At 43.9% G+C, this 144179-nt stretch overlaps 7 protein-coding genes and 1 long non-coding RNA gene across 17 annotated transcripts in view; 6 read left to right on the top strand and 2 right to left on the bottom strand.

The window, feature by feature from the left end:
* Positions 1–2173: 2173 nt before the first annotated feature.
* LOC106564202 (uncharacterized) lies at positions 2174–10950 on the bottom strand. The gene is made up of 3 exons (XM_014130245.3): positions 10887–10950; positions 9715–10417; positions 2174–4167 (listed from the first exon to the last, which is right to left on the bottom strand). The coding sequence occupies exons 1-3, from the start codon at positions 10899–10901 to the stop codon at positions 2912–2914; spliced, it is 1974 nt and encodes a 657-aa protein (XP_013985720.2). The 5' UTR covers positions 10902–10950; the 3' UTR covers positions 2174–2911.
* Positions 10951–22739: 11789 nt separating this feature from the next.
* Positions 22740–41724, top strand: LOC106564203 (uncharacterized). Of its 3 annotated transcripts, XM_014130247.3 has the most exons (7): positions 22740–23495; positions 26109–26228; positions 29857–29976; positions 30743–31064; positions 31158–36112; positions 38696–38757; positions 38912–41724. In XM_014130247.3, the coding sequence occupies exons 2-5, from the start codon at positions 26123–26125 to the stop codon at positions 31873–31875; spliced, it is 1266 nt and encodes a 421-aa protein (XP_013985722.1). In that variant the 5' UTR covers positions 22740–23495; positions 26109–26122; the 3' UTR covers positions 31876–36112; positions 38696–38757; positions 38912–41724. The 3 variants fall into 3 exon arrangements, with proteins under 3 accessions (XP_013985722.1, XP_045566099.1, XP_013985721.1); XM_045710143.2 differs by lacking the exon at positions 26109–26228 and having other exon boundaries at positions 22741–23495; XM_014130246.3 differs by lacking the exon at positions 22740–23495 and having other exon boundaries at positions 23510–26228.
* A 14295-nt stretch (positions 41725–56019) lies between these two features.
* LOC106564205 (uncharacterized) lies at positions 56020–71386 on the top strand. Of its 2 annotated transcripts, none has more exons than XR_014382108.1 (19): positions 56020–56062; positions 56564–56652; positions 60786–60864; positions 60975–61021; positions 61962–62040; positions 62283–62556; positions 62977–63143; positions 65762–66041; positions 66256–66425; positions 66557–66851; positions 67073–67191; positions 67333–67963; positions 68061–68092; positions 68204–68262; positions 68358–68572; positions 68762–69018; positions 69170–69315; positions 69422–69569; positions 71064–71145. XR_014382108.1 is itself a non-coding variant. In XM_014130252.3 (19 exons), the coding sequence occupies exons 1-19, from the start codon at positions 56048–56050 to the stop codon at positions 71135–71137; spliced, it is 3165 nt and encodes a 1054-aa protein (XP_013985727.3). In that variant the 5' UTR covers positions 56020–56047; the 3' UTR covers positions 71138–71386. The 2 variants fall into 2 exon arrangements, 1 of the variants encoding a protein (XP_013985727.3); XM_014130252.3 differs by having other exon boundaries at positions 69170–69304; positions 71064–71386.
* Positions 71387–81301: 9915 nt separating this feature from the next.
* Positions 81302–108657, bottom strand: LOC106564206 (pre-B-cell leukemia transcription factor 1). 2 transcript variants are annotated; one of them, XR_006762548.2, is made up of 8 exons: positions 107354–108657; positions 100723–100796; positions 86716–86963; positions 86027–86217; positions 85591–85726; positions 83784–83940; positions 82733–82832; positions 81302–82096 (listed from the first exon to the last, which is right to left on the bottom strand). XR_006762548.2 is itself a non-coding variant. In XM_045710119.2 (8 exons), exons 1-7 carry the CDS (start codon positions 107536–107538, stop codon positions 82789–82791), a joined length of 1035 nt encoding a protein of 344 aa, XP_045566075.1. In that variant the 5' UTR covers positions 107539–108657; the 3' UTR covers positions 81302–82096; positions 82746–82788. The 2 variants fall into 2 exon arrangements, 1 of the variants encoding a protein (XP_045566075.1); XM_045710119.2 differs by having other exon boundaries at positions 82746–82832.
* Positions 108658–119040: 10383 nt separating this feature from the next.
* LOC106564207 (multivesicular body subunit 12A) lies at positions 119041–129684 on the top strand. Of its 2 annotated transcripts, none has more exons than XM_082967315.1 (10): positions 119041–119168; positions 119714–119812; positions 120375–120458; positions 120563–120662; positions 121901–122030; positions 122214–122354; positions 124591–124676; positions 127447–127505; positions 127842–127901; positions 129049–129684. In XM_082967315.1, the coding sequence occupies exons 2-10, from the start codon at positions 119714–119716 to the stop codon at positions 129121–129123; spliced, it is 834 nt and encodes a 277-aa protein (XP_082823441.1). In that variant the 5' UTR covers positions 119041–119168; the 3' UTR covers positions 129124–129684. The 2 variants fall into 2 exon arrangements, with proteins under 2 accessions (XP_082823441.1, XP_082823440.1); XM_082967314.1 differs by having other exon boundaries at positions 124564–124676.
* Positions 129685–129776: 92 nt separating this feature from the next.
* On the top strand, positions 129777–133015 carry LOC145862604 (uncharacterized). The gene is made up of 3 exons (XR_014382107.1): positions 129777–129951; positions 131473–131511; positions 132399–133015. It is a non-coding gene; the product is annotated as an uncharacterized LOC145862604 (long non-coding RNA).
* Positions 133016–135307: 2292 nt separating this feature from the next.
* On the top strand, positions 135308–141237 carry LOC106593960 (uncharacterized). Its single transcript, XM_082967310.1, has 4 exons — positions 135308–135528; positions 137844–137886; positions 137992–138033; positions 138854–141237. Exons 2-4 carry the CDS (start codon positions 137865–137867, stop codon positions 140011–140013), a joined length of 1224 nt encoding a protein of 407 aa, XP_082823436.1. The 5' UTR covers positions 135308–135528; positions 137844–137864; the 3' UTR covers positions 140014–141237.
* Positions 141238–142882: 1645 nt separating this feature from the next.
* LOC106597375 (A-kinase anchor protein 8-like) overlaps positions 142883–144179 on the top strand; it is a 14304-nt gene continuing 13007 nt past the window's right edge. For 4 of the 5 annotated variants that reach the window (XM_082967304.1, XM_082967303.1, XM_082967302.1 and 1 more), the window contains exons 1-2: positions 142884–143046; positions 143754–143795. In XM_082967304.1, the coding sequence (XP_082823430.1) occupies positions 143022–143046; positions 143754–143795 (67 nt within the window). In that variant the 5' untranslated portion in view covers positions 142884–143021. Of the gene's footprint in view, positions 143047–143753; positions 143796–144179 lie in introns of all 5 variants that reach the window. The other variant, XM_082967305.1, reaches the window with a different exon arrangement.

The raw sequence follows: 144179 nt of genomic DNA, 5'->3' as shown, positions 1-144179 counted from the left end.
AGAATATCTCCATTATACTTTGCTTGAAAAAATGTATAAACAAATACTCTACCATCTTACACTACACTCAGAAAAAAAGTATATATATACAGTGTCAGTCAAAAGTTTGGACAAGCCTACTATTAAAGGGTTTTTCTTTATTTTGACTATTTTCTACATTGTAGAATAATAGTGAAGACATCAAAACTATGAAATAACACATACTGTACAGAATCATGTAGTAACCAAAAAAATGATTAATAAATCAAAATATATTTTATTTGAGATTCTTCAAAGTAGCCACCCTTTGCCTTGATGACAGCTTTGCGCACTCTTGGCATTCTCTCAACGAGCTTCATGAGGTAGTCACCTGGAATGAATTCAATTAACAGCTGTGCCTTGTTAATTAATTTGTGGAATTTCTTTCCTTCTTAATGCGTTTGAGCCAATCAGTTGTGTTGTGACAAGGTAGGCGGTGGTATACAGAAGATAGCCCTATTTGGTAAAAGACCCAAGTCCATATTATGACAGCTCAAATGGGATGAAGGTCAGTCAATCCGGAAATGTTCAAGAACTTTGAAAGTTTCTTCAAGTGCAGTCGCAAAAACCATCAAGTGCTATGATAAAACTGGCTCTTATGAGGACCGCCACAGGAAGGAAAGACCCAGACTTACCTGTGCTACAGAGGATAAGTTCATTAGAGTTAACTGCACCTCAGATTGCAGCCCAAATAAATGCTTCACAGAGTTCAAGTAACAGACACATCATAACATCAACTGTTCAGAGGAGACCGTGTAAATCAGGCCTTCATGGTCGAATTGCTGCAAAGAAACCACTACTAAAGGACACCAATAAAAAGAAGAGCCTTGCTTGAGCCAAGGAAGACGAGCAATGAACATTAGACCGGTGGAAATATGTCCTTTGGTCTGATGAGTCCAAAATTGAGACTTCTGGTTCCAACCCCCGTGTCTTTGTGAGACGCAGAGTAGGTGAACGGATGGTATAGCGTATCGCTGCAGAATGCTGTGGTAGCCATGCTGGTTAAGCGTGCCTTGAATTCTAAATAAATCACAGGCAAATGACCCCCACGCAATCACACCTCCTCCTCCGTGCTTCACGGTGGGAATCACAGTGGGACTATCATGTTTTTCAACAGGACAATGACCCAAAACACACCTCCAGGCTGCGTAAGGGCTATTTGACCAAGAAGGAGAGTGATAGAGTGCTGCATCACATGACCTGGCCTCCAATCCCCCAACCTCAACCCAATTGAGATGGTTTGGGATGACTTGGACCGCAGAGTGAAGGAAAAGCAGCCAACAAGTGCTTAGCATATGTGAAAACTCATTCAAGACGGTTGGAAAAGCATTCCTCATGAAGCTGGTTGAGAGAATGCCAAGAGTGTGCAAAGCTGTCATCAAGGCAAAGGGTGGCTACTTTGAAAAATCAAAAATATATTTTCAGTTGTTTAACACTTTTTTTGGTTACTACATGATTCCATATGTGTTATTTGACAGTTTTGATGTCTTCACTATTATTCTACAATGTATAAAATAGTACAAATATAGAAAAACCCTTGAGTCGGTGTGTCTAAACTTGACTGGTACTGTATTCAACAAGCAAAGTGATCATGCTGTTTTTATGTGGCTGCTATGAAAGTGAACTGTTTAAGTGTGATCAGTGGTGTGTTCATTCCACACATTCTGTTGAAAAACTTTTCTTAAACGGAAGCAAATGGAACAAAACAGGGATAAACTTACCTTTGTCCAACAGAAACTCTAATGTGCAACTGTTGGACTAATGACTAATGATTAAACCCTAGATCAGCTAGATGCAGGCAAGTGTGCAAGGCAGTATTGAATGTGTCACTGTCTGTCACCATGATTACTCAAAATTATCTCGACCTGTGCACCTATGTTTTAAACTTTAAATCATAGGCCAGGTTGAAGCAACCTCATGTTGGGTATAGGGAAAATGTGAGTATCATGTAGTAGCCTAAACCTATCGATGTTACATTGATCTGGATGAATGGAATATGAATGACAGTCATCCAGTATGCTGTAATAGAAATAAGGCTCATACATTCTTTTTTAAATATATTCCTTCTCGTCTTAAAACAGCACCAACCGCCACTGCCTTACTTACAGTATAGCCTACCTGTAAAGCACCAGAAATAATGACTCTTCAACAAGGATACTTACAATAGTTGTATTTATTTTCAGCCATTTAGAAGTTTTTGTTGTATACATTTTTCGTGACTAAATTCTATTTTATAAAAAAAAAAAAAGTGATTATAGAAATCCAACTAGAATATATGATGTCTGTGATTACTCAGGATTCTCTATGGACAGATATTAGCTATGGATTCCACAATGTCAACTTCACTGAGTTTTTTGCCTTTTTGGTGATTCCTCAAATAGGGATATGTTCACAATAAAGCGTTATCACACCAGCTTTATTTTAAGAACATGGTAAGGAATCTCTCCAGTGCGAGTTAGCTGGTGTTTCTTTAGGTCGCCTAGGGGACTGAATCTTTTCCTCACACTGTGCCAGTGAAATGGTGGGTCTTCAAATTTGTTCACTGACTGGGAGAAGCTGCCACACTCCTTTGCAAGTATTTTTTTTTACCCCTTTTAACTAACCAGGTAAGTTACTATTAGTCATAATTATCTGGTGTTTTTTTGGAAATAAACTGGTGAAACTATCCCCACATTGATAGCAGAGTTAAGGCTTTTCCCCTATGTGAACAAACTTGTGTCTTTAGATCTAATGACACAGCTTTTCTCCTGTGTGAATTCCCAAATGCTTTTTCAAATTTGCTGATTGACAAACTCTTCCCACACAGAGCAGTGGTATGGTTTCTCTCCTGTGTGAATTAAATGGACTTTAGGTGGTGTAAATTACTGACACACTTCCCACAATGAGGGCATCGTTAAGGCTTCTCTACAGTGTGGGTTAGCTGGTGTCTCTTCAGGTTTCCTACCAGACTGAAACTCTTTCCACAATGAGAACAGTGGTAAGGTTTCTCCCCTGTGTGAGTTATCTGATGTTTCTTCAGAGTTGATGAATGACTGAAACTCTTACCACACTGGGAGCATTGGAACAGCTTTCCACCCATGTGAATTAGCTGGTGTTTCTTTAGGAAATATAAACTGGTGAAGCTATCCCCACATTGAGAGCAGTGGTAAGGTTTCTCTCCTGTGTGAATTAACTGGTGTGTATTTAGGTTGGCTAACTGACTGAAACTCTTCCCACAATGAGAGCAGAGATAAGGCTTCTCTCCGGTGTGAGTTAGGTGGTGTTTCTTTAGGAAATATAAACTGGTGAAACTATCCCCACATTGAGAGCAGAGGTAAGGCTTCTCTCCTGTGTGAGTTATCTGGTGTGGCTTCAGTTCAGATAACGTGGTGAAACTTTTCCCACATTGAGAGCAAAGGTAAGGCTTCTCTCCTGTGTGAGTTAGTTGGTGTCTTTTCAGACTTGATAACTGACTGAAACTCTTTCCACATTGGGAGCAGTGAAATGGCTTCTCTCCTGTGTGAGTTCTCATGTGTGACTTTAATTCTCTTGGAGATCTGAAATCCTTCCCACACTGAGAGCAGTGGTATGGCTTCTCTCCTGTGTGAATTAACTGGTGTGTATTTCGGTTGGCTAACTGACTGAAACTCTTCCCACAATGAGAGCAGCGGTAAGACTTCTGTCCTGTGTGAGTTAGGTGGTGGTTTCTCAAAGTTGTTAACTGACTGAAACTCTTTCCACATTGGGAGCAGTGGTAAGGCTTCTCTCCTGTGTGAGTTCTCTGGTGCGTCTTTAGATGGTCCGAATGACTGCAACCCTTTCCACAAACAGTGCATTGGTATGGCTTCTCTCCTGTGTGAGTTCTCTGGTGCGTCTTTAGTTTGCTTGGTGTTTCACATCTCATCCCACATTGACCACACGGGTATGTCGGCAACATTTTTTGAGTCAGTTTTGATTTGAGGTGAGTTGGGCAAATAAAGCCACCTCTGCAATCTGAACAGGGGTGGGGTCTACAAGTGTGTCTTCGCAACTCCTCTGGCTCATAGAAACTAGTCAAGCAGTCCATGCAGTGGTGATGTTTCTGTCTTGAGTTCCTCCGTCTGTGTTGTTTATGGTTTCCTGATGCTGGGGAACTGGGCTCACTGTCTGAACCTGGGTTGGAGCTCTCTCCTGTGGGAATATGAACAGATATGGGGTTAGAATCAAGAACAACATTGAAATGGTCTTTAACAGCCATTTTTATATCAATATCAAACCATTTATTGGGTAACAATTAAGTACTTTACTTGAATACACTGAAAAAAAATCTAAACGCAAGAAGCAACAATTTCAAGGGGGCGTGGATCAGAAAACCAGTCAGTATCTGGTGTGACCACCATTTGCCTCATGCAGAGCGACATCTCCTATGCATAGAGTTGATTAGGATGTTGATTGTGGCCTGTGGAACATTGTCCCACTCCTCTTCAATGACTGTGCGAAGTTGCTGGATATTGGCGGAAACTGGAACACGCTGTTACACACGTCGACCCAGAACATCCCAAACATCTTCAATGGGTGACATGTCTGGTGAGTATGCAGGCCATGGAAGAACTGGGACATTTTCAGCTTACAGGAATTGTGTACAGATCCTTGCGACATGGGGCCGTGCATTATCATGCTGAAACATGAGGTGATGGCGGTGGATGAATGGCACAACAATGGGCCTCAGGATCTCGTCACGGTATCCCAGTGCATTCAAATTGCCATCAATAAAATGCAATGTTATTAATTATCCGTAGCTTATGCCTGCCCATAACATAACCCCACCGCTATCATTACCACTCTGTTCACAACGTTATCAGCAAATCGCTCGCCCACACGACACCATACATGCTTTCTGCCATCTGACCGGTACAGTTGAAACCGGGATTCATTCGTGAAGAGCACACTTCTCCAGCGTCCTTATAATAGAGAATTTAACATTAAATTATCTAGCAACAGCTCCGGTGGGCATTCCTGCAGTCAGCATGCCAACTGCTCCCTAAAAACTTGAGACATCTTTGGCATTGTGTTGCGTGACAAAACTGCACATTTTAGAGTGGCCTTTTATTGTCCTCAGTTCCATGGGCACTAGTGTAATGATCATGCCGTTTAATCAGCTTCTTGATATGCCACACCTGTCAGGTGGATGGATTCTCTTTGCAAAGGAGAAATGCTCACTAACAGGAATATAAACAAATTTGTGTCCCAAATTTAAATAAACTTTTTGTGCATATGGAACATCTCTGGGATCTTTTATTTCAGCTCATGAAACATTGGACCAATATTTTACACGTTGTGTTTACATTTTTGTTCAGTGTAGATTTCCATTGAAAAAAATCATTTTTAGCAAAAAAACAATTTCTCCACCAAGAACTTTGCACGATTTACCACATGGTGATATCACCATAGAAAGCCTAAACTCCAACCCATGCAAGTCTGCTGATTACAAGGTCCTGTGTAAAACAGCAACTAACAGGAAATAACTCTATTATTTTTAAATCACACTTTTACAGTGTTAGTTTCATCAGCTGTCTTACAAAATGATATAAAACCAATAACAAAGAAACACCCCATCTCTGTTTTGGTAAAACTCTGAGGGATAGGCTTTGAGAAATGTAACCACTCTCAAATGATATAGACAGATCTGAAGATGCAAGAACTGACCATGCATGATATCAAAATGACAGTTTTAACCATGTTTAGGGGCTATACAGTGTTTGGTTACATTTAACATTGTTTACAAATATTGGAGTAAAACAAGCTTGTATGTTGGGTTCTGATGGGGAGCGACTGTTGAACTACGCTCATGGGCCATTTCTAAGTTACATTCTTCAAGAATCAATGGGTATATATCATTAATTTCAAAGTCTAAAAATGGATGTAGCAACTAAGGACTCTAGATTTAAGAATTTGCCCAATGAAAATGTTAACTTCTGCTTTATCCCTGAAAGACACACACACAGGTTGGAGCAGGGGACGTCCATACTATGGCGCCTGTGGAGCAGTTGTTGTGGAGGGTTAAGTGCCTTACTCAAGGGCACAACAGCGGGTGATGACATCTAGGATTTGATATCAGATACCAGCAACCTTCCAGTTGCACAGCTCACTTCCCGACAGAGTTTTGGAATCCCCTGGGGCTGCCAATGCACCAACTTCTCTGCAGGACCCGGAATTCAAACTGGCAATCCTTGGTCGCTGGCTCACCTCTAACCGTTAGGCTACCGGCCGCCCCTTTAAACAAACAACCACAATATGGTTGTTCCAGGAAAAATTTGTCTTTTGCGTCGCATGATATTTTAAGTAGAAATTGTGCACCAATAATGACATTTTAAAGCTTGTTATATTAAAGGACCACAGAGAAGTGGAGATATGTAGCATTTTGACATGTCCCTCCTGTGCACCTCAGTGGCATCGTGGAAGATGTTAACCCATCTAACACCAAAATGTATCAACATTTTCACCATCATTGTAAAGCCCTAGTGATGTTGATGCTTATAGAAAGTCATTTCTGAACATTATTATTTATTTCATGTGATTAGTGACTCATTTACGACCGTCCCTCATTTTAAGGTCAACCCTGTTACGTAAACTGAACTCTCGTTTTAAGATGGTGAAACTATTCCTTTTTGGAAAGAAGAGGAGGTGCGACCTAAAAAAAAACGTATCATCATTGCAAAAGAAAAGGCATAACACTGGCACTTCCCATTGTGGGATTATTCTGATGAAGGCCAATGTAGGCTGAAACATTGATCTTTAACCTTGCTTAAATAAAACAAAGACACTATTCCTTCTAAATATTTTTTTTTTCAACAGAAACATTGACCATCTAATAGTCAAATCATAGTGTAAAAGCAGATGAGAGGGTTCTACTCTTTATGTAAAAGCAGATGAGCTGGTCCTACTCTTTATGTAAAAGCAGATGAGAGGGTTCTACTCTTTATGTAAAAGCAGGTGAGCTGGTTCTACTCTTTATGTAAAAGCAGATGAGCTGGTCCTACTCTTTATGTAAAAGCAGATGAGAGGGTTCTACTCTTTATGTAAAAGCAGATGAGAGGGTTCTACTCTTTATGTAAAAGCAGATGAGCTGGTTCTACTCTTTATGTAAAAGCAGGTGAGCTGGTTCTACTCTACTCTTTATGTAAAAGCAGATGAGAGGGTTCTACTCTTTATGTAAAAGCAGGTGAGCTGGTTCTACTCTTTATGTAAAAGCAGGTGAGCTGGTTCTACTCTTTATGTAAAAGCAGGTGAGCTGGTTCTACTCTTTATGTAAAAGCAGATGAGAGGGTTCTACTCTTTATGTAAAAGCAGATGAGAGGGTTCTACTCTTTATGTAAAAGCAGGTGAGCTGGTTCTACTCTTTATGTAAAAGCAGGTGAGCTGGTTCTACTCTTTATGTAAAAGCAGATGAGAGGGTTCTACTCTTTATGTAAAAGCAGGTGAGCTGGTTCTACTCTTTATGTAAAAGCAGGTGAGCTGGTTCTACTCTTTATGTAAAAGCAGGTGAGCTGGTTCTACTCTTTATGTAAAAGCAGGTGAGCTGGTTCTACTCTTTATGTAAAAGCAGATGAGCTGGTTCTACTCTTTATGGCCATTTTGTGGTGTTTTGTGGTGGAAAACTGAGTGGTTTAGAATAACACGTCAACCCTGTTACCCATACTGTGCCGTGAAAAAGTATTTGCCCCCTTTCTGATTTTCTCTATTAATTGGGATTAGGTCTGGACTTTGAATAGGCCACTCCAGAACTACAAATTTGACAGAGGGCTCTATTTTAACAAACCTAACACAATGGTAAATATTGTGCTATTTTCAGAACCGAAATGATGGACGCAGTAGCTTGTGGTGGCGTGAAAGAGCTGGGTTTTGCTGAATAAACAAGTTGTGGGGGTTGGAGACTTGGCCCCTCACTGGCCAATCAGTAAGTGCTCCATGGCTAAATATGTGGTTCCTTCATGTTGTGTATTTACAGTTTTATTTATTGCGTTGTCATCAACTCCAATTCGTATATTAGTCCGTTTACAACCTAGTTCATTAAATTGCTTGCTAAATACGTTGAACATGTTTGCAGTCAACATTGTTCTTATTGCATTGTCTCAATATGGAAATACATGATTAAACATAGGCTATAGCATTAACACTGATATAGGGGCTAGGCCTACTTTAAATTGCAGTCTGGACATGCCAAACAGTCAATAAGCAAGATTAAATTCACCAGGCTATTGATAAGGCCTAAAAAGACAGTGTATAATTCTAATCAAAATAGGCTGCCTAAATACAGTTACAGGCACCATAAATTGTTCCCTGTGCGTTTAATACAGACAAGATAGACTATGGAGGGTTTTACATAGAAACTTTTCACAGGAGCTGGATAAAGATCCAATATAGAGAGACGGGGAATGTCCACTCACCGTTATACTGCTGTAATGTTATGTTTCATAAACATCCTTCAACCATCTATCAGATCAAATTTGCACTTTTCCATAAATAGAAGGGGAAATTGCATTGCATTGGAGCCATGTACAATCTCACCATAAACCCATGGATGCTGACTCTTTCTAATAAGTTTGGGGTTTTAATCAAATTAAACAAACAAAAAAATCTACTTGTTAAACCAACAACAATATTTCTAAATAGGATTGGGTCAGAAACATCAACTCATAAATGGCTTCTCTGTGCACACGCCTAAATGTCTTTACACGTAACATTTACACGTCTTTACAAAATACTCGGCTGCTACCAATAGTTCATGGCATTATAGGAGGATGGAATAGTTTGGAGGAGCGCCCATGTATTTGGTAATCAGAAAATAAAGCTGGATAGCTTTCTCAAAAACAAGGAAAATTAAGTATACTGGTATGTGAATTGTGAATAATGAAAAAACATTAAGGCAAATATTTCAAGGCTCTCTCAGTAGACCATTTAAAAGCCCTTTATTATTAGGCTACTGGGCTAATGGCCAGGATAAAAAGACACCTATGTGATGCTGCTAAACCAGCCAGGACTTAGGAGTAGGGTAGGCTGTGTTTCTATATACGAGATTCACCGACACAAAATGAACATCTCTCTACCATGGGCACTGTGTGTCATGGCTGGATAGGCTGTGGTTCCACTCTCAAAATTAACTGCATTACCTAGAAGACCTGCTGTTTGTGGGTCTGAAATGTTCCTTTTAGTGCTGCATGTAACTGTCAATTTTGCATGTTTTTAATGACACGTCTGAAATATTGCCACCCCTCCCACCTCAGCACAAGTGAGCTGATGTTAGACAGGTACATTGCTGAACCTGGCGTTAGGGCCGGAAAATGCCACCGCTCATGTTCTTACATGAGGAAATTCAAAACTAACGTGTGTTTGACACTTGGGCCTCCTAATCGCCAGCTGAAAACAGGCCCAGAATGTTAAAGCCCCCAAGCAGTATTTTAAAATCATCACTGTGTCTAATAAATCACTGCGTGTTTTTATTTCATGAAACTTCAAATATATTTGTTATCATTGATTTCCCTGAGCCTCCATTTGCCATTGAAATGCTCGTTCTGATCTTCTGTGCATGTTGATACATTTACATACACAGCCCTAATTGGCGGATAGAGCCTACTTCAATCCCTATATTAGGGATTGGTGTAAAGACTCAATAAAAGTTCTGGAATCCCCTGTGGCTGTCAATGCACCAACCTCTCCATCCTACACAACTGAATTTACCTGGGTCAGTGTTACCATCTACTTCTTCCTCCTCTTCCCTGTTCTCCACTTCTGTGACTGCTCTCTCCTCCGCCTCCTCGGTGACTGCTCTCTGCTCTGCTGTGACTGCTCTCTCCTCCGCCTCCTCCTCCTCTTTGAATGCGCGCTCCTCCGCCACCACCTCCTCTTTGAATGCTCTCTCCTCCGCCTCCTCCTCTTTGAATGCGCGCTCCTCCGCCACCACCTCCTCTTTGAATGCTCTCTCCTCCACCTCCTCCTCCTCTTTAATCCCTATCTCCTCCGCCTCCTCCTCCTCTTTAATCCCTATCTCCTCCACCTCCTCTTTAATCCCTATCTCCTCCACCTCCTCTTTAATCCCCATCTCCTCCTCCTCTTTAATCCCCATCTCCTCCTCCTCTTTAATCCCTATCTCCTCCTCCTCTTTAATCCCAATCTCCTCCTCCTCTTTAATCCCTATCTCCTCCTCCTCTTTAATCCCCATCTCCTCCTCCTCTTTAATCCCTATCTCCTCCTCCTCTTTAATCCCTATCTCCTCTTCTTTGACTTCCCTCTCCTCCTCTTCCCCTTTGACTATCACATTGAGTTCCAGTGGTTGACTACAGTCCTCCAGCTTCACTAAGACCATCTCTGGACCCCACTGTGAGCTTCTCTGTGCTGGAAAGCCACAGTAAGAACCCAGGGACTTGGGTTCAGACATGGAAGGCTATAGTAGGATTCAAAAGAGGCACAATCGAAAACGTAAGGTGAGTTTCACAAAATGACCAGTTAGCTAGTGATTAGATACTGAAATTAAATTAACTAGCTTGCTAGCTAGCCAGCCTTAGAAACAGCCTAGCTAACTAGCCATGCTAACTTACTAGCTAAGGGTTGCCAATAGATTTATGCCATCTTGAAGATGGACAATTCACACATAACACAGTTGACATTGCTGTCTTAATAACAAATAACGGTATCATTCACAAGAGCATATTTAAGAGTTGCTTGGTATGATCGATCGATAGATAGAAACGTCAGTTAGCTTGAGTAGGCATTTTAATGGCCAGTGAGTAAACTAGCTAACGTTTGCTCAAATGGCTATTGTTTACACATCATTTGGTGGACGTGGACAAATAATCCGACTACTAATGTTTACATATGGAAACGTTACAGAATATTAGAAATCTAGATCTTACCTTGACACTTGACATTGAACTGGCAGCTGTTGTTGTTCTAGACAGCGTAACTCCTTCTTCTTTGGTGGGGTTTAACGGCGGTTGGCATCCAATATAATGTTGCATTAGCGCCACCAACTGGACTGGAGAATATAGCCATTATACTTTGTGATAGAAAAATACAAATTACCCTGATAACTATTGTTGATGTTAATGTTTTGATGTTGTTAATGTTTTGATGTTCTCCGTATCCATAGCCTAATGATTTTGCAGTGTATGGTGATGGAAGAAGTTTCCTGTTATATTCATCATACCTTGGTTTTTGTGGTGAATGTGAATGAAAAAATATTTTTTGATAATGGTTTTCATACACATACATTGTCCATAATGTAGAGGCCTATGGGATATTAATTGGTAAGGTAAGGAAGGAGGATGGTACATTTTATATGCATAAAATACCAATACCAATTAACATACATTTGAATTTTTTGGATTCACAGACTTCAAACTCCCTACACCTCTGAATATAACAGGAAACCTGTTCAATCACCATGCACTGAAAAATCATTCTGGCTATATACAGAGAACATCAACACATTAACATCAACACACCAGAGGATTTACCCACTGGACTTGGAGCTCTGCTGGGAGTTAACCTCATATTTCGATTATTTTTATTCTGCTTTGCCACTAAAATCATAATTAACACTGAGAACTAAAATATTGTGTTATTGTTATGCATATTAATAATAATATGGGGGAGGGGGTTACATTTTTACCCCAAAAGGTTATTTAAAAGGTTATTTGAAGAACTTATAGGGGTTCCCCCACAGTTTCAATTTGATGAACTCCTAAAGGATACACAAGGAACCTTTTCTTTTTAGAGTGTACAGTTGATAACCATGGCAATGAACACTAAAAAGACAAACTTAGCCAACCGTACTGAAGCACGTCACTCTGTACTGGCAAAATTCTACTACTCACAGGGGCCTCGTTCATAACTGTTGCGTAAATGTAACAGTAAATATCTGCATGCACCATTTCTGACAAATCTGCACACATATAAAAATTATGAGATTTATAAACATGGCACACGCCATACAATCTAAAAAGAAGAGGTTCCTGGAGTATCCTTTAGGGGCTCTTCAAATGTAAACTGTGGGGGAACCCCTATAAGTTCTTCGAAGAACCCCTTTCGCGAGGGAAGAGACTTCGCTTCCTTCCATTACACAATGGTAATCACAATTGTTAATGGTATTCCCCCCAGAAGTAAAACAGGAAATGACAAAATTTGTGAGAGAAATGTAGTTCTGCGTAAACGACATTACTCCCCCACTGGAGACCGGAGTTCAACCCTGTGTCCTTCCTAATGATCTCCTTTCTGTTTCCAGCAGTCTGAATAAAATTGTCACGTCTACCTCTCCCCTCCAGCGTTCGACGTCGCCGGAATACTAACCATCTTCCTCTGTCGGTATTGTTCCTGTGTTCATGCTATATCGCCACTGTTACGCTGTCTCGTTTTCATGTTTGTTGTTTTATTAAATGTTTCACCTGCACCTACTTCTCGACTCACAGCGTCATTGTAAAACAAAAAGCTAAATGTAAAACACACACATAAAAGGTTTAACTTCTTAGTGATCCATTCGCACGCCAATCCCGTTAACGGGATTGATTTGAAATAGCAGCGCGCCAAATTCAAAAACAGAAATACTCATAATAATAATTTATCAATCATACAAGTGTTATACACCGGTTTAAAGATGAACTTCTTGTTAATCCAGCCACAGTGTCAGATTTCAAAAAGGCTTTACGGCGAAAGCAAATTTGTTTGTTGTTTAATTAAACGTTTCACCTGCACCTACTTCTCGACTCACAGCGTCATTGTAAAAAAAAAAAGCTAAATGTAAAACACACACATAAAAGGTTTAACAGAATAATGACAAAAACAGTCAGTCAATATTAGGTAGATATGTACAGTGCCTTCAGAAAGTATTCATACCCCTTGACTTATACCATATTTTGTTGTATTGTAAATCGTTGTATTTCTAACCTATCTACACACAATACCCCATAATGAAAAAGTGAAAACATGTTTTCAGAAATGTTTGCATATTGATTGGAAATGAAATACATAAATATCTCATTTCCATAAGTATTCACACCCCTGAGTCAATACATGTTAGAATGACCTTTGATAACAATTACAGCAGTGCACAACTGGATTGTACAATATTTGCCCATTATGCTTTTCAGAATTTTTCAAGTTTTGTCAAATTGGTTGTTGATCATTGCTAGACAGCCATTTTCAAGTCTTTCCATTGATTTTCAAGCAGATTTAAGTCAAAATTGTATCTAGGCCACTCACAAACATTCACTGTCTTCTTGGTAAACAACTCCAGTGTAGATTTGGCCTTGTGCTTTAGGTTATTGTCCTGCTGAAAGGTGAATTCATCTCCCAGCGTCTGGTGGAAAGCAGACTGAACCAGGTTTTCCTCTACGATTTTGCCTGTGCTTAGCTCCAACCCATTTCTTTATCCTAAAAAAGTCCTCAGTACTTAACGATTACAATCCCACCCATATAATGATGCAGCCACCACTTTTCTTGAAAATATGGAGTGGTCTTCAGTAACGCGTTGTAGTGGATTTGCCCCAAACATAACACTTTGTATTCGGGACAAAAAGTGAATTGCTTTTGCCACATTTTTTGCAGTTTTACTTTAGTGCCTTGTTGTAAACAGGATGCATGTTTTGGAATATTTTTTTATTCTGTAAAGGCTTCCTTCTTTTCACTTTGTCAATTAGGTTAGTATTGTGGAGTAACTACAATGTTGTTGATCCATCCTCAGTTTTCTCCTATCATAGCCATTCAACTCAGTCACTGTTTTAAAGTCTCCATTGATCTCATGGTGTAATCCCTGAGCGGTTTCCTTCCTCTACAGAAACGTTAGGAAGGACGCCTGTATCTTAGTAGTGACTGGATGTATCGTTACACCTTCCAAAGTGTAGTTTATAACTTCACCATGTCAAATGGATATTCAATGTATGATTTTTGTTTTGTTTTACCCATCTACCAATAGGTGACCTTCTTTGAGAAAACCTGGAAAACCTCCCTGATCTATGTGGATGAATCTATGTTTGAAATTCACTGCTCGACTAAGGGACCTTACAGATAATTACTATATATTCTGAAAGTAAAGCATTGCTAACTACAGTGGCTATAGTTTTTATTACTTAAATTCAAAAAGTTATTTGTTATGTTACCTTCTTAAGTACTACTGTAATATTTATAGTATTGATTTTTGCAGATTGAAACTGAACTGATTGTCTGGAAGAAAATACACTTTAATTCAAATGTGACCCTCTTGGCATAATTAATACTCTTTAGTACATTTTCATATGAGAATACTGAAAAAGAACATCAGGTTTCACAGAATAATGTGCAGAGCCCGTGGTCTAGCGTTAACGCTCACATTGAGTCACGTGTACTCTACTCCCCACCTGAGACCGGGGATCAATCCCTGTGTCCTTCCTATTGATCTCCCACTTGCCTGTCTCCCCCTCTGTTTCCAGCTGTCTGAATAAAATGTTAAACTTAAAACATTTATAATTTTTTTTTTTTTTTTACAGAATAATGAAAAATAACTGGCAGTCAATATTAGTTAGATATGAGGTTGACCAGTTTGGTAACGCCATTGTAAGATCAGTATTGGGCACTGCTGTCCTTTGCCTTTGATGTTCTTTCAGGCCTCTGTCCCATTTAAAACATTTCCTACACTAATCACAGCAGTATGCCTTGTCTCCTATGTGTATTCTCAGATGACTCAAGAGTTCTCATTCCCACAATGAGAGCAGTGGTAAGGCTTCTCTCAGCTGTGTATTTTCTGATGTTGCTTTAGACTTCCTTCAACACTGAAGCTCTTCCCACATTGGGAGCAGTGGTAAAGCTTCTCTCCTGTGTGCATTTTCTGGTGTTTCTTCAGAAAATATAAACTAGTCAAACTATCCCCACATTGAGAGCAAGGGTAAGTCCTCTTACCTGTGTGAGTTAGCTGGTGTGTCTTCAGATTTGATGACTGACTGAAACTCTTCCCACACTGAGAGCAGTGGAAAGGCTTCTCTCCTGTGTGAGTTCTATGGTGTTTCTTCAGATCTGATGATTGAATGAAAGTCTTGCCACACTGGGAGCAGTGGTAAGGCTTCACTCCACTGTGTATTCGCAGATGTTTCTTTAGATCTCCTTCCTGACTGAAACTCTTCCCACACTGAGAGCTGTGGTAATGTTTTTATCCTGTGTGCGTTAGCTGGTGTGTCTTTAGTTTGCTTGGTGCCTGAAAACTCTTTCCACATTGACCACACGGGTAAGTTTTCTTTCTATTGAGAGTCTGTTGGTGTAATTTCAGGTGAGTCGGACAAATAAAGCTGCCTCTGCAATCTGAACAGGGGTGGGGCCTACAAGTGTGTCTTCTCAACTCCTCTGGCTCATAGAAACTAGTGAAGCAGTCCATGCAGTGGTGATGTTTCTGTCTTGAGTTCCTCTGTCTGTGTTGTTTATTGTTTCCTGATGCTGTGGAACTGGGCTCACTGTCTGAACCTGGGTTGGAGATCTCTCCTGTGGGAATATGGACATATATGGGGTTAGAATCAGGAACAGAGCACTGAAAACTTGACTGGATGCAAGCAGAAGCACTACAATAGTTTTGGAATCCCCTATGGCCACCAAGGCACCAACCTCTCTCTCCCTATTCCACACTTGAACTTACCTGTGTCACTGATACTATCTACTTCTTCTTCCTCTTCCTCTAGACCTGGAGCAGACACTTCCCTGTTCTCCTCTTCTTCTTTGACTAGTCTCTCCTCCTCCTCTTTAATGCTCATATCCCCCGCTTCTTTGATCTCTTCCTCCTGCTCTTCTCTCATTCCTCTCTCCTCCACCTCCTCTTTGACTGCTTTCTCCTCCACCTCCTCTTTGACTGCGTTCTCCTCCACCTCCTCTTTGACTGCGTTTTCCTCCACCTCCTCTTTGACTGCTTTCTCCTCCACCTCCTCTTTGACTGCATTCTCCTTCACCTCCTCTTTGACTGCTCTCTCCTCCACCTCCTTTCTCACTCCTCTCTCCTCCACCTCCTCTCTCCTCCACCTCCTCTCTCCTCTACCTCCTCTTTGACTGTTCTCTCCTCCACCTCCTCTTTGACTGCTCTCTCCTCCACCTCCTCTTTGACTGCTCTCTCCTCCACCTCCTTTCTCACTCCTCTCTCCTCCACCTCCTCTCTCCTCCACCTCCTCTCTCACTCCTCTCTCCTCCACCTCCTCTTTGACTGTTCTCTCCTCCACCTCCTCTTTGACTGCGTTCTCTTCCACCTCCTCTTTGACTGCATTCTCCTCCACCTCCTCTTTGACTGCGTTCTCCTCCACCTCCTCTTTGACTGCGTTCTCCTCCACCTCCTCTTTGACTGCTCTCTCCTCCACCCCCTCTTTTCCTGCTCTCTCCTCCACCTCCTCTTTGACTGCTCTCTCCTCCACCTCCTCTTTGACTGCTCTCTCCTCCACCTCCTCTTTGACTTCCATCTTCTCCTCTTCTTTAACTTCCATCTTCTCCTCCTCTTCAGACGTGTTAGGCCATGAGGTGGATCCGTAGCTAGTATGATCAAGAGGCCCAAACAGCAGAAGGTGAATTCCACATAGCTACATAGTACAAGCTACATTACAGAGTGGTTTTCTAAAGTCGCTTGCTAGTAGATAATGGGTAGAACCTACCGCACAACCAGAGCAGATTTGTGAAGGTGCTGGAGGCAAAAGGCAAAACTGGAGAAACAGAAAAAAGTCTCGGCACAATTTAAAGTTGTTTGCTACCTCACTATGTCGCGCAGCGGTCTAAGGCACTGTATTTCAGTGCTAAAGGTGTCATTACAGACCCTGGTTCAATTCCAGGCTGTATCACAACCGGCTGTGATTGGGAGGTCCATGGGGCGGCGCACAATTGGCCCAGCATCGTCCGGGTTAGGGTATGGCCGGGGTAGACCGTCATTGTAAATAAGAATTTGTTCTTAACTGACTTGCCTAGTTAAATAAAGGTAACATTTAAAATGTGGTAGCTACCAGTACAAGCCACATTCCATGGAGTGGTTTGCTATGTGGTGGCTAGCTGATATAAATATACACTCAGTTGCCCGTTTATTAGGTACACCGCCCAGTTCCCAAAAATGGTTAGCTCCTACAGACAGTGAGTCATGTGGCCGTGGCTTGCTATATAAAGCAAGCTGACAGGTATGGCAGCATTCAGTTACTGCTCAATTGAATGTTGCAATTGGCAAAATGAGTGACCTAAGCGACTTTGAGCGTGGTATGATCGCCGGTGCCAGGCGCGCCAGTTCCAATATCTCAGAAACGGCCGGCCTCCGTGGCTTTTCACGGACGACAGTATCATAATGGAGCAGTACATCAGTGGTCTAGTGTTGTCGCGATTCTAGGAAGTAAGGAAGCCAAGGAAACAATACTAGATGACCCGGTACTAGATGGGTGTACCTAATAAACTGTATATTGCATTAGTTATTTTTTTCAAGTTGTTTGCTACCTAGCTATGTGATAGCTAGCTAGTACACGCTGCATTCCATAGAGTGTTTGCAAGCTATGTGGTAGCTAGCTAGTACACGCTGCATTCTATAGTGTTTGCAAGCTATGTGGTAGCTAGCTTGTACAGTCGTAGCCAAAAGTTTTGAGAATGACACAAATATTCATTTTCACAAAGTCTGCTGCCTCAGTTTGTATGATGGCAATTTGCATATACTCCAGAATGTTATGAAGAGTCATCAGATGAATTGCAATTAATTGCAAAGTCCCTCTTTGCCATGCAAATGAACTGAATCCCCCAAAAACATTTCCACTGCATTTCAGCCCTGCCACAACAGGACCAGCTGACATCATGTCAGTGATTCTCTCGTTAACACAGGTGTGAGGGTTGACGAGGACAAGGCTGGAGATCACTCTGTCATGCTGATTGAGTTTGAATAACAGACTGGAAGCTTCAAAAGGAGGGTGGTGCTTGGAATCATTGTTCTTCCTCTGTCAGCCATGGTTACCTGCAAGGAAACATGTGCCGTCATCATTGCTTTGCACAAAAAGGGCTTCACATGCAAGGATATTGCTGCCAATAAGATTGCACCTAAATCAACCATTTATCGGATCATCAAGAACTTCAAGGAGAGCGGTTCAATTGTTGTGAAGAAGGCTTCAGGGTGCCCAAGAAAGTCCAGCAAGCGCCAGGACCGTCTCCTAAAGTTGATTCAGCTGCGGGATCGGGTCACCACCAGTACAGAGCTTGCTCAGGAATGGCAGCAGGCAGGTGTTAGTGCATCTGCACGCACAGTGAGGCGAAGACTTTTGGAGGATGGCCTGTTGTCAAGAAGGGCAGCAAAGAAGCCACTTCTCTCCAGGAAAAACATCAGGGACAGACTGATATTCTGCAAAAGGTACAGGGATTGGACTGCTGAGGACTGGGGTAAAGTCATTTCTGATTAATCCCCTTTCCGATTGTTTGGGGCATCTGGAAAAAAGCTTGTCCGGAGAAGACAAGGTGAGCGCTACCATCAGTCCTATGTCATGCCAACAGTAAAGCATCCTGAGACCATTCATGTGTGGGGTTGCTTCTCAGCCAAGGGAGTGGGCTCACTCACAATTTTGCCTAAGAACACAGCCATGAAAAAAGAATGGTACCAACACATCCTCCGAGAGCAACTTCTCCCAACCATCCAGGAACAGTTTGGTGACGAACATTGCCTTTTCCAGCATGATGGAGCACCTTGCCATAAGGCAAAAGTGATAACAAAGTGGCTCGGGGAACAAAACATCGATATTTTGGGTCCATGGCCAGGAAACTCCCCAGACCTTAATCCCATTGAGAACTTGTGGTCAATCCTCAAGAGGCGGGTGGACAAACAAAAACCCACAAATTCTGACAAACTCCAAGCATTGATTATGCAAGAATTGGCTGCCATCAGTCAGGATGTGGCCCAGAAGTTAATTGACAGCATGCCAGGGCGGATTGCTGAGGTGTTGAAAAAGAAGGGTCCACACTGCAAATATTGACTCTTTGCATCAACTTCATGTAATTGTCAATAAAAGCCTTTGACACTTATGAAATGCTTGTAATTATACTTCAGTATTCCATAGTAACATCTGACAAAAATGTCTAAAGACACTGAAGCAGCAAACTTTGTGTAAATTAATATTTGTGTCATTCTCAAAACTTTTGGCCACGGCTGTACACACTGCATTCCATAGTGTTTGCTAGCTATGTGATAGGCAGGGGTGAATGTATATTTCATTTATTTCCAGTATGGGACCTCCTATATGTACACACGCTTGTGCATGCACCAAAATAATTAATGGGACTAATCATATAATTACATATAGAATCCCTTTTAATTCAATAGCATCTTTGTGGGCCTAGTCATATACAGTGGGGGGGAAAGTATTTGATCCCCTGCTGATTTTGTACGTTTGCCCACTTACAAAGAAATGATCAGTCTATAATTTGAATGGTAGGTTTATTTGAACATTTTACAGAATAAGAGAGACAGAATAACAAAAAAAAATCCAGAAAAACGCATGTCAAAAATGTTAGAAAATTATTTGCATTTTAATGAGGGAAATAAGTATTTGACCCCTCTGCGAAACATGACTTAGTACTTGGTGGCAAAACCCTTGTTGGCAATCAGAGGTCAGACGTTTCTTGTAGTTAGCCACCAGGTTTGCACACATCTCAGGAGGGATTTTGTCCCACTCCTCTTTGCAGATCTTCTCCAAGTCATTAAGGTTTCGAGGCTGACGTTTGGCAACTCGAAACTTCAGCTCCCTGCACAGATTTTCTATGGGATTAAGGTCTGGAGACTGGCTAGGCCACTCCAGGACCTTAATGTGCTTCCTCTTGAGCCACTCCTTGGCTGTGTGTTTTGGGTCATTGTCATGCTGGAATACCCATCCACGACCCATTTTCAATGCGCCTGGCTGAGGGAAGGATGTTCTCACCCAAGTTTTGACGGTACATGGCCCTGTCCATCGTCCCTTTGATGCATTGAAGTTGTCCTGTCCCCTTAGCAGAAAAACACCCCCAAAGCATAATGTTTCCACCTCCATGTTTGACGGTGGAGATGGTGTTCTTGGGGTCATAGGCAGCATTCCTCCTCCTCCAAACACGGCGAGTTCAGTTGATGCCAAAGAGCTCCATTTTGGTCTCATCTGACCACAACACTTTCACCAGTTGTCCTCTGAATCATTCAGATGTTCATTGGCAAACTTCAGACGGGCATGTATATGTATTCTTGAGCAGGGGGACCTTGCGGGCGTTGCAGGATTTCAGTCCTTCACGGCGTAGTGTGTTACCAATTGTTTTCTTGGTGACTATGGTCCCAGCTGCCTTGAGATCATTGACAAGATCCTCCTGTGTAGTTCTGGGCTGATTCCTCACCGTCCTCATGATCATTGCAACTCCACGAGGTGAGATCTTGCATGGAGCCCCAGGCCGAGGGAGATTGACAGTTCTTTTGTGTTTCTTCCATTTGCGAATAATCGCACCAAATGTTGTCACCTTCTCACCAAACTGCTTGGTGATGGTCTTGTAGCCCAATCCAGCCTTGTGTAGGTCTACAATCTTGTCCCTGACATCCTTGGAGGGCTCTTTGGTCTTGGCCATGGTGGAGAGTTTGGAATCTGATTGATTGCTTCTGTGGACAGATGTCTTTTTTACAGGTAACAAGTTGCGGTTAGGAGCACTCCCTTTAACAGTGTGCTCCTAATCTCAGCTCGTTACCTGTATAAAAGACACCTGGGAGCCAGAAATCTTTCTGATTGAGAGGGGGTCAAATACTTATTTCCCTCATTAAAATGCAAATCAATTTATAACATTTTAGACATGCGTTTTTCTGGATTTTTTTGTTGTTATTCTGTCTCTCACTGTTCAAATAAACCTACCATTAAAATTATAGACTGATCCTTTCTTTATCAGTGGGCAAACATACAAAATCAGCAGGGGATCAAATACTTTTTCCCCCCACTGTAATTACATATAGAATCCCTTTTAATTCCGATAGCATCTCTGTGGGCCTAGTCATATAATTACATATAGAATCCCTTTTTATTCAATAGCATCTCTCTGAGTCATAAAGAGTTGTCATTTGACTTTATAAATGTATTACCTTTTATTGTGGCATAAACTCAACCAGTCATGATGTTTTCATCTGATTGTCAAACAATCACTTCAAAAGGTCTGCTTTATTAGGCTACAGTCATGAATGGAAAGAGACATCTGTTAAACAAAACACCAGAAAGTGTAATGACATTTGGCGATTGTCATGCCAGAATTTATGCGTCCACTGCTGTCCGCATGAGTCTCGTGTCAGCCACTCATCTCTGCCTTGGCAAAATGTGATGAGGTCAGACGAGAACACTGACATTATAGAGCGTAGGCTACACCACCCGTTTAAGGCCATTGGCTCGTTGTTCATGCCTCTGACAGGCAGTAGTGATAAATAGTGGTCTACTAGCCTACAGTTTGACATTTTGTTTTAGTTATTGTGAAAGGCTCATGTTTTAATAATTGTGAAAGGCTCATGTTTTACCGGTACGGCGTTACCCCCACTATTTATTTTGCCGGGGACGTCGTACCGCCTTACTCCCCCCCTGGTGGTAGCTCAAGCTACGTTACATAGTTGTTTTCTACATTTTTCTTTAGACCTTTGACAGCAAGGTGGCGATGCTCGACAGGGGACCTTGACAGCTGCATGGAATACTGGCTGGAGCAGTTCCGTCCTCTCAGGTCCCCAGATCTGTGTAGGGCTCCGAGTGAATTTGAATGACTGAGGATTACTTTTTTGTTTTGTATGTTGTTTTTCAGATGTTTGAGGGGGTTAAGTTTTAGTTTTTTTCCCCTTTTCTATTTTGGATTTCCACCCTTTGTTTTCTGAATCATGTAGAGGGCAGGAATACAACTTTTCAGGTTGTAGTCTGCCTTAAAACCCCACCGAAGAAGAAGACAAAGATGACAAAGAATTGAGCAAGTATGGGTAGCTGCAGCTGCAGTGTGGGTGGGTGTGTCGAAAGGAGTGGGTGTATGGAAAGCGAATCAGCTAATTGGGCAGATTTGTTGCCACTCAAGACCATTTTGTGTGGCTGATTGGGCTGCACAACGAGTCAATAAGCCGTAGACTAGTGCACCGGTGTTCTATGGGACTCCCAATCACGGCCAGATGTGATACAGCCTGGATTCGAACCAGGGACTGTAGTGACACCTCTTGCACTGAGATGCAGTGCCTTAGACCGCTGCGCCACTCGGGAGCCCAAATGGTCTGGGGGTAGAAGCTATTCGCCAGTCTGTTTTTGCCTTGACACTCCTGTAGTGTCAGTCTAGATAGTTAATATTGATAACCATCTTGTTGTCACCTTGATACATTCGACTCAATGGGGAGGCCATGAATGGCAACAACACCGGGACACAGTGGCCTTCTCTCCTGCTTGACAAACACTACTGTCCGGCAATGGTGTGGGAAGTAGCTACCTAGTTTCAGGGTGATAGTCATAGTCTGCACATGCATACAACTCGTGAAGCAGAGGGGTTGGATTAAATGCATTAGACACATTTCAGTTGTACAACTAACTAGGTATCCCCCTTTCCCATTTGTGATTGTTTGTATAAAACTAACAGTGAAATGCGACTCGGACTCATCCTCTGGCTTCAAAACAGAAATCCAAACTCTCACTGTACATTAGGTCAATGTACAGTATTGCGTGGTAAGAAACGGAAGAGGGAAAAAAAACGCTCAATCAAAACCGGAGCGCTTTCGACACACACACTCGCCATATTGAGCGGCAGCGACCTTTTTTTGAAAGTACTGGTGCTTTCAGGACAACTGAAACGAGGTTAAATAATGACGTTAGTGAACTTCATGTCGGAGATCTAGAAAGATGCCATAGTGTCCGTCTTGGAATTCCGAATTGGATGACTGTTCAAAACGATTTTCCAAATCGGAGCGAATGTATTTTGACATTATAACGGTTGCCGAGTTGTCTTTTGGGGCAATAGATTGTACATTACCGGACAAGAGAGGAGATTCGTCAAATTCAACGTTTCCTCTAACAAGATACTGGTGCAGCTAGCTAAAGTTAGCTAGTAATAGAAAAAGCTACCTTTGGTTAGCAGCTAGCTAACTGCAGTAGGCCTAATGTTTACTGTGCGCCATGCAAGCTTTAGTCGCACATTATTCATCAACTCCTAAACTCACATCCTTGCTATTAATCGTTTGGGTGAGAAAAAGTTGAGCTCCAGTAGGACAGTAAACTTCCGTTCCGTACTAAAACCGGAAGTGGCGTAATATTTGTGCTGCCATCAGGTAGGTAGCTAGCAACTCCGCGTTTTCCAAGTTAAAATAAATATATGTATATATGAGACGTGACTTGATACGTTGCTGATTTAAGGATTACTGACACTACTAGAATGCGAGATAATTTAAATAGCTAGAACTCTATGAAAAGGACAGTCACAGAGAGAGCAAGCTAACAGCAGTACTAGCATCGTTAGCATAGGTGGGTGGCTGTTTTGTTTCCTGCAGTGCTGTTAACGTCAGAAGCTGGCCTTTATTGGTGAGTGCTGAAATAGTGGCAACATGTTCACAGAAATAAACCGTGATATTTCCACCGTTGTCATCATGTCACCTGTGCCTCCACATGTCATTGCTAATGGTAGCCCTCTGTCTTGTATGTCTGTAAACATCAGATCTGTAATAACGTTAAACATTGTCTCTGCCTACCATTATGCCTCTGCCTACATTATGCCTCTGCCTGTCACTAGTTATGTTTCCATGGACTTGTCCAGTGATTTGTCGACATTTACAAAGTTCGCATAGAAAATAGATGCGACAGTTGCCTGGAAACCCGACATTGAATTCCCTAGAATTCTACGTCCATCCGAAATGAGCGTTTGAATCAGGAAAGTTTCCTCTCACGAATGTTGAATACAATTATATTTTAAGGTAGGTCTACCGGTTGTCCGTGCAGTTGGTCCTTTTGGCGGTAGGAATGTGAGACATAGATAGGAAAGTATAATTACATAAAATGTAATTGTATTCATCATTCTGGCCTATAGCGGGGCGGCAGGTAGCATAGCGTTTGACTAGTAACCGGAAGGTTGCAAGATCGAATCCCCGAGCTGACAAAGTAAAAATCTGTCGTTCTGCTCCTGAACAAGGCAGTTAATCCATTGTTCCTAGGCCGTCATTGAAAATAATAATTTGTTTTTAACTGACTTGCCTAGTAAAATAAAATGGAGGTCGTGAGAGGAAACATTCCTGATTCAAAGCCTAATTTCTTGCTGACATAGAATTCTAACCAATTCCATGTTGGGTTTCCAGGCAAATGCGACAATTGCCTGTTATGGTGCGTTTCCATTCAACTATCTTGTCTTGTCGAGAAAAACAGCTGGACATAATGACTTCACACTTTTGTTTAACACTTTCGCTAAAACCTACAGTGTCGAATAAAAATGAAGTGGTTTGTGTTTCCATTACCCATTTAAGCAAGTTGCGCATTAATAAGTTGTCGACAGCCCGTATACCCACCTATATGTTTCATGTCTCAGGTAGCCCGTGAAAGCCAGCATGGATAGAATGCAAGAATTGACTAATATTTGCCATATTCTAATAATTAATGTGCCAACATATCGCTATGGTCCATGCAGCTCTCTCTAACTCTAGGTGGCATTCTGCCTTCTCCCTACATGTTCCAGTGATTAGCGTCTCTAACAACTGGTTCGTGTGAACTACAATCTCGACACTGTGTTTTAACGTTTAGAAACAACAACCACTGCTACTCTGTCATCTATGCATTGTCACTTTAATAACTCTACATGTACTTACCACCTCAAATAACCACGCCCCTGCACATTGACTCTGTATCGGTACCGCCCTGTTTAGTCTCCCTGTTATTTCATGCTGCTCTTTAATTGTTACTTTTCTCTTATTCTTATTTTTTAAACTGCATTGTTGGTTACGGGCTTGTAAGTAAGCATTTCACCTGTTGTATTCGGTGCATGTGACTAATACGATTTGATAATCATCGCTCTCGAAACATATGGCCCTTTCATTAGCGAGAAAAAAATACTTTAAATAAAAAAGAATTTGCACAGATTCATACAGATATGGGTGCCTCCCATATACGCTTCGAACACACCGACCGTGTCATTGCGCAAAATGGTATGCTGCATCATCTGGATAAAGTTCAACATTGACCTTCTGCTACCATTTCTGTCAAGCCGTCTACACTTACAGTTTGACGCATACGTTCAACGTATGCACCACACCGAACGCACTGCAACTGCCTCCGCAACCCTATGCTGCAAGGCAAACTCAACGTTTCATTGTGTCGGTGTGTTCAAAGCATAGCAATGTAGCACAGGTGGTCACCTCTGTTTTCTGTAAACAAACGCTGTAACATGGATATAATATGGCCATGTGGGACCACTAATCCTATGAAGGTTTTTTTTTAATAAGTTATTTATGTTTCCAAAACGGTACCTTAAGCTAGGCTCTTAACAAAACTCCCTCGGTCAGAAGATACTATCATAAATAGGAGCAAAAGCAGTTGGCGTCTATGAATGGGGTAAGTGCAATGATGTGTATGTAAACGCTGGATTGCTGATGCTATGTATGGGCCTCTATTGTCATCTAGTGTGTGTGTAAAAATATATACTGTAGATCATTGGGTAACTTGCTCTCCTGTAGATCCTAAATAATTGGATGGCGAAACTTGCCAGCCAACCAGAAAAGCAAGGCAAAGCAATTCAGGCATTCTTGAACTGTTAGGAAAATCAGTCCTAAAAATAAATGTAATTTTTAGTTGAAAAAATGGTTTTTGCAGGCAGTAGGGATTTACAATTAAATGTGGAGTTTTATATATAGTTACGTGATGACATCACGTGCCCCGCGTACCTTCAACATTATCCTGCTATAATTTCTTTGAAAAAAAACACTTTCATCATGTCTCGTAGTAAAGAAAGTTTGTCAAAAGACAAATCTACCCATGTCGAACAGATACAAATGTTGTTGTTTACAAAAGTTCTCCTAGATCTGCCGTTTCCATTACACATGTCGCAATTATATTTTTTGCGACATTGCTGGGTCAATGGAAACCTGCCTACTTTCGCCAAAACTAAACATTTCACTTCATTTTGTGTGTGTGTACGTGCCATCGTACCTACAGATAAAGCACTGTATATGGATCCTCATATCAGTGTTAAAGACGAACCCACTAGTGATGATGACGTTACACACAGCTGGTGCAACCCTGTCCAGCCCTCACAAATGGACTACAGTCATGAAGGTAAACTAGGATATATAAAAATAAAAAAAATCCTACTTTAAAAGTGTTTAAGAAGTGGGGCAGTGCTACTCCTCTCATATGTTCTGTTTCATTGGGTAGGATAGAGTAGAGAGGAAAGAGTTCTGAATTCTACTGGAGTACACGGTGGTGGGATGTTACTGCCTGAAAACATGCCAACATGTCAGATCTCACAACGGCTGGATGGGTGTTTAACATACCAGCTAACCACATCATGTGATATAGCAATTTGATGCCAGAGCAGTCGATGATGTGGCACGAAACCATTGGTTGTCGCAACGCCTGCGCAGCTAGTCGGGCCGGAACACCACCGACGGTATATTTGTTCTGGAGCCAGCGACTTAGACTGCTAGACCACCCTAGACCACATGTCTCATTTCCATGTAAAAGGACCCATGAGCACCAACATGTAAAGGTCATAGGAGAATGTGAAATCTGGTGTCAAATGAAAGCTGAGTCTATATTTTGGAGAAATTAAGGCATATACAGTTGAAGTCAGAAGTTTACATACGCTTAGGTTGGAGTCATTAAAACTCGTTTTTCAACCATTCCACAAATTTCTTGTTAACAAACTGTAGTTTTTGCAAATTGGTTAGGACATCTACTTTGTGCTTGACACAAGTAATTTTTCCAACAATTGTTTACAGACAGATTATTTCACTTATAATTCAGTGGGTCAGAAGTTTACATACACTAAGTTGACTGTGCCTTTTAACAGCTTGGAAAATTCTAGAAAATGTTGTCATAGATTTAGAAGCTTCTGATAGGCCAATTTACATCATTTGAGTCAATTGGAGGTGTACCTGTGGATGTATTTCAAGGCCTACCTTCAAACTCAGTGCCTCTTTGCTTGACATCATGGGGAAATCAAAAGAAATCATCCAAGACCTCAGTTAAAAAAATTGTCTGGTCATCCTTGGGAGCAATTTCCAAATGCCTGAAGATACCATGTTCATCTGTACAAACAATAGTACGCAAGTATAAACACCATGGGACCATGCAGCCATCATACCGCTCAGGAAGGAGATGCGTTCGGTCTCCTAGAGATGAATACTTTGGTGCGAAAAGTGCAAATCGATCCCAGAACAACAGCAAAGGACCTTGTGAAGATGTTGGAGGAAACAGGTACAGAGGTATCTATATCCACAGTAAAACGAGTCCTATATCGACATAACCTGAAAGGCCGCTCAGCAAGGAAGAAGCCACTGCTCCAAAACCGCAATAAAAACGTCAGACTACGGTTTGCAACTGCACATGGGGACAAAGATCGTACGGGGGTGGCAGCATCATGTTGTGGGGGTGCTTTGCTGCTGGAGGGACTGGTGCACTTCACAAAATAGATGGCATCATGAGGGAAGAAAATTATGTGGATATATTGAAGCAACATCTCAACACATCAGTCAGGAAGTTAAAGCTTGGTCACAAATGGGTCTTCCAAATGGACAATGACCCCAATCATACTTCCAACGTTGTGGAAAAATGGCTTAAGGACAACAAAGTCAAGGTATTGGAGTGGCCAACACAAAGCCCTGACCTCAATCCTATAGAACATTTGTGGGCAGAACTGAAAAAGCGTGTGCGAGCAAGGAGGCCTACAAACCTGACTCCGTTACACCAGCTCTGTCAAGAGGAATGGGCCAAAATTCACCCAACTTATTGTGGGAAGCTTGTGGAAGGCTACCTGAAAGTTTGACCCAAGTTAGCAATTTAAAGGCAATGCTACCAAATACTAATTGAGTGTATGTAAACTTCTGACCCACAGGGAATGTGATGAAAGAAATAAAAGCTGAAATAAATCATTCACTCTACTATTATTTTGACATTTCACATTCTTAAAATAAAATGTGATCCTAACTGACCTAAGACAGGGAATTTTTACTAGGATTAAATGTCAGGAATTGTGAAAAACTGAGTTTTAAATGTATTTATCTATGGTGTATGTAAACTTCCGACTTCAACTGTATACTTTCCCCAACCATTTTATATCCTTAATATTAGGAAAAAGCAAAGTTTTGATTTCTGCTCAAACCACAGATGGACTCTAGATGTATATCACCCGTTTTTAGCATGGACGTTGCCATTGAGGGCTTCCACCATTTTTTAAAATAGTCAACTGGGTGGGGATTCCTCTGGGTGGGGATTCCTATGGGTGGGGATTCCTATGGGTTGGGAGCATAGAGAGAGATGGAGGACGCACCTTTGCATGGGCAATCTCCCTTTTGTGAAGTAGTCCATTTTCTTCTTCACGATTGGCTGATCCCTCCTGATGACCCGGTTGGACATGACTTCAACAGGAGGGATTAGCCAATATAGTTGGAAGTCCCACCCAGTTGACTATATTCAAATGGTAGAAGCCCTCAATGGTGCTGCCCATACTAACAAAGCCTTTTGGCCACTAGAGGCCTCTATCATTCTCTATGATTGTGAGCCTTCTTCAAATTGGGTTGCCTATAGTTCGTAAATGGGTTTAAGCTCTATCGCCGCCATCTAGTGGCTACAGTAAATAAATGACAAGACTGCAACGCTGCAGGTGGCGGGAAATCACCAATATTAGCTTTACATTTTTTTACATCTCCCATTTGGTATGTCTCTTGTGATGCGGTTCACAGCAGCACTGACGAATGTGTTGACATGACAACTGTGTCAGAGGTTGGAACGACCCCCCCCCCCCCTCCCCTCCCCTCCTTTGTTCCATGCTGGCTGAATACCTAGTTAGCATCAAACTGACACAGATGAAAGGGGAAATGTAGAAGTATCTTTGCCATAGATGAACAGGGTCCACTTTTCATAATATTTGCTGACATCCTACAGTCACATTTTGGCACCAGTAGAGTAGCTATTTAGCTCACAGAAGGTTGGTGGTACCTTAATTAGGGAGAACGGGCTCGTGGCAATGACTGGAGCGTAATCAGTGGAATGGTATCAAATCTCCAGGTGTTTGATGTCATTCCATTTGCTCTGTTCCTGCCATTATTATGAGCCGTTCTCCCCTCAGCAGCCTACTGTGATCGAGCTATATAAACCACGCCACTCTGAAAACGTGCCTTTTCTGATGTTGGTTACAAGGCGGTACTTATTTAAATTAAGTAAGAGAATATCATGTTACTATTGGTGTATTAAAATGAGAGTTATGGTGATGGCCCCTTAATAATGAATCCAAGTGGGGAAGGGGAACAGTAACTTTATGATCAAACTTTATCTTGGTTACATAAAAAAAACAGAGGGAGATTTTACCAAAATTCTGTTACCCAACTTTGGATCTGAACAGTTCTTCTAGTAAATGTGTTTTATAGTAAAATGTTCAGTGTTAAAAATAGAGTGGTATGGTTTGTTAAACTTTGAAATCAATGGTGTTTGTTAGGCATACATTTTTTAAGTGAAAAATTTGAGTCTGTGTCATTCCATTACCATGGAAATGCCCTATTGTAACAAACCTAGCTAGTGTTGACAATAAGGCCGGTTAGGCACAATTCCCATAACTCCAAAAATTCCCAGAAATCTTAGTTGGAGGATTCACAGATTTCCTGCTTCTCACCTGATTCTGAGATTCTTCCAACTGGGATTTTGTTAAGGGGATTTAGAAATGAACCTAATTCTATTCCATCCCCAGGTGCTGTTGGTAAGTCTGAGTTGGAACCAGAGGACCTTCCAGGGCTCAGTGAAGCAAGAAAACCAACATTCAATGTGATTGTCAAAGAGGATGAGGAGGATGAGGACATGGTTGACCGAGGTTGGGTTTGGGGAGAACATTAGCAGTTTCATAGTAATGTCGGTAGCATTGTGTTAAAGGCCCAGTTGCGGTCAAAATTTAGTTTCTTTGTTTTGTGTCATATTTATACAACAGCTGATGAAACTAACACTGTAAAAGTGTAAAAAATATATATATATGATCAGTGTTATTTCTTGATAGTTGCTGGTTGAAAATGCCATCTACACCAGGGGTGGGCAATTCCAGTCCTCAAGGGCCTGATTGGTGTCACAGGACTGGAGTTGCCCACCCCTGATATACACCTAATCAGCAGGTTTTGTGTGGGTGGAGTTAATAGACCAATAAGAGTCCCAAACCTCTCTGCCAATAGCAGATAGTTTTCAGGTGACATTTCCCTCCCATTCGGCCCCAATTAGGACCCTCACTCAGACCACTCCCAGACAGAACTAGCAAAATTCTTGCATTACATTTTTTTTGTTGCTAAAAAGCTATTTTTTTCTTTTTGACAACTTTAATGGGAAACTATTACAGTAAAGTACTTAATTGTTACAGAGAAATTATTTGATATTCAGTCAAAAATGGCTGCATTGGACCTTTTAATAGTATATGTCACATTGTGTAATATGCCCGACATTGAGTGACCGCCCGCCCGCCCAATGACTACCTGTGTCTCGTCTCTCACTCACTCACACTTTTTGTTTACTCTAAACTGAACAATTCTAGCCTTGTTAATCCAGACACTAACCAATGTTTTAACCAGGCTAAATCTATTCCATTGTCTGTCTAGGTTCAGACTCCGACTACACACCTAGTCCCACTGTGGTAGTGAAGGTGGGAGAACCCAAACCACCAACGAAGAATAAGAACACAGTAAAGAAACTTCACCAGTGCCCCGACTGTGGTAAAACCTTTGAGAGGCTGTCGCGTCTGAAGAGGCACGAGCCATCACACTTGAGGAAGAGCAAGCACCCGTGCCCTGACTGCAACCAGTCTTTTGGCAACCTCTCAGTCCTGAAGAAACACAGTGCAACACACAAGAGCACCGAGAAGCTGACTCACCAGTGTCAACAATGTGGCAAGACGTTTGAGAAGCTATCGCGCCTCAGAAGGTAAGCCAGAACACCAAAGATCCATTTCTGTTCTGTTAAAAAGTTAATGGACGATTAACTGTGTAGACAATAACAATAGTGTTCTAATCTAAGGCACCAGCCCATACACCAGAGGAGAAAGAGGATGGACCACCCTTGTCCTAAATGTGGCAAAACCTTCAAGAAGTTATCCGGCCTGGTTCTGCACGAGCGAGGACACACCGGAGAGAAACCGTTTCCTTGCTCCCAGTGCGGGAAGAGCTTTGCTGACAACCGTCACCGGAAAGTGCACGAGCAGGCTCACCAAGGGAAGCTGGAGAGACCCCACCGCTGCGCTGACTGCGGGATCTGCTTCCCCAAACCATCCGAGCTTCGACGGCACCAACGTGCACATACGGGAGAGAAACCGCACCGCTGCCCTGACTGTGGGAAGGCCTATTCCCGGTCAGAGACTCTGAAGAGGCACCTTCTCATCCACACTGGGGAGAGACCTCACCTCTGCGCCGATTGTGGGAAAAGCTTCATCGACTTGCAGCAGTTGAAATCCCACCAGCGGATTCACACAGGAGAGAAACCTTTCCACTGTCCCGTGTGTGGGAAGGGTTTCTCACAGAGGGGTAACATGAGGGCACACCATCGGACTCACACAGGGGAGAAACTTCACCACTGTGCCGACTGCGGGGCCAGTCTCTCCACATCTTCTAGTTTAAAAGAGCATCAGCTCATTCACACAGGAGAGAGGCCCTTCCAGTGTCTGGTCTGTGGCAAATGCTTTCTGCACATCTGGAGACTCAGAAAACACCAGAAGACACACACACACACACCGGACTAACATAGACACCGGACTAGCACACACGCCGGACACGCTGGACGTCTCTGTATGCTTTGAAAGAGCAGCAACTGTAGTGTTCTACTACTGCTACTAATACTAGAATTCTGTGTTCAATTCCTGGGACCACCCATACGTGAATGTGTGCATGCATGACTGACTGACTGTGAGTTGCTTTGGAGAAAAGCATCTGCTAAATGACTATTATTATTATTAATCTCAGCAATCCAGAACCAACAAAAATAATTAAATTCACTTTAATAGCTTGTAGTAGGGATCTGCTTGTGAGTATTCAAATGACATATGTGTACAGAGGGGGTATACTACAAAGCAGGATCAATTAGTTATCCAGGTAACTTTGGTAAGCAACCAGAAATATCTATTGATTTTCTGTCTAATTAATAAATTCAAAATTAGATATGCGTTTTTGGTTGAGTCAGTTAAACAATTTTTGTATTTTTATTTCACCTTTATTTGACCAGGTAGGCTAGTTGAGAACATGTTCTCATTTACAACTGCGACCTGGCCAAGATAAAGCAAAGCAGTTTGACACATACAACAACAGAGTTACACATGGAATAAACAAGCATGCAGTCAATAACACAATTAAAAAAATTTAAATCTATATACAGTGTGTGCAAATGGCATGAGGAGGTAAGGGAATAAATAGGCTATAGTAGCGAAGTAATTACAATTTGGCAAATTAACTCTGGAGTGATAGATGAGCAGATGGTGATGTGCAAGTAGAAACACTGGTGTGCCAAAGAGCAGAAACGTAAATCAAAATAATATGGGGATGAGGTAGGTAGATTGGGTGGGCTATTTAGAGATGGACTATGTACAGCTGCAGCGATCGGTTAGCTGCTCAGATAGCTGATGTTTAAAGTTAGTGGGGGAAATATAAGTCTCCAGCTTCAGCGATTTTTGCAATTTGTTCCAGTCATTGGCAGCAGAGAACTGGAAGGAAATGCGGCCAAAGGAGGTGTTGGCTTTGGGGATGACCAGTGAGATATACCTGCTAGAGCGTGTGCTACGGGTGGGTGTTCTTATCGTGACCAGTGAGCTGAGGTAAGGCGGAGCTTTACCAAGCATAGACTTATAGATGACCTGGAGCCAGTGGGTCTGGCGACAAATATGTAGCGAGTGCCAGCCGACTAGAGCATACAGGTCGCAGTGGTGGGTGGTATAAGGGGCTTTGGTGACAAAACGGATGGCACTGTGATAGACTGCATCCAGTTGGCTGAGTAGAGTGTTGCCAATGCCAATTCCAAGCTTATCTTTCTAAAAAAAGAAAAGGTCATATCAGAATATTTAGACAAGCTGGCTAGCTAACTCATTGAATCTGCTTTGTAGTAAAACCCCTCTGGTCTATGCCTTGTCCCATTTTAATGAACACTGAACAATGCTCTTTATACGTATGACAACCATTTTAATGGTACATTTAATAGTCTTATGTTTTGTATGTGTGTGTGTACACATTTTACTATACTTGTGAGTACCAGAAGTACTCATGAATAGTAAACCAACTAAAATTCAGAGAAGTAAGGACTTTTTGGCAGTCTTCACTTGTAACCAGGTTATTTTAGGCTCAGGGGTTAGTTTACAGTTAGGGTTAGGAGTTATTGTTTAGGGGTTAGTGTACAGTTACGGTTAGGGGTTGTTGTTTATGGGTTAGTTTACAGTTAGGGTTAGGGGTTATTGTTTAGGGGTTAGGAAAAATTGGATTTTGAATGGGAATCAATTGTTGGTCCCCAAAAAGTCCTGCAATAAAGCCCATTATATGTAGTCTGGGTACCAGTCTCTTCAGCTAACATGCCACTCCTCGTCATTACCAAAGAGACTGGCTTTTCAGCCATAGATAAAAGAATGAATAGAAAGGTGTCTCCATTCAAGTCAATGACGGCATAATGGGTGGACTGGCAGCCATTTTGAGTGTATCCATGCCAGGAAGTAAAAGCAGGAAGTGTACCCTTTAATCTGTGCTGTGATTTGTTGAGTGAACTAAACTGACGTAAAAATAAATAATACATTCCATTGCATGAGCCACATCAGTTAGTATCATTTGAATGAACATTTTACATTACCATGGCAACCCAGCATCAGTTGATAGAACATTCCAAAATACCATGAACATTATTGCATCACAATAGAAGGCAGCCATTATTTGCGAGTGTACCCATGAGTTTGCCAGGGTTAGAGCTTCCAAGCCCATTCTATTCATTCTTATTTCTATGCTTTCAGCATTCTCAGTGTTCAATATGCACTGGATTTACGGCGGAGTTGCTCCTTGGTTGTTGGAAATAACATTCATATTTTCCATGACAACATGTGGAGCCTCGAAATTAGAATAGAAAGTAAAAACAACATCTAGCTGTTAGCTAGGCATGTTATTTTTCGGCTTCAAAATCTAAACGGAGGTTTTAAAGATGGACTAGACCATCACTGTTGCCAATCGACCCTATATTATAGGCTACCCTTGCCTTGCCCCAGTCATTCTATAAGTATACAATGATATACTTTGTATGGTAGGGTATACTTTATTCTTTAGACACTAGGATATACTCTGATACGTTACATTATGATTACAGTATGCTGGATTCTAGTATATTCTCTGATAGTTTATATTATTATTCTATTAGATTCTAGGATATACTCATAGGTTACATTATGATTATACTGGTTTCTAGGATATACTCGTGATAGGTTACATTATGATTCTACTAGATTCTAGGATATACTCTGACAGGTAACATGATTCTAGAATGTATTCTGATAGGTTACATAATGATTCTAGGATATACTCTGATGGGTAACATGATTCTACTGGATTCTAGGATATACTCTGATAGTTTACTGCCTAGAAGGCCAGCACCCCGGAATCGCCTCTTCACTGTTGACGTTGAGACTGGTGTTTTGCGGGTACCAGTTAATGAAGCTGTCAGTTGAGGACTTGTGAGGCGTCTGTTTCTCAAACTAGACACTCTAATTTACTTGTCCTCTTGCTCAGTAGTGCACCGGGGCCTCCCACTCTTTCTATTCTGGTTAGAGGCAGTTTGCGCTGTTCTGTGAAGGGAGTAGTACACAGCGTTGTACGAGATCTTCAGTTTCTTGGCAATTTCTCGAATGGAATAGCCTTCATTTCTCAGAACAAGAATATACTGACGAGTTTCAGAAGAAAGTTCTTTGTTTCTGGCCATTTTGAGCCTGTAATCGAACCAACAAATGCTGATGCTCCAGATACTCAACTAGTCTAAAGAAGGCCAGGTGTATTGCTTCTTGAATCAGAACAACAGTTTTCAGCGGTGCTAACATAATTGCAAAAGGGTTTTCTAATGATCAATTAGCCTTTTTTTTATTATAAACTTGGATTAGCTAACACAACGTGCTATTGGAACACAGGAGTGATGGTTGCTGATAATGGGCCTCTATGTAGATATTCAATAAAAAATTGTCAGTTTCCAGCTACAAAAGTCATTTACTACATTAACAATGTCTACACTGTATTTCCGATCAATTTGATGTTATTTTAATGGACAAAAAAATGTGCTTTTCTTTCTAAAACAAGGACATTTCTAAGTGACCCCAAACTTTTGAATGGTGGTGTATATATTTAAATAAATCCTACAAACCCATTAAAGGGGTCAGAATATTGTTTCATTACAAATGCAACCTGTGATACAACTGGAAACATAAAGAACAAGATCATATCAGAGATGTTTTATCGACTTCATCGCTAGAATGTCAGACCATGATCTCTAGACCAGTGTTTGTTAATCCTGATCCTGGGGACCCAAAAGGTTCACTTTTCTGTTTTTGCCCTATCACCACACAACTGCTTCAACTAATCAACTCAACATTAAGCCTTTTGATTATTTGAATCAGGTTTGTTAATGTGCCAGGGCACTTTCCCCAGGAGGACTGGACCTGGATTAGGAAACACTCAGTGCACTAGAGTCGTGTTTCCCAAAGTCGGTCCTGGGCATCCCAAGGGTACCTTTTTGGTTTTGCCCTAGCACTACACAGCTGATTTAAAATAAAGCTTAATGTTAAGTTGGTTTGGTGTCAGTTTGTCCACAAGAGGGTGACGCACTACCAGAGAACAAGGGAGAATGCACAATGGGATGGGCTGGGATGGGCTAGGATGGGCTGCTGATAACTGAAGCTTTGTGCTAGCAGGCATTATGTTCCAGTCGGCTGGCTGCGCATAGATTCCTGGTGTCCAAAAATGCACCCTTCGATGGTAAGAACCATTTTTAAAGGAAAACTGAGTATGCTGTTACTTCATGGGTAAATTATAGGGCCCGTTGTGTTTTGGTTTACCTGTATTTTAACCTTTTCATTTTGAGCTTTTTCCAGAAATTTGAATTAGACCATATTGTCTGAGGATGGGTCTGGACCATCTGACATAAAAAGAAAAGGGGACAGTTTGATAAAAAAGCTTTAAATAAAAGTAAAAATCTAGGTCATCTGACATGATTAACTAAAACACAGGTCCCTCTTAAGTTTCATATTTCAACAAAGGGAAGTGGGAGAAGTAACAGGATGTCTTTATTAATAACATGCATGGTGAAATAATGCAACAACGTGACGTTAGTGTTTATAAGCCTCCATAACATGTCTAGGTTATAATCTTGCTATGAATTCATAACGTTGTAATAGCTATAGCTGCTAGCACTTAACTCATAACTCATCCATAACGTTTTATTACAGGCTTAGACACCGATATGTAAGCAGTGCCAAATGTGTGTGGGCTGCTTCTGACAGGAAACAGGATGCGAGTGGAAATTGAATATAAAAAACAATGTAGTCACTGGTGAGATTGTATATATGTCTAATGGTATGGTGCTGGATAGATAATGATACATTTTAAAAGTAGTGAATTGTCCCTTTAAAGAATAAGTTAACGTTTTCATCACCCAAATATGTCCTTTTTAGAAATGGCAATGCTCTCGGTATAGTGATGCGGGTCTTTAGGTGCTGTAGGCCTATACATGAAATTGTGTCATTCTTAACTTTATCTACAAGGTTGTACTTGACTTGAGCGATACTTCCGCGCAGAGTTGCCGTTTCAAAAACGACATATTTGGGTGTTTTTGGAGCATTTGTTCGTGTTTTATCTGTGCCCCCTGCAACTGTAGAATGCGCATGAGGAAGTCTATCACTGATGGGGTACGTTTCTCATAACCAAGTGAAATTAAAAATTAAAAAGTAATCAGTTTACATGTGATTTACATCCAAGTACAGATTTTGTAAAAAAAAAAAGTGAACTTGTCCTTTTAACATTTTATTCTACAGCATAATTTTCATGACCTGTGAAATTAATGTAGAACCGTGAAGTGACCACATCATGTGGTGTAGCGGAACAGAACAGTGTAGTGACCACAGCATGTGGTGGCGGTGTAGGGGAACAGAACAGTGTAGTGACCACAGCATGTGGTGGTGGCGGTGTAGGGGAACAGAACAGTGTAGTGACCACAGCATGTGGTGGTGGTGGTGTAGGGGAACAGAACAGTGTAGTTACCACAGCATGTGGTGGTGCTGTAGGGGAACAGAACAGTGAAGTGACCACAGCATGTGGTGTAGGGGAACAAAACAGTGTAGTGACCACAGCATGTGGTGTAGGGGAACAGAACAGTGTAGTGACCACAGCATGTGGTGGTGGTGTAGGGGAACAGAACAGTGTAGTGACCACAGCATGTGGTGGTGGTGTAGGGGAACAGAACAGTGAAGTGACCACAGCATGTGGTGTAGCGGAACAGAACAGTGTAGTGACCACAGCATGTGGTGGTGGTGTAGGGGAACAGAACAGTGTAGTGACCACAGCATGTGGTGGTGGTGTAGGGGAACAGAACAGTGAAGTGACCACAGCATGTGGTGGTGGTGGTGTAGGGGAACAGAACAGTGTAGTGACCACAGCATGTGGTGGTGTAGGGGAACAGAACAGTGTAGTGACCACAGCATGTGGTGGTGGTGTAGGGGAACTGAACAGTGTAGTGACCACAGCATGTGGTGGTGTAGGGGAACAGAACAGTGTAGTGACCACAGCATGTGGTGGTGGTGTAGGGGAACAGAACAGTGTAGTGACCACAGCATGTGGTGGTGGTGTGGGGGAACAGAACAGTGTAGTGACCACAGCATGTGGTGGTGGTGGTGTAGGGGAACAGAACAGTGTAGTTACCACAGCATGTGGTGGTGCTGTAGGGGAACAGAACAGTGAAGTGACCACAGCATGTGGTGGTGGTGTAGGGGAACAGAACAGTGTAGTGACCACAGCATGTGGTGTAGGGGAACAGAACAGTGTAGTGACCACAGCATGTGGTGGTGGTGTAGGGGAACAGAACAGTGTAGTGACCACAGCATGTGGTGGTGGTGGGGTAGGGGAACAGAACAGTGTAGTGACCACAGCATGTGGTGGTGGTGGTGTATGGGAACAGAACAGTGTAGTGACCACAGCATGTGGTGGTGGTGTAGGGGAACAGAACAGTGAAGTGACCACAGCATGTGGTGGTGGTGTAGGGGAACAGAACAGTGAAGTGACCACAGCATGTGGTGGTGGTGTAGGGGAACAGAACAGTGAAGTGACCACAGCATGTGGTGGTGGTGTAGGGGAACAGAACAGTGTAGTTACCACAGCATGTGGTGGTGGTGTAGGGGAACAGAACAGTGTAGTGACCACAGCATGTGGTGGTGGTGTAGGGGAACAGAACAGTGTTGTGACCACAGCATGTGGTGGTGCTGTAGGGGAACAGAACAGTGTAGTGACCACAGCATATGGTGGTGCTGTAGGGGAACAGAGCAGTGTGTGACTGTTTCCTGTGTCCAGGTTGACCGAGTCTGAGGAGAATGCTGATGAGATGCTGAGAAAGATCAGACCAATGAAGAGCAGTAAGTGTGTGTGCAAGATATGAGAATGAGATATTGAGAGGCCAGTGGGAAGATTCTAGTATTTCCTACCAATATGAATATATTCATGTTCTTTGTTTTAGATCAGTAGTCAGTATTTCTATTCTCTTATATCTTATCATCTTTGTTATTTTAGGGACCCAAATATTTGGCTGGTTCAACTCTGCTGCTGACCAGTCTGGAGGAGCTCACTGAAGAACAGCTGAAGACATTAAAGTTTTACCTGACTACGTTCCAGCTGCCTGACTGTCCTCCCATCCCAGAGAGCCAGCTGGAGAACACTGACAGACAGGTCAAAGTGGATCAGATGGTGAAGAGATACAGCCCTGAGGGAGCTGTGGGGATCACAGTGGAGATCCTGAGAGAAATGAATCAGCATGTTCTGGCAGTGAAGTTAGAGGTCCACCTCTGTAGGTGGTAACACAGCAAGACGATCGGTTCCATGATGGTATAGTTAAGCATTAAGGCCAAAGGAGGTGTTGTTTATGGCCAATATACCACAGCTAAGGACTGTTCATATGCACGATGCAACTCGGAGTGCCTGGATACAGCCCTTGGCAATATATTGGCAGTATACCACAAACCCCCGAGGTGTCTTATTGCTATTATAAACTGGTTACCAATGTAATTAGAGCAGTAAAAATAAATGTTTTGTCATACCCATGGTATACGGTCTCATATACCACAGCTGTCAGCCAATCGGCATTCAGGGCTCGAACCACCCAGTTTATAATGAGAGAGAGAGAGATTATATTCACACAAAGATCACCCATCTTGATGACTGTTTCTGAACTGAAGATGTCAAGTAGAATTTGACAGATGACACATGATCCTGTATAAATCCTGTATAAATCATACTTCCATACATCTGTAATAATACTTCTGATCATGTCCACCGGTTCCAGAGCTGTCTAAGAGAGAGAGAGAGAGAGAGAAAGATATGAACACGAACAGAGAGAGCAAGCCATAGCCAGGGAGAGGAAAGAAGAGCCAGAACCAAGAGTCTAACCTTAAAAAGCGATTAGCACCGTATAATAAGCCAGGGCTGAGGGAGATTCAATTAGGTTGGGAGGAGGATCAGTGTCCTCTCATAGAGCTTCCTAATCCTAGGGCCGGCGAAGCTGATCAATCAGATACCTTACAAGTGTATCGACCCTGGACTCAGAGAGATGTAGCAAGAGCAGTTGAGGGAATGGTACATCCAAAAACAGGAATAGAAGGGTTTAGAAGAGATATGGAGGGACTGACCGAGAGTTTTAAACTAAATACAGGAGAATTGGAAAGGGCTGTCCAACAGATAGTGGGGAAAGACTGGGCAGCAGTGAGGGGAGCCTGGGTTCCAGGGCAAGGAGGAGAACCAGTTTAACCATATGCAGGAGATGGGGATTATGCAGACAAATTGACACAGCTCTGTAATAATCTTAGGGACTATTACCATAGACATGCGGACTTTTCAAAGATACATGAGTGTAAACAAGGGGATGGGGAAACTGTTAGCCAGTATTTAGAGAGACTGAGAGACGTGTTCAATGCTAACAGTGGACTGGTAGATCCTAGACAGGGAGACAACGGACCTTACCACCAACAGTTAAAAATAGCCTTCTTGAGTGGTATGAAGCCTGAAATTTGCCAGATCATAAAAGAGACTCTGATAGGGTGGGGAACAGCCACATTGGCCGAAGTAAAGAGGTATGCTATACACCATGAGCATAATGGCAAGGAAAAGAAAAGTAAGAAAGAACAGACAGGAGCAGAATATTTGATCGTCACTCTTGGGGAAATTGCAGGAAAGAGCAGGAAAGATTTTAAAAAGAAAGGGGGAAACAGGGAGAGTAGAAAGTGGATAGAACCCCAGGACAGAAAGTGCTACAACTGCAATAAAACAGGCCACATGCCAGAGGATTGTTAGGCCCCACCAAGTAACAGTAGACAAAGATGAGGGGAATGACAGTGAGGATTCAGAGGACACAGACTGTGAGGTGTTGAATTGGCAACCATTGACCTAGCATTACAACAGGAACAGAAACCATATTTGATATTGACAGTAATGGGATTGTTTAGCTAACAATAGTGAATTTGAGCAGGAAGTTAATGTATTCTAACATTATAATCTGTTTCCATTACGTGGAACAATGTCAGGTCAGTAAAGTGGATTGCAGGTTGAGTTAATTTTTATTTTACAGGGACGGTGTACATTAATCACAGTAGTGTGTGTCTAAGTATTCCAGAAAGGGGAAGCTCTTACACTGAAAGCAGATTGACTAAAGGTGATTTTCCTTAAGGGAATTATACAGTCATCTCTCATGGTGGACCTTGTGGATCTGCGGCCGTAAGGTTTGGGTTTTCCGTCTAACAAAACTTCTGAGTGGAGGGGAAGCCTGGACATTTAGAATCCTGTATACAAGACATGCGTCAGTGTATTGCCTAAGATATATTCTTTCAATTCAGGAGTTCATGCTTTTTGAGAATGTAACAGTGATGATGGCTATGGGGCTTCCTATCAAGCACTTTGAGAGACTGTTTACAGACTGAATGGGTTTTAATGTTGTAAAGCAAGCTTGGGCCAAACTAGTCAAGGAGTATATTAGGTATGGGAGTTTCATAGATTTAAGGTACAGTATTGTATCCAAGGGTAGCTCAGGTTCAATCACATAACCAGTGAGGAAGTTGAAAACTAATGATTGGGGGGAGTACAATGGAATTATAAGTATTATTAGGTTTTGTTTGTAGTCAACTTTTGGGTTTCTGAATCGGTGTAGTATAATGAAATGCTGACCAAGTGGTTGTCTTTTTCTGGGAAAAAGAGTGCTTCATTGTCTCTGTGGAATGTTTCCTAGAAGCCACGATATCTTAAAGGGGCATGCACACATGGAATTTTAGAAGTTTTATTTTCTGAGTTTTAATTAAATATGTGATAAGGGAATGTTCTGGGATCCAACATGGAGAAAATGTGTGATGGTTTTTCTTTAATTTGTCTAATATAATAAGAAACACTGTTTTGAAAGGGTGGTTAACACTTTTGACCTCTATCATGGCTCCCCTTTGTGGTCTGATCAGCCTCATGGGAGGGCCATTTGGATAGTGAATTTAAGGTCATTTGTAATACTGGTTTTAAGGTAATTTGTGTAAATGATAATTATGATGGAGTTTATAGTTCTTTGACATATTTGTCATTTGAACCATTGTCACGTTCGTGCGTTCAAGACACTATCCGAAGTGTAAATAAGGGTCACGCGCACAACGCATTTCGTGACAAAAAAAATTCAAAATATTTTATTACCGTACTTCGAAGCATGTCAACCGCTGTTTAAAATCAATTTTTATGCCATTTTTCTCGTAAAAAAGCGATAATATTCCGACCGGGAAACCGTGTTTACGTTCAAAGAGAGAGAAAATAAAAACATGGGGTCGCCTCGTGCATGCACCTCAGTCTCATTGTCCTCTGATAGACCACTTACCAAAGGCGCTAATGTTTTTCAGCCAGGGGCTGCAAAGACATCATTCAGCTTTTTCCCGGGTTCTGAGAGCCTATGGGAGCCATAGGAAGTGTCACGTTACAGCAAAGATCCTAAGTTTTCAATAAAAAGAGTCAAGAAGCCCAAGGAATGGTCAGAGAGGGCACTTCCTGTACAGAATCTTCTCAGGTTTTTGCCTGCCATATGAGTTCTGTTATACTCACAGACACCATTCAAACAGTTTTAGAAACTTTAGGGTGTTTTCTATCCAAAGCCAATAATTATATGCATATTCTAGTTTCTGGGCAGTAGTAATAACCAGATTAAATCGGGTACGTTTTTTATCCGGCCGTGCAAATACTGCCCCCTACCCTCAACAGGTTAAAGAAGAGGAGGGGCATTTGTAAGGAGTATGACATATGTTATGACCAAATGTTAGGTATAAAAGTCTGTGTACATTGTATGATATTCAGAGCTCTCTGAATAAAGAACTAACCTTTTGCAGATTCCAGACAGGCCACTTCCTGCATGGAGGTTTTAGCCTGCCATATGAGTTCTGTTATACTCACAGACACCAGTCAAACAGTTTTAGAAACTTCCGAGTGTTTTCTATCGAAATCTACTAATAATATGCATATTCTCGTTTCTGGGAAAGAGTAGTAACCAGTTTAAATCGGGTACGTTTTTTATCCGGCCGTGAAAATACTGCCCCCTAGCCCAGACAGGTTCAGGGATATTATACTTTAGTAATCCACAATGACCTGGTGATGTAAAAGTCTAATAATGACATGATCTTCCATATTCCTACAGATACCTTGTAACTGGAGATTCCTTCAAAACAATTGCCTACAGTTACCGTGTCGGGCACTGCAAGGTTGGGTGACCAGGGTCATCTGGGACTGCCTACTGGAGGAATTCAGGTGTGTGAAGGCTACCTGTGTCCTGCATAACTTCATGAGGATGGAGACGAGGACCAGGAGGGGATTTGCAGCTCGCCGCCGTGTGCCAGAGGAGAAGTCTGCTGCTCTGCAGGATGTTTCAAGGATGGGGGCCAACAACGCAGCAAGAGAGGCAATCCGTGTGCAGGAGATCTTCACCTCCTACTTCTACGAAGAGGGTGCTGTTCCCTGACAACACCATAGACTACACTATGCATAACAAAAGGCTCTTTTAAGAGCCATCCACATTGCAATAAGAGTATTCTTCCATTTACTTATGTCATCTGCAGTTATTCAAATCCCAGTTTTTCTCCCTTTTATTCCTACTTCTCAGATGAGGGTGCTATTTAGGTAAGGGTGTGATGTCTGTAAAAAACAAAACGGGCTATTTTAAGTCACCCATATTAGAAAAATGTAAACAATTAGACACCCTATAACCCACACCTACACACTCATGTATCAATCTGATTGATGGATTGCGTTGTGCAGTAAGGAGGCTCAGTTGTATAACTGTGGCTCCTTCCACCTTCAAAGAATAGGCAAGAGGGCCAACCATGGAGAATTCTAAGACACTTCATTATTTCTATAACTACACTGTATTGTTTGTCCTCGTCTGTCTGTACATGTTTTTCAGCAGAGTACTCTGCAGCCACTTAGTGTAGACATCAGGTGAGGCCACACACACAGATTCCTGTTGAACACGGTCTCTTTAACTATCTTATTTTTCTCAAAAACAGTCTCTCTCCTTCACTTTATCCCTCTCTCCTCTTCTCCCTAAATCCTCTAGGTTATATCAGCTGTGTCGGTGAACACCGCCCGCATCTGAACTGGCTACGTAGAGGACACAGCATGATCAGAGGTGAGAGGTCACTTGGTCAGGTCAACAGGAAGTATTATTAACCTCTCTAGGGTATGTGGGACGAAATCGTCCCACCTAATCAACAGCCAGTGGAATCGAGTGGCGTGATATTCAAAAACCTTAAAAATGCTATTACTTCAATTTCTCAAACATACGACTATTTTACACCATTTTAAAGACAAGACTCTCGTTAATCTAACCACATTGTCCGATTTCAAAAAGGCTTTACAACGAAAGCAAAACATTAGACTATGTCAGGAGAGTACCCAGCCAGAAATAATCACACACCCATTTTTCAAGCTAGCATATAATGTCACAAAAACCAAAACCACAGCTAAATGCAGCACTAACCTTTGATGATCTTCATCAGATGACACTCCTAGGACATTATGTTATACAATACATGCATGTTTTGTTCAATCAAGTTCATATTTATATCAAAAAACAGCTTTTTACATTAGCATGTGATGTTCAGAACTAGCATACCCACCGAAAACTTCCGGTAAATTTACTAAATTACTCACGATAAACGTTGACACAATACATAACAATTATTTTAAGAATTATAGATACAGTACTCCTTTATGCAATCGCTATGTCCGATTTTTAACCTCTCTAGGGTATGTGGGACGAAATTGTCCCACCTACTCAACAGCCAGAGGAATCCCGTGGCGCGTTATTCAAATACCTTAGAAATGCTATTACATCAATTTATCAAACATATGACTATTTTACACCATTTTAAAGACAAGATTCTCGTTAATCTAACCACATTGTCCGATTTCAAAAAGGCTTTACAACGAAAGCAAAACATTAGATTATGTCAGCAGAGTACCCAGCCAGAAATAATCAGACACCCATTTTTCAAGCTAGCATATAATGTCACATAAACCCAAACCACAGCTAAATGCAGCACTAACCTTTGATGATCTTCATCAGATGACACTCCTAGGACATTATGTTATACAATACATGCATGTTTTGTTCAATCAAGTTCATATTTATATCAAAAAACTGCTTTTTACATTAGCATGTGATGTTCAGAACTAGCATACCCACCGAAAACTTCCGGTGAATTTACTAAATTACTCACGATAAACGTTGACACAATACATAACAATTATTTTAAGAATTATAGATACAGTACTCCTTTATGCAATCGCTATGTCCGATTTTTAACCTCTCTAGGGTATGTGGGACGAAATTGTCCCACCTACTCAACAGCCAGTGGAATCCCGTGGCGCGTTATTCAAATACCTTAGAAATGCTATTACATCAATTTCTCAAACATATGACTATTTTACACCATTTTAAAGACAAGACTCTCGTTAATCTAACCACATTGTCCGATTTCAAAAAGGCTTTACAACGAAAGCAAAACATTAGATTATGTCAGCAGAGTACCCAGCCAGAAATAATCAGACACCCATTTTTCAAGCTAGCATATAATGTCACATAAACCCAAACCACAGCTAAATGCAGCACTAACCTTTGATGATCTTCATCAGATGACACTCCTAGGACATTATGTTATACAATACATGCATGTTTTGTTCAATCAAGTTCATATTTATATCAAAAAACAGCTTTTTACATTAGCATGTGACGTTCAGAACTAGAATACCCACCGCAAACGTTCACAAAAAACATAACAATTATTTTAAGAATTATAGATACAGAACTCCTTTATGCAATCGCTATGTCCGATTTTAAAATAGCTTTTCGGCAAAAGCACATTTTGCAATATTCTGAGTAGATAGCCAGGCCATCACGGGCTAGCTATTTTGACACCCACCAAGTTTGGCCCTCACCAAACTCCGATTTACTATTAGAAAAATTTGATTACCTTTGCTGTTCTTCGTCAGAATGCACTCCCAGGACTTCTACTTCAATAACAAATGTTGGTTTGGTTCAAAATAATCCATAGTTATGTTCAAATATCCTCTGTCTTGTTCGTGCGTTCAAGACACTATCCGAAGGGTGACGAAGGGTGACGCGCCCGACGCGTTTCGTGACAAAACATTTCTAAATATTCCATTACCGTACTTCGAAGCATGTCAACCGCTGTTTAAAATCAATTTTTATGCGATTTTTCTCGTAAAAAAGCGATAATATTCCGACCGGGAAACCCTGTTTTCGTTCAAAGATGAAAAAATAAAAACATGGTGTCGCCTCGTGCACGTGCCCCAGTCTCATTGTTCTCTGATTGACCACTATCCAAATGCGCTACTGTTTTTCAGCCAGGGCCTGCAAAGACATCATTCACCATTTTGCCGCCTTCTGAGAGCCTATGGGAGCCGTAGGAAGTGTCACGTTACAGCAGAGATCCTCAGTTTTCAATAAAGAGAGTGTAGAAGCCCAAGAAATTGTCAGACAGGCCACTTCCTGTAAGGAATCTTCTCAGGTTTTTGCCTGCCATATGAGTTCTGTTATACTCACAGACACCATTCAAACAGTTTTAGAAACTTTAGGGTGTTTTCTATCCAAAGCCAATAATTATATGTATGCATATTCTAGTTTCTGGGCAGTAGTAATAACCAGATTAAATCGGGTAAGTTTTTTATCCGGCCGTGCAAATACTGCCCCCTACCCTAGAGGGGTTAAATAGCTTTTCGGCAAAAGCACATTTTGCAATTGTAACGGCGTTGGTGGTCGCGTTTGTAGGAATGAGGCGCAGGAAGCAACTACCACAGGGAGTGGTGTTTTTAGTAACACTTTGAAGGAAAAACAAAGTTCCCAAACACAGGGGAATAAATACAATGTGCGACAATGCCAAGCCGACACGAACAAGACAGTCGATATACAACAATTAATCCTGCACAACAAGGAGCGGGCCAGCTAAACTAAATAGCCCCTCTAATGGCTAATTGACCACAGGTGTCTAAAATAAAAAAAGGGAAAAGCAAAAGGGAATCGGTGGCAGCTAATAGGCCGGTGACGACGACTGCCGAGCGCCACCCGAGCAGGAGGGGGCGCCACCGTCTGTGGGAATCGTGACAGTACCCCCCTCCTGACGCGCGGCTCCCGCAGCGCGCCGACACCGGCCTCGAGGTCGACCCGGAGGGCGAGGCGCAGGGCGATCCGGAAAGAGGTGGTGGAAATCCCTCAACATAGATGGGTCCAGGAGGTCCTCCGCCGGCACCCAGCACCTCTCCTCCGGGCGGTACCCCTCCCAGTCCACAAGGTACTGCAGGCCCCTCGCCCGGCATCTCGAGTCCAGAATGGCCCGTATGCTGTACGCCGGGGACCCCCGATGTCCAGAGGGGGCGGAGGGACCTCCGGCACCTCATCTTCTTGAAGGGGACCAGCTACCACCGGCGTGAGGAGAGACACATGAAACGAGGGGTTAATACGGTAATAGGAAGGGAGTTGCAACCGATAACACACCTCGTTTATCCTCCTCAGGACTTTGAAGGGCCCCACATACTGCGGCCCCAGCTTCCGGCAGGGCACGCGGAGGGGCAGGTTCCGGGTCGAGAGCCAGACCCTGTCTCCCGGTGCGAACACGGGTGCCTCACTGCGGTGGCGGTCAGCACTCCTCTTCTGCCGCGCACTGGCCTCCTTTAGTGAGTCCTGGATGGCTCTCCAGGTCTCCTTGGAGTGCTGGACCCAGTCCTCCAACGCAGGAGCCTCGGTCTGGCTCCGGTGCCATGGTGCCAGGACCGGCTGGTAACCTAACACACACTGAAAGGGTGATATGTTAGTAGAGGAGTGGCGAAGTGAGTTCTGGGCTAATTCAGCCCAGGGAATATACCTCGCCCACTCCCCTGGCCGGTCCTGGCAATACGACCTCAGGAACCTGCCCACCTCCTGGTTCACCCTCTCCACCTGCCCATTTCTCTCGGGGTGATAACTGGAGGTCAAACTGACCGAGACCCCCAGCCGCTCCATAAACGCTCTCCAGACCCTGGATGTGAACTGGGAACCTCGATCAGAGACAATGTCCTCCGGCACCCCGTAGTGCCGGAAGACGTGGGTAAATAGGGCCTCCGCAGTCTGCAGGGCCGTAGGGAGACCGGGCAATGGGAGGAGACGGCAGGACGGGCTGTAACGGGCACAACCACCAGAATCGCCGGGTTCCCCTGAGAGGGGGGAAGATCTGTCAAGAAGTCAATGGACAGGTGCGACCATGGTCGTTGTGGAACGGGGAGGGGCTGTAACTTCCCTCTCGGTAGATGCCTAGGAGCCTTACTCTGGGCACACACCGAACAGGAAGAGACATAGGACCTCACGTCCTTAGCCAAGGTGGGCCACCAGTACTTCCCCCTTAGACTCCGCACTGTCCTCGCCTCACCAGGATGACCCGCAGTACATTTTACATTTTTAGTCTTTTAGCAGACGCTCTTATCCAGAGCGACTTACAGTGGTGAATGCATACATTTCATACATTTTTTTTTCGTACTGGTCCCCCGTGGGAATCGAACCCACAACCCTGGCGTTGCAAACACCATGCTCTACCAACTGAGCCACACGGGACCCCAGTAGGTAGCGCAGGTTCCAACAACAACAATGCCCGCTCGATGTCCGCGTCCACCTCCCATACCACTGGTGCCACCAGCCTAGACGCTGGAATGATGGGAGTTGGATCGATGGGCCGGTCCTCCGTGTCATAGAGACGGGACAGCGCGTCGGCTTTAGTATTCAGGGAACCCGGTCTATAGGAGATGGTAAACCTAAACCGGGCGAAGAACATGGCCCACCTCGCCTGATGTGAATTCAGTCTCCTCGCTGCCCGGATGTACTCCAGGTTTCGGTGGTCGGTCCAGATGAGAAAGGGGTGCTTAGCCCCCTCAAGCCAGTGCCGCCACACCCTCAGGGCTTTGACCACCGCTAGCAACTCCCTGTCCCCCACATCGTAGTTACGCTCCGCCGAACTGAGCTTCTTCGAAAAGAAAACGCAGGGGCGGAGTTTCGATGGCGTACCCGAGCGCTGTGATAGCACGGCACCCACCCCAACCTCGGATGCGTCCACCTCCACTATGAACGCTAAAGACGGGTACGGGTGCGCCAACACGGGTGCGTCGGTGAACAGCGTCTTCAACTTCTTGAAGGCTCCGTCCGCCTCCGTCGACCATCGCAAACGCACCGGCCCCCCCTTCAGCAGTGAGGTAATGGGAGCCGCTACCTGGCCAAAACCCCGGATAAACCTCCGGTAGTAATTGGGAAAGCCTAAGAACCGCTTCACCGCCTTCACCGTGGTTGGAGTTGGCCAATTACGCACGGCCTTAACGCGGTCACACTCCATCACCACCCCCGTGGTGGAAATGCGATAACCCAGAAAGGAGACGGCTCGTTTGGAAAACTCACACTTCTCAGCCTTAACGTATAGGTCATGCTCCAGCAGTCTACCAAGCACCTTGCGCACCAGGGACACATGCGCGGAGCGGGTGGCGGAATATATCAGAATGTCATCGATATAGACAATCACGCCCTGCCCGTGCAGGTCCCTGAGAATTTCGTCAACAAAGGATTGAAAGACGGCTGGAGCATTTTTCAACCCATACGGCATGACGAGGTACTCATAATGGCCTGATGTGGTACTAAAGGCGGTTTTCCACTCGTCTCCCTTCTTGATACGCACCAGATTATACGCGCTCCTGAGATCCAGTTTTGTGAAGAACTGTGCTCCGTGAAATGATTCCACCGCCGTAGCGATGAGAGGTAGTGGGTAACTAAACCCCACCGTGATAGCGTTTAGACCTCTGTAATCAATGCACGGACGCAGACCTCCCTCCTTTTTCTTCACAAAAAAGAAACTTGAGGAAGCGGGTGAGATGGAGGGCCGAATGTACCCCTGTCCCAGGGATTCCGTGACATATGTCTCCATAGCCGCCGTCTCCTCCTGTGACAAGGGGTACATGTGACTCCTGGGAAGCGCAGCGTTAACCTGGAGATCTATCGCACAATCCCCCTGTTGATGAGGTGGTAATTTAGTCGCCCTCTTTTTACAAAAAGCGATCGCCAAATCGGCGTATTCAGGGGGAATGCGCACGGTGGACACCTGGTTTGGACTTTCCACCGACGTGGCACCTATGGAAACTCCTAGACACCTCCCTGAACACTCCTCTGACCACCCCTGGAGAACCCCCTGTTTCCACGAAATACGGGGATTGTGACCAGCCAGCCAGGGGACCCCCAGCACCACCGGAAACGCAGGCGAATCAATAAGGAAAAAACTAATGCGTTCCATATGATTCCCCTGCGTTACCATGTCCAGTGGCACCGTAGACTCCCTGACTAGCCCTGACCCTAATGGTCGGCTATCTAGGGAGTGCACGGGGAAAGGGGAATCTATCGGCACCCGCGGAATGCCCAGCTTAATGGCAAGTCTACGGTCCATAAAGTTCCCAGCTGCGCCTGAATCGACTAGTGCCCTATGCTGGGAAGAGGGAAAAAATTTAGTCAACAAAACAGGTAAAAACACGTGACCAACAGGGGGTTCTGGGTGAATCTGGTGCTGACTCACCTGAGGTGACCGAGAAGTGTTCTGCCTGCCCTCTCGACTCCCAGACTGGCTCCTCCAGCACCGGTCGGCCGTGTGTCCTCTCCGACCACAGCTGGTGCAGGAGGAGCCACCTCCTCCGGTGCCCCTTGGCACGGCCCCCCTACCTCCATAGGGGTAGGGGCGGGGGTGCATGGGGGTGGAACGGGCAGGACCCTCTCCGAACGCCGCGGGCAGCCAGCAAATTGTCCAGACGTATGGACATGTCTATCAGCTCGTCCAGGGACAGAGCTGTGTCCCGACAGGCCAGCTCCCTGCGGACGTCCGCCCGGAGACTGCAGCGGTAGTGGTCTATGAGGGCCCTGTCGTTCCACCCCGCCCCAGCAGCCAAGGTCCTGAACTCCAGCGCGAAGTCCTGTGCACTCCTCGTCTCCTGCCTGAGGTGGAACAGCCGTTCACCCGCCGCTCTTCCTTCCGGAGGGTGGTCGAACACGGCCCGAAAGCGGCGGGTGAACTCTGGGTAGTGGTCCCTCGCTGAGTCTGGACCGTTCCAGACCGTATTAGCCCACTCCAGAGCTCGGCCCGTCAGGCAGGAAATGAGGGCACTCACGCTCTCCTCCCCCGTGGGAGCAGGTCTGACGGTGGCCAGGTACAGCTCAAGCTGGAGCAAAAACCCCTGGCACCCAGCCGCCGCCCCATCGTACTCCCTCGGTAGCGCCAAACGAAGCGCGCCAGAGCCAGACGTAGTGGGAGGCAAAGATGGCTGTATCGGGGGAGGTGGAGGTGGAGAGAGGATACCACTTCTCTCCCATTGGTCCATCCTCTCCATCATCTAGTCCATTGCCGATCCGATGCGATGTAGGACTGTCGTGTGGTGGAGCACGCATTCCTCCATCGAGGGCAGAGGAGTGCCCGCTGCTCCCGCTGATTCCATGCCTTTACGATGGTGCGGGATTCTGTAACGGCGTTGGTAGTCGCGTTTGTAGGAATGAGGCGCAGGAAGCAACTAGCACAGGGAGTGGTGTTTTTAATAACACTTTGAAGGAAAAACAAAGTTCCCAAACACAGGGGAATAAATACAATGTGCGACAATGCCAACCCGACACGAACAAGACAGTCGATATACAACAATTAATCCTGCACAACAAGGAGCGGGCCAGCTAAACTAAATAGCCCCTCTAATGGCTAATTGACCACAGGTGTCTAAAATAAAAAAGAGAATAGCAAAAGGGAATCGGTGGCAGCTAATAGGCCGGTGACGACGAGCGCCGAGCGCCACCCGAGCAGGAGGGGGCGCCACCGTCGGTGGGAATCGTGACAGCAATATTCTGAGTAGATAGCTCGCCATCACGGGCTAGCTAATTTGACACCCACCAAGTTTGGCGTTCACTAAACTCAGAATTACTTTAAGAAAAATTGGATTACCTTTGCTGTTCTTTGTCAGAATGCACTCCCAGGACTTCTACTTCATCCACAAATGTTGTTTTGGTTCAAAATAATCCATAGTTATGTTCAAATATCCTCTGTTTTGTTCTTGCGTTCAAGACACTATCCGAACGGTGACACGCGGACGCATGTCGTGACAAAAAAATTCAAAATATTCCATTACCGTACTTCGAAGCATGTCAAACGCTGTTGAAAATCAATTTTTATGCGATTTTTCTCGTAAAATAGCGATAATATTCCGACCGGGAGACGTCTTTTTTGTTCAAAGACTGAAAGAAGAAAATGGACTCTTCACGCGCGCACGTGTCATTGTTCTCAGATCAACCACTATCCAAATGCGCTACTGTTTTTCAGCCAGGGACTGCAGAGTCATCATTCAACATTCTAGCGCCTTCTGAGAGCCTATGGGAGTCTTAGAAAATGATCCAGGTCAGTTTTGCATTTCACCTCCTGATTATTATGATGACTAATAATGTTAGAATAAAAAATAAAAACAAGGCTTAAACATGCTCTCTCTCCATCTGTCTCTTGTCTGCAGATATGTTTTCATGTGAGAGGATGCCAACCCCCAGTCCCATCAGCCACCTCACCCACTTTTAAGATAACCTTCAGGCCAACTAGAGACACTTATGTAATTGTGATGAACTGAGTGAATATTTGGGTAGCACTGTGATTCATTAATCATATGCTGTCTTCCCTACTCCTATGTTCTTACCTCTTTCCCTTTCTGTCTTTTACACGTCTCTACCCACCTCCTTTCTTCCTCTTTTTTTTATAATGCACACCATATGTGCATTGAAGTACAGATTGAACTTGTATTTATAATATTTATTGAAGCAGTTTTAGATTATTTACATGATGCATAGGAAGTGTAGTGTACTGTTTTAAAAATATATATATTTCTGTAAATATGAATTACAGATCAGCCTTTTACTAGTTAAATCCTTTTTCTAGTCTATTAGTTACAATGTGTAACCATTGATGTCCCAGGACCAAGATTGGTAAACACTGTTGAAGTGTTAAATTGTAAAACATACATGCAGACACAGCATCATTCAAAGACTGGAATTTGATACTCCTGGTATTGGATATGACTGAAAAATAATTTCAAAGACATTCATACCTGAACTGCACCTGTATTTGCCAAGGTAGAGTACATGATCAGTTAATATATTAAATGTACAGGCTACAATGTGTGGATCTCTTGCATTGTAATAACTACATGTATATATGACTTGCATCCTTGACAGGCACAAAGTTATATTATATTCCACTCAATCCATAGGCTTCATTAATGTCATTCAGACTGTTTTGAAGTTGATACAACTGCTAATGATAGCCGAGGTTCATAGCTAGGTTCTGAATTAATATGTATACCAACCGTTTGGGTACATACACAGATTGGCTAGATAGCTAGCTACACATCCATAGGCATACAGGTATTGTTATCCTCCACTGGACAATAGTCAAGAACATAGCTCTAGCTACGTTATTTCATCTATCTGCATTGCATGGCAAATATCAGCAAGGCAAGCTTACAAAATTGTACATTCAATCTGCATTGCATGGCAAATATCAGCAAGGCAAGCTTACAAAATTGTACATTCAATTTGCTCAGCTCACAAGACAACAGCCTGGTTTGCTGGTTGTTTCAGGAGTCCCTAAAACATTTAACAACTAGAATTAACGTTACAATTTCATACTCATGTCAAAACCCATAAAGCTAGCCAGCTAGCTGGCTAATGTTAGCTAGTCAGCTAGCTTGCTAAATCGCAATTTTCGTCAATGAACTTTACGATAAAAAATATGCATAATCGTTTGTCTCTACATTAAGTAACATATTCCTCCCAACTGTAAATTTTTTGTTGTTGCATGATTCGTTACGACGTTATAATCACTAACATTTGCTTCCATCCTAATATTTTTGTCAGCCATCTTTGCTGAAGAAAGTCTCCAGCCTTGGGTCGCATAGCGTCAAATTCCTCATGGGAACCACTCGATATGATTGGTCATCGCCCAGCGGTCGCCGCTGGTGATTTGCATAAATGTAACGGCCGTCGTTCAAATCAGATCAAGGTGCAGTGGAGGATGTGTTCATCTTCAGGAATTTATTTACCTCTTACATCTAGACGTTCCGCTAGCGGAACACCTGCTCCAATATCCAATGATAGGCGTGGCGCGAATTACAAATTCCTCAAAAATACAAAAACTTCAATTTTTCAAACATATGACTATTTTACACCATTTTAAAGACAAGTCTCTCCTTTATCTAACCACACTGTCCGATTTCAAAAAGGCTTTACAGCAAAAGCAAAACATTAGATTGTCAGCAGAGTAGCCAGCCAGAAATAATCAGACACCCATTTTTCAAGCTAGCATATAATGTCACAAAAAACTAAACCACAGCTAAATGCAGCACTAACCTTTGATGATCTTCATCAGATGACACTCCTAGGACATTATGTTATACAATACATGCATGTTTTGTTCAATCAAGTTCATATTTATATCAAAAACCAGCTTTTTACATTAGCATGTGACGTTCAGAACTAGCATACCCCCCACAAACCTCCGGTGAATTTACTAAATTACTCACGATAAACGTTCACAAAAAACATAACAATTATTTTAAGAATTATAGATACAGAACTCCTTTGTGCAATCGAGGTGTCCGATTTTAAAATAGCTTTTCGGTGAAAGCACATTTTGCAATATTCTGAGTAGATAGCCCAGCCATCACGGCTAGCTATTTAGACACCCACCAAGTTTAGCCCTGACCAAACTCCGATTTACTATTAGAAAAGTTTGATTACCTTTGGTGTTCTTCGTCAGAATGCACTCCCAGGACTGCTACTTCAATAACAAATGTTGGTTTGGTTCCAAATAATCCATTGTTATATCCAAATAGCAGCGTTTTGTTCGTGCGTTCAAGACACTATCCGAAGTGTAAATAAGGGTCACGCGCACGACGCATTTCGTGACAAAAAAAATCTAAATATTACATTACCGTACTTCGAAGCATGTCAACCGCTGTTTAAAATCAATTTTTATGCCATTTTTCTCATAAAAAAGCGATAATATTCCGACCGGGAAAGCGTGTTTACGTACAAAAGAGAGAGAAAATAAAAGCATGGGATCCCCTCGTGCACGAGCCTGAGTCTCATAGTACTGTGACTGGCCACTATCCAAACGCGCTAATGTTTTTCAGCCAGGGGCTGCCTCGATATCATTCAGCTTTTTGCCGCCTTCTGAGAGCCCATGGGAGCCGTAGGAAGTGTCACGTAACAGCAGAGATCCCCTGTATTGGATAGAGATAATCAAGAAGGCCAAGAAATGGTCAGACAGGGTACTTCCTGTACAGAATCTTCTCAGGTTTTGGCCTGCCAAATGAGTTCTGTTATACTCACAGACACCATTCAAACAGTTTTAGAAACTTTGGAGTGTTTTCTATCCAAAGCTAATAATTATATGCATATTCTAGTTTCTGGGCAGGAGTAATAATCAGATTAAATTGGGTACGTTTTTTATCCGGCCGTGAAAATACTGCCCCCTAGCCATAACAGGTTAAAGAAAGAACACGTTAGACAAAAACAAGAAACCGACAGCCAAACAGTCCTGTCAGGTGCAAACACTAAACAGAAAAAATTACCCACAAAACCCAAAAGAAAAACATGCTCCTTATGTGTGACTCCCAATCAGCAACAACACTCTACAGCTGTGCCTGATTGGAAGCAACACGGCCAAAATCAATGAAACAAACCAACATAGGAAAATGCACATAAAACGCCCACCCAATGTAACACCCTGGCCTAACCAAAATAAAGAACAAAAACCCCTCTCTATGGCCAGGGCATTACAATAAAGTTGGAAAAAGTTTATATTTTTTACCGCCTCCCGGGCCACCTTCGTACCGCCCAAAGGTCCCCCGCCCTCTCCGTTTCTCACCGCTTTCCTTCCATTAAAATGAATGGGAAGTGGTGTTTCACCGCGCGGCATCCTGTGCTTGCTGGAGACAATAGGGAGGATGCACCACAGGATGGGCTGGGCTGCTGAAAACTAAAGGAAACTGTAGCGCTCTGCTGTCAGGCTTCATTATTTACCAGTCAGCTGGCTGCGCCTGTAGTGTGTGAAAATGGACGGATTCAGGGTAAGAAAATAGTTTGACGGAAAACTAAGTATGCAGTTCTTTCATGGATATTACATTTATCTGTAAATATCCCGGGAAAAATGTGTTTTTAATAAACAGTACAGTTGGCTACATTGTATCCATTTCATATTTCAATTACAGTAACATGAAAGTGCGAGATTGACTCGATGAAAGTAATGGGAATAATGGGGAAAAGTGACTTGCATGATGAAATGTAACGACATGTGAGTTAATAGTTCATAGGCCTACATTAAAATGTATAGGTTATAATCTAGCTATGAATTCACAGTCATATCCTATGAATTCATAGCTAGTACTTTGCACGTCATTCAAAGGACTGAATAAGGCTGAAATATGTTATAATCTGCATTGTACTTGGTAAACTTTTTTGATTTCAATCGCATACCATCTCATTCAAGAGATGTTGGCAAGAGACATGACAACAGACAGTGTTCTCAACAATGACTGTTTCATCCATAAAGTTGTGTGTGGTGTGTGCAGGAGGTAGCTGCCTCTGAAAAGGAAAGGAAGCCAGCAGGGGAGGAGAGTGAAGAGCCGTCCAGCGAACTCCCCAGCACCTCTTCTGGAATGTGAGTGAATATAGAGTATATTATCTACCACTCTGAGGGGTGGTCCTATCCCCTCAGAGTGGATATGAGTGAACATAGATTATATTCTCTACCTGGTACAGCCAGGGACACCCCTCAGAGTGGATATGAGTGGACATAGAGTATATTATCTATTCTCTACCTGGTACAGCCAGGGACACCCCTCAGAGTGGATATGAGTGGACAGAGTATATTATCTATTCTCTACCTGGTACAGCTAGGGACACCCCTCAGAGTGGATATGAGTGGACATATAGTATATTATCTATTCTCTACCTGGTACAGCTAGGGACACCCCTCAGAGTGGATATGAGTGGACATAGAGTATATTATCTATTCTCTACCTGGTGCTGCCAGGGACACCTCTCAGAGTGGATATGAGTGGACATAGAGTATATTATCTACCTGGTGCATCCAGGGACACCTCTCAGAGTGGATATGAGTGAACATAGAGTCTATTATCTATTATCTACCTGGTACAGCCAGGACCACCCCTCAGAGTGGATATGAGTGAACATAGAGTATATTATCTATTATCTACCTGGTACAGCCAGGGACACCCCTCAGAGTGGATATGAGTGGACATAGAGTATATTATCTATTATCTACCTGGTACAGCCAGGGACACCCCTCAGAGTGGATATGAGTGGACATAGAGTATATTATCTACCTGGTGCAGCCAGGGACACCCCTCAGAGTGGATATGAGTGAACATAGAGTATATTATCTATTATCTACCTGGTACAGCCAGGACCACCCCTCAGAGTGGATATGAGTGAACATAGAGTATATTATCTATTATCTACCTGGTACAGCCAGGACCACCCCTCAGAGTGGATATGAGTGGACATAGAGTATATTATCTATTATCTACCTGGTACAGCCAGGGACCCCTCTCAGAGTTGATATGAGTGGACATAGATTATATTCTCTATTATCTACCTGGTACAGCCAGGGACACCCCTCAGAGTGGATATGAGTGGACATAGAGTATATTATCTATTCTCTACCTGGTGCAGCCAGGGACACCTCTCAGAGTGGATATGAGTGAACATAGAGTATATTATCTACCTGGTACAGCCAGGGACACCCCTCAGAGTGGATATGAGTGGACATAGAGTGTATTATCTATTCTCTACCTGGTACAGCCAGGGACACCCCTCAGAGTGGATATGAGTGGACATAGAGTATATTATCTACCTGGTTCAGCCAGGGACACCCCTCAGAGTGGATATGAGTGGACATAGAGTATATTATCTATTCTCTACCTGGTACAGCCAGGGACACCCCTCAGAGTGGATATGAGTGGACAGAGTATATTATCTATTCTCTACCTGGTACAGCTAGGGACACCCCTCAGAGTGGATATGAGTGGACATATAGTATATTATCTATTCTCTACCTGGTACAGCTAGGGACACCCCTCAGAGTGGATATGAGTGGACATAGAGTATATTATCTATTCTCTACCTGGTGCTGCCAGGGACACCTCTCAGAGTGGATATGAGTGGACATAGAGTATATTATCTACCTGGTGCATCCAGGGACACCTCTCAGAGTGGATATGAGTGGACATAGAGTATATTATCTATTCTCTACCTGGTGCAGCCAGGGACACCTCTCAGAGTGGATATGAGTGGACATAGAGTATATTATCTACCTGGTGCAGCCAGGGACACCTCTCAGAGTGGATATGAGTGGACATAGAGTATATTATCTATTCTCTACCTGGTGCAGCCAGGGACACCTCTCAGAGTGTATATGAGTGGACATAGAGTATATTATCTACCTGGTGCAGCCAGGGACACCTCTCAGAGTGGATATGAGTGGACATAGAGTATATTAATCCAGGATGTGAATTACGGGGCTCAGCTCCCCTGAATAAGACGTTAATAAGACATTAACTCCCTTAAATGCAACAAAAATCAAACTTTTCTACTCTATGTAGAAAAGGCAACAAGAGAAAATGTAAATAAAAACGGACTCAAACTTTGACCATTAGAAAATAAGTAAGGCTATGAGTGGACCGTCTCCCTGTCCACAAATGGTATACTGTAGAATTCTATAGAATTTGGTTCTGTCCACTGTAGAATTCTATAGAATTTGGTTCTGTCCACTGTAGAATTCTATAGAATTTGGTTCTGTCCACTGTAGAATTCTAAAGAATTTGGTTCTGTCCACTCAAAGGTGCTGGATTTCTGCATCAGCTGAGCTGCTTTAAATATTACATAGATCCACTTCAAATCAAATGTATTGGTCACATACACATGGTTAGCAGATGTTATTGTGAGTGTAGCAAAATGCGTTTGCTTCTAGTTCCGACCGTGCAGTAATATCTAACAAGTAATCTATCAATTCCACAACAACTACCTTATACACAAAAATCTAAGTAGGGATGGAATAAAAATATATACATATAAATATAAATATATGGATGAGCGATGACCGAGTGGCATAGGCAAGATGCAATAGATGGTATAAAATACAGTATATACATATGGGATGAGTAATGCAAGATATGTAAACATTATTAAAGTGGCATTATTAAAGTGACTAGTGATCTATTTATTAAAGTGGCCAATGATTTCAAGTCTGTATGTAGGCAGCAGCCTCTCTATGTTAATGATGGCTGTTTAACAGTCTGATGGCCTTGAGATAGAAGCTATTTTTCAGTCTCTCGGTCTCCGCTTTGATGCACCTGTATTGACCTCGCCTTCTGGATGGTAGCGGGGTAAACAGGCAGTGGCTTGGGTGGTTGTTGTCATTGATGATCTTTTTGGGCTTCTTGTGACATCGGGTACTGTAGGTGTCCCGGAGGGCAGGTAGTTTGCCCCCGGTGATGTGTTGTGCAGACCGCATCACCCTCTGGAGAGCCATGCGGTTGTGGGCGGGGCAGTTGCCGTACCAGGCAGTGATACAGCCCGACAGGATGCTCTCAATTGTGCATCTGTAAAAGTTGTGAGGGTTTTAGGTGACAAGCCAAATTTCTTCAGCCTCCTGAGGTTGAAGAGGCGCTGTTGCGCCTTCATCACCACACTGTCTGTGTGGGTGGACCATTTCAGTTTGTCTGTGATGTGTACGCTGAGGAACTTATAACTTTCTACCTTCTACACTGCTGTCCCGTCGATGTGGATAGGGGGCTGCTCCCTCCACCGCCCTCAACCGCAAGGGTCTCCAGAGGGTAGTACGGTCTGCACAATGCATCACCGGGGGCAAACTACCTGCCCTCCGGGACACCAACAGCACCTGATGTCACAGGAAGGCCAAAAAGATAATCAAGGACAACAACCACCCTAGCCACTGCCTGTTCACCCCGCTATCATCCAGAAGGCGAGGTCAATACAGGTGCATCAAAGCTGGGACCAAGAGACTGAAAAACAGCTTCTATCTCAAGGCCATCAGACTGTTAAACAGCCGTCACTAACATAGAGAGACTGCTGCCTACATACAGACTCAAATCTCTGGCCACTTAAATAAATGGACATTATAAAGGTATCACTAGTCACTTTAAATAACGCAACTTTAATAATGTTTACATATCCTACATTACTAATATGTACAGTATATACTGTATTCTATACCGTCTACTGCATCTTGCCTATGCCACACAGCCATCGCTCATCCATATATTTATATGTACATATTCTTATTCATCCCTTTACATTTGTGTGTATAAGGTAGATTGTTCGATTACTTGTTAGATGTTACTGCATAGTCGGAACTAGAAGCATAAGCATTTCGCTACACTCGCATTAACATCTGCTAACCACGTCTATGTGACCAATAACATTTGATTTGATTTGATTTGGAAGAGGACTGACCACCCCTCAGAGCATTAAATGCAGAAACTCTCGAGAAAGGCAGGAACCTAGGAAGAAACCAGCGGATGCTGCTGAGGGGAGGACGGCTCATAGTAAAGGCTGGAATGGAGTCAATGGGATGGAAACCACATGTTTGATACCATTCCATTGACTTTATTCAAGGCTTTACTATGAGCCGTCCTCCCCTCAGCAGCCTCCACTGGTTTCTAGAACAGTGTAGAACAGTGTAGTGACCACAGCATGTGGTGGTGGTGTAGGGGAACAGAGTAGTTTGTGACTGTTTCCTGTGTCCAGGTTGACCCCGTCTGGAGAGAAGTATTGTGTTCTGGAGACTGAGATCTCTAGGCTGGAGGGAAACCTGGAGGTGCTGAAGGTAAGACTAGTGGCCATGTCTAAAGTCAATGTGAGCAAACCACATACAGCAGATCACAGTATTCTCTGAAGAATACTGTGTGTGTTTGTTTATGGGTGTTTGTGTTGCAGGCAGTGGCCAACAGGGATGAGCAGTCTGCCAGCACCTCTTCTGGAAGGTGAGTGGACATAATAAAAGTATTATGAGTCTGATATTAACAACTGTACCATAACATATTTTATGAAATCATCCTCATGACCTGTGAAATTAATATGGAACAGTGAAGTGATCACAGCATGTGGTGGTGGTGTAGGGGAACAGAACAGTGTAGTGACCACAGCATGTGGTGGTGGTGTAGGGGAACAGAACAGTGTAGTGACCACAGCATGTGGTGGTGGTGTAGGGGAACAGAACAGTGTAGTGACCACAGCATGTGGTGGGGGTGTAGGGGAACAGAACAGTGTAGTGACCACAGCATGTGGTGGTGGTGTAGGGGAACAGAACAGTGTAGTGACCACAGCATGTGGTGGTGCTGTAGGGGAACAGAACAGTGTAGTGACCACAGCATGTGGTGGGGGTGTAGGGGAACAGAACAGTGAAGTGACCACAGCATGTGGTGGTGGTGTAGGGGAACAGAACAGTGTAGTGACCACAGCATGTGGTGGTGGTGTAGGGGAACAGAACAGTGAAGTGACCACAGCATGTGGTGGTGGTGTAGGGGAACAGAACAGTGTAGTGACCACAGCATGTGGTGGTGGTGTAGGGGAACAGAACAGTGAAGTGACCACAGCATGTGGTGGTGGTGGTGTAGGGGAACAGAACAGTGTAGTGACCACAGCATGTGGTGGTGGTGTAGGGGAACAGAACAGTGTAGTGACCACAGCATGTGGTGGTGGTGTAGGGGAACAGAACAGTGTAGTGACCACAGCATGTGGTGGTGGTGTAGGGGAACAGAACAGTGTAGTGACCACAGCATGTGGTGGTGGTGTAGGGGAACAGAACAGTGTAGTGACCACAGCATGTGGTGGTGCTGTAGGGGAACAGAACAGTGTAGTGACCACAGCATGTGGTGGTGCTGTAGGGGAACAGAACAGTGTGTGACTGTTTCTTGTGTCCAGTTTGACCCTGTCTGAGGAGGAGTGTCGTGATCTGGAGACTGAGATCTCTAGTCTGAAGGAGAAGCGGAGGTTCATGAAGGTAACAATAGTGGTCATGTCTGAGAGGTCAAATGTCATTGTGATCAAACCACATACTGTGTGTGTGTGTGTGTGTGTGTGCGTGTGTGTTAAAGTATTTAGTCATCTATTTCATGATGATATGTGATATTGAGAGACCAGTAGAAATATTCTAGTATGTCTTAACAATATGAATATATTCATGGTCTTTATTTTATATCAGTAGTCAGGTTTTCTATTCCTTCCTCACCTTTGTTGTTTTAGAGAATGTTGGCTGTTCCAGCTGTGCTACTGACCACTCTGGAGGAGATGAACCCACACGAGCTGAAGACATTTCAGTGGTACCTGTATAGGGCCTGGCTGCCTTGCTGTCCTCCCATCCCAGAGAGTCAGCTGGAGAACACTGACAGACAGGTCACAGTGGATCAGATGATGAAGAGATATGGCCCTGAGAGAGCTGTGAAGATCACACTTATGACCCTGAAGTGGATGAATCGAGTAGACCTAGCAGAGAAGTTAGAGAGAGCTCATGGAGAAGGTAACATAACCAGAATGTACAGTACATCAATCTATACATCACATCCACAGTTCAGTGTAGGTCTAACCAGAAACAACATTCAACTGACTTTATAATAACATTCAGCAGACCCCTCTTTTATCATTTTTATTCATGATGTATCCAGGTGACCCCATTATGATTAAACAACAATCCAACATGCATTACATTCCATACATACAATCACCAATACAGTAGGGAAGATTTCACAAACAGATGAGACTTTCTAATCATGACTGTATATCTCTTCCTGAGCTTCCTAATCTGGAAGATGAACCAGAATGATCTGGCAGAGAAGTTAGAGAGATCAGAGAAGTAGGTTTGTAGACAAGAACCCTAACTGACTCTCTATCCCCCCTCCTATCTTCCCCTCTATTTCCCATGTTTCCCCCTCTTTCTCAGGTACTGCCTCACCCTCCTACTTGTCCTTATTTCAACTCAGGCCCATATCCTTCTGTTACCCTTCATGGGCTCCTTTCACTCCAGCGCCCCCTCCTTCCTTCTCTGGTTCGTCTAAGGAGTTGTTGTCGTTAGATTCTGCTGGTAGTTCAGGACAGCTCATCTCACAGGTAAGAGGACGGTTAGATAAATGTGTTGGAACACTTCAACCCTCATATGTTAAACACCTGTACTCACTGTCATAGTCAGTTCTACAGTTCTACCCTCATATGTTAAACACCTGTACTCACTGTCATAGTCAGTTCTACAGTTCTACCCTCATATGTTACATCACCTGTACTCACTGTCAATAGTCCGTTCTACAGTTCTACCCTCATATGTTAAACACCTGTACTCACTGTCATAGTCAGTTCTACAGTTCTACCCTCATATGTTAAACACCTGTACTCACTGTCATAGTCAGTTCTACAGTTCTACCCTCATATGTTAAAACACCTGTACTCACTGTCATAGTCAGTTCTACCCTCATATGTTACATCACCTGTAGTCACTGTCATAGTCAGTTCTACAGTTCTACCCTCATATGTTACATCACCTGTACTCACTGTCATAGTCAGTTCTACAGTTCTACCCTCATATGTTAAACACCTGTACTCACTGTCATAGTCAGTTCTACAGTTCTACCCTCATATGTTACATCACCTGTACTCACTGTCATAGTCAGTTCTACCCTCATATGTTAAAACACCTGTACTCACTGTCATAGTCAGTTCTACAGTTCTACCCTCATATGTTAAAACACCTGTACTCACTGTCATAGTCAGTTCTACAGTTCTACCCTCATATGTTACAACACCTGTACTCACTGTCATAGTCAGTTCTACAGTTCTTCCCTCATATGTTAAAACACCTGTACTCACTGTCATAGTCAGTTCTACCCTCATATGTTACATCACCTGTACTCACTGTCATAGTCAGTTCTACAGTTCTACCCTCATATGTTAAACACCTGTACTCACTGTCATAGTGAGTTCTACAGTTCTACCCTCATATGTTACATCACCTGTACTCACTGTCATAGTCAGTTCTACAGTTCTACCCTCATATGTTAAACACCTGTACTCACTGTCATAGTCAGTTCTACAGTTCTACCCTCATATGTTACATCACCTGTACTCACTGTCATAGTCAGTTCTACCCTCATATGTTAAAACACCTGTACTCACTGTCATAGTCAGTTCTACAGTTCTACCCTCATATGTTACAACACCTGTACTCACTGTCATAGTCAGTTCTACCCTAATATGTTAAAACACCTGTACTCACTGTCATAGTCAGTTCTACAGTTCTACCCTCATATGTTACAACACCTGTACTCACTGTCATAGTCAGTTCTACAGTTCTTCCCTCATATGTTAAAACACCTGTACTCACTGTCATAGTCAGTTCTACCCTCATATGTTACATCACCTGTACTCACTGTCATAGTCAGTTCTACAGTTCTACCCTCATATGTTAAACACCTGTACTCACTGTCATAGTCAGTTCTACAGTTCTACCCTCATATGTTACATCACCTGTACTCACTGTCATAGTCAGTTCTACAGTATGAAATGTACAGTACACACATACGCTATGAGTGGTGGGGGTCAGGCGGCATCCCTACACACACCATCAGACAAAAAAAGCTGTGAATCAAATCAAAGTTTATTTGTCACGTGCGCCGAATACAACAGGTGTAGACCTTACAGTGAAATGCTTGCTAGCAGGCTCTAACCAACAGTGCAATTTTTAAGTAAAAAATAGGTATTAGGTGAACAATAGATAAGTAAAGAAATAAAAACAACAGTAAAAAGACAGTGAAAAATAACAGTAGCGAGGCTATATACGGTAGCGAGGCTATATACGGTAGCGAGGCTATATACAGTAGTGAGGCTATATACAGTAGTGAGGCTATATACGGTAGCGAGGCTATATACGGTAGTGAGGCTATATACAGTAGTGAGGCTATATACGGTAGCGAGGCTATATACGGTAGCGAGGCTATATACAGTAGTGAGGCTATATACAGTAGTGAGGCTATATACGGTAGCGAGGCTATATACAGTAGTGAGGCTATATACGGTAGCGAGGCTATATACAGTAGTGAGGCTATATACAGTAGTGAGGCTATATACGGTAGCGAGGCTATATACAGTAGTGAGGCTATATACGGTAGCGAGGCTATATACAGTAGTGAGGCTATATACGGTAGCGAGGCTATATACAGTAGTGAGGCTATATACGGTAGCGAGGCTATATACGGTAGCGAGGCTATATACGGTAGCGAGGCTATATACAGTAGCGAGGCTATATACGGTAGCGAGGCTATATACAGTAGTGAGGCTATATACGGTAGCGAGGCTATATACGGTAGCGAGGCTATATACGGTAGCGAGGCTATATACGGTAGCGAGGCTATATACAGTAGTGAGGCTATATACGGTAGCGAGGCTATATACGGTAGCGAGGCTATATACGGTAGCGAGGCTATATACAGTAGGGAGGCTACATACGGTAGCGAGGCTATATACAGACACTGGTTAGTTGGGCTAATTGAGGTAGTATGTACATGTAGGTATGGTTAAAGTGACTGCATATATGACAAACAGAGAGTAGCAGTACGTAAAATATATTCCTGTATCACGTTGTTTGTATGTGTGTGTGGCTATGTTCATGTTCTTTATTTTATATCAGTAGTCTGTATTTCTATCCCTTTATTTCTAACTTGTCGTCTTTGTTATTTTAGAGATCCTCCATGTTGGATGTTCCAGCTCTGCAAATGACCACTCTGGAGGAGCTCACTGAAGAACAGCTGAAGACATTTCAGTCTCACCTGACTACGGTCCAGCTGCCTGGCTTTCCTCCCATCCCAGAGAGCCAGCTGGAGAACGTTGACAGACAGGTCACAGTGGATCAGATGGTGGAGAGATACGGCCCTGAGGGAGCTGTGAGGAACACACTGAGGACCCTGAGGAGGATGACGCGGGTAGACCTAGCAGAGAACTTAGAGAGAGATCACACTAGAGGTAATATAACAAGAATGTACATCAATCTATACATCACAACCACAGTTCAGTGTAGGTCTAAGCCAGAGGAGGCTGGTTGGGGGAGTTATAGGAGGACAGGCTCATTGTAATTGCTTAAACGAAGACAACATGATGTAGAATGATAATTGTAGATAAACAGGAAAATGTAATGAGACAATAACACCATTATCTCTCTTCACTTCATCTTCTATAGCTGTATCTATAACAGAAACAAAATGGTGGAGCGACTCATCAGACACTGGCAGTGATGAAAAGAGAGAGGACAAACATGTCCATCTGGCTAGAAGTTCTAGAGCCTTGTACAGAGAGGCAGCAGGCAGCAAAGACACTGGAATCAGAAAGGACAAATATGAACTGGTCACGGTGAGGAAGAGAGGGGATGTTTAGGTTCACATAGCCCACACCTGGTAAAAGACATGGAGACAGATATACTGACAGAAAGAAAGGGTTGTCACCAAATTAAAATTATATCTGTTCTGTTGTTGTTTTCTTAGAAACCTGCAGAGAAGAAAAGAGAAGCTCTGCTGCTGGCCACTCTGGAGGAGCTGAGCACAGACGAGCTGAAGATATTTCAGCAGGAACTGACTCCAAGCAAACAGCTTCCACCTTACCTGACTGGCTTTCCTCCCATCCCAGAGAGTCAGCTGGAGAACGCTGACAGACAGGTCACAGTGGATCAGATGGTGAAGAGATACGGCCCTGAGGGAGCTGTGGAGCTCACACAGAGGATCCTGAGGATGATGAAGCGGGTAGATGTGGCAGAGAAGTTTGAGAGATATCACAGTAGAGGTAACACAACCAGACGATAGATTTATCATTACACTCAGATCTGGGATATTGAGTGATAGAGATTCACACAAAGATCCCGCACAGCCTGTTGACTGTTTCTTAACTGACTATTACACTAGCCTGTTGGTATGTTAACCAGCTAACAACACTTTAAACTCTCTCTTTCTCTCCCTCTTTTCACTCTACACTTTCTTTCTCTCTCTTTTTGATGATCCCTGCAGGAAAGAAAAGGAGAACAAGTGAGAAACCATCCTGGCCTGGTCTAGTTTCTAGGGGCGAAAAGATTGAGGAGGATTGTGTCCCACTGACTGACAGAGCCCCGTTCTTCATCAAACATAAGGTGCCTGATTGTCCCTGCCCTTCTCACTGCTGCCATGGTGACCAACATGTTCACAATAGAACATAAGACGGGTCAAATTAACATAGAACATGTTGCTATTATAGAAGTATGTCTCTATCTATTCTGTTGATTTGAATCTAGAAAATCCCAAAGCTGGAGATGGACTGTCCTCCCATCCTGGAGAGACCACTGGAGATGGCTAACAGTCTCAACACAGAGGTATCTGTGAACACCCAGGAGAACATCCAGGAGAACACCCAGGAGAACATCCAGGAGAACATCCAGGAGAATGTCCAGGAGAACACCCAGGAGAACATCCAGGAGAACATCCAGGAGAATGTCCAGGAGAACACCCAGGAGAACATCCAGGAGAACGTCCAGGAGAACACACAGGAGAACATCCAGGAGAACATCCAGGAGAACATCCAGGAGAACATCCAGGAGAACGTCCAGGAGAACACCCAGGAGAACACCCAGGAGAACGTCCAGGAGAACGCCCAGGAGAACACCCAGGAGAACATCCAGGAGAACGCCCAGGAGAACACCCAGGAGAACATCCAGGAGAACGTCCAGGAGAACACCCAGGAGAACATCCAGGAGAACACCCAGGAGAACACCCAGGAGAACATCCAGGAGAACACCCAGGAGAACACCCAGGAGAACATCCAGGAGAACACCCAGGAGAACACCCAGGAGAACATCCAGGAGAACACCCAGGAGAACACCCAGGAGAACACCCAGAGGATGGATGAGGAGTTGGGAAGAGAAAGGGGTAACAGCTATACAGCAAACATCTTAATCTGGAACAATGATGAAGTTGAAGTTGTATAGTAAAACATGATGATTGATGTTTATCTGGTTCTCTTTAGATTCTCCTCTCTTCCTGGATCACCATCACATGGTAAGACCCTCAGTGTAAAGAGAGAAAGACTGAAGGAGAGAACATTTGAATTTAAAAACTATTCTTCACACTACTGGTTGAATTACAGTATCTATTGTTTCTACATTTTAGAGTTCTCCAGATGAATTTACACCTAAAATCCATGATCAGGACAACAGGGGAGAGTACCGGTAACTTGATATATTTAATGTTTCTCATTGGTAGTTTGTATAAAACCTTAAATCCAGGAAAATCTCACAAAATGAAATCCTTGTTTGTTCTACAGGTTAGAGTGCCCCCGTGCAGGTCTGTTCCAGTGCAGTATAACAGGCCTGGTGTTTAGGATGGAGGGAGAGGGAGAGGTGCTCTATAGGACAGTCCCCTGGGACTGGAGGCTTCTATCCCAGAATGGCAAGAGACCTGCAGGACCCCTGTTCAAGTTTACATGCCTTAAGGGGTTTGTCTGTCAACTACACCTCCCACACTGTGAGATCTGCAATAGTGAGTAATCATATCATGAAGGGTTAACTTCACTTTTCATGTTTCAGGACTCTTCTGAAAGATCATATTCTCATTATTTGCTTATTCATTTACTACATTATTGTGATTTTATTTTCTGCTTTAGTCTCAGCATTGTTATGTTTGTCTTGTTGGTCAGAGAAAGCTCTAAATGTTCTCTTTCTTTACCAGGTGGTGGATGTGACTTTCTGTCTGTAGCCCATGTGACTGATGACATCATAGAGTTTATCCCTCCCTGTGAGATAACAGAAACACACATCATAATAAACATCAGTGGATTCTCTGCTTATGGAAACGTCAAGGATGAAGACTCACTCACCGTTCCTATAAGAGCACTTGTCTTGTTGTTCTACAACCCCCCAGTTGTTCCTAAAATTAGGTCCATCCTGAATGTGTTGTTGCTTCCCAGAAATGTTGTGATCAGGGAGGTAAGACTATCTGAAATGTCAACTCTACTTTGGCTGAATTCAATCAAGCACACAGGACATTAAACCATGAATTCATGTTTCGTTAATGTTATTGCTTGGACAATGTTTTCTGATTTAAACAAATAATAACATGTGATTTTGTGAAAACAAGGTGCAGGAGGAGTGGAAAAGAAGGAATATAGACAAATACATCTATATTGAAACAAATCCTCGCTGCCAACTAACTCCAAATACAGAATACGAGCTCTCCACAGATCTTACAGATGGATATCTAATTCAACCACAGGTGATATCTGAGTAAGAGAGAGAAGAGGCATTGCATGCACATGATCTTATGATGTTGTTACCTTTATATATTTCATTATTATATCATTGATAGACTAACACTTTATCTTTCTACCAGGATGCAGAATTTGTGGATTTTGAATCCCATGGAAACTACTTCCCAACATTTCAGTTGTTCATACAAACTGTTGTTGAACAACTTAATCTTCTTCTGAAAGACAATGGTGGTGAAGAATCTGTCTGGGAAAGACTTGTCTGGCTTCCAGGTAACACAAAGTAGTAGTAGTAGCAGTAGTAGTAGCAGTAGCAATAGCAGTAGCAATAGCAGTAGTAGTGGTAGTAGCAGTAGTGGTGGTAGCAGTAGTGGTGGTAGCGGTAGCAGTGGTAGTAGTAGTGGTGGTAGTAGTAGTGGTGGTGGTGGTAGCAGTAGCAGTGGTAGTAGTAGTGGTGGTAGCGGTAGCAGTGGTAGTAGTAGAGGTCGTAGTGGTAGTAGTAGTAGTAGCGGTGGTGGTAGTAGTAGTGGTGGTAGCGGTAGCAGTGGTAGTAGTAGTGGTGGTAGTAGTAGTGGTAGCAGTGGTAGTAGTAGTAGTGGTGGTAGTGGTAGTAGTAGTAGTGGTGGTAGCGGTAGTAGTAGTGGTGGTAGCAGTAGTGGTGGTAGCGGTAGCAGTGGTGGTAGCGGTAGCAGTGGTGGTAGTAGTGGTGGTAGTAGCGGTGGTAGTAGCAGCGGTAGTAGCAGCGGTGGTAGTAGCAGCGGTGGTAGTAGCAGCGGTGGTAGTAGCAGCAGTGGTAGTAGCAGCGGTAGTAGTAGTGGTGGTAGTGGCAGTAGTAGTGGTAGCAGTGGTAGTAGCAGTGGTAGTAGCAGCAGTAGTAGTGGTAACAGTGGTGGTAGCAGTGGTGGTAGTGGTAGCGGTAGTAGTAGCAGTGGTAGTAGCAGCGGTAGTAGTAGTGGTGGCAGTAGTGGTGGTAGTGGCAGTAGTAGTGGTAGAAGCAGTGGTAGTAGCAGCGGTAGTAGTAGTGGTGGTAGTGGCAGCAGTAGAAGCAGTGGTAGTAGCAGCGGTAGTAGTAGTGGTGGTAGTGGCAGTAGTAGTGGTAGCAGCAGTGGTAGTGGTAGCAGTGGTAGTAGCAGTGGTAGTAGCAGCGGTAGTAGTAGTGGTGGTAGTGGCAGTAGTAGTGGTAGAAGCAGTGGTAGTAGCAGCGGTAGTAGTAGTGGTGGTAGTGGCAGTGGTAGTGGTAGCAGCAGTGGTAGTGGTAGCAGTGGTAGTAGCAGTGGTAGTAGTAGCAGTGGTAGTAGCAGCGGTAGTAGTAGTGGTGGTAGTGGTAGCAGTGGTAGTAGCAGCAGTAGTAGTAGTGGTGGTAGTGGCAGTAGTAGTGGTAGAAGCCGTGGTAGTAGCAGCGGTAGTAGTAGTGGTGGTAGTAGCAGTGGTAGTAGCAGCGGTAGTAGTAGTGGTGGTAGTAGTAGTGGCAGTAGCAGCGGTAGTAGTAGTGGCAGTAGCAGTGGTAGTAGTAGGGGTGTTAGTGGCAGTTGTAGTGGTAGCAACAGTGGTAGTAGCAGCGGTAGTGGTCGTTTTTGTCATTTTTTAATTATTATTTAATTTTTTTTTACCTTTTATTTTATCAGGGAGTCATACTGAGACCAAGGTCTCTTTTACAGATGAGCCCTGAATTAAAACATATATTATATCATATGATTATGGTTGGTTATAATGAATGTACCTTTTATCAGATAGTAAAACACCTTCTCTTTTCATCCTCACCAACAGATGTCATCTCTACAGGTACTGTTGACCTTCCACTGACATTCACCATCATTATAAACCTCTCAATAACACACTAGATATTCACCACCATTATAAACCTCTCAATAACAAACTAGAGATTCATCACCATTATAAACCTCTCAATAACAAACTAGAGATTCACCACCATTATAAACCTCTCAATAACAAACTAGAGATTCACCACCATTATAAACCTCTCAATAACAAACTAGAGAATCACTACCATTATAAACCTCTCAATAACAAACTAGAGATTCACCACCATTATAAACCTCTCAATAACAAACTAGAGATTCACCACCATTATAAACCTCTCAATAACAAACTAGAGATTCACCACCATTATAAACCTCTTAATAACAAACTAGAGAATCACTACCATTATAAACCTCTCAATAACAAACTAGAGATTCATCACCATTATAAACCTCTCAATAACAAACTAGAGATCATCCCCATTATAAACCTCTCAATAACAAACTAGAGATTCATCACCATTATAAACCTCTCAATAACAAACTAGAGATTCACCACCATTATAAACCTCTCAATAACAAACTAGAGAATCACTACCATTATAAACCTCTCAATAACAAACTAGAGATTCACCACCATTATAAACCTCTCAATAACAAACTAGAGATTCACCACCATTATAAACCTCTCAATAACAAACTAGAGATTCACCACCATTATAAACCTCTCAATAACAAACTAGAGAATCACTACCATTATAAACCTCTCAATAACAAACTAGAGATTCACCACCATTATAAACCTCTCAATAACAAACTAGAGATTCACCACCATTATAAACCTCTCAATAACAAACTAGAGATTCACCCCATTATAAACCTCTCAATAACACACTAGAGATTCACCACCATTATAAACCTCTCAATAACAAACTATATATTCACCACCATTATAAACCTCTCAATAACAAACTAGAGATTCACCACCATTATAAACCTCTCAATAACAAACTAGAGATCATCCCCATTATAAACCTCTCAATAACAAACTAGAGATTCACCACCATTATAAACCTCTCAATAACAAACTAGAGATTCATCACCATTATAAACCTCTCAATAACAAACTAAAGTTAATCCTAGACAGTATCTTGTCATCTTAGATAGGGTTTTAATACATAATTTCCCCCTCCCAGTTTCAGCTGTTTCCCCTGCAGCCCCTCCTGCCAACCCCTCTGCCCCCCCTGGTAGAGCCTTCATCAGAAGACAGAGGATGGCTCTAGAGACTCGCCTGGGACTCTTACAGTCCTTATTCCGTGGTCTCCAGGATTGTGGGGTTCTGAATGACGAGGAGAGGGAGGAGGTGGTCAGTAAATCCACCAAGACCCTACAGAACCAAGCCCTGCTGGATATGGTGGTGAGGAAGGGGGCTCGCGCCCAGGAACACTTCTACCAGGTCCTGAAGGAAGTAGATCCCTGCCTGGTTGAAGACCTGGAAGAGCTGCCCGTCTGAGACGAGTGCCACTGATACAACAACATCAGGATATATTATAGCACTATACTAATACATGCTCTGAAAGAGACAGACAGACAGAGGTAGCCATGGATACCACCTCACAACCTCAGAAGATATCAAATCATTTATCAGAGACAGAGAGCAGTACTTTGAGGAGGAGCCATCCTGACCAAAGGTGGTTGGTGTGTAATGTGATTGGTCACCATTCTCACCAGCACTCCCATCAGTCTGTAGTTTAGGCTACTGTCTACCAGACAACCTACCTGTGTTACTCTGGTACACTGGTTACAGACTACAAGATCAGGGCTACTGTCTACCAGACAACCTACCTGTGTTACTCTGGTACCCTGACTACAGACTACAAGATCAGGTCTACTGTCTACCAGACAACCTACCTGTGTTACTCTGGTACACTGGCTACAGACTACAAGATCAGGGCTACTGTCTACCAGACAACCTACCTGTGTTACTCTGGTAAACTGGCTACAGACTACAAGATTATTGAATTTCTATCTGGAACATGGTGAATGTTGAATCATCTTGGACAGGTCTCAGGAAACAACATGTGAGAGTTAACATCTACCAGACAACTGACTTGTACTGGACAGCTGTACTGTCTGAACACCAGATATATCTCTGTTTAGATATAGTGTATATGGACAGCTGTACTGGCTGAACACCAGATATATCTCTGTTTAGATATAGTGTATATGGACAGTTGTACTGTCTGAACACCAGATATATCTCTGTTTAGATATAGTGTATTTGGACAGCTGTACTGGCTGAACACCAGATATATCTCTGTTTAGATATAGTGTATATGGACAGCTGTACTGGCTGAACACCAGATATATCTCTGTTTAGATATAGTGTATATGGACAGCTGTACTGGCTGAACACCAGATATATCTCTGTTTAGATATAGTGTATATGGACAGCTGTACTGGCTGAACACCAGATATATCTCTGTTTCGATATAGTGTATATGGACAGCTGTACTGGCTGAACACCAGATATATCTCTGTTTAGATATAGTGTATATGGACAGCTGTACTGGCTGAACACCAGATATATCTCTGTTTAGATATAGTGTATATGGACAGCTGTACTGGCTGAACACCAGATATATCTCTGTTTAGATATAGTGTATATGGACAGTTGTACTGGCTGAACACCAGATATATCTCTGTTTAGATATAGTGTATATGGACAGCTGTACTGGCTGAACACCAGATATATCTCTGTTTAGATATAGTGTATATGGACAGCTGTACTGGCTGAACACCATATATATCTCTGTTTAGATATAGTGTATATGGACAGCTGTACTGGCTGAACACCAGATATATCTCTGTTTAGATATAGTGTATATGTTTATATAATGGTATTTTTAAGAGCATCTTTTAAAATGTAATGACATTATTTTACAACAATAGGGACTAGTGGTCTCCTTTTGTGATTGTTCAGGAAATATAGACGCAACTCGCTCTTGAGATTACAAATACTGTATATCCTTTATCTAAAAATCTGTACCCGATTAGGGGCTGGCTGTTTGGCAATTGAGGAATGCTGACAGTCAGGTCACAGTGGATCAGATGGTGGAGAGATACGGTCCTGAGGGAGCTGTGGAGATCACACTGAAGACCCTGAGGAGGAGGAACCAGAATGATCTGGCTAAGTTAGAGAGGTGAAACAGTAGGGAACAATTAGTCTGTTCTTTAGAAGTTCAGTTCCTTGTTTATATGTTGACTGTCATCATCTTTCCTTCACACAACTAGAACCACAACTTGCTGACAAACTGAGAACCGTCCTTGATAGCGTAGCCCTTGAAATGATGTAGACAGTTAAATAATGATAATTTCTCAATAAAACAATAATCCTAATGTAGGTTTATTTTTTTTATGGGCTAATTATTCCTCAACCTGCTCACTTGGTCCCATCCCCACAATGTTTCTGATTGTTTGTTTGTTAAACGATGTCTTAGAAATTGTATATTGCTCTTTATTTTATCATCTTTACCTGGTTGCAATCTGGTTAGTTGACATTCATGGGGGCAAGGCCATTTTCTCCCCTGCCGACCCCCCCCCCCCCCCCCCCCCCCCGCTTTTAATTTCCTTAATTTTGTCGATAGAGTCAAATACTTTCTGTGGCATTTGATAGGGAAGCTGAAAGGTATAATATACTGTTAGGCTTTCTACTGCCAAGTTTACACCTTCACTATTGCACTGAAATGTTTTGATCAGGAAGTTGTCTAAATGGGATATAATGTTTTTGTTACTGAGTGAAGGAAAAGTAGCCAACAAGTGCTCAGCATATGTGAGAACTCCTTCAAGACTGTTGGAAAAGCATTCCTCATGAAGCTGGTTGAGAGAATGCCAAGAGTGTGCAAAGCTGTCATCAAGGCAAAGGGTGGCTACTTTGAAGAATCTCAAATATAAAATGTATTTTATGTTTAACACTTTTTTGGTTACTACATGATTCCATCTGTTTTATTTCATAGTTTTGATGTCTTCACTATTATTCTACAATGTAGAAAATAGTAAAAATAAAGAAACCCTGGAATGAGTAGGTGTGTCAACTTTTGACTGGTACTGTATATGACATGAGCTTCAGAGATGGTGACTGTTATATTTAGGAACTGTCATCATAATAGTATGGCAGTAGTAGTAGTAGTGCTGCTGTTGTTGATTTAATTGAATTATGATATAATTGATTATTTCACCATTGTACATCACCCTCTTTTAATACACAGCCTCACCAACAGAAGTGAAGTCTACAGGTAACTGGTCTCATCAAACCTTATACTTGTCTTAGTCTCATCAACTCAAAATCATAAGCAATGCTAATATGACGAATTCAATTGTGAAGAACTCATTCTCCCAATGGTTCTGTGTTGTAAAATAATTTGTGTGTGATCCATGTTGATTCTACCTGCAGTTTAACCTAGCTCATAAACTGCACCATAAACTGTAACTACTGTAACAATATACTTTCTAAGGCAAATATACTTATAGGTTTCCGCTTTCATCTGTATCTGGTGTTAGCTAGTTACTGGCTAGCTAGGTTTTTCACCAGCATGAAACAAAAGTGGGGGAAGGGTAGCCCAAAACTCAGACTAATTGTCAGGTCATTACATCAAGAGACATGCCAAACATGAGATTCATACAAACTTCTTGACATCATTGATGGTCATGATATATGAACGTTGTCTTACAGTCAATATACACTGAGTGGATAAAACATTATGAACATCTGCTCTTTCCATGACAGACTGACCAGGTGAAAGTTTCGATCCCTTATTGTCACTTGTTAAATCAACTTAAAACAGTGTAGATGAAGGGGAGGAGACGGGTTAAAGAAGGATTTTTAAGGCATGAGACATGGATTGTGTGTGTGTGCCATTCAGAGGGTGTTTTCCATGTGTATCAACAGTGGTCCACCACCCAAAGGACATCCAGGCAACTTGACACAACTGTGGGAAGCATTAGAGTCAACATGGACCAGCATCCCTGTGGAACACTTTCAACACCTTGTAGAGTCCATGCCCCCAACGAATTGACACTGTTCTGAGGGCAAAAAGGGGGGTGCTACTCAATATTAGGAAGGTGTTCTTAAATGTTTTCTACACTCAGTGTGTTTATATGTAACGTACCCAGACCTCACCCTGTAAAGTTTCAACAAAAATTGTCCAAGATGATCTAGCTAGCTAAATTCCATTTGGGCTAGCTAGCTAAATGATAGAGCCACCATTATTTCTACATTGATGCTGTTACAATAACCAAACCATTTGTGAAACCATGCTATGAATTGCTTTGTCTATCAGCAAATCTGCTTGATATAATCTCAATGCAACACTGCCTCCATGTTGCTTGACATAGGCGGTTTCAAAGGTGAGCTCCCCAGCCTATTAGCTCCCCCCCACTCAGTCTGTCTTTTCAGACTTCCTGGTAGTTTGACATGAGATAAATGTTTTATCGGGGCAAAATACACTGCTCCAAAAAATAAAGGGAACACTTAAACGACACAATGTAACTCCAAGTCAATTACACTTCTGTGAAATCAAACTGTCCACTTAGGAAGCAACACTGATTGACAAATTTCACATGCTGTTGTGCAAATGGAATAGACAACAGGTGGAAATTATAGGCAATTAGCAAGACACCCCCAATAAAGGAGTGGTTCTGCAGGTGGGGACCACAGACCACTTCTCAGTTCCTATGCTTCCTGGCTGATGTTTTGGTCACTTTTGAATGCTGGCGGTGCTTTCACTCTAGTGGTAGCATGAGACGGAGTCTACAACCCACACAAGTGGCTCAGGTAGTGCAGCTCATCCAGGATGGCACATCAATGCGAGCTGTGGCAAGAAGGTTTGCTGTGTCTGTCAGCGTAGTGTCCAGAGCATGGAGGCGCTACCAGGAGACAGGCCAGTACACCAGGAGACGTGGAGGAGGCCGTAGGAGGGCAACAACCCAGCAACAGGACCGCTACCTCCGCCTTTGTGCAAGGAGAAGCAGGAGGAGCACTGCCAGAGCCCTGCAAAATGACCTCCAGCAGGCCACAAATGTGCATGTGTCTGCTCAAACGGTCAGAAACAGACTCCATGAGGGTGGTATGAGGGCCCGACGTCCACAGGTGGGGGTTGTGCTTACAGCCCAACACCGTGCAGGACGTTTGGCATTTGCCAGAGAACACCAAGATTGGCAAACTCGCCACTGGCGCCCTGTGCTCTTCACAGATAAAAGCAGGTTCACACTGAGCACATGTGACAGACGTGACAGAGTCTGGAGACGCCGTGGAGAACGTTCTGCTGCCTGAAACATCCTCCAGCATGACCGGTTTGGCGGTGGGTCAGTCATGGTGTGGGGTGGCATTTCTTTGGGGGGCCGCACAGCCCTCCATGTGCTCGCCAGAGGTAGCCTGACTGCCATTAGGTACCGAGATGAGATCCTCAGACCCCTTGTGAGACCATATGCTGGTGCGGTTGGCCCTGGGTTCCTCCTAATGCAAGACAATGCTAGACCTCATGTGGCTGGAGTGTGTCAGCAGTTCCTGCAAGAGGAAGGCATTGATGCTATGGACTGGCCCGCCCGTTCCCCAGACCTGAATCCAATTGAGCACATCTGGGACATCATGTCTCGCTCCATCCACCAATGCCACGTTGCACCACAGACTGTCCAGGAGTTGGCAGATGCTTTAGTCCAGGTCTGGGAGGAGATCCCTCAGGAGACCATCCGCCACCTCATCAGGAGCATGCCCAGGCGTTGTAGGGAGGTCATACAGGCACGTGGAGGCCACACACACTACTGAGCCTCATTTTGACTTGTTTTAAGGACATTACATCAAAGTTGGATCAGCCTGTAGTGTGGTTTTCCACTTTAATTTTGAGTGTGACTCCAAATCCAGACCTCCATGGGTTGATAAATTGGATTTCCATTGATTCTTTTTGTGTGATTTTGTTGTCAGCACATTCAACTATGTAAAGAAAAAAGTTTTTAATAAGATGATTTCTTTCATTCAGATCTAGGATGTGTTGTTTAAGTGTTCCCTTTATTTTTTTGAGCAGTATATTATGGGTGATGATTTAGTCTGTAGCTAGGTTACCATCCAGTTTGAGACAGATGTTCATGCGAATATTCAAAAAATCGGCCCAAAATACATTTTTCCCAACCGGATATGTATTTCCATCAAACTGATTTATAGAGAGAAATATTAATCTCGTATTTTTGTAGGCACTAACTCCACCATGGTTCGTTGGTCAAAGTCCATGGAAAAATGAATGGTGTTTTTGTAAGGTTTTTTGATAATTGCATAAAATAAGGTCTGCGGTAAACACAGGCTTAGGAGAGTTTATACATTTTGTTCTGAGATAATATTCATCAGCTAATGTCACTTTTTGTAAATGGGTGGACATTTATGTAATAATAAAAAACACAAAGAATAAAGGCTTCATAATTCATAAAGTTCATGTTGACTGACTGATATCTCATAGAAAAAAACGTATAAAATCTCCTAAACCTGTGTTAACCTCGGACTTATTTTTGACATTTATACCAAAACCCTATTCTTTCCACGTAGGGATGGCTGAAAGAACTAGAGGTAACTCATTTCCGGGTTTTTGGACTACAAGCTGGCGAGCTCTATTGTGGATAAAATGCTGTGGCTGGTGACGTAGTGCACATATAAATAACTTGGCGTAGTGCACATTAAAAAAAATTCCCATGTACTTAATGAAAAAGCTAAATTAATTAAATGGGTTTCCATATCATTTTCAGCTCTATTGATGATTTTGTCACAAAAACTGTTGCGTTAAATAGCAAATGTGCCCACTCTGGTCTTGTCAAGTGCGCTCTCGTCAACAGCTCACAGATAAAGTGCGGGTAGGCTACCTACATTATGAGATCATTTGTATTAGCCAAACGGCAGCCAAACATAGATCAACATATCCCCAGAATAAGGCCCTCGATATTTATTGGAAATGAGCATAATGCTCATCCCCATGCACCACCCTTAATCTGAAGCCTAATAAACTGCATGCTTTCCCGAGTCATAATGGAAGGACCACACAATATCGCGTGACTACAAGTTTACCTTGATAAGATGGTTACTGTATCAATATTTGCGCATACAGCATTATCCACCGCCAATTCTCACATAATATTTTTTTCCGACACAAAAAGAGCCCGCCATGTCGAATGAATTTATTGTCTGTCGGCATTTATAAAAGTGTAAAAGCATTTCCTGTTTCCATCAGCCCGGTCGTGACTTTCTTTCACGCATCAGGTAATTCATCCGCATTAAATGGTTGGATGGAAACCTGGTTACTCAAAATGCTATTTTACAGACTCAGAATGACTGTTTGGGACCTTTAACAAGTGTAAACAAGTTATACTTTTATCCACAGTTACACCACAAGATGGCGCTACAGCGGGTAAATATTATTTATTGTCTTCCCCAGGAGTTCCTTAATGTCTGATTATTGCAGCGAACACAATCGTGTATTTAAAAAAAAATCCTAAACACGAGAAATAAAACATTAGTTACTAGAGATAGTGTACATAACCAAGTGCTCTTATATAGCAATAGAAATACATTCATGTAGATATATTCACTTCAATAAGGTGCAGTCTCCCACTACAGAGACACCCATAATCATCACCTCGACATAGCCATGGCACAAACTGCTAACAGGAAGTCAGTGTATTAGCACAATCTACAAAACCATAAACATTTTGAATGTCTTGAATTACAAGTATTTAATGTAGACTCAGCAAGATGGCATCATCACACACAACAGGGAACTTGTTTACATATGTCAACATACAAGGTGACATAACTGTGAGAATATCTTCTATCAAACAACTTGACTGTGCTACTCTGGTACACTGGCAGCTGACTACAAGGGACTGTTTTAATGTTGTGACACAAACATTTTATATCTGTACATAGTGCAGAAGTTTATTTAATGGTATTTCTACGCTTTTTAAAAATGTAAATGTAATTTTTTTACATAACTGTTGATCGATGGTACCAATGAATTTATGTTTGTAGATTACAAGATCAACAAGTGATGTTTGAATGCTCTTCTACTGTGACATGATACTTCTACTGTGACATACAGCATAGAGTAGCGTTTTGTATTGTTAATATATTGCCAGTAATTAAACAAAATGTTCTTATTTTGTACACTAAATGGCCAAAAGTATGTGGACATGTATGTGGGCATTAATATGGAGTTGGTCCCCCCTTCGCTGCTATAACAGTCTCTGCTCTTCTGGGAAGGCTGTCCACTAGATGTTGGAACATTGCTGTGGAGACTTGCTTCCATTCAGCCACAAGAGCAGTAGTGAGGTTGGGTACTGATGTTGGGCGATTAGGCCCGGCACGCAGTCGGCGTTCCAATGCATCCCAAAGGTGTATCATGTTCTTCCACACCGATCTCAACAAACCATTTCTGTATGGGCCTCGCTTTGTGCACGAGGGCATTGTTATGCTGAAACAGGAAAGAGCTTTCCCCAAACTGTTGCCACAAAGTTGGAAGCATCTAGAAAGTAATTTTAGCGTTAAGATTTCCCTTCACTGGAACTAAGGGGCCTAGCCCCAAACCATGAAAAACATCTTCAGACCATTTTTCCTCCTCCACCAAACTTTACAGTTGGCGCTATGCATTGTGGCAGGTAGCGTTCTCCAAACCCAGATTTGTCCGTCGAACTGCCAGATGGTGAAGCGTGATTCATCACAGTTCTTATGCTAACGTTGCTTCCAGAGGCAGTTTGGAACGTGGTAGAGTGTTGCAACCAAGGACAAAGGATTTATACGCGCTACGCACTTCAGCGGTCCCATTTTGTGAGCTTGTGTGGCCTACCACTTCACAGCTGAGCCGTTGTTGCTCCTAGACGTTTCCACTTCACAATAACAGCACTTACAGTTGACCAGGGCAGCTCTAGCAGGGAAGACATTTGATGAACTGATTTGTTGGAAAGGTGGCATCCTATGACAGTGCCACATTGAAAGTCACTGAGCTCTTCAGTAAGGCCATTCTACTGCCAATGTTTGTCTATGAAGATTGCATGGCTGTCTGCTCGATTTTATACACCTGTCAGCAACGGGTGTGGTTGAAATAGCCGAATCCACTCATTTTAAGGGTTGTCCACATACTTTTGTATATATAGTGTATGTAATGTATATTGATCGTCCAACCCTCCATAATAAAATGAGACAGCAGACAGAGCTTAATAATTGACATACAATGTATTTATTCATTTTTGGTTATTTTCTGCCATTTAGAACTTTCCGTTGTGTACATTATGTCTCTGTAGCAACTGTTTTTTATTTTTAAAAAGTCTAAAAAGTAAAAGGAAAAATACAATCGTTGCTAAACACCTAAAAGGGACTACATGCATGGAAGACGAGAAACATTAGATTTTTTGTCTTTATTTTTCTTGTTATGCATTTTTTTATTATTATTCTTCTTTTTGAGTAACATGATGCGTCCACGTCAGGCTCCAACACACGCGGCTGGTGCGTCTTTGTGAAACAGTATTAGAAAAAAAAAACTACATGTGACTAAATTATCTTTTTTTAAACGAGAGAAAAATAAGTGGTTATAAAAATAAAGAAAAAGAGTGATGTCAGACAACGGAGGGAGAAAGTGGGATGGAGGGGGGGAGGGGGGGGAGAGAGAGGAGGGAAGAGCTAGGGGGTTATGGTGCATCGAGATTGGAGGGGGAGACTGATGCTCATGTACAGGTAGATCAGGGGTAACTTGTCTCTGCTTGAGGTACGACTGATATGTGGGGGGGGCATATTTGGGACTTGGGTTAGTTTGAGATACAGGTGAGGGATTGGGTGGGTAGAGGGGTGGCTGTGTGAGGGTGGAGGAAGTGGAATTTGAAGGGTAGAGGGGTGGGGGGCATTTGGGGTGAGTGTGTGTCTCAGTTTGAGGTGTCCGAGTGCACGCTGCCCGGTGCCCCGTGAGGGGGGGTGAGGGAGGGGGGGTCGGTGCTGTCCTGCCATCCACTATCAACCTGGAGAGAGAGAGAGAGAGAGAGAGAGAGAGAATGGGAAGCGAGGAGGGAGAGAGAGAAAGGGGGCGAGAGAGAGAGAGAAAGGGAGATGAAAACAGGGAGGGAAATACATTTTATAGTGGTGGTGGGAAACAGCATTACCATAGATACTGACATGGAGACAGAGGGGAGGAAACAGAGTGTTACCATAGATACTGACATGGAGACAGAGGGGAGGAAACAGAGTGTTACCATAGATACTGACATGGAGACAGAGGGGAGGAAACAGAGTGTTACCATAGATACTGACATGGAGACAGAGGGGAGGAAACAGAGTGTTACCATAGATACTGACATGGAGACAGGGGGGAGGAAACAGACTGTTACCATAGATACTGACATGGAGACAGAGGGGAGGAAACAGAGTGTTACCATAGATACTGACATGGAGACAGGGGGGAGGAAACAGAGTGTTACCATAGATACTGACATGGAGACAGGGGGGAGGAAACAGAGTGTTACCATAGATACTGACATGGAGACAGAGGGGAGGAAACAGAGTGTTACCATAGATACTGACATGGAGACAGTGGGGAGGAAACAGAGTGTTACCATAGATACTGACATGGAGACAGAGGGGAGGAAACAGAGTGTTACCATAGATACTGACATGGAGACAGTGGGGAGGAAACATAGTTCCTCCAGGCAGCTCCTCATAACATCCCGTCAGGAGTGTAGCACGGTGCTGGGTATCCACCTGGAGGAACAGACCAGCAGGGGGCGCTTTACACAATGGTACAGACTAATACTATATCTATACACACACTAATACTACATTTATACACACACTAATACTACATTTATACACACACTAATACTACATTTATACACACACTAATACTACATTTATACACACACTAATACTACATTTATACACACACTAATATCACATTTATACACACACGACTGTTGCACACTGTTACACACACACACACACACACACACACACACACACACACACACACACACACACACACACACACACACACACACACACACCACAGGGTTCCAAGAGAGGAACACAAAGTTCCAGCAGGCGGCTAAAAGGTACACCTGAACAGGGGTAAGAGGGGCTCTATAGGGGCTGGGGGGTTGGTAGCTGATACTAAGGGGTATCAATGATACCACCGGGAACACAGGTGGCAGTTTGGGGGGACTGAGGAACAAGCACCTATAACAGGGGAACCATTTGGGGGGGGGGGGGGGGGGGGCTTACTGCAGGCCTACCTGAGGCTGCAGAGGAGGGCTGAGAAATAACCCCTCCCCATTAGTCGGGTGTAAACCGGGGTAGGTGTGGCCTGTGTTGGGCCGACTGTACGACCCTGGCGAGCCTGCGGAATGTCATAACCAGCCAATCAGGAGAGAGGCTTTTGTGGCAGGGAGCGGGTGATTGGTGGGGCAGGTAATAAGAGGCGGGTTTAAACTTTGTTAGAAGGGAGACTATGGAAGAAGTAATTGTGTGAAAAAGATGTGGCTGGTCTTGGTGGTGCCGGTGTGTGTGTGTTTTTATACGAGCATGAAATGCACCCCCACGTGGTCTACGACTGTGTGTGTGATGTCCAAACGTGTGTGATGTCCGAGCGTGTGTGTGCATGATACAGGCGCGTACGTGTGTGTATGTGTGTGTTTGATGTCCGAGTGTGTGTACCTGAGTTAGGCGTAGCGGGAGAGTTGGCCTGGCTGGCCTGTGAGGAGACGCTGGCTGCATCTACAGCTGTTTTCACAGCGTACAGGTTAGCTTCCTCCTGGAACTTCCCTATGTTCTTCTTGTACCTGATCCTCTTGTTACCAAACCAGTTAGACACCTGAGAAAGAAAGAAGTAGGGGGGGGCAGGGAGAGAGAGGGGGGCAGGGGAGGGAGAGAGAGAGGGGGGGCAGGGGAGGGAGAGAGAGAGGGGGGGCAGGGGAGGGAGAGAGAGAGAGGGGGGGGCAGGGGAGGGAGAGAGAGGGGGGCAGGGGAGGGAGAGAGGGAAGTAGGGGGGGCAGGGGAGGGAGAGAGAGAGAGAGGGAAGTAGGGGGGGCAGGGGAGGGAGAGAGAGAGAGAGAGGGAAGAAGGGGGCAGGGAGAGAGAGGGAGGGATGGGGGAGGGAGGAGGGTGAGAGAGAACTCAGTATGAGGAAAAGTGAAAATGATCTATTAATCTGAATCAGTGATAACTAATACCTAGTCAAGTCTGAATCAAGTGCACGCAGGTGCTAGAGCGTGTTTCTGGGAACTTTAAGACATTAATCACATTCTATTCTTCTCACCTCACGGGGAAACATTCAGATAACAACCTATTCCTGATACAGTACGCCTAACGTGGCTATGGTCAAAAGTAGTGCACTTTGGTGGTCTCACATCTACCCTGTAATTTAATTGACTTATTTGACATGGAAAATAAGCCACTTATATTGTCAAAGTAAACATGAGCAATAATACCAACAGTCGTGACAATATGAACAGCAGTATTAATAACTTCTATAACCCCTACCCTGACCTCAGACAGTGACCTGTCACTCCTGTGTGACCCCAGTTTGACCCTGATGTAGCGGACATGAGCCGGGCTCACATTCTCGTGATGAGGTAGCAATGCCTGCGACTTCAAAATCATTGTCACCAAGGGGGAATTTCCTCTTGGGCTAAAGGTCAAGTCGTTGATTTCTCCCATGGGAGACCAGGGTTCAGATCCTACCTCCTATAACCCTCTACCCTAATATTAACAGGAGTATTAATACCTCCTATAACCCTCTACCCTAATATTAACAGTAGTATTAATACCTCCTATAACCCTCTACCATAATATTAACAGTAGTATTAATACCTCCTATAGCCCTCTACCAGAATATTAACAGTAGTATTAATACCTCCTATAACCCTCTACCCTAATATTAACAGTAGTATTAATACCTCCTATAGCCCTCTACCAGAATATTAACAGTAGTATTAATACCTCCTATAACCCTCTACCATAATATTAACAGTAGTATTAATACCTCCTATAACCCTCTACCATAATATTAACAGTAGTATTAATACCTCCTACAACCCTCTACCTCCTACAACCCTCTACCTCCTACAACCCTCTACCATAATATTAACAGTGGTATTAATACCTCCTACAACCCTCTACAACCCTCTACCTCCTATAACCCTCTACCATAATATTAACAGTGGTATTAATACCTCCTACAACCCTCTACCTCCTACAACCCGCTACCTCCTACAACCCGCTACCTCCTACAACCCGCTACCTCCTACAACCCGCTACCATAATATTAACAGTAGTATTAATACCTCCTACAACCCCCTCTACCTCCTACAACCCCCTCTACCTCCTACAACCCTCTACCATAATATTAACAGTAGTATTAATACCTCCTATAAACAACGGTCAAGATGTTGGTTTCTCTCATGGGAGACCAGGGTTCAGATCCCGCCCGTGACACTTATGTGACCCCTATATGACCTCTGACCTGAGAGACGGTGATGGCACACTTCTTGGCCAGTTCCTCCTTGGCCTCCTCACTGGGGTAGGGGTTAGACAGGTGGGAGTAGAAGTACTCATTCAGCACCTCAGTAGCCTGCTTGTTGAAGTTGCGTCTCTTCCGTCTGACCAGAGAGAGGGGGGTCAGAGAGACACAGAGAGAGAGAGGGGGGTCAGAGAGACACAGAGAGAGAGGTGAGAGAGAGGGGGGGGTCAGAAAGACACAGAGAGAGAGAGAGGTGAGAGAGAGAGAGGTGAGAGAGCGAGAGAGAGGTGAGAGGGGGGTCAGAGAGACACAGAGAGAGAGGTGAGAGAGAGAGGTGAGAGAGAGGGGTCAGAGAGACACAGAGAGAGAGAGAGGTGAGAGAAAGAGGTGGGAGGTGAGAGACACACACACACACACATCCACACTTTGTCTCTCTCACCTGGCGTCGAGGAATCTGGAGCGTAGAATCATGACGGCTTCACAGGTGCTCTGTTTGAGCTGCATCTGGATGGAGCTGAACTTGCGGTGGATGATCCCCACCATGCGCTCTATCTCCTTGGGAGAGATGGGCCGCGTACGACTCTGCTCCCTCAGCAGGTTCATCACATGGTTGGTGAACTCACTGCACGCCTGGGGAGGGGAGGGAGGAGAGGAGGGAGGAGCGGAGGAGGGACGAGATGGGGTTTTTTTTCTGAAGGGGAGGTACTGGTCGTGTCCGAATACCCATACTGTGTTCTAAACAGTAGTCTGTGAAATCTCTAAAATGTAGTACGCTTTAAATGCCAGGATGTCATCAGGCTTTTCATCTAGTAGAATTCACTGCCCACTACTCAGGAAGAGAATCATCTTTTCATCTGTTTGACAACAGCTGATTATCAGATTAGGGGAGGCGCAACGAATGGCGAGGAACAAGCGTGGTTGGATGATGCCTTCTCAGTATGGAGTAGTATGTTGATATTTCCTGCTTCCTGCATTCGTTGTTACTAAACAGTACCTTCTAAATGGTATGTAGTACTACTAATACACGGTATGTAGTTTTAGTAAGTAGTAGGCAAGACAGATTTCAGACATGCCCCCTCCATGCCCCCTTCTCTCAGCTGTTTTTGGATAGTGTGTGTTCCCTCCTACCTGTTCATATTTCTCCAGTTCAGAGTGGTATATTCCTCTGATCTGAGTCAGCTTGGCCCTGTAGTCTGAGTGTTCTATACTGCCGTCGTTAGGGGACCCGCCCGCGGCCACCGCCGCTACAGCCGCTGCCGCCGCCGAGGCCCCACCCTTCTCCGGGCCGGACACGCCCTCTGCCAGCAACATGTTGTCCAATCGCATGATCTGGGGATCTGGTGGATCCTCATCCTGGATACCACGGATACTGAGGACTGGAGAGAGAGAGAGAGAGCGTGAGACAAGCACAAGGGGTTAGAAAGATGAATAGAGAGAGTGAGAGAGAGAGAGCGAGGGCGAGGGAGAAAAAGATGATTAGAGAGATGAAAGTGGGGGAGAGAGATGGTTAGAGAGATGGTGAGAGAGGGGTTAGAGAGATGAACAGAGAGGTGAGGGAGAGAGTAGAAATGTACAAAGAGAGAGAGAGCACATTTCCTCAGTGAAAACAATGTACTGAGCAAATGTTGAATTGGCTTTTTACCAAATTACTGTACAACAGACCACGTATTCACCCTGCACACCCTAATTGACAAACAAAACAAAGGCAAAGTCTTCTCATGCTTTGTTGATTTCCAAAAAGCTTTTGACTCAATTTGGCATGAGGGTCTGCTATACAAATGGATGGAAAGTGGTGTTGGGGGAAAAACATAAAATCAATGTACATCAACAACAAGTGTGCAGCTTGAGGATGCAGCTTGAGCCCCACCCTCTTCAACATATATATCAATGATTTGGCGAGGGCACTAGAACAGTCTGCAGCACCCGGCCTTGGAATCTGAAGTCAAACATGTCTCCTGTTTGATGATCTGGTGCTTCTGTCCCCAAACAAGGAGGGCCTACAGCAGCACGGAGATCTTCTGCAAAAACTCTGTCAGACAATAAATCTCAGTAAGACAAAAATAATGGTGTTCCAAAAAAGGTCCAGTTGCCAGGACCCCAAATACAAATTCCATCTAGACACCGTTGCCCTAGATAGAGCGCACAAAAACTATACATACCTCGGCCTAAACATCAGCGCCACAGGTAACTTCCACAAAGCTGTGAACAATCTGACAGACAAGGCAAGATCGGTCTTCTATGCCATCAAAAGGAACATGACTTTTCTTTTACTTGAATCAGTTATAGAGCCCATTGCCCTTTATGGTTGAGAGGTCTGGGGTCCGTTCACCAACCAAGAATTCACAAAATTGATACTCTGCAGACAGACAGACAGCTGTAGTCCCAGCAGTGACCAGCAGAGTGCACCCTTCCCCTGTTTCTAGCCCACTAGTGAGCAGACATAAGGGTCACTATAGAAGCCAGTGTTGTTTCCTCCTCCATGCTCTTAAATTCAGGCCTCATAACCAGTTACCAGGCTGGATTCTAATTAAGACAACTGCTTGTGGGATGATTCCCCTAGTTAAGGGCTTGAGCAGTGGTTAACAAGTTCAATCAGATGTGTTTGCTCTGGAATAGCTACAATACATGGAATGAGTGGCGGCACCCGAGGAGAGGTTTGAGAACCACTCATCTGATAGGTGTAGTAATGCTGTAGTAGTTAGTGGTCTCTTGGTGCGTCCCAAATGGTACTCTATTCCCATAGGCCCATAGGGTTCTGGTCTGAATGGTACTCTATTCCCATAGGCCCATAGGGTTCTGGTCTGAATGGTACTCTATTCCCATAGGCCCATAGGGTTCTGGTCTGAATGGTACTCTATTCCCATAGGCCCATAGGGTTCTGGTCTGAATGGTACTCTATTCCCCCTAGGCCCATAGGGTTCTGGTCTGAATGGTACTCTATTCCCCCTAGGCCCATAGGGTTCTGGTCTGAATGGTACTCTATTCCCCCTAGGCCCATAGGGTTCTGGTCTGAATGGTACTCTATTCCCCCTAGGCCCATAGGGTTCTGGTCTGAATGGTACTCTATTCCCCCTAGGTAGATTAAATGTGTCTTACTGATTGGTTCTCAGAAAGGCTTCTGTCAGTCTGGACCCATCAGACATACAGTGGGGCAAAAAAGTATTTAGTCAGCCACCAATTGTGCAAGTTCTCCCACTTAAAAAGATGAGAGAGGCCTGTAATGTTCATCATAGGTACACTTCAACTATGACAGACAAAACGAGAAAAAAAAGATCCAGAAAATCACATTGTAGGATTTTTTATGAATTTATTTGCAAATTATGGTGGAAAATAAGTATTTGGTCAATAACAAAAGTTTATCTCAATACTTTGTTATATACCCTTTGTTGGCAATGACACAGGTCAAATGTTTTCTGTAAGTCTTCACAAGGTTTTCACACACTGTTGCTGGTATTTTGGCCCATTCCTCCATGCAGATCTCCTCTAGAGCAGTGATGTTTTGGGGCTGTCGCTGGGCAACACAGACTTTCAACTCCCTCCAAAGATTTTCTATGGGGTTGAGATCTGGAGACTGGCTAGGCCACTCCAGGACCTTGAAATGCTTCTTACGAAGCCACTCCTTCGTTGCCCGGGCGGTGTGTTTGGGATCATTGTCATGCTGAAAGACCCAGCCACGTTTCATCTTCAATGCCCTTGCTGATGGAAGGTGGTTTTCACTCAAAATCTCCCGATACATGGCCCCATTCATTCTTTCCTTTACACGGATAAGTCGTCCTGGTCCCTTTGCAGAAAAACAACCCCAAAGCATGATGTTTCCACCCCCATGCTTCACAGTAGGTATGGTGTTCTTTGGATGCAACTCAGCATTCTTTGTCCTCCAAACACGACGAGTTGAGTTTTTACCAAAAAGTTATATTTTGGTTTCATCTGACCATATGCCATTCTCCCAATCCTCTTCTGGATCATCCAAATGCTCTCTAGCAAACTTCAGACAGGCCTGGACATGTACTGGCTTAAGCAGGGGGACACGTCTGGCACTGCAGGATTTGAGTCCCTGGCGGCGTAGTGTGTTACTGATGGTAGGCTTTGTTACTTTGGTCCCAGCTCTCTGCAGGTCATTCACTAGGTCCCCCCCGTGTGGTTCTGGGATTTTTGCTCACCGTTCTTGTGATCATTTTGACCCCACGGGGTGAGATCTTGCGTGGAGCCCCAGATCGAGGGAGATTATCAGTGGTCTTGTATGTCTTCCATTTCCTAATAATTGCTCCCACAGTTGATTTCTTCAAACCAAGCTGCTTACCTATTGCAGATTCAGTCTTCCCAGCCTGGTGCAGGTCTACAATTTTGTTTCTGGTGTCCTTTGACAGCTCTTTGGTCTTGGCCATAGTGGAGTTTGGAGTGTGACTGAGGTTGTGGACAGGTATCTTTTATACTGATAACAAGTTCAAACAGGTGCCATTAATACAGGTAACGAGTGGAGGACAGAGGAGCCTCTTAAAGAAGAAGTTACAGGTCTGTGAGAGCCATGAATCTTGCTTGTTTGTAGGTGACCAAATACTTATTTTCCACCATAATTTGCAAATAATTTCATAAAAAATCCTACAATGTGATTTTCTGGATTTTTTTTCTCATTTTGTCTGTCATAGTTGACGTGTACCTATGATGAAAATTACAGGCCTCTCTCATCTTTTTAAGTGGGAGAACTTACACAATTGGTGGCTGACTAAATACTTTTTTGCCCCACTGTATTTAGACAACTAACCAGTAATACATCAGTCTGACAGGGTACTGGTTAGGGTCCAGACTGACAGAAGCGGTTCTGAGAATCAGTCTGACAGGGTACTGGTTAGGGTCCAGACTGACAGAAGCGGTTCTGAGAATCAGTCTGACAGGGTACTGGTTAGGGTCCAGACTGACAGAAGCGGTTCTGAGAATCACTCTTACAGGGTAATGGTTCACAGAGAATTCACCCAACAAAGGACGACATAAGAAACTTAACCATATCCTTCTTTAGTGTGTGTGTGTGTGTGTGTGTAAGCCTCTGGTTGTAAGAAGATCAGGTTTAAGTAGCGTCTGTTAGTATTTACTGAAGATTGACACGCACACATTCTGAGAGACAGAGCGAGAGAGAGAGAGAGCGAGAGCAAGCGAGTGACACAGAGAGCGAGCGAGCGAGCGAGCGACACAGAGAGCGAGCGAGCGACACAGAGAGAGTGAGAGGCAGAGAGCGAGAGACACAGAGAGAGCGAGGGACACAGAGAGAGCGAGCGAGAGAGACACAGAGAGACCGAGCGAGAGAGACAGAGAGAGCGAGCGAGAGAGACACAGAGAGACCGAGCGAGAGAGACACAGAGAGAGCGAGAGCGAGAGAGACACAGAGAGAGCGAGAGCGAGAGACACAGAGAGTGCGAGAGAGAGAGACACAGAGAGCGCGAGAGAGAGAGACACAGAGAGAGCGAGAGAGAGAGACAGAGAGAGCGAGAGAGAGAGACACAGAGAGAGCGAGAGAGAGAGACACAGAGAGAGCGAGAGAGAGAGACACAGAGAGTGCGAGAGAGACACAGAGAGAGCGAGAGAGAGAGACAGAGAGAGCGAGCGAGAGAGACACAGAGAGTGCGAGAGAGAGAGACACAGAGAGTGCGAGAGAGAGAGACACAGAGAGTGCGAGAGAGAGAGACACAGAGAGTGCGAGAGAGAGAGACACAGAGAGAGCGAGAGAGACACAGAGAGAGCGAGAGAGACACAGAGAGAACGACAGAGCGAGAGCGAGCGAGAGAGCAAGCCAGACAGAGCGAGAGCGACAGACGGAGAGAGAGCGAGAGACAGACGGAGCGAGCGAAATCGAGCCAGACAGAGAGAGCGAGCCAGACAGAGAGAGACAGAGAGAGCGAGAGTAAGATAGAGACGGAGAGTGAAAGAGAGAGCGAGAGAGAGAGAGACAGAGGGTAGCAGTGGTTTGTGTGACTGTTGCTATGGTAGCGTTGCCAGCTTTCCCTGGCATCCCCTTACTGCCAAAACAACAGATAAGACACACACACACACACACACACACACACACACACAGGCGTTAATTAGGGCGTCTCTTAAGGAGCCACTAAAGACCCTGTGAAAAATGAACGCTCATTTGAGAGGTCATTAATTTGCACAGTTATGCAAATTAGGTGGCAATTACAGCGTAGTTCCCTGGATCAGCTCACATTTATAATCACACAATGAGGGATATGACAGCATCCACATCTGGCAACCGGCCAATCTACAATATACACACAGAGATACACACAGTCTACAATATACACACAGTCTACAATATACACACAGAGATACACAGAGACACACACAGTCTACAATATACACACAGAGATACACACAGTCTACAATATACACACAGTCTACAATATACACACAGAGATACAGTATACAATATACACACAGACTACAATATACAGTCGTGGCCAGAAGTTTTGAGAATGACACAAATATTCATTTTCACAAATGTTGCTGCCTCAGTTTGTATGATGTCAATTTGCATACACTCCAGAATGTTATGAAGAGTGATCAGATGAATTGCAATTAATTGCAAAGTCCCTCTTTGCCATGCAAATGAACTGAATCCCCAAAAAACATTTCCACTGCATTTCAGCCCTGCCACAAAAGGACCAGCTGACATCATGTCAGTGATTCTCTCGTTAACACAGTGTTGATGAGGACAAGGCTGGAGATCACGCTGTCATGCTGATTGAGTTTGAATAACAGACTGGAAGCTTCAAAAGGAGGGTGGTGCTTGGAATCATTGTTCTTCCTCTGTCAATCATGGTTACCTGCAAGGAAACACGTGCCGTCATCATTGCTTTGCACAAAAAGGGCTTCACAGGCAAGGATATTGCTGCCAGTAAGATTGCACCTAAATCAACCATTTATCGGATCTTCAAGAACTTGAAGGAGAGCGGTTCAATTGTTGTGAAGAAGGCTTCAGGGCGCCCAAGAAAGTTCAGCAAGCGCCAGGACCGTCTCCTAAAGTTGATTCAGCTGCGGGATCGGGGCACCACCAGTACAGAGCTTGCTCAGGAATGGCAGCAGGCAGGTGTGAGTGCATCTGCACGCACAGTGAGGCGAAGACTTTTGGAGGATGGCCTGGTGTCAAGAAGGGCAGCAAAGAAGCCACTTCTCTCCAGGAAAAACATCAGGGACAGACTGATATTCTGCAAAAGGTACAGGGATTGGACTGCTGAGGACTGGGGTAAAGTCATTTCTGATGAATCCCCTTTCCGATTGTTTGGGGCATCTGGAAAAAAGCTTGTCCGGAGAAGACAAGGTGAGCGCTACCATCAGTCCTGTGTCATGCCAACAGTAAAGCATCCTGAGACCATTCATGTGTGGGGTTGCTTCTCAGCCAAGGGAGTGGGCTCACTCACAATTTTGCCTAAGAACACAGCCATGAATAAAGAATGGTACCAACACATCCTCCGAGAGCAACTTCTCCCAACCATCCAGGAACAGTATGGTGACGAACATTGCCTTTTCCAGCATGATGGAGCACCTTGCCATAAGGCAAAAGTGATAACTAAGTGGCTCGGGGAACAAAACATTGATATTTTGGGTCCATGGCCAGGAAACTCCCCAGACCTTAATCCCATTGAGAACTTGTGGTCAATCCTCAAGAGGCGGGTGGACAAACAAAAACTCCAAGCATTGATTATGCAAGAATGGGCTGCCATCGGTCAGGATGTGGCACAGAAGTTAATTGACAGCATGCCAGGGCGGATTGCAGAGGTCTTGAAAAAGAAGGGTCAACACTGCAAATATTGACTCTTTGCATCAACTTCATGTAATTGTCAATAAAAGCCTTTGACACTTATGAAATGCTTGTAATTATAAATCATTATTCCATAGTAACATTTGACAAAAATATCTAAAGACACTGAAGCAGCAAACTTTGTGAAAATGTATCTTTGTGTCATTCTCAAAACTTTTGGCCATGACTGTAGACACAGACACACACAGTCTACAATATACACACACAGTCTACAATATACACACACAGTCTACAATATACACACACGCAGACAGACAGAGATAGGACTCAGTACAAGAGCTAACCTCTGCTGGTTGCAGACCCAACCTGGCAATTCACAGCAAACAGCCCAATATGATAAATGACAATACAGTTACTGTAATTGTATAGGCCTTAGTGCTGAGTTATAGTTACTGTAATTGTATAGGTCTTAGTGCTGAGTTACAGTTACTGTAATTGTATAGGCCTTAGTGCTGAGTTACAGTTACTGTAATTGTATAGGTCTTAGTGCTGAGTTACAGTTACTGTAATTGTATAGGTCTTAGTGCTGAGTTACAGTTACTGTAATTGTATAGGCCTTAGTGCTGAGTTACAGTTACTGTAATTGTATAGGCCTTAGTGCTGAGTTACAGTTACTGTAATTGTATAGGCCTTTGTGCTGAGTTACAGTTACTGTAATTATAGACCTTAGTGCGGAGTTAGTTACTGTAATTGTATAGGTCTTAATGCTGAGCGATTAACCAACATTTGTTATTTTTCGTTTTTTAAAGCACTAATTGACTGTCGGCAATTATTATAATTTTTTTAATGTAAACTCAATGAGCAGTTTCTCTAGAGAAAGAAAAGATGACGCCCAAACTGTGCGATGTAGTAGGGAGTTGTAGTTTCCGACAGGCCAATATTCTACATAGTTTAGCGCATAAAACGTAGTAATTAACTACAATGACCATAATCCATTGCGCATCTACTTGTCCGGTCCGTGTTTCTTTTACGCCTGCTACGTCAGGTTAGTGTGGGGCAGACACCGAGATAGAGAAGAGATGGGCGATCCACAGGGATCGAGAGCAGTTTCTTCACGACGTATCTCTACCTGATCTAAGTGGTTGATAGTTGTTGGTATTCAGCAGTCACAAAAGTATACCGTATTTACTTTGAAGAACTACTAAAATAGTGATTTTGTCAGACAGCATAGGCAGCAGCTCTATAGAGATGAGATGATGACTTGGAATTAAATAGTCATTAAATAAATAAAATATACACAACAATTTCAATATTGTATTAAAGTAATGTGAGTAAATGATGGTTAATAAGTGATCAGCAGTAATGGACAGTCACTACCATCATGGGACTTTTGTTAACGCTTTTATTCTGTGTTGTTACAGCATTCAACCCACATAACTATCTTAGACATTAAATGCACTATGCATTATCAAAACAAAAAAAACATGATTCTTTTTTAATCATTGAACCGAAACAACTTCAAAAAGCTCTTATCGCTCAGCACTCGTAGGCCTATATCTGAAATTGGCAACCAAACACGGTTACTACTACATTTTTCCCCAAATGAAACTCTCCTGTAACTGGGAACACCCAGGAAATTCACCTAGATCAGAAACTGGAAGTCTGCTGATACTGGGAACACCCAGGAAATTCACCTAGATCAGAAACTGGAAGTCTGCTGATACTGGGAACACCCAGGAAATTCACCTGGATCAGAAACTGGAAGTCTGCTGATACTGGGAACACCCAGGAAATTCACCTAGATCAGAAACTGGAAGTCTGCTGATACTGGGAACACCCAGGAAATTCACCTGGATCAGAAACTGGAAGTCTGCTGATACTGGGAACACCCAGGAAATTCACCTAGATCAGAAACTGGAAGTCTGCTGATACTGGGAACACCCAGGAAATTCACCTAGATCAGAAACTGGAAGTCTGCTGATACTGGGAACACCCAGGAAATTCACCTAGATCAGAAACTGGAAGTCTGCTGATACTGGGAACACCCAGGAAATTCACCTAGATCAGAAACTGGAAGTCTGCTGATACTGGGAACACCCAGGAAATTCACCTAGATCAGAAACTGGAAGTCTGCTGATACTGGGAACACCCAGGAAATTCACCTAGATCAGAAACTGGAAGTCTGCTGATACTGGGAACACCCAAGAAATTCACCTGGATCAGAAACTGGAAGTCTGCTGATACTGGGAACACCCAGGAAATGTCAAAGGTCACAGCCCTGCCCCACACACCTTTGACAGATTTACTAGATTACTATATAATCCAACAGCTCAATCCAAAGAAACACCTGTACATTAACTCACACACGCACGCACACGCACACACACGTTGGTAGTGTGTAATAGCAAGTACAGGGCCTCCCGAGTGGCGCAGTGGTCTAAGGCACTGCATCGCAGTTGCTAGCTGTGCCACTAGAGATCCTGGTTCGAGTCCAGGCTCTGTCGCAGCCGGTCACGACCGAGAGACCCATGGGGCGGCGCATCCGGGTTAGGGGAGGGTTTGGCCAGCAGGGATGTTCTTGTCCCATCGCGCTCTAGCGACTCCTGTGGCGGGTCGGGCGCAGTGCACGCAGACAAGGTCGCCAGGTGTACGGTGTTTCCTTCCGACACATTGGTGTGGCTGGCTTCTGGGTTATGCGGCCATTGTATCAAGAAGCAATGCGGCTTGGCAGGGTCGACCTTCGCCTCTCCCGAGTCGGTACCGGAGTTGCAGCGATGAGACAAGACTGTAACTACCAATTGGATACCACGTTTTAAAAAAGTAACTTCAAAAAGAAAATAAAAAAATAATACATCAAAGTAATAGCAAGTACAGTAACGTCTGCACTGATTTGATGTTAGTGTGTGGATGTGCGTTTACAATTATATGAAATGGCAGTGAGGGTGTGATATGGTTTATCAGCGTGTGTGTGTGTGTGTGTGTGTCATATGGCTCAACTTAACAGACAGGAGGATTCCCCCCCGTTTCTTGGGAGAGCGGAAGTATTAACTGAGATTTGAGCTTACACAGAAATCCCCTCCTTCCATCCTTTCCATCTCCTCTCTTACGCCTGTCACTCGGATCATTCCATCATTCATTTGATCATAATCCCACTCTGCTAATAACTCAGAGAAAGAAAGAGACGAGAGGTCAGTGAGAGGGAGGATGGACATTAACAGACGTGTTGCTGAGACAGAGAGAGGGAAGATGGACACTAACAGACGTGTTGCTGAGACAGAGAGAGGGAAGATGGACACTAACAGACGTGTTGCTGAGACAGAGAGAGGGAAGATGGACACTAACAAATGTGTTGCTGAGACAAGAGGAAAGGTCAGAGAGAGGGAGGATAGACACTAACAGACGTGTTGCTGAGACGAGAGGAAAGATCAGAGAGAGAGAGGCAGGATAGACACTAACAGACGTGTTGCTGAGAGAGAGAGGGAGGATAGACACTAACAGACGTGTTGCTGAGACGAGAGGAAAGATCAGAGAGAGAGAGGCAGGATAGACACTAACAGACGTGTTGCTGAGAGAGAGAGGGAGGATAGACACTAACAGACGTGTTGCTGAGAGAGAGAGGGAGGATAGACACTAACAGACGTGTTGCTGAGACGAGAGGAAAGATCAGAGAGAGAGAGGCAGGATAGACACTAACAGACGTGTTGCTGAGAGAGAGAGGGAGGATAGACACTAACAGACGTGTTGCTGAGAGAGAGAGGGAGGATAGACACTAACAGGCGTGTTGCTGAGGGATGATAGACACTAACAGACGTGTTGCTGGACAGAGAGAGAGGGAGGATAGACACTAACAGACGTGTTGCTGAGACGAGAGGAAAGGTCAGAGAGAGAGAGGAACGATAGACACTAACAGACGTGTTGCTTTTACGATAGGAAAGGTCAGAGAGAGAGAGGGAGGATAGACACTAACAGACTTGTTGCTGGACAGGGAGAGATGGAGGATAGACACTAACAGACGTGTTGCTGGACAGAGAGAGGGAGGATAGACACTAACAGACTTGTTGCTGGACAGGGAGAGATGGAGGATAGACACTAACAGACGTGTTGCTGGACAGAGAGAGGGAGGATAGACACTAACAGACTTGTTGCTGGACAGGGAGAGATGGAGGATAGACACTAACAGACGTGTTGCTGGACAGAGAGAGGGAGGATAGACACTAACAGACGTGTTGCTGAGACAGAGAAAGAGGGAGGATAGACACTAACAGATGTGTTGCTGAGACAGCGGGATGGAGAGAGAGGTGAGGAGAGAGATAGAGGGAGCGAGGTGGAGAAAGGAAGAGAGATCAACCTATAGTCTACACGCAGCCCAGCGAGTAGTCTGCACCCAGCCCAGCGTGTAGTCTGCACCCAGCCCAGCGTGTAGTCTGCACCCAGCCCAGCGTGTAGTCTGCACCCAGCCCAGCGTGTAGTCTGCACGCAGCCCAGCGTGTAGTCTGCACGCAGCCCAGCGTGTAGTCTGCACGCAGCACAAAAAGCAAGGAAAAAGGAGAGAACTTGCAAACGGAAACAGACAGAGACAGAGAGGAGGATGATGAAAGAGAAACAGAGAGAGGGACAGAAAGAGAGGATGGGGAACCAGGTCCCATTAGTTTTAATTAATCCTTAATTAGTATGGATTATGGTCCAGCCTCCCAGACTGCCCACCACACACACGCGTCTACGTTTCAGACAGACACGCGTCTACGTTTCAGACAGACACGCGTCTACGTTTCAGACAGACACGCGTCTACGTTTCAGACAGACAGACACACACACACACACACACACACACACACACACACACACACACACACACACACACACACACACACACACACACACACACACACACACACACACACACACACGTCTACGTTTCAGACAGACACGCGCGTCTACGTTTCAGACAGACACGCGTGTCTACGTTTCAGACAGACACGCGTGTCTACGTTTCAGACAGACACGCGTCTACGTTTCAGACAGACACGCGTCTACGTTTCAGACAGACACACACACACGCGTCTACGTTTCAGACAGACACTCGCGTCTACGTTTCAGACAGACACGCGTCTACGTTTCAGACAGACACACACACACACGCGTCTACGTTTCAGACAGACGCGTCTACGTTTCAGACAGACACGCGTCTACGTTTCAGACAGACACGCGTCTACGTTTCAGACAGACAGACAGACACACACACACACACACACACACACACACACACACACACACACACACACGCGCGCGCGTCTACGTTTCAGACAGACACGCGTCTACGTTTCAGACACACACACGTCTACGTTTCAGGCACCCCATACTGTGCGAACACATTCACACCTTTCTAATACACAGGCTGCCACTGTACAACACATACACTGAGTTAATAACTCCACTGTATTACTTTTCTATAAACCAGCTTCATGCCACTGTGATCCAGCAGTGTAGGCTATTACCAGATACCACCAGGTGTAGGCCAAAGCCAGGGCAGCGGGTGAGCCCCCCCCCCCCCCCCCCCCCCAGTGAGAGTGAGTGTTGGTGGGGAGGAGGCCAGGCTGACAGGGGTCTGGAGCATATCACCAGTCTGCCAATCCACAGACACAGTCATTACTGCCTCTCCCTCCATCTCATCAATCAATCTGTCGCCCTCTTTCTCTCCCTCCCACTTTTTCTGGCCATTTTCCTTTATTTCCCCTTTACCCCATTTTCTCCATTGCTCTTATTTCCCTTTGTCTAATTCCAAATGCCTTTTCCTCTCTCTCTCTCTCTCTCTCTCTCTCTCTCTCTCTCTCTCTCTCTCCTCTCTCTCTCTCTCTCGTCTCTCTCTCTCTCTCTCCTCTCTCTCTCTCTCCTCTCTCTCTCTCTCTCTCTCTCTCTCTCTCTCTCTCTCTCTCTCTCTCTCTCTCTCTCTCTCTCTCTCTCTCTCTCTCTCTCTCTCATCTCTCTCTCTCTCTCTCTCTCTCTCTCTCTCTCTCTCTCTCTCTCTCTCTCTCTCTCTCTCTCTCTCTCTCTCTCTCTCTCTCTCTCTCTCTCTCTGGAAAACAGATAGATATAGTCAGAAAGATAGAGAGACCCTGTGTTCTGTTAGACTGTCTCGGTCATGGTTATTTATACTAGTTCTAACTTGGGACAGAAAGGAAGGGAAGGAAAGAAGGTCTAAAGGGAGAGAGGAAAAGAGAGAGAGGACAATGGCAAGAGACGTGGTGAAACCAGAGGTGAAAAGGGGAGGAATAAAGATAAATATTTAGGACATTATGAAATCTGAAAGCGAGAGTGTGACAGAATGAGAAGATAAAGGGGGATGAAAGATAGCAGGAATGGAGAGTACCTGGCATGTGTTTCAGATGATAATGATTACACTGAAAATACCCCCCACTAACACTATCATTACCTAGATCTACCAACCCCCCTCTCATCTCTCTCTCCCTACCTCCCTCCCTCTCTCTCTCTCTCTGGACACAGAGTGCAAATGTGAAAATCAAAGTGAATGGCATTAGGTAAATAAGACAGCTAGTTGCCTTGACAACCATAACCCCCTACTCTGCCTCGGGCCTCCCCCTTTCCCCCTCTGGACCAATCGGGAATGAGCAACATCAGGTGATTGACATATCGTCATGGCAGCCAGCAGAGGATACCTCTCATAATGTTTTCCATCATGAGAAGAGGGGGAGAGGGAGCGAGAGAGGGGGGATGCGTGAATGAAAGAAGGTGACATTAAAAAGCGAAGAGGACAGAGAAAGGGACTAAAATGAAATGGAAAGATAAGACCAGTTTCATTCAATGCAGTCGTATGGCTGTTGTTGATAGGGCTAGGGGAGGGCTGACTCCGGATCAGTGCTTAGGGAAACCCTGTAATGGAGCTATACCATGTAAACAACGTCAACCCCTTTGAGAAATAGTAGAGAACAGTCATCCAAAACACGACACACCACTACAGACACCCTGGTTTGAATCCAGACTGTATCACAAACGGCCGTGATTGGGAGTCCCTTTGGGCAGTGCACAATTGGCCCAGCGTCGTCCGGGTTTGGCCGGTGTGGGCCATCATTGTAAATAAGAATTTGTTCTTAACTGACTTGCCGAGTTAAATAAAGGTTAAATAAAGGTTAAATAAAGGTTAAATATTTTTTTTTACAAAAGTCCCAAGACAAGAGTCAGATAGTAATGTGTAGTGTAGAGCAGTTATAATGCTCTGTTGTGTTGTAAAAAGGCTCTATACAATACATTTCTATCTGCGATGTTCAAAACATTTCTGAATATAACTCAAGACATCAGTGGTAGAACAGAGAATGGAATTGGCCGATCATAGAGGAAGTCAGGAACTGATTGGCTGGCTGGCTCACCTGTCTTTTCTTTGATCTCACACAGCACGCTGAAGAGGGCGGGCTTCATTCTGTGGCAGTTTAACGCATGTTTCCTGAGGGAGAGGAAGGGGGGAGAGAGAGAGAGAGAAGGGGGAGAGAGAGAGAGAGAGAGAGAGAGAGAGAGAGAAAGAACGAGAGAAAGAGAAAGGGGAGAGAGAGAGATCTTACTAGATAGGCTTAATTACAGAATAATAATATTTAATGAAACACCTTTTAAAACATACACACAGCCACTGTGGTTTAGCCATCACTGAGTATGTGGTCTGACCAACCAGTTAGTAAGTTACTGTGTTTCACAGTCGTCTGAGACAGTGTGGTCTGACCAACCAGTTAGTAAAGTTACTGTGTTTCACAGTCGTCTCAGACAGTGTGGTCTGACCAACCAGTTAGTAAAGTTACTGTGTTTCACAGTCGTCTCAGAAAGTGTGGTCTGACCAACCAGTTAGTAAAGTTACTGTGTTTCACAGTCGTCTCAGACAGTGTGGTCTGACCAACCAGTTAGTAAAGTTACTGTGTTTCACAGTCGTCTCAGACAGTGTGGTCTGACCAACCAGTAAGGTCCTTGTGTGGCCTCTATACTATATTATAAACTGGGTGGTTCGGTTCGAGCCCTGAATGTTGATTGGCTGAAAGCTGTGGTATATCAGACCGTATACATTTTAGTAATTTATCAGACGCTCTTATCCAGAGCCACTACAGTAGTGAGTCATTTAGCAGACTCTCTGATCCAGAGCCACTACAGTAGTGAGTCATTTAGCAGACTCTCTTATCCAGAGCCACTACAGTAGTGAGTCATTTAGCAGACTCTCTGATCCAGAGCCACTACAGTAGTGAGTCATTTAGCAGACTCTCTGATCCAGAGCCACTACAGTAGTGAGTCATTTAGCAGACTCTCTTATCCAGAGCCACTACAGTAGTGAGTCATTTAGCAGACTCTCTTATCCAGAGCCACTACAGTAGTGAGTCATTTAGCAGACTCTCTTATCCAGAGCCACTACAGTAGTGAGTCATTTAGCAGACTCTCTTATCCAGAGCCACTACAGTAGTGAGTCATTTAGCAGACTCTCTGATCCAGAGCCACTACAGTAGTGAGTCATTTAGCAGACTCTCTTATCCAGAACCACTACAGTAGTGAGTCATTTAGCAGACTCTCTTATCCAGAACCACTACAGTAGTGAGTCATTTAGCAGACTCTCTGATCCAGAACCACTACAGTAGTGAGTCATTTAGCAAACTCTCTTAAAACTTATATGTTTATTTCTACTGTTCTAATTACGTTGGTAACCAGTTTATAATAGCAACAAGGCACCTCTGGGGTTTGTGGTATATGGCCAATATCCCACGGCTAAGGGCTGTAGCCAGGCACTCTGCGATGCGTCGTATTGGCCATATACCACACCTCCTCAGGCCTTATTGCTGAAGTACAGCACAGAAACAACCACACACTCCTGGACACCCTGTAAGTCTACATGTTTAGTGTGTAGACAGACCATTTTTAAGGCTGCCCCCTTGAAAACACCTACCTAGCCTTTACAGGCCCAATCTATACTCTACAGAGGAGAGGAGGAGATGATGAGGGAGAGAGAGAAGTGAGGCTGGAGACCTATGACATCTACCTCAACTCAGAAGAGAGAGGGAGGAGAAAAAGGAGGCGAGGAGTAGGAAGAGAGAAGTGAGGAGAGAACCAAACAGGCAGTAGCTCCTTCATTACCAGAGTATGGGGACAGAGCGAGTTTCCCAAAGGCTGGAGCGTCGGCCTTCTCGCCCGCTCCAATTTCGCTCAGTGCACTTCACGAGCTCAGGGCTTGCCTGGCCCAGCATGCATCTGTAGTCTACTTGTATGCTGCTATAGCCACTTGCTTTAGCTACTGACATGGAGTTAACTAGATATTTTAATAAAGAAACTGATAACACACACAGGTGCAAAATCAAGATGACTTACAAAGATGAGGAGGACCAGGAGAGGAAGCGCAGTGATGTGTCCAAAACCAATTGGTAGGTCCAGGTAGTCACTCAAATAGATGGCTGTTGGTTAAATGGTAGGTCCAGGTAGTCACTCAAATAGATGGCTGTTGGTTAAATGGTAGGTCCAGGTAGTCACTCAAATAGATGGGTGTTGGTTAAATGGTAGGTCCAGGTAGTCACTCAAATAGATGGCTGTTGGTTAAATGGTAGGTCCATGGTAGTCACTCAAATAGACGGCTGTTGGTTAAATGTTGATTTCAATGAATGGAGCCAATTTGGAGCGGCAGGTTTTATTCTTTGTGAGCGCAGAGCGGTTTGCGGTGGAAAGGCCGCGGAGCGCCGCTTGTGTGTGAGCGATGAGCGGAATTTCCGACCGCTCAACTTTGCTCATATACTCTGCTTCTTACATAATCTATACGAGAGAAACCAGAGGGATGAGAGAAGTGAAGAAAAAGGGAGCATAAATAAACTGACCAGGATGATCCATAGCCTGTATAGCCTAAACTGTCTCCACTGACCATAATACACCAGCCTGTACAGCCTATACTGTCTCCACTGACCATAATACACCAGCCTGTATAGCCTATACTATCACCACTGACCATGATACACCAGCCTGTACAGCCTATACTGTCACCACTGACCATGATACACCAGCCTGTACAGCCTATACTGTCACCACTGACCATGATACACCAGCCTGTACAGCCTATACTGTCACCACTGACCATGATACACCAGCCTGTACAGCCTATACTGTCACCACTGACCATGATACACCAGCCTGTATACCCTATACGGTCACAACTGATCATGATACACCAGCCTGTATAGCCTATACTATCACCACTGACCATGATACACCAGCCTGTACAGCCTATACTATCACCACTGACCATGATACACCAGCCTGTATAGCCTATACTGTCACCACTGACCATAATACACCAGCCTGTATAGCCTATACTGTCACCACAGACCATAATACACCAGCCTGTATAGCCTATACTGTCACCACTGACCAGGATGATACTACAGCCTGTATTTTAATTATTTATTTCACCTTTATTTAACCAGGTAAGCTAGTTGAGAACAAGTTCTCATTTACAACTGCAACCTGGCCAAAATAAAGCAAAGCAGTGCGACAGTAACAACACAGAGTTACACGTGGAGTAAACAAGCGTACAATCAATAACACAATCGAAAAAAGTCTATATACAGTGTTTGCAAATAGCGTGAGGAGGTAAGGCAATAAATAGGCCATAGTAGCGAAGTAATTACAATTTAGCAGATTAAAACAGGAGGGATAAATGAGCAGATGATGATGAGCAGATGATGGTGTGTAAGTAGTGATACTGGTGTGCAAAAGAGCAGCAAGGTAAATAAAAACAATATGGGGATGAGGTAGGTAGATTGGGTGGGCTATTTACAGATGGACTATGTACAGCTGCAGCGATCGGTTAGCTGCTCAGATAGCTGATGTTTAAAGTTAGTGAGGGATATATAAGTCTCCAGCTTCAGCGAGTTTTGCAATTCGTTCCAGTCACTGGCAGCAGAGAACTGGAAGGAAAGGCGGCCAAAAGAGGTGTTGGCTTTGGGGATGACCAGTGAGATATACCTGCTGGAAGGTGTCCTATGGGTGGGTGTTGCTAAGGTGACCAGTGAGCTGAGATAAGGTGGAGCTTTACCTAGCGTAGACTTATAGATGACCTGGAGCCAGTGGGTCTGGCGACGAATATGTTGCGAGGGCCAGCCGATTAGAGCATACAGGTCACAGAGGTAGGTAGTATATGGGGCTTTGGTGACAAAACGGATGGCACTGTAATAGACTGCATCCAGTTTATTGAGTAGGGTATTGGAAGCTATTTTGTAGATGACGTCGCCGAAGTCGAGGATCGGTAGTATGGTCAGTTTTACTAGGGTAAGTTTGGCGGCGTGAGTGAAGGAGGCTTTGTTGCGAAATAGAAAGCCGATTCTAGATTTAACTTTGGATTGGAGATGTTTGATGTGAGTCTGGAAGGAGAGTTTACAGTCTAGCCAGACACCTAGGTATTTGTAGTTGTCCACGTATTCTAGGTCAGAACCGTCCAGACTAGTGATGCTAGTCGGGCGGGCGGGTGCGGGCAGCGAACGGTTGAAAAGCATGCATTTGGTTTTGCTAGCGTTTAAGAGCAGTTGGAGGCCACAGAAGGAGTGTTGTATGGCATTAAAGCTCGTTTGGAGGTTTGTTAACACAGTGTCCAAAGAAGGGCCAGATGTATAGAGAATGGTGTCGTCTGCGTAGAGGTGGATCAGGGAATCACCCGCATACCCTATACTGTCACAACTGACCAGGATGATACTACAGCCTGTATACCCTATACTGTCACAAGTGACCAGGATGATACACCAGCCTGTATACCCTATACTGTCACAACTGACCAGGATGATACACCAGCCTGTATACCCTATACTGTCACAACTGACCAGGATGATACACCAGCCTGTATACCCTATACTGTCACAACTGACCAGGATGATACTACAGCCTGTATACCGTATACTGTCACAACTGACCAGGATGATACACCAGCCTGTATACCCTATACTGTCACAACTGACCAGGATGATACACCAGCCTGTATACCCTATACTGTCACAAGTGACCAGGATGACACACCAGCCTGTATACCCTATACTGTCACCACTGACCAGGATGATACTACAGCCTGTATACCCTATACTGTCACCATTGACCAGGATGATACACCAGCCTGTATACACTATACTGTCACAAGTGACCAGGACGACACACCAGCTTGTATACCCTATACTGCCACCACTGACCAGGATGATACTACAGCCACACACACCACCATAACACACCCATGAATGAGTAATACACAGCTAGTCTTTAATATGGGGGATTCACTGAGTGGAGGAAGGCTCCAACAACCATACAATAGGTATCCTTAGGTCTGTGGAGCCTAGCTATATTGGTAACAGAGAGTGTGTGTGTGTGTGTGTGGACAGCTGCTCTCTCGTGCGGTATTATCCCAGAATTGATTGCATCCCTCCTCTCACAATGAACAGGGCAAAAACCCAGGAGGGACGAGAGGAGAGGGAGAGAATGTCTGTCTGCGTGTCTGTGTGTCTGTCTGTGTGTGTGTGTGTGTGTGTGTGTGTGTGTGTGTGTGTGTGTGTGTGTGTGTGTGTGTGTGTGTGTGTGGTGATACTGGCAGAACAGTAGCACATATGTAGGAGATACATCACACTCTATAAAAGGAGCCAATTCACCAATACAGCTACAGCAATAACAATGTATTTATTCATATTGTAATAAGACAGTAATAGAAGTGTCATTCTATAGTTTAGTCCATTTGTTTGTAATGGTGAGACCTATAGGCCTGTCAGTAAAGTAATAAACCACTCCATAGAAAATAAACACTCTGTTCATTGTTCATTCTAGTTGTATTGGTTAGAACTGTAATCCTATAACTAGCCTAAAGTAAATCCCAGATTAACAATGTTAACGTCAGTGGTTCATTCTATAGTTTGGTAATGGGTTTACAGGCCTATAAGTAAAGTAATAAATCCATCACAGATTTAACACATATAACGTAAATGTTTGTGTGAAGCCGCTTGCAGGGACACGTAAAACAGACACCTCCGGGGTCAGCAGCATCATCCAGCAGGCTATTTACAGCCACTGTGGGGTCAAGCCGTGTGAAATTCGAGACGAGTTTCCATCACGGACAAGCAAACACACACCAACCGCTGACTAAAACACCTCCAGCCCCCCACCATACTGGCGACCTAAACCAGCTGACACACCACCACCAGAACCAAAACGGCCATCTCCATTTCAGATGCGGGGCCATCCCCCTCTCCTCTCCTGTCGCGGTAAGATCCTTTGTCATTATTCCATGTTAATGACGTGATGACCGATCAATCAAGGCGGCCTCAGCAAACATATTCCAGTTAATTAGTCCGCCGGGCGGTCGTCAAAGTTAACAGTATTTATATAAAGGAGGAGGGGAGGAGGAGAGAGAGAATAACAACAGAGAGAGAGAGGGATGGAGGGAATAAAAACAGAATAACAACAGAGAGAGACAGAAGGAAAACAGAGTGAAAGCTTACTGCTAATAAACATGTAATCGTCTAGTGTAGATTTTAAAACGCGGCAGGTGCAAATTACACGGTCTCGAGTGTGGCGCTCAGTGTTACGTCACGGCGCAGTAAAGTATCGCAAATAAAAGCGAGGTCAGTCTGGTACCATAACGACATGAGAGACTATTAATTAACCAGCCTGAATTAATGGCCACTGCTGTAACCGACCAGCGCACTGGGACTGGTGCGTAGCCTGTGTGAGTGCCAGAAAGTCACCATGCAGGCTCCTCTCCCCTGGATCCATGTCCTTTATCATCTTCCCTGCTTCTTACTATTCACCAAGCAAAGAGGTGCCCCTTATATCTGATATTGGGTCAGTTTTATCTTTACACCACATACATAAGCTCAGGTCTAATATGTCGTCTAATGATCCTGGATCATATAAGAGTGGTAACATCAACCTGGATCCCCTGTCTACATGGATCTCTCCCCTGTGCCCCAGTCCTCCTCTCCCCACCCCCGGCCCTCTCCCTCCTCTCCCCGGGGAAGGTGTTACCTGGCCTGGGCCTCGTCGAGACTCTCGTCCGTGATGGCCATGATCTGCTGGAGGATATCCCCGATGTCCTGCTGCGGCTGGCCGAGGGAGTGCTGCTTCCTCCCGGCGTCATGGTCCCCCACGTCGACCTGAGACAGTCCGGACAGCCCGACGAGACCCGACATCATGCGGGCCTGGTCCTCCATGCCTTTCAGAAAAATCTCGCCGTTTTTGCGACAAAACTAGGGAGGGAAAAGGTGAACGTTGTCCGATGAAGGGAGGAAGATGAGAAGATAGTATATTTTCCCCCCAGAGGTAGCCCAGGCTAGTTGCCCTTTACAGTTTAATGTCCCTGACTCGAAACACCCGAGTGTTTCAAAGTAGCCAATAAACAAAGGAAGACATCAAACTAAACTATTCAAAGTAGCCAATAAACAAAGGAAGAAATCAAATTAACTATAAAATGCCATTGCTCGTTCAAATGACCAATAGCGGCAAGCAAGCTGTAAACATGCAATTGTCTAAGTAAAACAAAAAAGCAAGTAAACGGTCGATCTGGGCCTACACAGTATTTGTAAACAAATAAACACTAGTTTCTTTGGCATAACCCGGGCTAGATGTATTTTGCATTCCGAGTCGGAAACACGGGTGCAGGGTTCTAACAGTAGTTCCACTGTTGAGGCAGATAGAGGGAGCGAGGAGGCCACAGGGGGGGAAATAAAGACTGGAAAGGTAGAGCTGCCTTTAAAATGGTCAGCTAGGCGAACGACAAAGAGGGGGAGGGAGAACGAACCGAGCTGCCGCTGCGAGGGGGGGGAAATGGCAACAATTAGCAGACTAGCTTGTCACAAATGTTACTCCTGCGTTCGACAAAATAATAATCCGGCCTATATCCAAACGCTGTCTCGTGGAAAGCGACGGGGAATGTAGGCGAACCAGTTTGGAATCCAACCACCATGTATCTCCGTGTTTCTCTAACAATGAGAAAGAAGAGTAGCGCCACACTAGCCTACAACAGCTCGGCTAACGTTACTAGTCCACAGAAATCCCCAACGTGTCCGTTTTCGTTGCCTTCTTCTCCCATGAAAACCTGCACGGCTGGGAAGAAGTATTGTAGCTCGTAGCCTACAGGATCAAATAAAACGACGGAATAAAATACATTTTTTTTAATAAACTCCACTCCGTCCGACCAGCCGTGGCTGGCCTTGTCCTATCCGTTGGTCGAATAGCGCTGCTTGCTCCCCTCTCTTCTAGGCAGGTTTTTTTTCCTTCTCCTCTGCTCTCCTTTCTTTATCCGGCTCCCTCGCCTGGCCCGTTCTCCCACTACTAACACACACACACACACACACACACACACACACACACACACACACACACACACACACACACACAGCGCACGCAGGGGAGGATATTATGCAATTCCACATCTCACCGCTGGGGGTGGGCTCCTCTCAGCTCTGATACAGTGTTCAACAGCAGCATGGAAACAAGCAGCATTGTTGACAGTTGTGTTATTGTTGTTGTGATGGCTTGGAGGGCCTTCTCATGTAGCCTAAATATCCCACCCCAAGACAGTCATATGAAAGCTTCACGTTTCAAGGAGCCCATTCACTATGAAGTCAGGAGCCTGGGTCAACCAGAGCAATAGTTTCAGGCCGACCAGCCTACCAAGATGGCTGGAATGGAATTAGACTTTCTTTCTACTCATTTTGCACACAACTCTAAGATCCCACTGCCGCCACCAGTGTAGCAGACGGAGACGGGCTTGATCCAGAGAACCAGGGGTTGTGGGGAGAGCAGAGAGCCCTACCACCTGTGCCATAAAGATTCAGCACAGTCAGTCACAGACACATGCTACAGATACAAACACATGTTACAGATACAGACACATGTTACAGACACAGACGCATTCTACAGTCACAGACACGTTACAGACACATTCTACAGTCACAGACACATGTTACAGAAACAAACACATGTTACAGATACAGAAAATGCTACAGACACATTCTACAGTCACAGACACATGCTACAGACACAGAAAATGCTACAGACACAAACACATTCTACAGTCACAGACACATGCTACAGACACAGAAAATGCTACAGACACATGCTACAGTCACAGACACATGCTACAGACACATGCTTCAGTCACAGACACGTGCTACAGTCACAGACACATGCTACAGACACACGCTACAGACACAGACACATGCTACAGACACAGACACATGCTACAGACACATTCTACAGACACATGTCACAGACACATTCTACAGACACATGCTACAGACACACGCTACAGACACATTCTACAGACACAGACACATGCTACAGACACATTCTACAGACACAGACACATGCTACAGACACATTCTACAGACACATGCTACAGACACAGACACATGCTACAGACACATGCTACATACACATGCCTCAGACACATGCTACAGACACAGACACATGCTACAGACACATTCTACAGACACAGACACATGCTACAGACACATGCTACAGACACAGACACATGCTACAGACACATTCTACAGACACATGCTACAGACACATTCTACAGACACATGCTACAGACACATTCTACAGACACAGACATGCTACAGACACATTCTACAGACACATGCTACAGACACAGACATGCTACAGACACATTCTACAGACACAGACACATGCTACAGACACATTCTACAGACACATTCTACAGACACATGCTACAGACACAGACACATGCATGTAGACGCGGTGAGTTGGTCTCATGCTCTCATGCTCTCATGTCTGTAGAATGTGTCTGTAGCATGTGTCTGTAGAATGTGTCTGTAGCATGTGTCTGTGTCTGTAGCATGTGTCTGTAGCATGTGTCTGTGTCTGTAGAATGTGCCTGTCACTTGAAATCAGGGTCACCCTTGGTCCAAGAGAGAATTTCCTCTTGTTCTAATGTTTGAGACGTTTCCTGAGCGGGAGACAAGGGTTCAGGACCCACCAGTCACACATAGACACATACAGACACTGATACAGGTTGGCTACAACAGCCTACACTTGGTCAAATGACACCCTATTCCCTACATAGGGCATTATTACCTTTGGCAAGAGCCTTATGGCAGGGGCCTGCCAAATGGCGCAGAGGTCTAAGGCACTGCATCACGGTTCTTGAGCCATCACTACAGACCCTGGTTTGATCCCAGGCGGTGTCACAGCCGGCCTATGACCGGGAGACCATGAGGCGGCGCACAATTGGCCCAGCGTCGTCCGGGTTAGGGGAGGGTTTGGCCGGCCGGGATTTCCTTGTCCCATCGCGCTCTAGCGACTCCTTGTGGCGGGCCGGGCGCATGCATGCTGACTTCGGTCGCCAGTTGTACGGTGTTTCCTCAGACACATTGGTGTGGCTGGCTTACGGGTTAAGCGAGCAGTGTATCAAGAAGCAGTGCGGCTTGGCAGGGTCGTGTTTCAGAGGACGCATGGCTCTTGACATTCGCCTCTCCCGAATCCGTACGGGAGTTGCAGCGATGGGACAAGACCGTAACTACCAATTGGATATCACAAAATTGGGAAGAAAAAAGGGTAAAAGTAAAAAAATAATACTTTAAAAAAAGCCCTATGGCCAATTCCCTACATAGGGCACTAGTTTTGACCTAGGCCTTTTTCACTAAAACAAATGCCCTATATAGGTTGCAATTTGGGACACTGGAATAGTAGCCTAAATGGTTCTGTTATTTATCCTCTTGCTAAATGGTATCCATGTTGATGTCTCATCAGCTTTGTAGACGTGACGTAGCGTGTGCATGATTAGCCTGCTAATGTTGAACACAAAACAAAGCCGTGTCACTCGACCATCATCATCATTACCATCACTCACCCCTCTCCGCCAATCATAGCCTCCACTCGTCTTTGACCCCCTTGATTGCTAGGCGTTATGCTAATGAGGCCTATAGCGTTTCTACCTAAACAGTGGACCAACTGAATAACGTGGAACATGTAGAGTGGATATACAGGTCTGAATTTACACAACACACATAGCGTTAGGCCTAGTCCTCCTTAGTGAATGATTACAAAAGGACACAACATGTATCTGTCGTGTGTGAATGTGTGAATGTTGCTGTTTATATACAGTACCAGTCAAAAGTTTGGACACACCTACTCATTCAAGGGTTTGAAATAACAAAAACTATGAAATAACACATATGGAATCACAACTTTTGACCATGGCCCTTTGGACCAGAGAACTTTAGGCCCTGGTAAAAAGTAGTACACTTCACAGGGAAAAGGGGTGCCATTCTGGTCAAAAGTAGTTCAGGGTTCCAAAAGGGTTCCATTTGGGACGTGTGTGTTCAGATTGAACGTGTGTGTTCAGATACAAATCTACCATTCCAGTGTTTTACTTGCTATATTGTATTTACTTTGCCACCATGGCTTTTTTGCCTTTACCTCCCTTATCTCACCTCATTTGCTCACATTGTATATAGACACATTTTTCTACTGTATTATTGACTGTATGTTTGTTTTACTCCATGTGTAACTCTGTGTTGTTATATGTTGTCGAACTGCTTTGCTTTATCTTGGCCAGGTTGCAATTGTATATGAGAACTTGTTCTCAACTTGCCTACCTGGTTAAATAAAGGTGAAATAAAAAAAGATTGAGTCATGGTGTCTTTGTTGAGCTGCTGTTGCCAATAGATACAGCAGAATGACAGAGACCACGCCTTCAGCTAATGACTCAATTATACATCACTCTCCCTCTCTGTGTGTGTGTATGTGTGTGTGTGTGTGTGTGTGTGTGTGTGTGTGTGTGTGTGTGTGTGTATGTGTGTGTGTGTGTGTGTGTGTGTGTGTGTGTGTGTGTGTGTGTGTGTGTGAAGTACTTTGTGCATGCTGTAAGATCATACTGGATCAGTTGGAACCATAAATGAAGCAGAGGGAATGTCAGAAAGCCTCGTCCTCCTCACTCTCCTGCTAGATTGACAGCTGGGTTGCCATGGCAGGAGGGGGGAATAGAACATTGGGTCATTAGCACGCCTCCTTTCAGGATGACTGACATCCAGGCTGGGAGAGGGGAGAGGGGAGAGGGAGGGGGGAGTAGAAAGGAAAGGGAGAGGGAGAGGGGGGGGGACTGGGGAGAGGAAAGGGAGAGAGGAAAGGGGGAGGGGGAGAGGAAAGGGGGAGGGGGGACTGGGGAGAGGAAAGGGAGATTGGGGACTGGGGAGAGGAAAGGGGGAGAGGAAAGGGAGAGGGAGAGGGGGGGGGGGACTGGGGAGAGGAAAGGGAGAGGGGGGACTGGGGAGAGGAAAGGGAGAAGGGGGACTGGGGAGAGGAAAGGGGGAGAGGAAAGGGGGAGGGGGAGAGGAAAGGGGGAGGGGGGACTGGGGAGAGGAAAGGGAGAAGGGGGACTGGGGAGAGGAAAGGGGGAGGGGGAGAGGAAAGGGAGAGGGGGACTGGGGAGAGGAAAGGGAGAGGGGGGACTGGGGAGAGGAAAGGGGGAGAGGAAAGGGAGAGGGAGAGGGGGGGGACTGGGGAGAGGAAAGGGAGAGGGGGGACTGGGGAGAGGAAAGGGAGAGGGGGGACTGGGGAGAGGAAAGGGAGAAGGGGGACTGGGGAGAGGAAAGGGGGAGAGGAAAGGGGGAGGGGGAGAGGAAAGGGAGAGGGGGGACTGGGGAGAGGAAAGGGGGAGAGGAAAGGGGGAGGGGGAGAGGAAAGGGAGAAGGGGGACTGGGGAGAGGAAAGGGGGAGAGGAAAGGGGGAGGGGGAGAGGAAAGGGGGAGGGGGGACTGGGGAGAGGAAAGGGAGAGGGGGGACTGGGGAGAGGAAAGGGAGAGGGGGGACTGGGGAGAGGAAAGGGAGAAGGGGGACTGGGGAGAGGAAAGGGGGAGAGGAAAGGGGGAGGGGGAGAGGAAAGGGAGAGGGGGAGAGGAAAGGGAGAAGGGGGACTGGGGAGACGAAAGGGAGAAGGGGGACTGGGGAGAGGAAAGGGGGAGAGGAAAGGGGGAGGGGGAGGGGGAGAGGATAGGGAGAAGGGGGAGGGGGAGAGGAAAGGGAGAAGGGGGACTGGGGAGAGATTAGGGAGAGGGGAGGGGGGAAGGGCAGGGTGCGGGTGTAGAGTTTCAGTTACACTCCCACTTTACCATGACAGCCCAAAGACACACACACACACACACACGCACACACACGCACACACACACACACGCACACACACACACACACACACACACACACACACACACACACACACACACACACACACACGCACACACACACACAGGTTAGGTTGATGTGAGGTGGTGTGATAAAGCGTTGCTGACTACATAGGGAGAAGAACATTCCCTGTGTTGTGTGTGTGTGTGTGTGTGTGTGTGTGTATGTATGTGTGTGTGTGTGTGTGTGTGTGTTGTGTGTGTGTGTGTGGTGTGTGTGTGTGTGTGTGTGTGTGTGTGTGTGTGTGTGTGTGTGTGTGTGTGTGACTGTGGGTGTAAGTCTCTTTCTGTGAATTTATTCCACGAATGTGTGTGTGTGTGTGTGTGTGTGTGTGTGTGTGTGTGTGTGTGTGTGTGTGTGTGTGTGTGTGTGTGTGTGTGTGTTGCCAGTCTGTCATACTCAGAGAGACAGAAGGCCATCCAGCAGGACAGATGAATGGATCCCGTGGCAAGGCACAAAAAGAGAGATGACTGAGGCATCAGTCTATCATTCTCTCTCTCTCTCACACACACACACACACACACACACACACACACACACACACACACACACACACACACACACACACACACACACACACACACACACACATTCGTGGAATAAATTCACAGAAAGAGACTTACACCCACAGTCACACACACACACACACACACACACACACACACATTCGTGGAATAAATTCACAGAAAGAGACTTACACCCACAGTCACACACACACACACACACACACACACACACACACACACACACACACACACACACACACACACACACACACACACACATTCGTGGAATAAATTCACAGAAAGAGACTTACACCCACAGTCACACACACACACACACACACACACACACACACACACACACACACACACACACACACACACACACACACACACACACACACACACACACACACACACACACACATTCGTGGAATAAATTCACATAAAGAGACTTACACCCACAGTCACACTCAAACATAGTACACACACACACACACACACACACACACACACACACACACACACACACACACACACACACACACACACACACACACACACACACACACACACACACACACACACACACACACACACACACAGTCTGGCAGACTGCCTCTAGTCCCTCTGGCTGAGTCCCTGCAGATTTCCTCTGGGTTCATTCCCATTAATTAGCCAATCAGCCAATTACGCTAAACGTTCTAAATAAACAAGGATCCCCCCCCCCCAGATGGCTCGCTCCATTATCTACTAACACCCCCTCCTGTCACCCCTAGTGGACTGCTCTGCATGTTGCCATGACAACAGAGGCCCTAGCACCCCTGGATTCTCCCTGGGAGTGTCTCTGTGGCGTGTGTGTGTGTGTGTGTGTGTGTGTGTGTGTGTGTGTGTGTGTGTGTGTGTGTGTGTGTGTGTGTGAGTGAGTGAGTGCAGTTGTGTGTTTGTGGCTAAATGTCAATGTAAAACATACAATCAATATCATAAGACGTTACATCCATGAGAAGGGATTGGAGGAGCCGTCTATCGTCTGGTCTAGGCTCTGATGATGTCATCAAGGTCCTGTCGCATCACAACGTCAGGTATCTACAATAGTAAACCCAGTCATACAGACCGGTGTCCAATCACTGGACATCTTGACCTCTGTGTTATAGACAGAACGCAATACGTTCTCCGTCTCCTCTCCTACCCACTCACCGCTCTTTCTCTCTCACCCTTCCCCCCTTTTCCATTATCCCCCTCTCTTTCTCCTCACCTCCCTCCCCCCTCTCCCCCCTGCGCTGCCTCATTTTCATGTAAATGGGAATTGATCTTTCTTTCGGCGCCCTGCCTTGAATGCCCTCCTCTCAATTTCAATTCAATTTAAGGGCTTTATTGGCATGGGAAACATATGTTTACATTGCCAAAGCAAGTGAAATAGATAATATATCAAAGTGAAATAAACAATAAAAAATTAACAGTAAACATTACACTTACAAAAGTTACAAAACTGCCCATCTCCTCTCTCTCTCCCTCTCGCTCTGCCCCACCTCCAAAGCCCTCTCACATACACCCCTTTCTCTCTCTCTCTCTCTCTCTCTCTCTCTCTCTCTCTCTCTCTCTCTCTCTCTCTCTTTCTCTCATACAGTGCATTCGGAAAGTATTCAGAACCCTTCCCTTTTTCCACATTTTGTTACGTTACAGCCTTATTCTAGAATGGATTAAATCGTTTTTCCTCCTCATCAATCTGCACACAATACCCCATAATATCAAAACAAAAACAGGTTTTACAAATCTTTGCAAATGTATACATTCTTTAAAATGGAAATATCACATTTACATAAGTATTCAGAATCTTTGCTATGAGACTCGAAATTGAGCTCAGGTACATCCTGTTTCCATTGATCATCCTTGAGATGTTTCTACAACTTGATTGGAGTCCACCTGTGGTAAATTCAATTGATTGGACATGATTTGGAAAGGCACACACCTGTCTATAAGGTTCCACAGTTGACAGTGCATGTCAGAGCAAAAACCAACCCATGAGGTCGAAGGAATTGTCCGTATAGCTCCGGAACATGGTTGTGTCGAGGCACAGATCTGGGGTACAGGAACAAAACATTTCTGCAGCATTGAAGGTCCCCAAGAGCACAGTGGCCTCCATAATTCTCAAATGGAAGAAGTTTGGAACTACCAAGACTCCGCCCGGTCAAACTGAGCAATCGGGGGAGAAGGGCCTTGGTCAGGGAGGTGACCAAGAACCCGATGGTCAATCTGACGGAGCTCCGGAGTTCCTCTGTGGAGATCGGAGAACCTTACAGAAGGACAACCATCTCTGCAGCACTCCACCTGTCACGTCCTGACCAGTAAAGGGCTTATTTGTTATTGTAGTTTGGTCAGGACATGGCAGGGGGTATTTGTTTAGAGTGTTTAGGGGTTTGTTATATTATGTGTTTATGTTGAAGGGGTATTTGTTTAGAGTGTTTCGTTTTTTTGGGGGCTATGTGTTTATGTAGAGGGGTGTTGGTTTAGAGTGTACCGGGGTTTTAGGTTTAGGTTCTAGGTTAGTGTATTCTATGTTAGTTCTAGGTTGTTTACGTCTATGTTCAGTTTATTGATTTGACCTTCAATTGGAGGCAGCTGTTTCTCGTTGCCTCTGATTGAAGGTCCTATGTATAGGGGTTGTTTTGTATGGGGTATTGTGGGTAGTTGTAGTTGCATAGCTTTGTGTTTTTTCTGCATCCTGTTCGTTCGTATGTTTTCTTGTTTTCTTGTTTTCGTGTTCAATAAAAGTAAATAGGAGCACTCAACCCGCTGCGCCTTGGTCCAATACCTCCAAAAGACGTGACACCACCAATCAGTCCTTTATGGTAGAGTGGCCAGACGGAAGCCACTCCTCAGTAAAAGGAACATGACAGCCCGCTTGGAGTTTGTCAAAAGGCACCTAAAGAACTCTCAGACCATGAGAAACAAGATTCTCTGGTCTGATGAAACCAAGATTGAACTCTTTGGGCTGAATGTCAACGTCACATCTGGAGGAAACCTGGCACCATCCCTACGGTGAAGCATGATGGTGGCAGAATCATGCTGTGGGGATGTTTTTCAGCGGCAGGGAATGGGAGACTAGTCAGGATCGAGGGAAAGATGAACGGAGAAAGTACAGAGAAATCCTTGATGAAAACCTGCCCCAAAGCACTCAGGACCACAGACTGTGGCGAAGGTTCACCTTTCAACAGGACAATGACCCTAAGAACACAGACAAGACAACGCAGGAGTGGCTTCGGGACAAATCTCTGAACGTCCTTGAGTGGCCCAGCCAGAGCCCAGACTTGAACCCGATCGAATATCTCTGGAGAGACCTGAAAATAGCTGTGCAGCAACACTCCACATCCAACCTGACAGAGCTTGAGAGGATCTGCAGAGAAGAATTGGAGAAACTCCCCAAATACAGGTGTGCCAAGCTTGAATCATCATACCCAAGAAGACTCATACCATCATACCCAAGAAGTCTGTAATCGCTGCCAAAGGTGCTTCAACAAAGTACTGAGTAAAGGGTCTGAATACTTATATAAATGTGATATGTCAAATTCTAAAAACCTGTTTTTTCTTTGTCATTATGGGGTATTGTGTGTAGATTGATGAGGGGGAAAAAACAATTTAATTAATTTTAGAATAAGGCTGTAACGTAACAAAATGTGGAAATAGTCAAGGGGTCTGAATACTTTCCGAAATGCGCTATATGTCCCTCTCTCTCTGCATGTGTGTGTGTGACAGTATATATCTGTGTGTTTGACAGTGTATGTATATATATATATATATGTATGTATATATATATATCTCTGTGTGACACTATATATATATTTATCTGTGTGACAGTATATATATCTCTGTGTGACAGTATATATATCTCTGTGTGACAGTATATATATATTTATCTGTGTGACAGTATATATATCTCTGTGCGTGACAGTATATATCTGTGTGTCTTTTGTTTGTACTGCCTTCATCATAACTAATATATAAATCCATGCCTTTCTCTCTATTCAATTAATTTCAAAGGGCTTTATTGGCATGAGAAACATGTTTACATTGCCAAAGCAAGTGAAATAGATAAACAAAAGTGAAATAAACAATCATAAATGAACAGTAAACATTACACTCAAAAGTTTCAAAGGAATAGAGACATTTCAAATGTCATTATGGCTATGTAGTGTTGTAATAATGTGCAAATAGTTAAAGTACAAAAGGGAAACTAAATAAACTTAAATATGGGTTGTATTTACAAAAGGTGTTTGTTCTTCACTAGTTTCCCTTTTCTTGTGGCAACAGGTCAAAATCTTGATGCTGTGATGACACACTGTGGTATTTCACCCAGTAGTTATGAGAGTTAATCAAAATTGGCTTTGTTTTCAAATTCTTTGTGGGTCTGTGTAATCTGAGGGAAATATGCGTCTCTGATATGCTCATACATTTGACAGGAGGTTAGGAAGTGCAGCTCAGTTTCCATCTCATTTTGAGGGCAGTGTGCACATAGCCCATCTTCTCTTGAGAGCCAGGTCTGCCTACGGCGGTCTCTCTCTATAGCAAGGCCATGCCCACTGAGTTTGTACATAGTCAAAGATTTCCTTAATTTTGGGTCAGTCACGGTGGTCAGGTATTCTGCCACTGTGTACTCTCTGTTAAGGGCCAAATAGCATTCCAGTTTCCTCCGTTTTTTGGTTAATTCTTTCCAATGTGTCAAGTAATTATATTTTAGTTGTCATGATTTGGTTGGGTCTAATTCTCTTTCCTCCTCTCTCTGCTTCTCCAAACACCAACCATAAATCACACAATTAAATGCCACAGCATTTAGACCCTTTGCATAGATTACAGTAACAAGTAAAGGGAGATAGCAAGGACGCGTTAAACAATATTATTTCAGGACAGTAGCGCCATCTGGCGCTGAGGTGAAACACCAGTTTATCCTCGTCACAGTGCTGGCGTTATCATTTGGCATGTCCCGGTGCTTGATGGGAATTGTAGTCATAGAATCTCCTGTATTTCCTGGAAAGGAGACAAGGAAAAATCATAAGAAGTTCTTGCTCGCCTCTAAAAAGTTGTTTACCTGACTTCATCTACAGTCTAAAGCGAGAAAGGTTGAAACTAAAAACAGAGTAAGTACCATGTTTTTACGAGGATTTTGAAAACTGAGTGAAATCTCCGAAACGTGAAGGAAAAAATATGTTTGACTCACCTGTCAAATAAATGTTAGCTAGCTAGGTTAGCTAACTTGCTAGCTATTTTCCTAACAAGGGGCCATTTATAGCTAACGTTAATACCGGGGTTTAGTGATCAAATCACCGCTTTTAGCTAGTTTCACAGTTGTTTGCTAGTTTTATTTATTGACTGGATGTTGGCAGTTACCTGTCAAAACAACCATTCCTTTGTTATGCTAGCAAAGCCAAATATTAATATGGAAATCTGGCACAATAATTGTATATTTTCACAGCTATACCATGATAGTTGCTCCACAATGTTCTGTCTGATAGAGCAGTGGTTGTTGGGAGAAATGGAGAACGTCGCATTGTTGACAATCCTTAAGATCATTTATTCAGGAACAACCGTCATAATAACCTCCTCTGCCCGGTTCTATTACCCTTCTCTCCTCCCCTTTGTTCTCTTCTCTCCCTTCCTGTCCATCTCCTCTCCTCTTCTCCAGATGTCTCTGATGGAGCACGGTGGTGGCGCCCACAACAGGCCGGTGACGGCAGTGGCCTGGGCCTCCAACAGCAGCACCTGTCCCAAAGACTTCAACCTGGTAGGGAGTGAGAGGGAGGAAGGGAGGAGGGAGGGATACAGGCAGAAGAAGTAGGAAATAGATTGAGATAATTTAAGGTCAGACTACATTAAGGCTTGGCTCATAGAGGAGACCGTAAGAGGTCAGACTACATAAAGGCTTGGCTCATAGAGGAGACCATAAGAGGTCAGACTACATTAAGGCTTGGCTCATAGAGGAGACCGTAAGAGGTCATACAACATAAAGGCTCATAGAGGAGACAGTAAGAGGTCAGACAACATAAAGGCTCATAGAGGAGACAGTAAGAGGTCAGACAACATAAAGGCTCATAGAGGAGACAGTAAGAGGTCAGACTACATAAAGACTCAGAGACAGTAAGAGGTCAGACTACATAAAGGCTTGGCTCATAGAGGAGCCAGTAAGAGGTCAATAATTCTCAATATTGTGTGTAGTGTCTTACCCTCTGTCTCTCTCTCTCACCCTCTGTCTCTCACCCTCTTTCTTTCCCCTTCTCTCTCTCTCTCTCTCTCTCTCTCTCTCTCTCTCTCCCCCCTCTCTATCTCCCCTCTCTCACTCTTTCTAGATTAGTATAACTGAGGATGGAGCTGCTGCTAACTTCACACGGAGCTTCGCCATGAAGGCTGGCTACTACCTCTGCTACAGCAAGGTGTGTTATACACACACCACACACACACACACACACACACACACACACACACACGGACAGTCACAGGCACCCCACATGCCTAAATGACATCTCCCCCTCTCTAGGACATGTCAGGTGGTATGGTAGTATCAGATGTCCAGGTGATCTCAGACAAGGAGACTGTTCCTCATGGGTACTGTTACATACCTGAACACCTGGAGCCTAGTGAGTACCTGCTGCCCGCCTCAACACCTGTAAGAACACTTAGACATGTTTTACAGATGTTTATTAAATACCTGAACACCTGTAAGAACACTTAGACATGCTTTACAGATGTTTATTAAATACCTGAACACCTGGAGGAACACTGAGACATGCTTTACAGATGTTTATTAAATACCTGAACACCTGTAGGAACACTGAGACATGTTTTACAGATGTTTATTAAATACCTGAACACCTGTAGGAACACAGACATGCTTTACAGATGTTTATTAAATACCTGAACACCTGGAGGAACACTGAGACATGCTTTACAGATGTTTATTAAATACCTCAACACCTGGAGGAACACTGAGACATGCTTTACAGATGTTTATTAAATACCTGAACACCTGGAGGAACACTGAGACATGCTTTACAGATGTTTATTAAATACCTGAACACCTGTAGGAACACAGACATGCTTTACAGATGTTTATTAAATACCTGAACACCTGGAGGAACACTGAGACATGCTTTACAGATGTTTATTAAATACCTGAACACCTGGACGAACACAGACATGTTTTACAGATGTTTATTAAATACCTGAACACCTGTAGGAACACTGAGACATGTTTTACAGATGTTTATTAAATACCTCAACACCTGGAGGAACACAGACATGTTTTACAGATGTTTATTAAATACCTGAACACCTGGAGGAACACTGAGACATGTTTTACAGATGTTTATTAAATACCTGAACACCTGTAGGAACACTGAGACATGTTTTACAGATGTTTATTAAATACCTCAACACCTGGAGGAACACAGACATGTTTTACAGATGTTTATTAAATACCTCAACACCTGGACGAACACAGACGTTTTACAGATGTTTATTAAATACCTCAACACCTGGACGAACACAGACGTTTTACAGATGTTTATTAAATACCTGAACACCTGGACGAACACTGAAACATGTTTTACAGATGCTTGGAAAATGTTCATAATTCATTTATTAGCAAGCGACTACTGCAAGTTATTAAAAAGTTGTTTTTAGTAGGACAGTAGTTGTTTAGGTGGTTTTTGTCATGTTTCATACAACGTGATGAATGTCTGTTTATGTTCTGGATGGCTAAGACCAGACATCTATAGGAACTGTGATCTATATGTCCTCTGAATCTCAATTTTTAACTGGATTTTTGAAGTATTTAAAAATGTGTGTGTGTCCGTCCGTCTGTGTGTGTGTCCAGGGGCCTCTGTGTCTAAGAAGAAGCGTGTGTGTGTCCGCATGGTGCCAGTGGGCGGTGTGGAGACTGCTGTACTGGACATTAAACTGACTGCTAAGACTAGGAGGATGCTGCAGCACTACACCTGTTTAGGGTCAGACACACACACACAGTGACGCAGAGACATACACACACACATCCCACTAATGTAGCTTGGTCCTGGACAAAAGAACAACATTTCAATGAAGATCCTCCATTGAGCTACTCTCAGTGTGTGTCTGGGAGACCAGGGGTTGGTGTGTCTGTCCTAACTGGTGTGTTGTCCTGTCTGTCTCAGGGACATGCATGGCTATGTGATGTGGTGTAAGAAGGGGCCCTTCTCCAGCCCTCTACCCCAGGCAAAGCCTCGCAGCCTCAGCCTTGACCTCCGTCAGCTCTCCCTGGACCAGAACCCCCCTCCGCTACCCCTCAGACCCAGGTAACTACTCCCTCAGTCCCAGGTAACTACTCCCTCAGACCCAGGTAACTACTCCCTCAGACCCAGGTAACTACGCCCTCAGACCCCGGTAACTACCCCCTCAGACCCCGGTAACTACCCCCTCAGACCCCGGTAACTACCCCCTCAGACCCAGGTAACTACCCCCTCAGACCCATGTAACTACCCCCTCAGACCCCGGTAACTACCCCCTCAGACCCCGGTAACTACCCCCTCAGACCCATGTAACTACCCTCTCAGACCCATGTAACTACCCCCTCAGACCCCGGTAACTACCCCCTCAGACCCATGTAACTACCCCCTCAGACCCCGGTAACTACCCCCTCAGACCCCGGTAACTACCCCCTCAGACCCATGTAACTACCCCCTCAGACCCCAGTAACTACCCCCTCAGACCCATGTAACTACCCCCTCAGACCCATGTAACTACCCCCTCAGACCCATGTAACTACCCCCTCAGACCCCAGTAACTACCCCCTCAGACCCCAGTAACTACCCCCTCAGACCCCGGTAACTACCCCCTCAGACCCCGGTAACTACCCCCTCAGACCCATGTACAGTACACCCTCACCTGTTCAGCCAGGTATCTATCCCTGGGCCAGACCTCTCCTCCACTGCCCCTCAGACCCAGGTAAGAACATTTACCTTACACCTCCCACGCAGGTGAGACTAGGTTAGGTGAGGCTGTTACCTTAGACCTCCCACCCAGGTGAGGCTGTTACCTTACACCTCCCACCCAGGTGAGACTATGTTAGGTGAGACTGTTACCTTAGACCTCCCACCCAGGTGAGGCTGTTACCTTACACCTCCCACCCAGGTGAGACTAGGTTAGGTGAGGCGGTTACCTTAGACCTTCCACCCAGGTGAGCCTGTTACCTTAGACCTCCCACCCAGGTTAGACTAGGTTAGGTGAGGCTGTTACCTTAGACCTTCCACCCAGGTGAGACTGTTACCTTAGACCTCCCACCCAGGTGAGACTAGGTTAGGTGAGGCTGTTACCTTAGACCTTCCACCCAGGTGAGCCTGTTACCTTAGACCTCCCACCCAGGTGAGACTATGTTAGGTGAGCCTGTTACCTTAGACCTCCCACCCAGGTGAGACTATGTTAGGTGAGACTGTTACCTTAGACCTCCCACCCAGGTGAGACTAGGTTAGGTGAGGCGGTTACCTTAGACCTTCCACCCAGGTGAGCCTGTTACCTTAGACCTCCCACCCAGGTGAGACTAGGTTAGGTGAGGCTGTTACCTTAGACCTTCCACCCAGGTGAGACTGTTACCTTAGACCTCCCACCCAGGTGAGACTGTTACCTTAGACCTTCCACACAGGTTAGACTAGGTTAGGTGAGGCTGTTACCTTAGACCTCCCACCCAGGTTAGATTGTTACCTTAGACCTTCCACACAGGTTAGACTAGGTTAGGTGAGGCTGTTACCTTAGACCTTCCACCCAGGTGAGATTGTTACCTTAGACCTTCCACCCAGGTGAGACTAGGTTAGGTGAGATTGTTACCTTAGACCTTCCACCCAGGTGAGATTGTTACCTTAGACCTTCCACCCAGGTGAGACTAGGTTAGGTGAGGCTGCTACCTCTCAGACCCAGGTACTGTACCCCTGCTGTCCAGGTAACTCTCAAGTGAGAGACTCAGATCTTGGTGTGTGGCTACTGGCCTCGTTAACTTCTATTAACCAGGTAGGACCTACACAGGACATCTCTCTGACTATAACCCCTGATGGTAACCCTCTCTCTCTGTGGCCAGGTGAGAGTGATGGTAACCCTCTCTCTCTGTGGCCAGGTGAGAGTGATGGTAACCCTCTCTCTCTGTGGCCAGGTGAGAGTGATGGTAACCCTCTCTCTCTGTGGCCAGGTGAGAGTGATTGTAACCCTCTCTCTCTGTGGCCAGGTGAGAGTGATGGTAACCCTCTCTCTCTGTGGCCAGGTGAGAGTGATGGTAACCCTCTCTCTGTGGCCAGGTGAGAGTGATGGTAACCCTCTCTCTCTGTGGCCAGGTGAGAGTGATGGTAACCCTCTCTCTCTGTGGCCAGGTGAGAGTGATGGTAACCCTCTCTCTGTGGCCAGGTAGGAGTGATGGTAACCTTCTCTCTGTGGCCAGGTGAATCTCAGAGCCAGGTGAGAGTGATGGTAAACCTCTACTCAGAATTCCACAGACTGACTTAGGTCTCCCTGTCTCCATAGCAACGCTCCACCCTTTCCCCCTGGCAGGAAGCTCAGCCATCGCCGCAGCAACCTCCAGTTGAACGATGCTGTGGACAAAGCGGTTGACAGCAGCAACATCTACGGCATCTCAGGTTGACCAAAATTCAGAAAACACTTCTAGAAAAGAGACAGATACTGTACATGTTATAAAGACTGATGTACTGGCTCTCTCTACCTATCCTCCCTCTCTCTACCTACCTTCCCCTCTCTCTCTACCTGTCATCCCTCTCTCTACCTACCTTCCTCTCTCTAACTCTACTCTCTCTACCTACCTTTCTCTCTACCTACCTTCCTCTCTCTAACTCTACTCTCTCTATCCTATCTTTCCTCTCTACCTACCTTCCTCTGTCTACCTACGTTCCTCTCTCTACCTACCTTCCTCTCTCTACCTACCTTCCTCTCTCTACCTACCTTCCTCTCTCTACCTACCTTCCCCTCTCTACCTACCTTCCCCTCTCTCTAACTCTACTCTCTCTATCCTATCTTTCCTCTCTCTACCTATCCTCCCTCTCTCTACCTACCTTCCTCTCTCTCTCTACCTACCTTCCCCTCTCTCTACCTACCTTCCCCTCTCTCTACCTACCTTCCTCTCTCTAACTCTACTCTCTCTATCCTATCTTTCCTCTCTACCTACCTTCCTCTCTCTACCTACCTTCCCCTCTCTCTCTACCTACCTTCCCCCCTCTCTCTACCTACCTTCCCCTCTCTCTAACTCTACTCTCTCTATCCTATCTTTCCTCTCTCTACCTATCCTCCCTCTCTCTACCTACCTTCCTCTCTCTCTCTACCTACCTTCCCCTCTCTCTCTACCTACCTTCCCCTCTCTCTCTACCTACCTTCCCCTCTCTCTAACTCTACTCTCTCTATCCTATCTTTCCTCTCTACCTACCTTCCTCTCTCTACCTACCTTCCCCTCTCTCTCTACCTACCTTCCCCTCTCTCTCTACCTACCTTCCTCTCTCTCTCTCTCTACCTACCTTCCTCTCTCTCTCTCTCTACCTACCTTCCCCTCTCTCTCTAACTACCTTCCCCTCTCTCTCTACCTACCTTGCTCTCTCTCTCTACCTACCTTCCTCTCTCTCTCTCTACCTACCTTCCTCTCTCTCTCTACCTACCTTCCCCTCTCTCTCTAACTACCTTCCCCTCTCTCTCTACCTACCTTGCTCTCTCTCTCTACCTACCTTCCTCTCTCTCTCTCTACCTACCTTCCTCTCTCTCTCTACCTACCTTCCCCTCTCTCTCTACCTACCTACCTACCTTCCTCTCTCTCTCTACCTACCTTCCCCTCTCTCTCTACCTACCTACCTTCCTCTCTCTCTCTCTCTACCTACCTTCCCCTCTCTCTCTACCTACCTTCCCCTCTCTCTCTACCTACCTTCCTCTCTCTAACTCTACTCTCTCTATCCTATCTTTCCTCTCTACCTACCTTCCCCTCTCTCTCTACCTACCTTCCCCTCTCTCTCTGCCTACCTTCCCCTCTCTCTACCTATCTTCCCCTCTCTCTCTACCTACCTTCCCCTCTCTCTCTACCTACCTTCCCCTCTCTCTCTCTACCTACCTTCCCCTCTCTCTCTACCTACCTTCCCCTCTCTCTCTCTACCTACCTTCCTCTCTCTCTCTCTACCTACCTTCCCCTCTCTCTCTACCTACCTTCCCCTCTCTCTCTACCTACCTTCCTCTCTCTAACTCTACTCTCTCTATCCTATCTTTCCTCTCTACCTACCTTCCCCTCTCTCTCTACCTACCTTCCCCTCTCTCTCTGCCTACCTTCCCCTCTCTCTCTACCTACCTTCCCCTCTCTCTCTACCCACCTTCCCCTCTCTCTCTACCTACCTTCCTCTCTCTCTCTACCTACCTTCCTCTCTCTCTCTACCTACCTTCCTCTCTCTCTCTACCTACCTTCCCCTCTCTCTCTACCTACCTTCCCCTCTCTCTCTACCTACCTTCCCCTCTCTCTCTACCTACCTTCCCCTCTCTCTAACTCTACTCTCTCTATCCTATCTTTCCTCTTTCTACCTACCTACCTTCCACTCTCTAACTCTACTCTCTCTATCCTATCTTTCCTCTCCCTACCTACCTACCTACCTACCTACCTACCTACCTACCTACCTACCTACCTACCTACCTACCTACCTACCTACCTACCTACCTACCTACCTACCTACCTACCTACCTACCTACCTACCTACCTACCTACCTACCTACCACTCTCTAACTCTACTCTCTCTATCCTATCTTTCCTCTCTCCACCTACCTTCCTCTCTCTAACCTCTCTACCTTCCCTGGTCTGTTGTAGTGTATTGACCATGTATGTAGTTCTGTCCTTGAGCTGTTCCTGTCTATTAATGTTCTGTATGTCATGTTTCATGTTGTGTGGACCCTAGGAAGTCTATTATGTCATGTTTCATGTGTTGTGTTGACCCCAGGAAGTATATTATGTCATGTTTCATGTGTTGTGTGGACCCCAGGAAGTCTATTATGTCATGTTTCATGTTGTGTGTGGACCTCAGGAAGTCTATTATGTCATGGTTCATGTTGTGTGGACCCCAGGAAGTCTATTATGTCATGTTTCATGTTGTGTGGACCCCAGGAAGTGTATTATGTCATGGTTCATGTTGTGTGGACCCCAGGAAGTCTATTATGTCATGTTTCATGTTGTGTGGACCCCAGGAAGTGTATTATGTCATGTTTCATGTGCTGTGTGGACCCCAGGGAGTGTAGCTGCTGCTTTTACAACAGCTAATGGGGATCCTACCAAAATACCAAATACCTCTCCCCACCCTCCCTCTTCTCCTACCATCCCTCTCTCTCTCTCTCTCACTCTTTCTACCCTCCATCTCTCTTCTCTCCCTCCCTCTCCAGCCATAGATGGTGTTCCCTTCACTCTACACCCCAAGTTCAAGACCCAAACGAACGGCACGGTAAGTTGAAATACCAACCGCCATCGTTTTACTGGTAAAGTGACATGGACTACTTTTACTTCCAGTGGTGAAATACCATGAGTCTAAACTGTCTCTCTCTCCTCCCCCTCTCTTTCCTCCTAGACCCCAACAAACACTCTACAATACCATGAGTCTAACCTGTCTCTCTCTCCTCCCCCTCTCTTTCCTCCTAGACCCCAACAAACACTCTACAATACCATGAGTCTAACCTGTCTCTCTCTCCTCCCCCTCTCTTTCCTCCTAGACCCCAACAAACACTCTACAATACCATGAGTCTAACCTGTCTCTCTCTCCTCCCCCTCTCTTTCCTCCTAGACCCCAACAAACACTCTGAACAACATTCGCATCAAGTCTGTCCAGGACATTGAAAATGAGGTAGGTGTGTGTGTGGTATTTTTGTATTGATTGTGTTACTGTGGGGTCCGTCGTAGTGTGTCGACCATGTTGTGGTACTGTGGGGTTTGTCGTAGTGTGTCGACCATGTTGTGGTACTGTGGGGTCCGTCGTAGTGTGTCGACCATGTTGTGGTACTGTGGGGTCCGTCGTAGTGTGTCGACCATGTTGTGGTACAGTGGGGTCCGTCGTAGTGTCGACCATGTTGTGTTACTGTGGGGTCCGTCGTAGTGTGTCGACCATGTTGTGTTACTGTGGGGTCTGTCGTAGTGTGTCGACCATGTTGTGTTACTGTGGGGTCCGTCGTAGTGTGTCGACCATGTTGTGTTACTGTGGGGTCTGTCGTAGTGTGTCGACCATGTTGTGTTACTGTGGGGTCCGTCGTAGTGTCGACCATGTTGTGTTACTGTGGGGTCCGTCGTAGTGTCGACCATGTTGTGGTACAGTGGGGTCCGTCGTAGTGTCGACCATGTTGTGTTACTGTGGGGTCTGTCGTAGTGTGTCGACCATGTTGTGTTACTGTGGGGTCCGTCGTAGTGTCGACCATGTTGTGTTACTGTGGGGTCTGTCGTAGTGTGTCGACCATGTTGTGTTACTGTGGGGTCCGTCGTAGTGTGTCGACCATGTTGTGTTACTGTGGGGTCCGTCGTAGTGTGTCGACCATGTTGTGTTACTGTGGGGTCCGTCGTAGTGTGTCGACCATGTTGTGTTACTGTGGGGTCTGTCGTAGTGTGTCGACCATGTTGTGTTACTGTGGGGTCCGTCGTAGTGTCGACCATGTTGTGTTACTGTGGGGTCTGTCGTAGTGTGTCGACCATGTTGTGTTACTGTGGGGTCCGTCGTAGTGTCGACCATGTTGTGTACTGATTGTGTTACTGTGGGGTCCTTTGTGATATTGATTGTGTTATTGTGGGGTCCGTCGTAGTGGCGACCATGTTGTGTACTGATTGTGTTACTGTGGGGTCCGTCGTAGTGTCGACCATGTTGTGTACTGATTGTGTTACTGTGGGGTCCTTTGTGATATTGATTGTGTTATTGTGGGGTCCGTCGTAGTGGCGACCATGTTGTTGTACTGATTGTGTTACTGGATGGTCCGTTGTAGTGTATCGTCCATGTTGTGTGTTTACAGTACAACTACACTTTCACCGTGGAGGAAAACGCAGCCAAGGGAACCAGACCTCCCACCACAGGAAGCACCTCTTAAGCTCAATGACCTTTCAACTCCGACCTCAACAACGGCGGCCTGCTCGACCCACAACACTATGGGGGTCAATGTGATGTCTGGGTCATGAAATGATAATCAATGTCCAAGTGCCTAGAAGATGACTGACTAGAACTGAAGTGTCATTCTACATTCCAGAGTTCCTTCACAACTCCATTTGTTGTACCCACATTCTTATTCCGTGTTCTAACCTCTTACACATTTCATTCTCACCCCCCGTATATGGGGCCAGTTATATATGTTAGAGATGACTCTGACGGGGAAGAGAACGTTGTTTGGCAGGGTGTGCTTGTTTCTCTTATTAGAATAATGTTTACCTGTTAAAGTCAGGCTATTGATCTTCATCTTTATTGTGATGTTTAGGAACCAAACTAAATGTTGTTACACTTTCAATGTAAATAATGTTACTATTATGTCTCTGTGGTGAAACATGGGTCATTTCATGGTTAAAAAAAATAAGGAAGTATGGTTACCACTAACTGGTCATATCTGTATATTGTGCCTTGCATGCAGTATAAACAAATAAAATACAAAATAATTTGACATGTGTACCATTCTTAAATGGTTTGTTATTTCAGGAAAGTTTGATATCTGTCACAGGGAGATAAAATATGTAAACACAGCGACTGATAGACACACCCACTTTTCTGCATGTTCTAACAGGTGATAGATTTGTTTCCGTGTATAACCCGTATCCACACTAGGTGCACCAGTCGACAGAAAACTCAGGTTTTGGGGATTCAACTCGATCCGGAGTCAGGTGGATAGAAGACCCTGCAACCACTTTGTCAATTTAACTGCAAAACAGAGGTAACGTTTAGATTTGCCTTCTGCTTCCGCGGTAATCCTAGGCTACTCCAGCGTTCTATATAGAAGATGAAATAATGTGCAGATGTTAACTTCTAACAATACTTTGTAATAATATTTTGTAATCCAGAATCATTGCATTTTGACAGTTTCTTGTGTTCATGTGTACTGCAGATTACACAATCAAAAATACAAGATCTGGGATGTCACTGCCGTAGAATGACGAATTAGAACTACTGGTCACTACTTTCAGTTTGAATAGGCCTACGATACGTATTGCCATGTAGTGGGCAGGTTGTGTTACTACATTGTATTCCCCTCTGAACTGTCATTCAGTGTGTAGAAGAGATGGGTGTGAACTACATTGTTCAAATCACATTTTATTGGTCACATACACATGGTTAGAAGATGTTAATGCGAGTGCTTCAAGTTCCGACCATGCAGTAATATCTAACAAGTAACCTAACAATTTCACAACAACTACCTTGTACACACAAGTGTAAAGGAATGAACAAGAATATGTACATAAAAATATATGAATGAGCGATGGCCGAACGGCATAGGCAAGATGGTATAGAGTACAGTATATACATATGAGATGAGTAATGTAGGGTATGTAAACATTATATAAAGTGGCATTGTTTAAAGTGGCTAGTGATAAATTGATGTGATAAATGTTTCCATTATTAAAGTGGCTAGAGTTGAGTCAGTATGTTGGCAGCAGCCAGTCAATGTTAGTGATGGCTGTTTAACATTCTGATGGCCTTGAGATAGAAGCTGTTTTTCAGTCTCTCGGTCCCAGCTTTGATGCACCTGTACTGACCTCGCCTTCTGGATGATAGCGGGGTGAACAGGCAGTAGCTCGGGTGGTTGTTGTCCTTGATGATCTTTTTGGCCTTCCTGTGACATCGGGTGTTGTAGGTTCACACCCATCTGAACAACATGCATCCATCCGCAGACCCACAGCAGATTGTCGATCACTAACACCAATACTACTGGCTGTGGAGAATCCTGACCAAACGCACATCAACTCTTTGTATAATCCTAGCTCTCTTTCTTCCTTTCCTAATATCCTTTCATAAGCCCTTTCCCTAATTATTTTACCACCTCTATAAACTTGATAACGGTAGACGTATTATTAAACCGTGGTACTAAGCATGCCAGTGTTACCAGTGTCCTACTGTGGGCCAGGTTCCTGGACCCAGAACACATCTTTTCAGGACTGAAAGACATTGTCTATAGATAATCCCAGTGGTATTCCCAGTCAGTCAGTAAGACGTAGTAGCAGAAGCTTTATCAGTGGAGTAGTGGTTGTAATGCATTAGATGAAGAATATTATATATTACAGGTACGGTTCACTGACAAGGTGATGTCATTTCAGAGTTGGCCACCAGGAGAAAGATATGGCATCTTGTAGAGGTCAGCATGCGTCAGTGTTGTAGTGATGTTCGAGCAGAGCTTGTTCTGGTATAATAATAATAATAATAATAATAATAACAACATCCTCTTTTTATATCTCAACAGATCTGGGAAAGAGAGATACAATGACCCATTCCCCTGACTGTAAGTATTGTTTGGTCCCCTGACTGTAAGTATTGATTGGTCCCCTGACTGTAAGTATTGATTGGTCCCCTGACTGTAAGTATTGATTGGTCCCCTGACTGTAAGTATTGATTGGTCCCCTGACTGTAAGTATTGATCGGTCCCCTGACTGTAAGTATTGATCGGTCCCCTGACTGTAAGTATTGATTGGTCCCCTGACTGTAAGTATTGTTTGGTCCCCTGACTGTAAGTATTGATTGGTCCCCTGACTGTAAGTATTGATTGGTCCCCTGACTGTAAGTATTGATCGGTCCCCTGACTGTAAGTATTGATCGGTCCCCTGACTGTAAGTATTGATCGGTCCCCTGACTGTAAGTATTGATCGGTCCCCTGACTGTAAGTATTGATCGGTCCCCTGACTGTAAGTATTGATCGGTCCCCTGACTGTAAGTATTGATCGGTCCCCTGACTGTAAGTATTGATTGGTCCCCTGACTGTAAGTATTGATTGGTCCCCTGACTGTAAGTATTGATCGGTCCCCTGACTGTAAGTATTGATTGGTCCCCTGACTGTAAGTATTGATCGGTCCCCTGACTGTAAGTATTGATCGGTCCCCTGACAGTAAGTATTGATCGGTCCCCTCTACATATATTTAGTGGTGCCCTCCTCATTTGACATCCATGTCACCAGAAAGATCTAAACCCTGGTCTCCCGCATAGAAAACCAACACCTTAACCATTAGGCCAAGAAGACATTCTGTCTCAAGCTGAGGGTGACACGTATTTTATGCCTCTGGTAGTACCTCATCAGAAGAGCTTGAGTCTGACTCACCTCCACTACATACAGGGATGATAACCAAGGAAAATACATGTATTTTATAGCTTGTTGTCTGCAACGGTCTTTTTCAGTATCTGGTCTGGGGATCATTCAGCTGGGGAAGACTGGAGCAGGGATGAGTGCAACAGGAAACACCAAAGAGGTGTTTATAGAAGAGTTCTCTTCTGAGTCTGTGATTACACAATGTGAGGATGTCCAGAGGATGAAGAGTACAGCTTGGGACACTACAGAAACGGCAGCAGGAGGAGCAGCAGCAGGAGGAGCAGGAGTAACAGAAGGTGTACTAGCAGCAGTACTAGGAGGAGTAGCAGGAGGAGCAGCAGTAGGAGTAGCGGTACTAGCTTTGGGAATACCAGCAGGAATAGCAGGAGCAGGAGTAGCAGCATTTGCAGGAGTAGCATTTGCAGAGATTTTTCAAAAAACGTACACCGAAATCGACAACAGGGAAAGCCTCGAAAGAGGTAGTACAGATCTGATTAACAGTAACAATTAAACTACATGAGAGTATATCATTTTCAGAATTGTGTTCGTTTCACTAGTTAAGACTAATGTAAAATGTATGTGTTCAAATTATAAAACAAACTTACATCAATATACCTTAATGGAAGGAACTTATGTACTTTTAAAAATCAGTCTATCCCTCTTATTTATCGTCATTTTTTTCATGGAACGTTTAGGGACCCAAAAAAACATATTCTTAAAGTTGCAATGTGAATAAATGTTTCTATCATGTTTGTGTAGTGAAACATGGGTAATTTCATGGTGTTTTTAAAATAACCAATTAAGGATATATCACTGATTAAATTGAATTTGTCTATTGTGCCTTGCATGCAATATAAGTATAAAATCAATATTTTATTGACATGTTGTGTACCATTAGTAAATGGGTGCGGCGTTAGATGCACCCCCTTTGCACCATGATCAAACAGGTATGAGATTCCATTACGGGTTATAGAGGAAACAAATGTGAACCTCCCATATCCCAGACTCAGACTCAACGCATAGGTTGACAGAAAAATGGACGTTGTGGGGATTCATTTAGCTCCGGAGTCGATTGGATAGAAGATCCTGTAGCCACTTTGTCAATTTGAAGGCAAACTGACATAATGCTTAGATTTGTCCCCTGCAGTAATCCTAGGCTACTGCAGTGTTCCATAAAAAAGAGCATCTGTGCCATTATTTCAACTTCTAACAATAATAATATTTTGTCATTTTGGATTATATTAATTGAGACAGTTGTATATCTTGTGTTCATGCTGTAAGGCAACATAATAAAAAAAAAATCGAGATTACACAATCCGTGATGTCACTGCTTTGAGTTTGTGTAGGCCTACAGTACATCTACTGGGCAGGTTGTGTTACTACATTTGATTCCCCTCAACTGTCATTCAGTGTGTAGAAGAGATACCCATCTGAACAACATGCATCCAGCTGCAGACCCACAGCAGATTGTCTATCACTACAACTGGCCTGTCACTGAAATCAATACTACTGGCCGTGGAGAATCCCGACCACATGCACGTCAACTCTTTGCATAATCCTAGCTCTCTTTCTTCCTTTCATAGCTCCTTTCCCTAATTATTTTACCACCTCTATAAACTTGATAACGGTAGACGTATTATTAAACCGTGGTACTAAGCATGCCCGTGTTACCAGTGTCCTGCTGTGGGCCAGTTTCCTGGACCCAGAACACATCTTCTCAGGACTGAAAGACATTGTCTATAGATAATCCCAGTGGTATTCCCAGTCAGTCAGTAAGACGTAGTAGCAGAAGCTGTATCAGTGGAGAAGTGGTTGTAATGCATTAGATGAAGAATAAGTAATATAAACACCAAAGAGGTGTTTATAGAAGAGTTCTCTTCTGAGTCTGTGACTACACAATGTGAGGATGTCCAGAGGATGAAGAGTACAGCTTGGGACACTACTGAAACAGGAGGAGGTGGAGGAGTAACAGGAGGAGGAGGTGGAGTAGGTGCATCAGCAGGAGGAAAAGGTGCAGCCGCAGAAGGAGCAGCAGCAGGAGGATAAAGTGCTGGAGGAAGAAAAGTAGGAGGTGTAACTGTCACGTCCTGACCAGTAAAATGGGTTGTTTTGTTATTGTAGTTGGTCAGGGCGTGGCAGGGTCTGTTTAGTGTGTTTCAGGGTTTTTGGGTTATGTTCTTTGTTTTCTATTTCTATGTGGTTTGTCTAGTTTTTCTATATCTATGTGAGTTTTGGGAACGACCTCCAATTAGAGGAAGCTGGTTGTTGTTGCTTCTAATTGGAGGCCATATTTAAGTGGGTTTATTTTCTCTTGTGTTTGTCTTCCGTATAGTCTGTATGTACCTTACGGAACTGTTTCCATCGGTTTCTTGTTTTGCATTAAGTGTTTCAATAAAAGTGAATTATGAGCACTCAACACGCTGCGTCTTGGTCCCCATTAGACGACAGTCGTTACAGTAACAGAAGGTGTACTAGCAGGAGTAACAGCAGCAGGAGTATCACTATTAGCTTTGGGAATACCAGCAGGAATAGTAGGAGTAGCAGCAGTTGCAGGAGTAGCATTTGCAAAGATTTAAAAAAGAATGTACACCGAAATCAACAAGAGCTGGGTGGAAAAGAGAGAGCCTCTAAAAGGGTAGTACAGATCTGGTTAACAACAATTAAACTACATGAGACTATATCGTTGTCAGAATTGTATGTTTGTTTCTCTAGTTAAAATAACACTAATGTATGTGTTCAAATTATAAAAACAAACATCAATATACCTTTATGGAAGGAACGTGTACTTTTTAAACTTAGGCTATCCTCTTTATCTTCATTTTTTAAACGGGACCCCAAAAACCGTATTACAGTTACAATGTGAATGTTACTATCATGTTTGTGTTGTGAAACAGGGGTCATTTCATGGTGTTTTTAAAATAACAGATTACATTTCATTTGTCTATTGTGCCTTGCATGCAATATAAAATATTTTATTGTACCATTATTAAATGGGTGTGGCGTTAGATACACCATGATCAAACATGTATGAGATTCCATTACGGGTTAACGTTATACAGGAAACAAAAGTCAACCGGAAATAAATATGATCCTCCCATGTCACCTGTATTCAGACTCAATGCATAGGTTGACAGAAAATCGACTTTGTGAGAATTCATTTCGCTCCGGAGTCGGGTGGATAGAAGATCCTACAGCCACTTTGTCCAATTGAAGACAGAGGTAACGTTCAGATTTGTCATCTGCTCCCGCGGTAACCTTAGGCTACTGCAGCGTACCATAAAAAAGAGCATCTGTGCGCATTATTTCAATTTAACAATACTACTTTGTAATTTAGGATCATATTGAGACAGTTGCATATCTTGTTCATGCTGTACTGCAGCGTACAAAAATAAATCAAGATTACACAATCCGTGATGTCACTACTTACCGTTTGCGTAGGCCTACGATACATATTGCCATCTACTGGGCAGGTTGTTACTTCAGTGGATCCCCTTCATTCAGTGTGTAGAAGAGATGGGTGTGACGTGGAACACATTGTTAAAGGAACTTAATGTGGAAATCTTCTATTATAAAGCCTTCGATACAGTGGAACATGAGTTTCTATTTCTCTCCCTTGAGAAATTTGGTTTTGGGGAATTATTTTGTAGTACTATTAAAACGTTATATGAATGGGAACAGTTCAATTAAATTAAAGCATGGCACTTCTCCTAGATTTGATAAGAGGAATTAGGCAAGGTTGCCCAATTTTGCCTTACCTCTTCCTGCTTGCAACCCAACTTCTTACAAGTTTTGTTAAATCCAGTAATATAAAAGGAACCTCTATTGCAGACAGAGATAAGTCAACTTGCAGATGACAACCCTCTTTTTGAAAGATGCTCACCAGATTCCTAGAGCAGTCGATGTGATAAATATATTTTCCAAAGCATCTGGTCTTTGCCTAAAAATTAAGTGTGAATTGTTTGCTGTTAAAGACTGATACCCTCTATATGCAATATTCCAGTCAAGGAAAAAGTAACATACCTTAGGATTACCATATCTAAGGATCAACAGGAAAGATGCTCATAAAATTTTATACCAAAAAGAAATTAAACCATTGGTTGCAGAGGGATTTATCCTTGAAAGGTCGAGTATTGCTTTCTAAAGCTGAAGGTATCTCCAGACTTACTTATGCAGCCCAGTCCCTATATCTTGACAACATAATAGGTAAAGCGGTTGACCAGGTGCTTTTCAACTACATCTGGAAAAATCATACACATTATATTAGGAAATCTGTCATTATGAACTCATATGAATATGGTGGATTCAATTTTTTGGATTTTCCTACTTTGAATAATACTTAGATAAATTGGGCTAAACATTTTTTTAAGAATCCTACTTCAATTTGGAATTTCATATCTTCTCCCATTTGTGGCCTCAATTTTGTTACTTTGTAACTATAACATTGATAAGATTCCTGCAAAATTATCTCCTTTTCACAGACAAGTATTCTTAACGTGGTCATTAATATGAACAATTTTTCCCCGCATAGGTATTTCATTTGGAACAATAAGGACATTTTGTATAGAAAGTCTATTTTTTAAGAACTGGTTCAATAATCATATCCTGCTGGTGAGTCAATTTTAATGCAGAAGGATTGTTACTCAATTATGAGGAATTTCTCGTTACAATACCCCTGCAACACCTAGAGTTCGCCATAGTCTTTGATGCAATTCCATCTGGAACTCTCATGTTATTTAGAGGTGTAGCCAGACCTCACCTTCTTGACCTACCCTCGCTTAATCCAGTTGACTCTCCAATAGGGAAAATATGTTTCTCCTTGCTCCCTCAGAACAATAGGTCTATATGTGCTTTATTTCAAAGGGATATTGTATCCATTCCTTGTCACAAGTTACTGGAATACATTGGTCACTAATATCTGTTGGGAAAAAGTCTGGTTATTACCACACAAATACTTGCTTGTTAACAAGGTCAAAGAGGTCTCTTTCAGAATGTTCCATAAGTATTACCCTGCGAATCATGACCTGAAGAAACAAGACATTAACCTTGATTGTACTTTGTTGAGCATCCAGAAACAGTTTCACATTTATTTTGGCATTGTCTACATGTAAAACAATTATGGAAAGATATTCAGTTATAATTATTAATATTCTTGATTACTTTTGCTTTTTATGTGAGAATGTGCTGCTCGGTTTCCTTAACCATAAAGATAGATTTATAGGTAAAATTGTTTCTAATTGTGCTAATGGCAAAATTTCATATTCATACATGTAAATTCACGAATAAACGCTTTTGTTTTCTAGACGGAATTCGAGCAGTACATTAAGACCATTATACATTCTAATAAGAAAGCTGTTAAAACAATCAATGTGTGGATCTTTGAAGGTCTTTGTATAATCTGTCATGTGTTGTACCCCCAGGCATATGTTATCATTGTCTGTTTGTATACTTATAGGTATACTGATTTCTCTCCAATAATAAAATAGAAATCTTCTATATGAATACTATAGGATGGTAAAAGATGTTTGTAATTTCAGAGCATCCACCAGGAGAAAGACATGGCATCATCGTCTGGTCCAGGTAAGTGTCAGGGCTGTGGAGAAGTGCTAAAATTTATTTTAATCTACTAGAGTATGTTGTCAGTACAATTCACTCTGACAAAGTGCTCTGTTTTTATATCAACAGTGGAGAGGAAGAGGAGAGCTAGCATTTCACTACCTCTCGACAGTAAGTATTGAGCAGTGCTCCCTTTCACACACACGTCAGGTGGCAGGTATGCTAGTGGGTCAGAGCATTGGGCCAGTTACAAAAAGGTAACTGGTTCCAATCCCCGTGCTGACTAGGTGAAAAATCTGTTGATGTGCCCTAGTTGCTCCAGGCTCACCATCAATAATAGCTCATCCCTTGCCCCCACGCTCAGGGTAAGATATGCAACAAAAAACTAAAGCCAATACACACTTGTACATGTGTGAGAACAATATTAATAATAATAAGGGTGCTTACATTTATCTTAACTCCACAATCTGGCAAATTCAGTCGGGGAAGATACATTATTTTTATGCCTTTGTTGTGCACTGCTTATAATCAAAAGGGCATTAAGTCTTAAAGGTGCAATATGTAACTTTTTGGGAGAACACACCAAATTCACATAGAAATTTGAGTTATAGATCTGTCATTCATTGGAAGCAAGAGATATGTTCTATTTCTAGGCTTCCCGGTCTGGAGTTTTGTTTTTGCATCTTTTACTTTGTTTCGTACACCAGCTTAAAAACTGCTGAAAATACAATGTTTAGAGAAAATATATTTCACAGCAGTTTAGATGGCACAATGATTCTGGTTAATCAGCTGTTTGCTCGGGATGGAGCAAAAGTGTGACACCAATCAGGCCCTCGAGGACTGGAGTTGCCCACCCCCTGATCTACACTATACATACTTGTTTTGTCACAATCTGAAATTAGGCTGATTTATAATTTATCAACCAGGAAATGGCAGAGCGATATCTGTATAGTGTACCTTTAAAGCCTGTCTGTAACTGTTTCTTCTATAGTGTCTGAAGAACCAAATAACTCTGATCTGAGCATTGTTCTGCTTGGTCCGGTTGGAGCAGGGAAGAGCGCAACAGGAAACACCATCCTTGGGAGAGAGGCCTTTAAAGTGGACTCATCTCCTGAGTCGGTCACCAAAGCATGTGAGAAACAGAGTAGGGAGGCAAATGGGAGGAAGATTGAAGTGTTGGACACCCCAGGACTGGGCGAGAACAGGAGAAGTGAGATAGCCAGATGCATCATGGACAAGTCAGTCCCGGGGCCCCATGTGTTCCTGCTGGTGATTCGGCTGGGGGTAAGGTTGACAGAGGACGAGAGGAACACTGTGAAGTGGATCCAGCAGAATGTCGGAGAAGATGCCTCGGACTACACCATGATATTAGTCACCTGTGCTGATTCACCCCAACTCAGAGGAAACACAGTGGATGACTACGTGAAACAGAACCAAGACCTACAGACACTCATCAACAGCTGTGGAGGTAGATATCACTCATTTAATAATGAGGATAGGGAGGACCACAGTCAGATCACAGAGCTGCTGGAGAAAATAGAAGAGATGGTAGAGGTGAATAAAAGGGGGAGCTACACCAACAAGATGGACCAGAATGCTCAGAGTGAGACCACAGCCCAGAAGATACAGAGCGGGTCTACAACTTGGGGTGCTACAGCAGCAGCTCTTCTGGCAGCAGCCATTACATTGTTAATACTCTCAGGAGTAGTGAGAGTAGCGGGACCAACAGACCCAGTGGAACCAACAGTAGCAACCGGACCAGCATTGGGAATAGCAAAACTAGCGAGATCAAGAGGAAGAGCTGGACCAGCATTGGTAGTACCAACAGAAGGAATGCGAGCAGCAGTCGGACCAGCATTGGAAGAAATAAAAGGAGTATTGGGAGTACTAGTAGGGGTAGCAGGCGTAGCATTGGTAGCACTAGCAGGGTTAGATGGACTAGCATTGGTAGCACTAGCAGGTATGGCAGGAGTAGCAGGGTCAGCAGTAGGAGTTGCAGGACTAGCATTGGGACTACCAGCAGGAGTAGTAATAATAGCAGGAACGGGAGTAGCGGGACTAGCAGGAGTAGCATTAGCCAAGAATTTCCAATGGTATCAAAATAGACAGCATAATGGACAGGAGAGGGGTGGAAAACAGAAAGCCTCCTAAAATAAGTACAGATCTGGTTAACAACAGAGATAGATGTTATAGTTCTGAAGTGTAAAATAGATTAAAGTCTTGGCGGGATGGCTGGGCAGTAACAGTGGGTATGTCTGCATGAACAGAAAGAGGGTAGCCTTGACCTTCTATTGAATAGATGTGTATATTTGGTCTTCGTAGGGTTCAGACGGTGTAACTGTTAACAAAATGGAGATGTCAAGGAACAAAACAAAAACAATGTTGATGCAAAACAGAGGCACATGGTAAATAAAAGGGCAAACATACCCAAATGTAGTACTCCACATGCTAGTGTTAAACAATGAGCAAATAAGAGAAGTGCACAACAATCAAACCAGACACAATATCAATCTACATAACAGTACAAACTACATACATTGGCTGCTGCTCACAGGCAATGGCACCGTTGAGTGATCTGTGCTGTTTGGTTGAGAGAGAACTAATGACTGCAGGTCATTTAAAGGGCTAGCCCCACCCCTTTCAGGTGGTGGTGATCTAGTTGATTAGTTGTGTGTGTCGACCAATGAGTAGCAGGCTCCCTCATTGAGGAGGAGTTTCGTACAAATACTTGTTTCTCTTGGAAGAAACATTTAAATGCTTTAAAAAAAAATTGTGTTGAAACCATGATCTTATGGTCATATCCCGTTGAGTATTGTTGGTCTATTGCCCTTTCATTTTTTTATGTTAATCTTTTTTTATGAGATGCTTAGGGATCAAACTAAATGTGTTCTTACAGTTTCAATGTATTTAATATTACTATCATGTCTGTGTAGTGAAACATGGGTCATTTCATGGTGCTTTTTTTTATGGTGTTTTTAAAATAACCCATGAAAAATATTTAACCGATTATATTCTATTCTGTCCCTTTGTACCTTGCATGCATGTAAGAAAATAAAACACCAACTATTTGATTGAGATTTTGTATGCCGTTTTGTTAAACCAAAGTAGTTATTGTAAGGAGAATTTGATTTATTTATGTACTGCTGTCTGCTGTCTAAAGATGGCGCCAACATAGAGGGCCGCCTCACTTCCAGTCCTTAGGAAACTTTGCAGTATTTTTTTAATGTATTATTTCTTACATTGTTAGCCCAGAAAATGTTATGTGTTATTACATACTGCTGGGAATAACTATTTTTCACAAGCATTTCTCTACACTCGCAATAACATCTGCTAAACACGTGTATGTGACCAATAAAATTTGATTTGGTCATGTAATATTTTTGTGATTATGAGTCGACCATTTATCCAGGACAGCTTTTACAAATCTGTCCAAAATGAGAAAACACAAAGTAAGAAAACATAAGATGCTGAAATTGTAGTACAAGTATGTGTGTATATGTGCGTCTGATCAAAATGATAGAAGTAACATTGAGTTATTTGTTACTATGAATATATATTGCTGTATTCTTTTTTTTTTCAAATTATTTGAAAATGTTTTCGACAATTTTTCAAAAGAGCATCAGCTGTTCCGGACAACTGTGTGATCACGCTCTCCGCAGCCGATGTGAGTAAGACCTTTAAACAGGTCAACATTCACAAGGCCGCAGGGCCAGAGGGATTACCAGGACGTGTACTGCGAGCATGCACTAACCAACTGGCAAGTGTCTTCACTGACATTTTCAACCTCTCCCTGTCTGAGTCTGTAATACCAACATGTTTCAAGCAGACCACCATAGTCCCTGTGCCCAAGAACACTAAGTTAACCTGCCTAAATGACTACCGACTAGTAGCACTCACATCTGTAGCCATGAAGTGCTTTGAAAGGCTGGTCATGGCTCACATCAACACCATTATTCCAGAAACCCTAGACCCACTCCAAAATAATGAACGACGTGGAAGGTGTGGTCTGAATTCTGAGTGGCTGAAAGCCATGGTATATTTACATTTACCTCATTTAGCAGACGCTCTTATCCAGAGCGATTTAGAAGGATTACTATATCCTATCCCAGGTATTCCGTATATCAGACCGTATTCCATGGGTATGATAAAACATTTATTTTTACTGCTCTAATTACGTAGCTAACCAGTTTATAATAGCAATAAGGCTCCGCTGGGGTTTGTGATATATTGCCAATATACCATGGCTAAGGGCTGTGTCCATGCACTCCGCGTTCCTAAATACAACCCTTAGTCGTGGTATATTGGCCATACACTACACCTCCTCTTATTGCTTAAATAAAGCACGCTCTACAATGCCCTTCAAGCCAATCAGAAAGTAGTATTCAACAATGTCATTGTATAAACCAAAATAAATGCTAGGCTATAAGCAAGGGGGAATATATGTGCGAGATGAGATAAATACAAGAGATGATTCGGACAGCAACTTGAACATGATGAAATTCTTATGATGGCACAGAGATAATTCATATGAAACTGTCAGCAGGCATAGGCGCTAGACCACTGCTCGTCCAATTAGGATCCAGGATACAAACAATCCATTTATAATTTTTAAGTTAAATGTCATATAGACTATGGTTGTTAAAATAATGAAGGATAGTTACCTGTAGCCTGCTCTATTTTATCTGTCTATTGTGCCTAGGATGCAAGTAAAAAACAAACAAATACGTATTTATTGTTATGCACATGTTGTGCTCTCTGACTGTTTCATTCACTGCTGTCCAGGCTTATAGCACACTACTAATTAATTTCTAATATTTTCTCAAAAGGAAAATCTATAAATATGTTAAAGAAAATTATGATTATTCAAAATAACTGATTAGAAACATTGTTTTACCGTCACTCGCTTTTGTTAACTGACAGACTGGATAACCAATTACAGTGTAGAGTTTTATGATCAGCCAATAGTAGTATGGGGAGTGGCGTTCTGCTTTCGGATGACCCAATGGGAGAAACGAGGAGGTGTCGTTTGGTGACCCTAGCTAAACGTATTCACCCACTGGTGTGTCCGTTGTTCTTGGTTTGCCTTGCTAACGGCTACATTAGCTAGCTTTATATATATATTTTTAAATCCGCAAACAACAATAACATATCATCAAATTATGGAAGGTCGTGGCTACAGTTCAGGTATGTATCAAAATATTTCAATGGGTTTATATTTTCACTAGGTTATTCATGTTCAAGATGTTATATTACTAACGTCAGCTAGCTAGCGAGCTAATTACTAGCCATTCAAGATGGCTAGCAAGCTAAAATAGTAACGTTATTTTGTATGTTACACATGGTCATTTTACAGAACCTGTAATGCATGTAATACGTAGATAGCTGTGGCTATAAAGAAAGAGAACGCCACAGTCTTAGTGTGTAATCTCATTAAAATGGAGTCCGTCTGCCACGACTTGAACCCACAATGGCGTTAATAAAATGGCCGCCATATCCCGTTTTTCTACATTTCCCTCCAGAGAATACGTTCCCCACAGCCCTTCAAGTTTATGTAACTAACGTTAACGTACTAACTAACTATGATTGCCACCGTTAACGGTATAACTAATGTTTGTTTTTTTACCAAACGGGTTGTGAATGTGCAAGGTTGCCGACTAGTTAACTAACGTTAGTTAGCGAAGTTAGTTGGTTAGCTAGCTACATGTTAGCTAGATGTTAGCTTACAGCTAAGGAAGCTGGCTAACTAGTTGCTTTGTTGTCAAACGTTCACCCCTGTGAATGCATTAGCTAGCGTGTGGACGTTATTCTGATATGCCACACTGCGTTATACAACCCGTTTTGGAGTGCTTGTAGATAACCCTTTAATTTGAAACCTCTCTTTAATCTGTTAGGATACTCGAGTTGGGGAGGCGGTGGAGGGTCGGGGAGCCGAGGTAAGAGAGAAAGAACGTACTCTACCTGTTCACACCAGTATAGAACATTACATATCTGAATTGCCCAAGAATATGTGCCAGTGATTTTAGTTGAATAAACAGTAACACGGTAATGGCTGGAGTGGAATTAGTGGAACGTATCAAACACATCGTTTCCAGGTGTGATGCCATTCCTTTCGCTCTGTTCCTGGACATTATGTGCCGTCCTCCCCTCAGCAGCCTCCTGTGCTTTAAACATGATTGTGTTGACCTATCATATTTACAAAATGCACTTAGCCAAAGGCTCCCATATCAAATGTATTGGAATTTAAACGAGGTAGCCTATGATTTGGCTCATTTTGATTCAGGTAGCTATACCCCTGCCTGTAAACTGTGTGATCCTCA

The sequence above is a fragment of the Salmo salar genome, chromosome 02, assembly GCF_965601325.2.
Source record: "Salmo salar chromosome 02, fSalSal1, whole genome shotgun sequence".
Taxonomy (NCBI): Eukaryota; Metazoa; Chordata; class Actinopteri; order Salmoniformes; family Salmonidae; genus Salmo; species Salmo salar.
The sequence above is the reverse complement of the archived record's forward strand: the minus strand, read 5'-3'. Positions and strand labels throughout refer to the sequence as shown.

Excerpts from the sequence above, each read along its gene's own strand:
- LOC106564202 (XM_014130245.3), bottom strand. Across the intron at positions 4,168-9,714 it reads AGATGGTAACACTGACCCAG|GAGAGAGCTCCAACCCAGGT; the intron begins GTAAATTCAGTT and ends ATATTCCCACAG.
- LOC106564205 (XM_014130252.3), top strand. Across the intron at positions 62,557-62,976 it reads AGAGAGAGCTCATGGAGAAG|GTACTGCCTCACCCTCCTAC; the intron begins GTAACATAACCA and ends CCTCTTTCTCAG. Across the intron at positions 69,570-71,063 it reads AAGACTTGTCTGGCTTCCAG|ATGTCATCTCTACAGGTACT; the intron begins GTAACACAAAGT and ends CCTCACCAACAG.
- LOC106564206 (XM_045710119.2), bottom strand. The coding sequence starts at position 107,538 with ATGGAGGACCAGGCCCGCATGATGTCGGGTCTCGTCGGGCTGTCCGGA. Across the intron at positions 86,218-86,715 it reads AACTGGAGAAATATGAACAG|GCGTGCAGTGAGTTCACCAA; the intron begins GTAGGAGGGAAC and ends TCCCCTCCCCAG. Across the intron at positions 85,727-86,026 it reads TCCAGATTCCTCGACGCCAG|ACGGAAGAGACGCAACTTCA; the intron begins GTGAGAGAGACA and ends CTCTCTGGTCAG.
- LOC106564207 (XM_082967314.1), top strand. The coding sequence starts at position 119,714 with ATGTCTCTGATGGAGCACGGTGGTGGCGCCCACAACAGGCCGGTGACG. Across the intron at positions 120,459-120,562 it reads ACTACCTCTGCTACAGCAAG|GACATGTCAGGTGGTATGGT; the intron begins GTGTGTTATACA and ends CCCCCTCTCTAG. Across the intron at positions 124,677-127,446 it reads CAACATCTACGGCATCTCAG|CCATAGATGGTGTTCCCTTC; the intron begins GTTGACCAAAAT and ends CTCCCTCTCCAG.
- LOC106593960 (XM_082967310.1), top strand. The coding sequence starts at position 137,865 with ATGGCATCATCGTCTGGTCCAG. Across the intron at positions 137,887-137,991 it reads GGCATCATCGTCTGGTCCAG|TGGAGAGGAAGAGGAGAGCT; the intron begins GTAAGTGTCAGG and ends TTATATCAACAG. Across the intron at positions 138,034-138,853 it reads CATTTCACTACCTCTCGACA|TGTCTGAAGAACCAAATAAC; the intron begins GTAAGTATTGAG and ends TTTCTTCTATAG.
- LOC106564203 (XM_014130246.3), top strand. The coding sequence starts at position 25,886 with ATGTCTCGTAGTAAAGAAAGTTTGTCAAAAGACAAATCTACCCATGTC. Across the intron at positions 26,229-29,856 it reads AATGGACTACAGTCATGAAG|GTGCTGTTGGTAAGTCTGAG; the intron begins GTAAACTAGGAT and ends TTCCATCCCCAG. Across the intron at positions 29,977-30,742 it reads TGAGGACATGGTTGACCGAG|GTTCAGACTCCGACTACACA; the intron begins GTTGGGTTTGGG and ends TTGTCTGTCTAG.